This window comes from Chelonia mydas, chromosome 25 (assembly GCF_015237465.2).
Source record: "Chelonia mydas isolate rCheMyd1 chromosome 25, rCheMyd1.pri.v2, whole genome shotgun sequence".
Lineage (NCBI taxonomy): Eukaryota > Metazoa > Chordata > Testudines > Cheloniidae > Chelonia > Chelonia mydas.
The window spans coordinates 10469075-10589166 of record NC_057858.1 but is presented as its reverse complement, the minus strand read 5'-3'; the positions used below and the strand labels follow the sequence as shown (position 1 = coordinate 10589166).

The following is a 120092-nucleotide window of genomic DNA, read 5'->3' as shown; positions in this document are numbered from 1 at the left end:
GGGACGTTCTGAGGCCAAGCCAGGAACAGAATGTAACAACCAGTCCCGTGCTGTAATCAACAGATGATCCTTCCTCCCCTTTTCACATTTTCACTGATGCACTTGTGATTGTCATCCTAAGGTTAAAACCAAAAGGAATGGCTGGCAGATACTGAGGCAAAACAGTAGCACATGCCAAAGGGGAAAGGGAGAAGCCATGCTGGAAAAACCAAGTATGTTTTCTGTCCAGCGATAAAAGGTCATAGGTGCCTGAGCTCAGCCTGACCACCCAAGAAACAAAACACATCTCTATCCTTTATTGTCCCGGGCACACAGAGGCAAGGCCAAAATGTTTCTTCTAGATCTGCCCTCCACAGAGAGGGACATTGTAATGCTGGCTTTTGCAACAGGCTTTGGTGCCGTTACAGTGTTTGGTGGGCAGGGATAAAGCAATTCTTTACAGACACAATAAATGGTAACCTTGCACTTGACCTTCCCTGTCTGATTACGTTCCCTTGTTGAAACGACTCGGGTTAGCTGTCTGGGTGCTGGCATTGTTCTGGATCAAGCGATTTCCAATGGTATTTTGCTCTGTAGTGGTATTTTAAAATTATGTGTACATTAAAGAGGAAAAAAGAAACAATCTCATTCCATAATCCCTGAACCGCAGATGACCCTTCAAGAGAATCTTTCTTCTCTCCTTTGTTTGGGATAATTACACTCTGCTATATAAATTATGGCTCCAATTTGCAACAAGACACTGAATTCATTAGTGGCATTGAGCAAAGTGCTTCTTAAAGATCCCCCGGCTAGAGCAACAGGACGGAGAATGTGGTTTTCATCCCGGCCACTGTGGGGCCATGGGCAAATAATTTAATCTCACTACCTACCTCAGTTTCCCCACCAGTAAAATGGCATTGACAGCTCCCCACCCCAGAGGGATGTAATTCACTAACACTCATGAGCTGCTCTGATACAACTGGGAATGGTGATGAGTGCCACAGAAAAACCTACAAATAAATGTGGGAGACCAGGCAGCAGGAGTGGGTCGGGGGAAGGGGGGGGAGTAGGAATTTGCTCTGTGATTAAACAGAGCCCCAACCCACTGACCTTCAGGGTGTAATATAAGAACCATCTATTTACTTAGGCGTTTGCCTAAGCAGGGCGGGTGATTACAGAGAATACAGAGGTAGCTTTATTCTGGTCAGGGAATTTTTTAGGCTGACCTTTGTCAATATTGTTTTGCACAAGAAATAACAAGAGGGGCACATTTTATAGGTCGCACAGCACAATAGAAAAATGACAACTGTGCATTATTGCCATGTACTTGTTGAACAGATGGTTAAGAATCTGGCTCAGAGGACCAGGTCCTTCCTTAGTGTAAATTGGTGTGGCTACACTGAAGTCAGTGGAGCTGCCTCGGTTTACATCAGCAAAGGATCTGGCACACAATCCAAATGTAGGCCCAGCAAAGCCAGGGAACCAAGAGTTAAGGGCAAAGCTCCATTCTTTACTTGTGCCCAGGGACAGCAGCATGTAGCTTGTGTTGTTCTGAGATGTCTCCAGCACTCAGGCACAGTACGGTGTATTAAGGCAGTGTCGCCTAATGGACAGAGCATTAGGAGACCTGGCTTGTATCCCTGTTTCTGCCATTAGCCTGTTGGGTGACATTGGGCAAGTCACTACCCTGCTCATTGCCTCAGTTTCCCCATCTGTAAAAAGGGAATAATGATGCTGACTTCCTTTATAAAGTACTTTGAGACCTACTGATGAAAAGTGCTGAATAACAGCTAGGGATTATTATTAAGGCAAATGGCCAGATTCTCAGCTAGTATAAACTGGTGCAGCCCCATCAACTTCAATGGAGCTACGCCCATTTAAACCAATTGGCCCTTTATTCAGAGCGATGCCACATTAGTGGGTTTGTCTCATGACTAGTGGGTCTGAGCCCAGAGCTGGACAGCAGGCACTGCTGTGTTCTAATCCCTGAGACTAGCTTCCTCTGTTCCCCTGGGGCAAGTTGCTTCACAGCTCCATGCCTCAGTTTCCCCATCTGTCAAACAAAGATAATGTTTCTTGCTCCATTCTATGGTACCTCACGGGGAAGTTGTTGAGGATTAATTCGCTAATATTCACAAAATATCTTTGAAGATGAAAACCCCCGAAGAAATGCCAAGAATTACTGAGCTATATTCCTCTACCCAACAAATCTTTTCATGTCACGCTTCCATTTCTGCAAAATGGGGAGGGAGGGTTTCAAATCTTTCAAAGACCAACTCCTCCAAATCTGATTCCCTTGGATGTTGGGTCTTGATCAACTCAGACTCCCCCTGAATACTCACCCTGGTTTCTTCAAATAAAGCCTCTGTAGGGAATGCAAGATACGAACGATACCACCTTATAAATACCTAGTTCCATTATTGGGTCTTTTATCCCAGTGCAACTGCTTTTCCTGACTGCCGTTTTCCCACTCCAGCCAAGCCGATGGCTGCACCGTGTCCTACTGTAGCATCAACTGCCCAGTTAATTGATACCCCATTTACCTCATCTTCCAGATTATTAACAAAAAGGGGGTTAAATGATAAACAGCCTGATGCCCAGTCCTGTAGCAAACCAACTCCCCACTAAGACTTGACACTTTGCCATTTGTTTAGTATCCTCCTGCCCGATTTCAGCACATGTGGCGTTGCTCATATCCCAGGCAATTTGAATTAATTATTTGGGTAAGACTTCACAAGTCACCGTGTCAAATGCTTAATTAAAGTTCCGATCTATTACACTGCCTGCATCCCACACCGTAAGCTCAGTCTGTAATTCGATCAGAAAAGCTATTGAGTTCGTCTGGCACGGTTTGCTCCCTGTGAACCCAGCTGTTTATTGCCCAGGGTCCCATTAACCTCTTGGTGCCTGCAGATCTCTTCTCTGACTATACTCTGCATACATACACTTCTATCGCCTCAGAACATGCTCCTTGCCTCTGTTTGCTCTAGAAGGACCTGATCCAAAGCCCCCCTGAAGTTAGGGGGAGTCTTTCATTGATTTCAATAGACGTTGAATTAGACCCAGATTTTCAGAGCTACCTAGATAGAAAATCTGGCCCTATATTAAGCCACCTGATTCAGGTGTGTTTAATCCCATGGCAATAGACCCTGCAGCACACCCAAGACTCTAACTGAATCCAGATATGGCCCCACTCTGGCTGTTTCACCGATCCTGACCTCTCTCTCCACTGAAGGTGGCCTGAAACCTATTCCAGCCCAGAGACATCTTTAGCGCCACAGAACCGCTTGTGCTTTGTCTCTGCAAGCTTCATCCAACTGAGAGTTCTTTCCTTCTCAGTTTCCAGGACATCACCTCCTTAATTTGAGTCAGCCCCATTTAAAGCCACATCAGCCTCTTTATTGCTCCTGGTGGGTCTCTTTTCCCTGGCATTATGGCCTCTTGCTCCTCAATTATGCTGGGCAAAGTCCAGAGATCCTGACTCAGTTTCTTACTCAGACTGTAGGTTTGCTCCAGCCTTCTTCTGTTCTTGGGGATGCTTCTTCTCCTTGCATTTTTCACCTAGGCTCTGGGTTCCCACATGAGCTCAAAGTTTCCCAGTATTCCTTGCATCCTTCTGGGTATCTTTCTAATCCTAGCATGCCATCCTGGTCTCTTCATCTGGTTCACAGATGGCCTAGACTATATTATTCTCTATCAATTCACCAGTCAAAATCACTGTGAGCTGGTGGGCTAGTTCACTGGCTCTGGAAGGAGTCAGTTCCCCATTTGTAGAATGGGAATAATAATACTCCCTATGTTTTGTCAATTTAGAGTGTAATCTCTTTGGGATAGGAATTGTCTCTTATGATGTGTCTTTACAGTGTCTAGCTCAGTGGGGCCAGGATCTTGCTTGGGACCTCTAAGTGCTACCATAATACAGATAGTAATAGTAACAGGTCAGAAATCAGCCTGTACCCCTTGCAACAGGAACATTGCTCATCTTCTGCATGTGGCTTGAGAGGCAGAGTGGTCTACGAGCATTTGCACAGGGCTAAGAGCCTTGGACTTTCTTTGTTCTAATCCAGCTCTGCCACTTATTCTGTGACAAGTCACTTGGGCCTAGATCTTCAACGATATTTAGGTACCTAACTCCCAGGGACTTCAATGTGCTTCTTCACACAATGCACAGTCAACCTGTGGAACTCCTTGCCAGAGGATATTGAGAAGACCAAGACTTCAACAGGGTTCAGAAAGGAACTAGATAAGTTCGTGGAGGATAGGTCCATCAATGGCTATTAGCCAGGATGGACAGGGATGGCGTCCCTAGTGCCTGTTTGCCAGAAGCAGGGGATGGATCACTTGATGACTACCTGTTCTGTTCATTCCCTCTGAAGTACCAGGAATCAGCCACTGTCAGAAAACAGGGTACTGGGCTGGACAGACCACTGGTCTGACCCAGTATGGCCGTTCTTAAGTTCAATGGGAGTTAGGCACCTAAATACCGCAGACGGTCAGGGCCTTGACCCCTATGCGTCTGAAAAACGTTGACCTAATTCTTGCTTACCTACCTTTCAGGAGCGTTGGGAGGACTGCTGCAATTAGTTGGTGTTAGTACCATGCTTTGAAGATACAAAGCAAAATGTGTGATCTTGAGATCCTCTGTTAGCTCTTGTGCATCCCAGTAAAGACTTCTTGGGGTGAAATCTACCCCTACTGTAGTCAATGGCTAAACTCTCATGATTTCAATAGGGCCAGGATTTGACTTCCGACCTCTAGTGAGGTCCTTTTCTTTCGTTACAACATGTCAGAGTCTGGGCTGTTGAACGTGAAGGAGCAAATTCATCCTTGGCATAATCAGATGTAATGAAGTCAATGTACGTGTGCCCACTTACACCAAGGCTGAATTTGACTTGGAGATTTTAAAACACATTCGTCAGTACTAAAGCACATTAAAGTGTATGGCCCCGACTGCCTGAAAAGAAAGGCATCAGAAACATGAGCTGTAGCTCACGAAAGCTCATGCTCAAATAAATTGGTTAGTCTCTAAGGTGCCACAAGTACTCCTTTTCTTTTTGCGAATACAGACTAACACGGCTGTTACTCTAAAAGAAACATGACAGGGGCTATGGAGTAGAGCTATGGAAAGCAGAGAAGAGGGGAAATACAGACTGCACCTTGGAGATGGGAAAGTTGTACAGAAGTCGGTAAAGTCAAGTTCTTACTACTGAAGAGAAGCAGTTAGTCATTGATGAAGCTGGTTTCCCATCTGAGTGAAGGGCCAGATTCCTCTTGTCTATGGTATTCCCTGGGCTCTGTATTTGATTTCTCCAGGCTGCAGAAAGAAAAGGAGTACTTGTGGCACCTTAGAGACTAACAAATTTATTTGAGCATAAGCTTTTGTGAGCTACAGCGGATGCACAGAGATTTATAGCTACCTTAATTGGTTCCTTATGAAATGATCGAGTTATGCACACAATTTTCTGATCTTTAGGATGGGGGCTGGGGCACAAGTGCCAGGCTATGTAAGAAAAGGGGAAGGCTGGATGGCAAGATTTTAGTTGTAGCCAAAGATTTTGTTTTTCTAATGACCCGGACTCTCTGCCCAAGTCTAACTGAAGCCAGGTGGACACAGCGTAGTGGCGAGACAATCTGGGGGCACAGGAAGAGTCCTGATGAGCACATCCAGAGGTGTCCAAGATTGCTTTGGGCCATGGGGAAAACAGCTCTGTGTCCAAAGTCCCTTCCAAGACATGCAAGTCAAAGGAATCGTGTTACCATCAATGTCCTATTCTAATGGGTGCAAGATGTTTTGATCTGTTTGGTCCAAGAATTGTAATGCAGGAGCAGCACACAAAAAATATCTGCACAAAAGGGTACTGCACAAATACAGATGGTGCAATTATATCACCCAAGTAACATGGTGCACAAAGATGTGTGTCCAAAAAGTATTGCATTGCAACACCCCCCATTGATGACACTTCTGTTATGTGGCACTGTGTCTGCTTCTCTGGAGCAAACTCAACCCAGGTGTCTTTAATAGAGTTGCACCCTTTTATACATCAAGGCTCAGTTTAGCCCGTGACGTCTAACAGGACAGAAGAACCATTAGCACTGGGAACCCACACAGCCTACTTGTGTGTTGACTCATAACTTTGTCTACACTACATGCCTGCGTAAGTTACGTAGCAAACTGTGTCATGCCTGATGGACCCGGGCCACATAATTTCACAAAACCGCTGGTATTTCTTGCCATAAGTTATTGCGGGCATGAGTCTTTCCGGGGGACGAGTAAGCAGGAAAAGAGACAAAGGCTGTAACGACAGGTGACGAGGCAGTTAGTGGCCCAGAGAATCAATTCAAGAGTGAGCTGCGCTGACGTACACCAGCTGCAGAGTTTGTCCCAAAACATGGTTAGAGCTAGGAAAGCGACTACGAACGAGGATGTTGGGCTGGAGGATCCTGCTGAGAGCTGCTCGCTCAGGCGTGCCTCTGGGGGTGATCTTCCCCTTTCCGGGCAGAAGCCTCCTCCGCACCCTCCCCATCCTGTGAGGAGGGCACGCTACAGGACGTGGGATCTGCATGGGGGGATAGAGGTGGCAGGGAGTGTGGTTGAAGAGGGGACTGGGTTGCTTAATGCATTGTCCTGCCCATCCTGCAATCATCCTTACAGAGAATCTGCTCCAAAGTGAGCAATATCCTTTTAACTGGAGCCTGTTAGCCTGGTGGGACCTTCCAGAGAGCTGGGGGCAGAGAAGTTCCCCAAAGCCGGTGTACAAGAAGAGGATGTCTGTGCAGATAGCCATCATCTGGCAGATCACCCAAGGTCTGTTGGTTCTGGGGGGCCAAAGGCTGTGCACTTTCTGCCAGGAATAGGAGAGAAATTCTACCATCCACCCTCCCCCCGTTCACCCCAATGGAACGATGGGGTATTAACTCCTCATGGTGACCCTCATACAGTATACCATCCCAACCCTCTCGTCTTCTGGCAGGAGGGGACAATCTGGTCCATCCCAGGGCTCTGTGTCTATTCTCTCTCAATGATGGGTCACAGTTGCTCAATATGCGACTCCAGATCCTGCCTTCCAAGCTCCAACTAGCAGGTCTGAAGAGCCAGCTGCATTCGTCCTGCCCTTTGCACGTCATCGCCTGTGACAAAGATCCTGCTACCGGATGTCAGATGACAGTGTGATGGAGGAGGATGAATGGGGCCGAATGGAATCCAGCCCGCTCTTACAGAGCCATCCTCTCAATGCCACACTAACCAGAGAAATTAAAGCATACTTATGAAAGCAAGACAAGCAGCTATTACTCACAGCTTGACACATGGTGGGGAGCAGAGACATTGAGTAAGAAAATGCTGTTTATACTGTCAGCTTTTCCCACTGAAGACCCAGTCCTGCTCCCACTGAATCACAGGGAAGAGAAGCAAGCTGCAAAATGGCATCTGAGGCCTTGATGCTGCGAGGCACTGAAAACACTCTGCTCCCGTTGGCTTCAGTGGGTTTTGAGGGTAGTCAGCACCTGGCAGAAGGTGCACAGGATCGGGCCCTTAGTCAGAAGTTGGATCAATACCCTCCTGGCAGGTCTGATGTGACTACAACTTACACAGTTCAGTACCAGAAAGAGAGGAATTGTTCAGAGAACCACAATGACAAAAGTTACATTAGCTCAGCAAGCTGTTAGCCAGGAGGGAGGGATCTAACTTTGCCAGGCTTACAACCTATTAAAAAAGCAGGGTTCTAGGTTCTTGGTAGATTGAAGGCTCCACTTCTGACTGGCTTCAGTGAAATGCGGGTCCTGTGCGGCTGCACGGCATGTCACATTCTTAGATTTACCCCGTCGGCCTCAGCCGCGGGGTCAGAATGACTTTCAGAGAAGAATCTCGACGGCTTGCAATAGATAGTACAGGCTTCCAGTTAGGATAAAAACAAAACATGTTTTTCACATTAAATTTCCCTTGAAAAACAATGGTTTAAATTAAGGGTGAAAAGAAAAGAAAAGAAAGAAAGAAAAAAAACTTTAGTGAAACTCCAACAAGTTTAATGAAACTCCAAACTTTTTAAAAATAAGTTCCAGAGGTTTCATGAACCCTAAAAGGCAGGTGGGATCTCCCACCACGAACTGCTCCTATAGATCAACCCCTCCAGGAAGGGCTGGGAATAGCAGCAGGGCAAAGAGATGAATGAATGACTGCTTATTATTGGCACTCCAGGAGTGCTTAGAAGCCCCGCCCCTGGATTGGGGCCCTGTTGGGCTGGGCACTATATAAAACACATACCAAAAGCCAGCCCCTGCCCCAAAGAGCTTATCATCTAAAGAGGACAGACAAACAGTGGAAAAGTAAAGAGACTTGCTGAAGGTCACACAAGCAGGTCAGTGGTGGGGCTGGGAATAGAATCCACACCTTCTGTCCCAAGAATGTATCTGGCCCCCATCACCGCAGTATCTGAGAATCTCCCAATCTTTAATGGGTTTATCCTCACACCGCCTCCTGTGGGGAATGGCAGTGCCATTATCCCTGTTGTGTAGATCCCACTCCTCAGACGCAGAGTCGGTCTACATTACAGTGGCTAAGCTATAGCACTGCAGCTGTGCTCCTCTAGCGTGGACACCTACTACAGCAGGGGAAGGGGATTTTCCATCACTGTAGGTAATCCATCTCTCGGAGAGGCAGTTGCCAGGGTGACAGAAGAATCCTGGCTGTGTCTACAGCAGGAGTTAGGTCTAGCTAGTTACGTCACACAGGGCGTGAGACTTTTCTCAGCCCTGAGCGATGTAGGTAGGTAGACCTAAGTTTTAGGTTCATACCAGACCTCTGTGACTTGCCCAGAATCACACAAGGGTGTGTCAGTGCACACATGATTAGGCAATGTGCACACATGATTTGGTGGAGAGTGGATCGAGACCTTCAAACTCATTTCACCCAGGCTACCCAACAGCCTTTGGTCACTGCAGCTGGGGCTGAATTTGAACCTGTGAGCCAGAGGTGAAAGGCTCTTTGGGTGGAGGTGGGGATAGAAATGTAATTCTTATGATCTGCCTGTACATTAATTCAAATCCACCATGATGTGAGTGACTGGTTCAGTGCTGACAATCCCTGCAGCGTCTGTAACAAACCTTGCAGCTTTCCTTTGAATGGTCTCCAATTTACTAATTAAAACATGCAATTACATATCATCTGGGGTGGGGGAAAGCCAGGAGCCTAGCTACACTATTTATTCTCACTTGCCCAGAAACACAACACAGAGCTAGGCTTTGTCTCCTTTGAGCTTCTCCTGGCTTCAAGGGTCTTTCTAAGGCAGACTCTGGGGTTGGTTCTGTGCCTTGCAGGAGAGAATTGCATCTGCCATTCTGGAACTAACCAGCTCTGGGTCTGCACGGCAGAATTTGGGTCTGAATTGTGGGGCAGTCTGGGAGAGTTGGAAACTGGGATTTCAACTCTGGATATCGTTTAAAACAAGGACCCCAGTTCTGAGGCAGGGAAGTTGTGCTCGAAGTAGCTCTCCCCAGGACATGTATGGTTTTGTGAAACAGGATTTAGGGTGATGGAGGAGGTGGTATGCAACAGCTCAGCTTTAAGCCCAGACTTGCTGATGACCTCACAGCTTTTATGAATAGGAAATATACAGCGCTTTGGAGCCCCTGGCTTCAACAGCGTGATGTGGATCTGGTGTGTGCAGGGGAAGGAACTGTGAAGGAGAGACACTTTGGGAACATGTCTGTGCAATGCGACATCTACGTGGAATAACATCTGAGAGTCTGGAATTTATATAAACACTGCAGAGCTCATGTCAGCAAATCCAGGAGTTGGATGGATTTACCCACAGCTTTGTTACTTTTCGCAGGGCACGTCTGGGTAGAGAAGGCCCTGGCTACAGGCTCCTCTACCTGCTAACCACCTTTGCGTAATGTAAACTAGACCCCACACAGCTGGCACAGTGCTGGCAAGCTGGGCTTCCCCCAGCACAAAATGGGAGCAAGTGTGTGCCATGAACACACATCACACATGCATGCTGGAGTCCACTGTAGAGCCTCACAGTCTGAGACGCCTCTCACCCCTTGCCAACAGCCTGGCAGAGTGGCATTGTCTGAATGAAGTAACGTCTCGGGACGTGATCTCATGGTTAACGCCCACAGGCTCTTGGATGGAATGCAAGCGGCAGGGTCATGTGAATGGAACAAGAGGTGCCCTGACTCAATTCCTCTGGGCTTCCTGGGCATGCTGCATCTCATGTGCATGAGCCAGACAGAATCACTTGCTTGGGGCTTGGTAAGATCCGCAGGCTGCTTCCTGCAGTGAGCTGAACAGAGAAGATTCTACTGCTTTGCAGTGGTCCTGGATTAAACTCCCCCTTTTCCCACAGGTGTGGACAGTTTAAAGGTCTAAGCATTGGCCTTGCTATATTTACTCTCTCTGTAATCACAGGGACAGAATCCCAAGTGAGGTCTCCAACCCTTCATCTTAAAGGAGATATATTCAGCCACTGCAGTTTACTCCGTGTGCCTCTCAGATGTGTCCTTTCAGGCCTGTCTCTTCCTTGTGGACATTTAAGTGTTTGTGATATTTTCCACTGCCCTTAGCCAAAATTCTCCCTTTCCTTGCTGCCTTCCCTGAATGGTTATGGCTGCATTCCAGCAACTGCTAGAAAAGCATTTTGGGAACGGAAGGTGCTGTATACGGACAACTTAGTGCTGAGTAACTAATTCACAGAGGATAACTGATTCGAAACATTTTGCCTCCCGGTCAATCTTCTGCAAACAGACTCCAATTTTCTCATATTTGCTATTCAAGAGCATTAGCAGAAACTGTTTGTGGCTGGCAGCTCACTTGTCCGTTTTCACTGGACACATAAACCACCTCAGAATTTGCTGCCCCCACTGAACGAGTGTAACTGGCAGAATTAGCTTCCCAGTACAAATATGCATCACTCCAAACGTGATGAGCATTTGCCACCGATGACCATTGACATTTGCTTAAAATGTGAGGTTTCTGCCAATGCGCCTGCTGGTGAACCTGTGTGCTAGAAATCATGCAGAACCGGGGCGCGCACTCCGCAAAGCCGGCTCATTTAAACCACTGGATGTTCGCCGCAAACCTGTCTGGCGATATCCTCCCAGCTCCCACCACTATCTCCTTAAATGGCTGGGTTTACTCACAGAGGATAATATTCACCCAAGTGAAGACCGCGCATGTGACAACCTCTGCTTGGCTTAAGCCCCACAAGAGGGAAGAGCTGGGCATCTGTCGTATCAACTGGTACAATCTCTTCCTTTGTCTCCAGGAGGCCTTCTAAAGATCAGCGGCTTTGGAATGTCCCTCACCACATCTGTTATTCAGGATGTGGCCTTTGGAGGACAGACCGTGCAAAGTGGCTGCCAATACACGCCACTACCCCACTGCAGAAAAGCAAGACTCGGCGTCTACTAACTACCCATCTCTCTATCTCTACCCATCTGTCCATGGGCATTTAGATGCCGACTGCCAGGACTGCAACTTTCCCAGGTTTGTAAATCTGTCCACAAACGTGTAGTTTCCTCTCTAGATCAGTCAGATTGCCTCTAAAGGGTCTTTCTTTCCATTGTCCACTCATCTTCTCTCACCTAAGATGAGAAACAGCAGCACTGAAGAATAGAGTTGTTCTTGTGGATCGGTCCATTGACCTCCAGAATCTTATCACCAACAATAGCTAATACTTGATGCTTCAGGGGACAGTGCAAACCTCTCCAGCTGTGCGCTGTGTTTGTACAACACCACATACAATGGGGCCCCACCCATGACTGGGACTCCCACGCTCTACTGTGATACAAATAAAATAAATAACAATAATGATAGGGAGACTGTGTGATAATTATTTCCTGCTTGCTCCAGGCTATCAGTGCCTAATGCCCTGAAACTTGAGATTTGATTGCCCTTATCTCAACATGCATATGTGAAAATATTATCAATGATTATTAAAATGATACAGCCGCCATATTTGACTCCATCCCTTCCTTTGTCAGGGACTTCCACAGGGACACAGAAAGCAAAGGAGTATTTCCTGCTTGTTATAAATTTACAGCCATTCACTACAGCTGTTCTCATACTATGACACAGAGTAAAAAAGGAGAGAGAGGTCCAAGTCAAAAAAGTCAGATCAGAACTTTCCTTAAATTTGAGAGGTGTTAGAAACCAGGATTTGGCTTCAGACTAGTATAGTTAGTGGGAATTTACCAAGTTTGGCTCTAGATTTAGAGTTGAACTGTCACCCGGGTCAGGGGATTTCAGATGTAATGTTTTTGTCTAGACTCGTCTCCTATAAAAAGGAGGGACTCATCAGTTACAGGAAAAGCTAGCAGAATTATGAATCAATTACCAATTAATTGTAAAAATTTCTCAACAAATACTAGAACCATTACTAATGACTCTGCAATAACTAACTACAATTACTAATTAACTGTAGAATTTGCTAAGCAATTGTTAGAATTTCTAAGCAATTACTAAACAATTCTAGAAATAGCTGCTCAATTACTAATCAGTTGCTATAACAATTTCTAAACTCCTCCAGAAAAAGCCAATCATTTAGTACCCAATGGCAAAATTTCGTACCACTGTCCCTCAGCTTTTTAATTTTTTAAAATAAACTGACAATTTCACGGAGTTTTATCTCTCTGCTTTTCAGAAGTACAAAAATTCACTGAGCAAGACACCTCCAGAATTTCATCTCTTCCTCTTAAAAACCTGAGCCAATGGCGCCCTCTCGTGTATACAGATTAATTTGATGCTTAGGCGTCTATGCAACAGCCGCCTTTTGGTGCGAGACCAGATTCTTCTGTTGTGTTAACTGTTGGCTTCAGTGGAGTTATCTCAGGGGTGAATTAGACCCAGCATGTGCAGATAGGAAACATATTCTCAAACCACCACATACATACACAATCTGTTCTCTGTGTCTCATGTTGATGGGTGAATGTATGTGTGGTATTGTGGCATTTGCCTCTTTTTATTTATATAACAGTAGCACCTACAAGCCCCATTCATGATCAGGACCCCACTATGCTAGGCTCTGTACAGACATAGGACATAAAAACAGTCCCTGCCCCACAGAGCTTACAATCTAAGTAACGTGCCTGGCACAGAGCTATTTTTACCATCGTGGTTTTTTTCCCGCAACACTGTGGTTAAAACTAGCCAGCACTTTCTAAAATAAAGGTAGGATTCTGTGCTCACACATGAATACTTAACTTTGCCTCATATGGGTACTCTTGTGTGCAAAATGAAGCAGTTCATTAGTGTTTGCAGGATTGGGGCTTTTAGGCTGTTCTGAGGCTTTAGTCTATTGGCTATCAGGGCACTTGGAGAAACAGAGCAAAAGAACCATTTTTTCTCTGTTACTTAAACCACCCTTAACTCTCAAAAGTGCCAATATCTGAAGTTAAAATAAATGAGCAGAGCTGATCGAAAACTTTCCACTGAAAAGTTATTTTGACAGTGGGGTTTTTTGTTGGAAATTTACACTTGGAACACCATCCAAAAAATAATTCCCGCCCCTCCCCCAAGTTTTTGCAAACCAGACCCCTCACCCCAATTTTGGTTTTCAGAGGAAAATTTTCAGTTTTCAGTCACTGAAAAAAAACCAGATTTTAATTTTTGTCAACATTTTTCACAAGGAGAAAAAAATTTACCAGCTAGCTCCACCGATTTGAAAACAGTGCCATCCTCCCACAGATAAGCACATCACCGAACCACCAGCACACGCGTTAATAAGACTCACTGGAGAGGATAAGAACTGAATGAAGACGGATTTCCCTTCTCTGCCCTACACAGGGTCAGTTCAGGACCCTGCGGAGGCACTCTGGCTGGGTGGATTTGGAGAAAAGCTTGCTCTGCAAGTTCCCAAGCTGTCCCTGTTTTGTGCATTGACAGTCCAGGGGCCTCATGGCCTTTATCCAGAGGTGCTGGAACTAGGGGTGCTGCTGCATCCCCTGGTTTGAAGTGGTTTCCATCAGATACTGGGTTTACAGTTTGGTTCAATGGCTCTCAGCACCCCCACTCTGTAAATTGTTTCAGCACCACTACCTCTATCTGGCACCTTTCACAGGCAATACGCTCACTTCTAAAAGTTTTTTAAAAAATTATTTTTGTAAAGATAAGGTGGATCTATGCACAGGATTTTTTCTTTGTGCACCACCAGCACACTGGGGCCCTAATCTCAATGAGCAATAGCATAAATCATAATAGCCATTGGTGCTATAATTCTGTAACAACTGGTTGTTGCATCCTATTACCATGCCTTAGACTCATATATATTCTCTGGGCCCTCATCAGTCAGAGACTTCCTTTCACAATGCCAGCCTGATCTATATATATCTTGGGCCAGATTCTATGTTGCACCTCTTAGTGGATGCGGATCAGAAGGCCCAACACAGAGGGAGCAAAAGTAGATTCATGCCTCCCAAATTTTGGTCTGATGTGGGGTAGAGGAGATAACCCTGTGGAGCTGTCTGGCAACCCAGAATAGTTGGAACATAGAGTGCTCCTTTCTGCCACTACCAGGCCCGTGGGTCTGCCCTACATTATATCCCTTTGTCAAAGGCTGTGAATGGAGGCAACATAAGGCCTTATGCTACATAGGAACCCACCTGCATGGGGAGGAATTTCTGGCTGGTGGATCTGGCAATGTTCTAGCCCCTTTAAGGTGCTGGAGCAATGTTAAGGCTCAGAATTGGGGCTCTTGTCTATGCATGGATAGATTAGATTAATTCATAAAACAAAATGTATATCTGAGGACCAATCATCCAAAGGGCCAAATCCTGAGGTTTGTCCTCAAAGCCAAAACCTGCCCTCACATGTGTTTCCAGGAGATTTCAATTCTTCCCTAGATATTAAGGGGAACGGTGTTCAAAAAACTTTTCTTTAAAAAAAAATTGAAATTTTGTTTGTTTCATATATACATATTCAAAATAAATACACTGCACTTGTTTCCCAGCACTAGCTGGTCCCAGCTGCCAGCCACAGCTGAAATTGGCAAGTGATGGTTTTATCCCTGACCACCAGCTAGCATTTCCATGGAAACAGAAATGGTAAAAATGGGGAGATTTGCTTTAACTATTTCTCTGCTCCCTAACATGCCAGGCACAAGGGAGAGATGAACCCCAGTGCTGCCAGAAGTACTAGGAGCATGAGCACGCAGCACTGGAATTTGAACGCCATAGTAAAAAAATACTCTTTGGCAGCACAGGTGCTGGAGTGGCGGCATCAGCACACCACAGCTGCGTCAGTTCTTCCCTAGTACAGATGTTGGGTCAAATCCATCTTCAGTAAAGCGTCATCCCCTGGAAACAAATCTGTCCCTTGAAGGAGGAGGATGTACTGGCTACAGCGGCTAGCAAACTTTGCTCAGCTGAGGGCTACCTTCATAACCCGCTGTGTGCCTTGGTACCTCTCCTAATTGACCAAAATTGGGGTAGACTGAGAATACACAGAGGTGCAGCCGATAAAGACTGCAGGTCCCAGCATGCAATGCTCTTATTGATTCAGATCAGAAGCATGCTGGGATATGTAGTCTCCATGGAAATACCTCTGTATTAATGAAGAGAACAGACATTAGCTAAATTATGGAACTCTGTGGGCAGTAGTGAGCCCAAGGACACAAACTGGTAGTAGCTCCATGAGTAAGCTCTCCTATCAGTCAGAACATTGTCCTTCCACAGTGTCATTTATAAAATAGGAATTATGCAGAATGTGTAAACTGCCGTTGAAATATTACTCCATCCAGTTACCAATACGCCTTCAATTCCTGTTCCTCACCAACATGCAGCTTTGCTGTGGGGTATTAGCTGCTGCACTCCACCCCAGAGGTGGCTGCATTTCAGTAGCAGATGAAGTCACTCTTGTGCTTGCTAGCATACATTTACAGAGGAAAAACTCACTCACAGATGTGAGAGGGGTGCTGGTGCTGAGCGGCCACATCGAGACGAGTATTACATTCGCCAACAGAAAATTGAACCCCGCACCAGACGCCAGAGCCCTGGCAGTTCAGTCAAAGGAGCCGCTCCCACCGCTGTGCGTTAGCACCAGGCTGTTCTAGATGTTGAGGCCTAGCGGTAGTGGGAGACGCTGTCATGGGGGGCTTCTTTTGTATCTGAGACCAACAAGCAGACAGGCCTCTGTGCAGACCCCACAGATCCCAGTAGGCACAGGTAGAGGGACACCCCTGTCCCTGTGCAGCCCCCTATGCCCCTGTGCAGCCCTCTACACCCCACATCCCTGTGCAGCCCCCTATGCCCCTGTGCAGCCCTCTACACCCCATACCCCTGTGCAGTCCCATACGCCCCTGTGCAGCCCCCTACACCCCATACCCCTATGCAGCCCCCTACACCCCATACCTCTGTACAGCCCCCTACACCCCTGTGTAGCTCCCTACACCCCATATCCCTGTTCAGCCCCCTACACCTCATGCCCCTGTGCAGCCCCCTACACCCCTGTGCAGCTCCCTACACCCCATACCCCTGTGCAGCCCCCTACGCCCCCGTGCAGCTCCCTACACCCCATACCCTTGCACAGTCATCCCCCCCCCGCCCACTACTTCCTATACCCCTGTGCAGTGAGGGGACACAGACCCTAGATGGGGCGTCGTTCCCCAAGCCCTCCTGCTCTTCCCCCTCTCCTCAGAAGAGCAATTAGCTCCTCCTCCCAAAATGCTTTAGCCCCTCCCACTTCCTCAGGAACCCTCCCCCCATGGGGCGTGGCTACGCCCTCCAGTAGTTCCCTCCGCCCCACCTCAACCCTCTGCCCTGAGGCGACTCAAGGCCCCACCCCTCCAGGCAAAGAGGCCCCGCCCCCTCCCTGTGGGCTCCCAGAGGCCCCCGCCCTCTTCAGGAGTCGCAGAGGCTCCGCCCCGTCCCAGTCCGCGTTTCCGCCAGTCCCACCGCGAGGACCTTTCGTGCCCGCTCGGCCGCCGTAGCCGCGCTGTGCGTCGCCCCCGGCCGGGCGGGGCGGCGTGGCGTCGGGGGGGGAAGATGGCGGAGGCTTCCCCGCAGCCGGGACGGTATTTCTGCCACTGCTGCGCGGCCGAGATCGCTCCGCGCCTGCCGGTGAGGAGGGCGCCGCGGCCTGAGCTGGGGGGGAGCCGGGCAGTTGGTGAGGAGGAGGATGAGGGGGGCCCGGCCCGGGCGAGGGATGAGCGGGGGAGGCCGGGCCGGTTGGGGGTGAGGCATGGGGCGGCCGGGTCGGGTGGGGTGGGGGGGCGAGGCATGGGTCGGGCGGGGGTGGCCGGGTCGGGTGGGTGGGGGGGGCGAGGCATGGGTCAGGGTCGGGTGGGGGGGGGTGAGGCATGGGTCGGGGGGGGGGGTGGCCGGGTCGGGGTGGGGGGGGCGAGGCATGGGTCGGGGTCGGGTGGGGTGGGGGGGGCGAGGCATGGGTCGGGGTCGGGTGGGGTGGGGGGGGGCGAGGCATGGGTCTGGGTCGGGTGGGTGGGGGGGGCGAGGCATGGGTCGGGGTCGGGTGGGTGGGGGGGGCGAGGCATGGGGCGGGGGGGGTGGCCGGCCGGGTCGGGGGGGGGGGGCGAGGCATGGGTCTGGGTCGGGTGGGGGGGGTGAGGCATGGGGCGGGGCATGGGAGGGCAGTGGGCTGGGGACGGTGAGTGATAAGACTGGGGCCATGGGGAGTAGTGCGGGGCAGAGAAAGGGGCTAAAAGAAGAGGGGAGCTGGGATTGGAGGGGTCGGGGAAGGGATGTAAAAGGATCCCCTAGGCTGGAGGGAAAGGGGGGGTTGTACTGGGCGGAGTTTGGGGAAGCCCGTTTGGGAGGGTGATGGGCTCTGTGCTGGGGCGGGAGGGGTTGTAGCTTGCATCCCTTTGCTGTTCCTGGGTTGGAAGATAGCAAAGTGTACTGGAGACTCTTGGGTGGGGAACAGGAGGGTGAAGAGGATTTTCTCCCTCTCCCCCTACCATGTTCTGGGGTGGTGGGGAAGGGTGGGACCCTGCTGACAAACTGCAAGGTGGTGGCTGTTCCCACGCACCCTTCCCCCAGGCTTTCGAACTGGGACAACTTGACTAGGAGGGTGACCTTAAATGTTTCAAGGTAACTTATACGGCAGAATGTTTGATCAAAAGATGCCCACACCCCAAGGCTGCCTACAACAGATACCCAGAGAAGGTGTCTCCTGGCACCCATCCATGCCTCTGGGTTCTTCTTGCCTCACTGCCTTCATTTAGGTAGAGGGAGAGGTTCTAAGTGACATTCTTCCAAATTAAAGCTGCATGCTTTCTACTCTATGTGCACCAGAACCCCCCCCCCAAAAAAAACAAACAAACAAACAAGCAAACTAGGGAGTGCGATAGAGTTCTTCCAATTATCAGGAAGATTTCCTATTAACAGTCAGTGAAGACAAGCTGAGTGTAACCCTTAGAGAAAGTAATGCTTTGGAATCTAGAAATGGGCAACTGTGAGGCAAACACAATAATTTCACTGACCAGTGCAGGAGTGTTTCTTACACTCACTGTAGTGCTTTAACGATGTGCTTTGAGCTCCAACTAAAATGCCCATGCATCTTTACTTGTTAGGAGAGAAACACCCTCCCCCATAATGGTGAGAAAGAAGTGCTGATTATTGGCATGAAAGTGACTTTGATAAAGCAACATGTTTGACCATGACTTGTAGGAAATCTGGCCAAGATGTGTTCTATTAATGAGTTGCCAAATGTCATCAGCACATCAAGTTTGTTTTTTGAAGTTAATGAGCCTTTCCCTTGATGCTGAGCCTTTATTTGTTCTGAAACTCTTAACGTCGTGCCAGGACATTATTTGCAATAGAATTTCTATCTTTAGTGAAATTCATTTGCTGATCTGGTGTACAGTGAAAACTCAAGTTGTGCCATGAACTTGGTAGTGAGTTCCAGATAGAATACTTGACATTTTAGTAGAGTGCTTAGCAGCTGACTATCTCAGGGCCCTATAGACATGGTGCTAAATATTAATCCTGTATTACTGGGGAAATTGAGCCCTAAAACAGACTAAGAAATTTACCCACAGTCATAAAAACATCAGTGCCAAGGTTGGAACTAGAACCCACTTCCCTACTCTAGCCACTAGACCATGAGGCTTCTCACAATTGTATTGCTTCTAGGGAAGTCTTTTTAAATTGTGTGCACAAATAATCCAGTTTACTTCATCTTTTACAATATATAGTGAAGCTCTGGGTTGATATTTAATGTGTGCTGCTGTCAGTCGGTCTCTTTATTAGAGTAATTCACAGGCCTGTGACTGGTTGGTTGGTTGTGCTGGACTCCTTTGTCAAATCATCCTTCTGAGAGTTCAAATCTATATAGCATTTTATACAGTGATAAAGTGAGCTTTTACCCCACCCTTTGACTGGGGTTTTGGAAGGAGCAAAAGGAAGTTAGGTGTTCAGTTCTTATTGGAATTCAATGGGAATTGGATGCCTGACTCCCCTGGGTCTCTTTGAAACTCCCAGCTGTAAAGTCTGAGTTGCAGAATCCTACCAAAAATCTATCTTCTGTTAGGCTATATCTACACTACCACATTTGTCGGTACAGTATAACTTATGTCGTTCAGGAGTGTGGAAAAAAACCCACCCTTCTGAGTGACAGAAGTTTCACCAACAGAAGCGCCGGTGTGAAGAGCGCTATGTCGGCCGAAGAGCTTCTCCTGCCTTTCTTTGGGGGTGGTTTAATTACACTGACAGGAGAGCTCTGTCCCATCTTCACACAGCAACTACACGAGAGATCTTACAGCGGTGCACCTGCATTGGTACAGTCCGCTGCTCTAAGCTCTCTAGTGTATACATAGCCTTGGTGAAGTATACAAGACTTTGAGATACACAAGTCTCTCTTTCTGCCACAGACCTGATGAAGAGCTCTGTGTAGCTTGAAAACTTGTACCCTCCACCAATGGAACCTGGTCCCATAAAAGATATTCCCTCGCCCATCTTGTCCCTCTCATATCCTGGGACCAACATGGCTACACCACCACGGCAAGCTATCTCTTCGTGTCAGACTTTACACCTAGTGCCAGCAGATTGTGCAGAGGACTGTCTGTAAACTTTCCTCTAGTTCATTTTAAGATAAACAATTTTTGTTTTGAGGGGGTCTAGATTAGTTCAATGATTGTCTAGTAATTGTAACAGGCTGCTGAGAAGGTTGTCAAATGAAAACGTCTCCTTTAAATCAGTTGCTGTTCATCTGCTACTGTAGCACTGCTGTGATGCTTGCTGTGAAAAGATTCTGCCTTTTCCTGATGGTTTTTTTAACCCCTCTAAATAATTACAAAAATACTCGTTTTGTTGCTATTTATTTTTGTTTGGTAAATACTCTCCCCCATCTCAGTCTGTATCTGGTTTAGCTTTAACATAAATACCAGCATTATGGATGTTCCTCAGGACATGATCGTTGTAAACAGTTGCTGTTAAAACCTTCTGGTGCATCCTGATGCTTGATTCTCCAAGTGTGGTGTGTCTGAATATACCCGGTTAACCCTTTATATGGAGGAGGGTTTTTTAGGTGTGACTATCAAACACCACGTTTTATTTTCCTGTCTGATTATGTTGTAATGGACATTTTTAACCACAGCTTCAGACTCGCTAACTGGATGTCATTTTCTTTCCTGGATGACCGCAAGGATTCCCCTGATATTTTGACAAACTACTGTTGAACTGGGAGATTAACATTTTTGTTAAAGCATGTTTAGCCCACAGCCTTTAATCTGAGCATCCAGCTCTCCAGATAACTCCTCAATTCACTAGCTGTTTTGATGAAAACTTTTCTGGCTGTTTTAAAATCAGGAAAGAATGTGTATAGCAAGGTTTTCTAGATACGCCACCTTGGACTTATGTCAAGTACTGGTTCATAAACTAACCAAGGACAAGGCTGGTTGTTGCTTGAATGGAAGACTTTGAGGAAATCCAGTGTGGTGATGCAGCTGGTGGCGCTCATCTTTCTGAGTCAGCAACTGGAAGTACCCTATCTGAAATACATAAAACTGAGGTCTTTAATCTTTAGTCCCATTAGAGATTCCATAGTGCTTTTCAAAACATGCTGAAGACAGATTTCTTGGCCAGATTCCAGCTTAATTAGTCTACCTACCTACAGTTCTTCCTGCAATGTTATGTTGCAGCTTTCTTTTAAACACCTGCTGTTTCACTTCTGGGATACCTGCACTTGAGCAGTGGGTGAAGTGAACCTTTGTATAGCTGCTCCGTTCTTCAGCGGGATGAAAGAACTGGGTTTATATTTTACGTTTATATACAGTTTAAGAGCTAAAAGGCTGATATGCTCCTGTTAAATACTCTTGAGCTTTGAGAGGGTGGATAGGGAATTTGGTGGTGGTTCCTCCCTTCCCTCCCACCCCCCCTGCAAAAAAAAAACCCTTCCTCCCAGATACATTGTCACTAGCCTTGCGTAATACGCAAAGTTGGGTTTCCTATAACTATTGGAGCAATCCTTTTGGTGGTGAATGCAACAGTTGTCTGTCTCCTAACATAGCTCAGTGCTGAAAATCCAGGTTCAGCTGATGCTCAAGAAGCTGGTTGTTTCAGAGGTCCAAATTAGGAAGGCCACTCTTATTGACAGCAGACTAAGTCGCCAGAGTGGAACTGGCACTGCATGTGTTACAAAAGGAAAGAGTCTAACAGTTTGAAAAGCAGTAAACTTTGGCAATTGTGCTGTTCCAGCTGCAAAAGAATTTGCTGATTGCTGTATTCAGAACTGCCTGTTGTCAAAATTATATCCCTCTAATAGGAAAGCTGAGAGGAGCAAATCACTTGCTTCTCTTGATCAGGCTCATGGTGCTGAGTGTGGAAAGCAATAGATTGGTTTTGTAAATTCTTATCCGAATGGGGCATTGATGGAATTGAGTAAATTGGCTGACGTTTATTTCAAAGTCCAGTTTTTTGTACACTCCTGCCCCTGTGTGCTGTTGACCAACTCCCTGGGAGGCATTTGGGTGAGGTAGGAACATGTTTGAAATACAAATTGTGGGTATTTTATAGAAACATGACTGCAAATCTAAAGAGTTCAGTGTGGGAGAGAAGGCAGCTGTGTCTGTTAAGTGGTATTCACTGACAGTCCCTACAGATGGGTGGTGTCTTGCTGATTCCTTATTCTCATGAATAGAGACAACATTAAATGGATTTTGGGTTTTGCTGTGCATAGCTAGGGTCTTACAATGTGTGGTGTTTTTTTTTTTTGGCTCGGGGAGGGATCACAAACTTCTTAGCAGGGTGAACACAGGCCATTTGCATCCTGTTCCTTTTGGGAATCAGGTAGCTCGGCTCCTAGGTGGAATATCTTTGGGCTTGACTACACTGTCCCACAGTTTGGACTAAAGGGGTGTGAATAGCAGTGCACACCAAAGTGCTATGCTGTAACTCCCCCTCTGTGGGCACTTTGGGTGTAAACATAAAGATCCTGAGTTCACACTAACTTAGTCCTCTTGGACTTGGCACCTTTAAGTTCATGCCTGCAGTGTCCACATGGGAATTATAGCACAGCACTCACTGCTATTCATACCACCTTAGTTAAGGCTGCGGGTTAATGTAGACATGCCTTATGTTCTAGTGGGTGTGACAATCCCGAAAGTAAAAGTGGTAGGGGAAGCAGCATCTGCATTTTTAAAAAGATAAACTCAGGTAAGCCAGCTGTCAATATCAGTGGAATTAGCAAATTCCACTTTGGTCATTTATATTTTGCCTGCCCTAAGTGTCGTGTTTGGTTCGAATTGGGCATGGTACACTTCACTTCCTCTCTTCAGCTGCACTGTATTGTATAGCATTGTTGTGTGCAGTTATTTGTGGGGGCTCATTTTACTGACAAATGATTCCTTCATATAATTTTAAGCCCTTTGAGTTTCTTCTGTCTCAAAGGGGCTGTCGAATTATCAACAGTCATTAAACATAAATGCTTTGCTAAAGCTGGGAATAAACAAGAAAAGCAGGTGTGCAGAGAAGGAATCCGTTACTCTGAGAAGGAATCCTGATTCTGAACATGCAGTCTGTTTGAGCTTTATAAGCGATCCCATCTTAAATTGGGAGCAATAGAGGTAGACCGAAAGAGCTTTCTCTAATGAGCGTGCAGTGTGGGAGGTTATTTTAGTGTTTGTGTTGCAGAATGACCTCCTTATGTCTCCTTGAAGCCTCCACTGGTATAGCTACACTGCGATTAAAAACCCATGGCGGGCCCATGCCAGCTGGCTGGGTCTGTGAGGCTTCTAAATTGCGGTGTAGACATCTGGGTTCTGGCTGAAGCCTGGGCTCTAGGACCCTGTGAGGTGGGAGGGTCCCAGAGCTCAGGGCTGCAGCCAGAGACCCAATGTCTACACCGCAATTAAACAGCCTCTCAGCCCCAGCCCCGCATGCCTGAGTCAGCTGGGTTGTCTAATTGCAGTGTAGACATACTCTGTGTGGTGAAAAATCCCAGATCTTGTTAGGTATTGCTTTCCTCTTAGTTCTTCTTGACATTATAATTGGCAGTAACTGTAACTCCACATTGTTTCTCTTTCATTCTGACAGTTTGTCCTCTAGAAGCCATTTGAAAATCAACACGTATGCATGCTGCCTTGCCAGGAAATCCAGTGGTTTTGCTTTCACTTCGCCTGTGACTACATCAAGATCCGTCTAATGCTCTGTCTGTGCTGGGGGTTAACCAGTGTTATCTGAACCACCTTTAAACCATGCTCTGAACAGATTCAGGCTTAAGTTTGTCTGGCCAGTGTGATGAAGGCCTAAGTTCCCTCTAAGCTGTGCAGCCACATGGCTGTGCGGCAGGCTATCAAGGGCCACGCAGGTGGGGAGAGGAACCGCTCCCCCGGGCTGCTGTGGTAAGAGAGGGCTGGGCGGGGGGAGAGTCCTCTCTCCCCCACTCCTCCCGCAACAGCCTGCACCCCAAACCCCTCATCCCCAGCCCCACCCCAGAGCCACCCTCCTATTTGAAGCTCTCACCCCCTGCACCGCAACCCTCTGCCCCAGTCCTGAGCCCCCTCCCACACCCTGAACCCCTCATCCTCGGCCCCACCCCAGAGCCCACAGCCGCAGCTGAAGCCATCACCCCTCTGCCCCAACCCTGAGCCCCCTCCCGCACTCCAAACGCCTCAGCCCCATCGTCGCCACACAGCACCTCCATATTGGTGGACATAACAAAATTCATTCCATACATGGATGTAAAAAATTAGAGGGAACATTGGTGAAGGCATACGCTAATGGTTTTAAAACTGTTATAAAGACTGCTTGACTTCCTGTGGTCTATAATCTAATCTCTGCATAATAGAATGCTTTTAAAACATGATTTGATAACAGTTGTGCCCTGTTCACACTGACTAAGGAAACTTATGCCTGAAATGGTTTTATGCAGCATTTAAAACTGGTTCATGTAATACAGTGTGGAGACAGAGGGGTGTAACCATGTGTCTGTATCCCATGAGTCTGTTAAGTAGAGATTCTTTTTACAAAAGGGTGAGAAACAAGCATGGAATTCTGGGATTTGTAGCCTTCAGTCATAAAAGGCACAGAATAAGTCCAGCCAGAATTCCTGAAATCTCAGTTGCCATCAGAAACTAAAGAATGCTCCGGAAAGTGTGAGGTAGAAAGGCTGCTTATTACATTTGTAGTTAATCCTGCTGTACCTGGGGAAGGATAGCAAGAGTGAGGCTGTAAAGTTTGGAATTTTCTCTGGAGTTAACTTCACGTATTGTTACATGTTGGTCCTCATGGTGAAAGTTGGTGTGGCCTGCATGAACTGAGACCAATTTCTAGTTAGTCCCCTTAAATGTGAATAATTTGAGCCCAGTGTTACATAGGGCTGCAGTGCTATGTGTCCTACCATATCTAATCCATAAAGGTGGCTTCCTCCTTCTCCAGGACTTAGAGCTCCTGCTTGTTGCCAGAGTGATTCAAAACAGTGAATTCTTTGGTACTTAAAGCATGGTGGACTTTGGGAAGTGGTGCACTGCCTGACTTCACCTCTTAGTTTATAGAGTATTATTCTGAGTGCACAGAGTCAGGGTTTCTGTGCCTTATTCTTGTTGGCTAGCTGGAAAATCCATCCTGGAGAATGGAACGCAGGGTTTTTCTCCATTTCTCCATATGGAAGATACTATCTCTAACTATTTTCTAGCACCTGCGTTTCTCATGTAGTTTTTCTCTTCTATAGGATTATATTTGCCCAAGGTGTGAATCTGGTTTTATTGAAGAACTTCCTGAGGAGCCCAGGTAATGTGCTGTTCCTGAAGGATACTGTGAGCGTTAACTTGGGATCTTCTCTGTTCTGTTTCCTTTTCCTGGGGTGGGAGATATTACAAACTAAGGGGACCAGTTGGACACCCTCTAATGATATTTGGCTTTTCTCAATGAAAACCTTGGGGGCCCAGCTACTTGGTTTTTCCAAGGTTGTAACATACTTAACTCTCACAGTCTGTGTCCACAAATAAGTCAACATGTTTCCCAACCATGATGGTTGGAAGCCTGACATCCTGGCTAGTGACCCGTGGACCATTCAGAGAACTTTCTGCAGTCTTGACTGGACTTTCTCTGCCCTGTGCTGATGGGCTGCTTGCTCCAAACCCCTCTCTTCCCCACAGTCTCTTCATCTTAGCTTCACTCCATACTTCTTTTCTCCCATGCCTTGACCCTTCATCCCCCTGCCCTTTTCTTTCCTTTCCTTTTAACTGATCCCCTGCTAACTAACCCCCCCCCCGCCAAAAAAAAAAAAAAAAAAAAAATCCACCATGCAACTTAAATCCCATTTGCTGCCATCACATTGTTTACTCTGCTTGTATGTTCAGCCCCTTCCCCCACCCTGCGTCTGTCTTGTCTAGTTAGTTTGTAAGCTCTTCAGGGCAGGACCGTCTACTGTTCTGTGTTGCAGGGTGCCTAGCACAATCGTGCCCTGGTCTTGGTTGGTCCTTAAGCACTGCCAAAATATACATATTAATTTAAATGAAATAGTAAGCATGACAGTAGCTGATTTCTAACAGTTTTTCTGCTATGTAGACAGTAGCACCTAGCTGTGGGTTAATCGGGGGTAGCTCCCCTCCTCCCCCCAAAATCTGAGAGAGCATATGATGTCTCAAAGGGCACTGTGAAGAAACACCCACTATTACCCATACACACAGCAGGAAGCAGTTATACGCACAGTTATACAGGATGTGGTTTTTGCCTTGTAAAAAATGCTTTAATGTGTGGACACGCTGACCTGTTTTGGCTGTAATGGTGTGTTTGCCAGTGCAGGTCACACGTAATGTGATTCTTGGTCTTGACTTGCAGAGAGAGTGGCCTTGAGATTTAAACAATGCAAGGTGACAAGATGTTAAAGAAGTCCACTTACTTACACGTTTAAGAACAAACAAGTCTCTGCATACATCAACTGTATCAAGTGTTCATTAGTTATTCCTTTGGATTGCAGTAGGTTTTCTAAACCCATGAAGAGGCATAGCTCCATCCTGAAAGGCAGCATTGTCTGGTAGATGGAGCTAGAAATCGTGCCTAGCTAATCCTAGCTTTGAGAGTGACTTACTGTGACATTGGCAGAGTCACTCAGGTGTTCTGAACCTCCGTTTACTCTGCTGTAAAACCAAGATAACATTTAGCACGCACATGGGCCATGAGGAGTAACGCTCATACGGCTTTTTGAAAGCATAGCACTATGTATTCTCTTGTAATCATTTGCTAACTCTCATTCTCTGACTGGTCATGTGATTTTGCAGTGCAAAAAAGAGGACTGGTTCTGATGAGTGGGTTTCCAACAGCAGCATTAAGCATGTTTGCATCGTTGTCGTGTTGGCATCTTAAACCTTATCCTCATGGTGCTCCGGAGAACATAGCTGAGTTGCCTAGGGGTGGAATGGGTAGAGAATGCTTGGCTGATGTAACAGGTGGGTCTTCCCTAGCAAAGTTACTGTTCTGCAGCTTCATGAGATGCGCACGAGGTGATCAGCAAGAGGGGGGGGGAGGTCTGAATGTTCAGGGAGGCAAGGGACAGCAAGAAGAAAAATTACAGGAGCGATTGTGGTGGAAAACAGCAGCTGATGAGGAAAATGTGTTGCCTGTGAAATGGTTTTGCACAACTCGTAAAGTGGTGTGACGTCTGCCCCAACCAAGATCCCATCCCTTGCTTCCCTCTGCTGCAAAAGCCTTTCCACCTACCCTGCGCCGTCGCGAGTCCGCATTCCTGAGGCTAACCAACGCTGTTCGCTCTTCTCAGGAATGCTGAGAATGGTTCCAGCTCTTCCGCATCGACCAGCGATCAGAGCAGGCATCCATTCGAGGTGAGTAATAGCCGCTCCCCATCCCCTACTAGATTCTTGTTGGTTTTGTGGTTTTTTTTTTTTTTTTTTTTTCCTTGCCATTGAATCTGAATATTTTCTGCAGGGAGATCATTTTATATTGTCCCCCTGGATTCTGTCAAAGTTTGGAGGTAAATATCATCCAAGCACCGCTTCTAGAACTCTCTAAATAGCCTGGCATTCTTCTCCAAGGACAGCTGAGTTTCCCCCATATCCCGTTTTTGTTAGGAGGAGCCATGCTGTGGTATATTGAACTGTATATCTGGGCATGCCAGGGTCACCTTTTAAAGAGTCAGCAGTTAGCCTCAGTTGCCACACAGTGGTATCAGAAAAATAATGGTTATTTCCTAAGTCTAATTTCAGCTGATGCTGTCTGCTCATTGCAGAGCCTCTGCTCAGCACAGAGCCCTCAGCTGTGATGCTGGAGCTGTCTGCAGAGTCTGGCTTTGTCTCGTCAGAGGCCTTTGTTAGTAGAAGTAAAAGGTCTCTCCTTGTGACCAACCTGCCTTGAATTCTCTTCGCTACAGAACGTGGATCAGCACTTATTCACCTTGCCACAGGGCTATGGCCAGTTTGCCTTTGGGATTTTTGATGACAGCTTTGAGTTTCCTGCCTTTGGGTCCAGTGGCCAATCTGAAGACAACAGGGACTCCGAGAACCGGCGGGAGAGAGAACACCAGTCTCGGCACAGATATGGTGCAAGGCAGCCCCGAGCCCGTCTCACTGCACGGCGTGCCGCTGGCAGGCACGAGGGAGTCCCAACGCTAGAAGGGTGAGAAGTGCTTTCTAATGCTCTGCTCAGTGCCCAGGGCTTGCTTTTCTTTTTAAGGCGGCTTAGCTGAGAACCATAACATTTGTTTGTGTCATCCATTCTCGAGGACTAGTCCCTTATTAAACACTTCCTACATGGAGTTATTCTCCTTCGCAGGTGCCTTACTTCCTATGCAAACAGCTGCTTTTGGGAGATTACATTTCAGCTGGAATAGAACCCTTATCCAGCCTGTATCTTGAGTGAAACTGACTTGTTGGCCGTGGTTTACCTGTACTCTACAATAGATCATACCGCAAAGAAGGGAATATGCCTGGGAGCTTTTAACTAAAAGATGCCCTAGACTGAGTAAGCATCTGTCTGCCCTGATTCTTTTCCTTGAGCATGGTCACTTGTGGGCAAAGCAGCACGAAAACCAGCTGATGTGTCCGATCACTGGTGAATTTCTCCGCTCCTTACAGTCAGCAGCTGGAAATGATGCTACCTCCCAGGCCTATGCTAGAGTGGATTGACTTTTCTCTAAGTGCATCCCAGAGACACTGTCCACTTCCCACCTTTGTGTAGAAAAATGGTCCTCTCTGAATAAAATCCTTCGACTTCTTCCTGTGGCAAGAAATAAGTAGTCACTAGGATGCAGTTGCACTTTAAACCGGATACTGTGTCTTACCTTTCGTTCCCCCTGATGGTACCACAGTATTTCCGACCCACTCTGGACTTCAGGGCCATTTGTGGGATTTAGTGGATCCTAGTTCTTCTTTGATCTTGATTTTGCTGTCTTTCAGAATCATACAGCAGCTGGTCAACGGCATTATTGCACCTACGACAATACCAAACCTAGGACTAGGCCCTTGGTGAGTTGGAGTTACGGGCTACTCTACCTAAAGGTCTGGTTGTGTGCAGCCCCAGTGGAGACTAAAACCCTGTTGTCTTTATTCTTAAAGGGGAGTCTTGCATTCGAATCCAATGGACTATGCCTGGGGTGCCAATGGCTTGGATGCAATTATTACACAGGTAAACCTGGCACCTGTTCTATGCCTCTGCCACTGGGGGATGCTCATGTGCAGTGGTTGGTACTGGGGTGGTACCCTTTCTCTAAGAATCTACCCTTCTCCCTTCCATAGAGGGATAGCACTGACATCTGTCTTGGTTAGTAGGGACTCGCAGTCCAGTACGTCTCCAAAACCTAGCATTGAGTCAATGTGTGTAAAAGTTGCTACAAGAGGCGCTCAGGTTTGCACTCCATTGCCAGGGAAAATGTCTTTTGTTTCATGATTCATGTGTCTTGAAATGCACAAGGAGGAGGGCTCTGTTTACTTCCCCCTGCAGTGGCTTATCCTTTCAGTAACGGTTTCTTAAAGGAAGCAATGTATTTGAAAACACAAGCTCTGCGCCTAGAGGGAACAGTATGAGCAGAAACATGTTTCAGTCAGGGCTTGGCTGTGGTTCCAAAAGACAAGCATGTTCTCCTGTCTGCCGCAAGCTGACAACCTGTTTTATGGCTGTTGGTGGTTTAGGGAGGTAGAAGAGGGGGACCGCGCTTGATTCTGTTCCTGGTATTCCTCATGGTGTCCGATAACAAAGGCATCCATTAAATTAAGAGGAAATAATTCCTTCAGCATATGTTTGGCAAGTGGAATTCACTGCTGGAGAGTTCTAAGACCAATTGTCATGACTGGGGCATGGGCTGTCAGACCTAGTGGTTGGAGCAGGAATCTGGAACTAGGAAGCAACCCAAAGTAGGGAGATCGCAGCTGCAGGCACAACTCCCTGTTCCTGTGCTGGGTTTGTATAGAAGTTGTGAACCAATCAGGACCTCCAGCATTCTGCCAATCAGATTCCAGGACTGGAGTCCTCTGCCCAGGGGCTTCTATTCTGGCAACTGCTAGCAGGTCCCTGGGTGGCAAGTTGGAACTTACTAGCTCCTAAGAGCCCTGTGGACCAGGGTTCGAGACTTGTGGTCTCCGCCATCAATACATATGTTAAATTTTGTGCTGAGGGGTGTCAGCTGGTCCATTCAGAGGTCAGGGTGGAATCTTTCTCCTCGATGCAGCTCTGCAAAGTTGCCCAGGTCCGTGGTGGGGAATTTAATATTTGAAGCATCAGGAGTTAGCAAGCAGTAAAGGCGGAATACAGGTGACAGGACATGGTTAGATGGCTCAATACCTTGGCCTAACAAATCCTGTGTCCCATCCAGCCAGTGTCGTTGTCCTGTACCGTATGGCGTTTTTGTCTTTCAGTTATTAAATCAATTTGAAAACACTGGGCCGCCTCCAGCAGACAAAGAGAAGATCCAAGCGCTCCCCACCGTTCAGATAACAGAGGAACACGTAGGTACGTCCCCTGCCTCCTTCACCGAGGAGTCCAATGAAAAGCTTTGCAGAGCTTTCATGTGGTTTTTCCCTTGGAATTTTCATGTTGGCGACTAATCTATCATAGGGCAAAAGAATTCCAGAGGCAGAACTAGGCGCAGCTCTCTCCTACTCCTGCCTGAACAGAAGTACTGTAACGCTGATACGTTTGCAGTAGGCCGTTAACTGCCCCATCTTTAAAAGCTAATGTAGCTAGACACGTATAAAGATTGGAGCCAGCACAGAAATTGGCCGACTGTCTCAGTCTCCCAAGTCTGCAGCCTGTCTTGGAAATGAGAGGTCTTTACTATCTCCTGGGCATTGTCGCCTTTTAGGGGAATCTCACACCCAGTGGCACAGCAGCGTAGGACTGGTGGTGTAGAACAGCTGGCAGCATGGTTCCCACTACCTAGAGATCTGCTCAGGCCTCATTTTAAAGCCCAGACCGAACCTGTTGAGTTGTTTTCATACCTGACCCAAACCTGATGCTTTAGTTGGGTGCGTCCCATCGGCTTCGTTTCAGGTAGCAAGGCTCTCGCTCGCACTGCTGCCCCCACCCTCGCTGTGCCGGACTACGCTGTCTGGTCTCCACCCCCACACTCCACTCACCCCCCGGGAGGTTCTAGCCAGCCACTGCTGGGTGCAAACGGTACATGAAACATCGCACTCTGCTGGGGCTCCTTCCTACAGGACTGGGGAACCCAGTCCAAGGCATGCCCCTGCAGGGAGCGCAGCTGTCTGGCAGCGGCTTCAGACAGCCCCCGCGCCTTTGGCCACGGGGTTTCCTGGCAGGCAGGCAGGACGGGGACAGAATCCAGCCCACCTGCCTGGCTAAGCCACCATCATCCCACGTCTGCTGTACTGTGGTGTGTGTCTCCCACCCCTATCTGCACAGCAGCGCACGTGGGCTCCTGGTGCATTCCAAGCCTCCTCTCTGCATCCTGGTGCTGCCTGGCTTCCTGTTTGGGAGAAGTGCTCCTTCCATGGCAGAGCTGCGCAGCTGTCCGCCGACTCCTTCAGCCAGCTGCTGCCACCTCCACTGAGCTCTGGGGACAGGGAACCGGATCCTTCCCTTGCTCCCTCAGAGTCCAAACCCGAGTCTGAGAGCATCAAGTTCTTTTCATGCCTGATCTGACACCTGGAGTCAGGTTCTGGTCAGGTTGCCAGCCTCTGCCGCTGTGTCTTCTAGATGGGCTATAAGCAGCATTAGATGACACAGTGGTAAAAATGCACCTGGTGGGGCTGCAGAAGTGTGAAATTCTCCTGAAACTATCAGTGCTGGTGCAGCCACTGCATGTAAAAATCTCTTGGGAGCAGCGAATAGTGTTTGCTGGCCGTCATAGCCGTGCATAATAAAATGCCGGACAGACTGGCTTACAGGAAGAGAGATTTGAATCTGTTAGGGTTCATATAGAATTAGGCTTGGCAGACTTTGATTTTTATTTTTTATACGATCAGTGTTTATCTTTAAGCAATTTTTTTTCAGTTTTTATTGATTTCCGTTTTCACAATGGTGGGGAATGATGGGAGGGATCGGTCAGTACTTCTTTAATGACGGTATTCGTTGAGACTCAAAGTTAGTTTTATAATTGTTAAAATACAAATTGTCGACCTCGCCTGTCAAAATATACAAGGTGAAGTTCCATAACTCAAATTCTAATAGGTTCTCAAACTGCCTTTTTCTTTCTTTACCGGTGTGTCAATTTTGATGATTGACGGAAATATTTTTTCATGGGTTTGTGTGTACGGTGACATTGACATTTAAAAATAAAAATCGAATCCTTCCAAGCCTACACATGATACACTGACAGCAGCATGTTGAGGAAGGGAGTAAGAGAGAAAATATAGGTAAGGAAGGAGAGGAATTTGGGAATAAGGTGGAGAGATACAGGCAGCTATCCCAAGTGGCAGAAGCTCTGGAGGCAGTAGCTTTCTCCCCAGTGCTGGGGAGACTGTGAAAGGCCAGTTGCCAGATGACCTAAGGCAGGAATAAAGAGTCAGTCAGATGAGCTGGAGCACGTCCGTGGCGAGTTTTCAAAGCTGGGCAGCTCTGAACCAATTTCTGAACTGGTTGGGGAAGCCAGCGCTCATTCTGCTCCCAAGCAGTGAATGAATGATACCCAGTCAGCCCTCTTTATTCTTCGCTTTGTGGTTTTGTGCCTTGCAGGGTCCGGGCTCGAGTGTCCTGTATGTAAAGAGGATTACACACTTGGTGAAAATGTCCGGCAATTACCCTGCAATCATCTATTCCACAATGGCTGTATAGTCCCCTGGCTGGAACAGGTTAGTTACACCAGCGCCCGGATCCCTTTGATGCAAGGGGAATATTATATACTCTAGACGCATTCCATTATACTGTTCCCATTGGTAAATATTTCTATATCCTGCTGATGCCTGAGCATGAGCAGCCTTTTGCCTCTGAAGAAGGAGGTAGGCAGTAGCATGACTGGCTGTTACTTGCATTGTTCCCATGTCCTATGTCTAATCCTTTCTCTCCTGGCTTTTTTTTTTAAATCTCCAAAGCACGACACATGCCCCGTGTGCCGGAAAAGTTTAAGTGGACAAAACACTGCCACGAATCCCCCAGGACTCACAGGGATGAATTTCTCCTCGTCGTCTTCCTCCTCCTCCTCCAGCTCACCAAGTAATGAAAACTCGTCAAACAACTCATGAATCCTAGTCCAGCCCCAATCCTGCGTGCCCTGTCCATAGTCCTTCGTCCCTAGCCAACGTAAGCAACTAAGGGCCTTCCGGAGCGGAGCAAGGGGGGGAACCAAAATCCAGAAATTCCCTCACGAGGCCCCTGGCTCTTCGGAGACGAGACACCGCTGGCTCTCCAGTGGGGGGAAGATCTCTGAATTCATCACGTTGCCGTGCGGACTCTTAAAACTGCCATGAAAGACCGTTAAGCTTCACAGATTGGAAACCCAAGGTGCTGAGCTATTGTCTGCGACTCCAGCTGGGGGAAGGTGGTTTGTATGGTTTTGAGATTCTGCTCTTTATATTCTCTCCCCACGCCCCGCTCCTCCATCCCTTATGCTTTGAAATTTTAAACCTTTAAAATGACAGTGTAACAAAATCCGGTTTGCGCCGAGGATCTCCAGGTCGGGAGGGCGAGTGAGGGTCAGGGAGTTGCCACAGAAAATGTGAACTCATGGAATAGACCGAGCTATCCTGCCTTCCCCTGCCACAGTCCCTTTTTGTTTTCTTTATAACTTCACCCTTCTCATATTCAACACAGAAAGGGTTTTTATAATTTTAAATTATTACTGCTGTTAAATAAATGGACGTTTCAGCTCAACAAGAAGTTATGCATGATTTGTGGATAAATACAGGGTAAGCTCGTCTGAGTGCTGTGCGATACCTTCCCAGTGGCAGGCCAGTCTGCGCTGAGATCATTGTGCCCTCCTTCCCTCCCAGTGTGCTGGTACACAGTGACTTCTTTAGCACTAGGTTCCTACTGACCAACACCCGTGTACAGTGCCAGCCTGCAAATCATCAAGCGCTGTCGGCTGCGGGATAGAAACTTGCAGCATCTTTGTTCGATTTCTGTATTTCTACCGCCACCCCCCGCAGGCCTGCCCTTCTCTCACCCTGGATGTGGAATGTTGGCTGCAGGACTGAAATTGTACCAGAGCGAGGACCAGCCCAACGCCATTGTGATCAGATAAAATACAGAGCAAGTGACGCTTGGAAAAAAATGTATTTCAAAGCTACTTCAAAATACAGCTGCTTTAAAAATCCCCAGGAGCTTGTGAATCAGTTTCCTTGCAAGAGTTGGTTTGATGGGGGGAGGGTAGTGGGGGGGAAACTTTTGTCCTACTGTTCAGGGGCCGGGGGGCAGGTTTTTGATTTGGTATGAGCTTTTTTAATAAACTGATTCTCTCTGGAGAGAGGAAGTCGGAGCAGGTATGCTCAAAGTTACGTTTTCATGGGTTGTGGGCAGGACCTATTTCATTTACTGTTCTGATCACTTTAAAACTTCAGCTTCAGCGGTGGATGGTATGATTCTGAAGGCATCTATAGTAGGAACCTGTGTAGCTGGGGGTTTTCCAGGCCTGCCTTCTGGAAAGAGGGACCTGCCCCATGTAAAGGGGAGGCTGTGACACAAGCTGTAGCTGGAGGATTAAGTGAAGCAGCTGATCCCATGGAAGACCCCAAAGAAGCACCATGGGTGTGTGGATCCAACTGAGCTCTGAGGCTGCAGAGTCAGCAGGGAGCTAGGTGGGAAGTCAAGCTGTCGGACCATAGAAGATGCTGTATGATGTGTCTTCAGGGTGAGAGGCAGAAGCTTACTTCTGGCGTCAAGTGGAGTATTCTCCCCCCCCAAAAAAAAAAAAAAATCTTCTCTTGAAAGCTGGCCATACTGACATAGTCTGGCCGTAGAAGGAATCCTGAAATCTTAGCCGAGATCCATGGTGGTGAGATATGTAATGTGTGTTGAAGGCCTTCATAGAAGTGTACGTGGGGAGGAAGACAGGTAAGGAGTCTGCTGTAGAGCGATCCTTTTCCTCCAGGGCGGGACCGTGTGGCAAGGTGCATGAGCATTCTCTCCTCTCCAAGGCCAGGTTGACAGGTTTTACCAATGTAGCTATGTCAGGAGTGTGAGGGGGGAAAAAAATCACCCCCGTAACTCACGGCTTTGCCAGCAAAACCCTTTGTGTAGACACATCTTATACCGCAAAAGGGACTCTTGCTGGTATAGCGAATATCATTCGGGGAGATGGTTTAACTCCACAGGCAGAAGAACTCCTTTTGCTAGCATAAGCTGCGTCTCCCCGAGGGGACTTTGCCCAAAGCTTTTGTAGTGTGGACTAGCCCCAAGTAATGTGAGCTTTTAACAGGAAGAATCTGTCATACCCTGCAAACTCACAGTTGCAGTTCTGTGTGTTGCCGGCAGGTGGAGCAACAGACCCAGAGGTGTCAAACAATCTGGTTGTGGCAAAGCTAAAATGTTCTGAGAGCAGAAAAGATGATTGGGGGGGAAACCGTTTGTCATTCTTCCCCTCTAAAGTGGTGCTCTGGGTTACATGTTACAACCGCAAGCTGTCTCCTGTTCCTTTCCCAGGTGCTCGTGGCAGTCAGCCTGGTCATGTATTGACCCAGCTAACCTAGCCTTCATGTGAAGCCTTTTAGTCTGACTCTGGGGCAGGGGGGCCAAGGGGGCCTGGCTTATACCTTTAGTTAAGATCTGTGGCTCAGGATGTAAATTTTAGGACTCCGCACTCCCCTTGCTCCACAGCGGAGCTACCACTGGGCTCACTGGGAGGTTTGCTCAAAGGTCAAGGAGAGGATCTGGCCTTTATGTCGTAACGAAACTTTTTTTTTCAGTCCTTGACATTGTGCTAAGAAGGGAATATGCTCCTGGTTAAGACCGGTGGCCTTTCTTCCTCTTCCAGCCGCCTTTCTCCATTTCTCCTCCAGTCTGTCACCTCTTTTCCCTCCCTTGCAGTAACTTCCAGTCTCCCACTGGAGGATCCAGTTCCCCTTCCCTTGCCCCCCTTCCGTCTGCTAAAACCAGAAATAGCTCACCTTGCCATCTAAAGTGTCGTTGGTCATGTGCGTTATCGCCCCAGCAAGGTTAATGGTAAGCAAGGGAGTACGTACCTATCTCATTGTTTCAGGCTTGCTGCAGACTCAGGCAGAGACCGCTGCCTCAGCTGCACTTGGTGCACATTTGGAAGGTTATCTTCGTAACCAGCGGGCTAGAAACCTTTTTATAAAATGAAAGTTTAGACTCCAGATGAGCCATGTGGGCCACATAAATGTACCATGCTGGCCCGTGGCTGTATGTTTGACACCATTGCTATAGGATGTGTAGTGACAAAGGCCAAAGTGTGCCCCGTTGTGATTAGGGTGATCCATATAAAACTGACTGCCTTCCATATATCCCCGCCATAGTGTATTTCCATTGGGGCAAACGCAATGAGAACCAAAACCGAACTATCTGAGCTCTGAGTCTTTGGATCTCCTGGCAAAATCAACCTATGGACCCTTCCCCGACTTCTCCAGCTTAGCTCCAGTGCTCCTCTACCCAGACACTTGGGGTATGTTCTGCTTCATACTTCATCTGGAGTTTCCCTGTGTCCCACCAGTTCCCCGTTGCTTAATGTTGCCAGGCTACAATACTGGTGACTCCTCTAAATTGACTTGTTGTCCTAAGGCCCCATTGCTAGTTGGCTTTTAGGGCAGTCCCTGTTTTTAGGATTCAAGGGCAGAAGCTCGGCTGTGCTCTGAAAGGTTGAGAATGCAACCAGGAAGCTATGTGCACTGCGGAGAGTGGGAGGAGCTGGTAGACTGGCTGCTGGGCCCACGTTGACAGTCTAGTGTGTGAAGTGGAGCCATGGGAGAGGCTGGTAGGATGACTTGAGTAATCCTGCAGCTGTACTTTCTGTTCCAGTGACACTTCATAAAACAAACTGGCTGTTACACGCCGGCTGGGTCACTTGGATTGCCACACACTTCAAACCCTCTTGTCTCACTTCTCGGTTGCCTTGTGCTGTTGAAAATCTTTTGCCCTGTTTTCATGTTAGCGTGACAGCTCCGGGTGGGAAGGGAGGTATGGTATTCCGGGTATCCCCTTTAGAGGGTCGTGCCAACACCTCCACGACTTTCAGCTGCATCTGACTTGAGATGCTCGCAGAGGTGCCTTGTGCACCATGTGTCGCCTTTTATAGATTTGTTAAAGATGCATTGGGGCAAGATGGTTCTAGCCCTGCTTTGTGGAGAATGCGCAACTTCGAGGTTGTTCCTGACATAAAGGAGGGACCAGTGCCATGAAAACCCAGCGGGTGTGTTAAACACGCAGTGGTGATGGTTGTGGTAGAACCCAAAGCCTCAGATCAGGAGTGGGAACCCTATGTCCTCCCAGAGAGTGAAATCATGGCAGCATAGCCCCTTCCCGTTAAGGATGAGGTTTTCCAAAGAGTTCTGCTCCCATCTAGGCAAGTGGTCAGATGTTCTCAATGGGGATGCTGCTGAGTCCTTAAGAAAATCAGTGCTGAAAATCTGTCCAGAAGGGTATTTGTTCCCTCCAGTTCTTTATGCTCTGTCAAGTGCAGGGCATTGGTCCATCCTAGTTCAGCTGTGCTGTTGAGGCCGCTGGAAGTCTAAGGAAACCCTTAAGCACAGGTCTGTGTCTTAAGATCCATCCAAGGGAGGATGGAGGTTTGTCTAGCACCTCTTCTTAAACGGTTTTGGAAGGAAAACTAGACCATTTTGCTAGAGGATGGAGCTGCTAAAACGTTGGGAGAAAAAGCCCAACTGTGAGTGAGAGTGCATGGCCACCGAAAGCATGTCTGGGATTCACAGCAGGGTCTAATCCAGCAAAGCCCAGGGGAGCTACTACACCTGAGCAGCAGTGCTGGAATGTTTCTCCTGTCATGCTCACCAAGTGGACAAGTGTCGGAAAGTTCCTTTGATCTTTCAAAAGGCTGGCATCTTCGAGACGTTGCATCAGGGTCGGTGGCTTGTTTGGAACATCCTGAGCTGGAGGGTGAGGCTGGAATTTTGTCACCAGGGCTGCCTTGCTTGAGGGCCAACTCTCTCAGCCCATTGATCTTGCTTCTGAGGATGAGTGGGTTTAGACCCAGGATGGACAGAAGAAAGCATTTATCTCATCATTAAAACACAGGTCTGGGAGAGAGAGGTAGGTTCTATACCCAACTCTGCCATCAACTGAGACCTTGGACACCTTTGCTGTGTCTTCCCACTTGTAAAACAAGGATGTCACCTACTCCACATAGGTATAGGGTGGCTTAATTCATTCATGTTTCTAAAACACACAGACTCACAAACTGCCAGAAGGCTTCCAAGAGTTTCCTCGCCAGCTGTTGAACCTCAGTCCCTTGTGGCTAACGGTGGTGGTGTGAGACCTGATTCTCTTTAGCAGAAGGCACCATGGGGTTAATGCATGAGCTTTTCCCCTGAGCACAGACCTGTTCTAAATCTGGTTTGGTGACAAAGCAAACAAGTCTGGTGGCTTCCGCTCCAGTCAGCGTGCACATCTGATGTTACCAAATGACCGTGCAGTTTTGATTCTCTTAGAATCTGGCTCAGCAAGGGTGTTGCAGAACCGTGCACTGCCAGAGCCCTGTGTGGGACGCTGCCGTGCTTGTGCTATGTCTGGTTCCAGCCATTGTCAAGATCGCTACATTCACCCAGTTGTTTCCTTCAAAGGAAACTGGAGTCAGCGCTGTAGCCTGTGCCCCTTTAAGGACCGAGCTGCTTTCAGACACGTGAAGGATGACTCTGGCTAAAGTACGAGCCTTAGATTCTGGATACAAGGGTTCGATTCCCTGCTGTGTCACACACCTTGGGCAAGTCATTTGGGCTCAGAGCCTTAAAGGTTTGGGATCTGGGCCTTGATCTCCCAGCTTCTGTCAGCTGGAGATAATAGCACTGTCCTACCTCAGAGGGGTGTTGGGAGGTGATGCCTTAGGTGGATGGAGGTCAGATTACTCTTGAGTGCTCAGTAAGGGGGCTATAGAAGTAGCTCAGACCAGCATGCCTGCATGCCTTGAACTGGTTGAGGTGCAAAATGAGGCACTTCCTGGAACTGTTTTTGGTTGGGGGCTGGAGTCCCTGCTGGGCAACATAAATGCCCATGACTAGGGGATGTAACCAACTAATAAAATCTAAAGCTTCCATCCCGCTGTGTGTTGCTCTGGGTTTCATGGAGAGGGAAGCCTTGCGTGTGCTTTTCTGGCCAGAACCGCGCTCCAGCATTAATCCCTGAGATGGGGGGTGGGGGCAAATAGATTTCTCCTGCAGCTGAGATCTCCTGAACTGTCTCTTAGTGGGTGAGATCAGGAGCCCTGTGCTCCGCCTGGGATCACAGGTGGCCTTTCCTGCTCTGTAAGAGGATGCTGCTGTAGTACGGAAGCTGTTATCTCAGTCTGATGGGGTGGCTGGAGTCCACTAGCCTCATTTAGTTACTGAGGAACTGGGCTACTCCGTGGAGCTTGACTTGGATTCCTACTAAATAGCAAGGGGTTTCCCCTCCTCCTCTTCCTGCTCCAGGAGGGGAAGCACAGTGATTAGGATCAGGCAGCTGCAGTTACTTGATTCCACAGTGGAGCCTTTGATGTCCTGGGCACAGCCCCATGCCCCGGTGTGAGAAGCTGGCAGCAGTAAAATGAAGATAGGCCAGTTCGTGTACCGGCACAAAGGAGCAAGTCGCTCTGCTGCATCTGAGAGAGGCCCTGTGCCTCCCGAGATCAGAGGGGAGCCTGTGTACTATACACCTAAGATAGGAATTCCTTGGTCAGGCTGGAGCAGCGGTGTGGTGTACTGGGTACAGCTCTGACCTGGGAGTCAGGAGATCTGGGTTCTACTCCTGGCTCAGCAACTGACCCACTGTGTGCCCTTGGGCAAGTCACTTCCTCGCTCTGTGCCTCAGTTTCCCCTCCTTTGTCCTCTCTAGATTGGCATCTTTCCCAAAGAGCTCGCACTCAATGTACAGCACCTAGCACCGTCTGGTCCTGATCCCAGATGGGCCATGTCAGTGTTCCTGTATCACAGATGATGATCCCTGACAGGGCTGTTGCATCACAGTTCCTTTCCTCAACACGGTCACAGCTGGAGTCCACCGGTCTGCAGCCCACCTTCCAAGTAGTTCTGTAATGCTGGGCACATAAGCAACAGGCCCGTGTTTTCCTCGTGCTGAGACTCCCAAGTGATTGGGCGGCCTTACGAACGGGAGCGTGCTGGACTCCGCAGGGGGCAGGCTCCTGCTGGAGCGTAGTAACAGAGCTGAGCTCGTCCATTACTGGTGGCACCCACGCGCCGTTCGCAGTTACGAGGCGCGTGCACACAGAGATCGACTTTGAACCGCTGCTTCCTAGCAATTGGAACCCATCGTCGCCTCTCTCCACCTGGCTTCGGACCTACCTTGTTGGCTTCCCCTGGGCCTAACCAGACAGCCCAACCGGACGGGCAGTCTGCTGCTGCTCCGGCACGGAGGCCTTGGGTGAGAAGTTTCTCTTCCGGCAGAGCTTGGTCTGGGGGGTGGCGACGGTTAGGAAATCCAGTCACTGCCCCAGTTCGTGCTGCTGATGTCCAGAGAAGGGAATTTCCTCCCAAATACAGATGGTAGCAGCAGGGTGACTCCTTGCGTAGTGATGCGTAGAAGGAAGCACAGGTGTCTTGCTTTCACTGCGGCAGGGATTGCAGGCTGGGCTGTAACCTGGTGAACGCAGGCCAAGAGCACAGTCCTCTCAGCACCTGGGAGCCCTTTGCTTCCCTCTGATTGTCCTTATCTGTGGAGGAAACGGCGAGGAGTATGAAATCCAAGCATGTTCTGGGAGCGTTATCAGTGCCATGAAGTGAGATGCCCCTGGAGTACCATTGATGAGCTCGTCGGGCTGTTCTTTTATCTGGGGCTCTGCCTTGCCCTGGCCTCCTGGGACGTGTTTGGCTGTGAGCGGACCCTGAACTCACTCCCTATCTTATCTCTGCCCAGTCTCTCTGGCTACTTCAGTCTCCTGAGGACCCTTCCCTGAGGGTGTCTCCTGCTGTTTGATGAGCTTAAATGGAGCCATGGCTTTCACTTTCTCTTGGCTCATTGCCTGCGGATGGGGGAGGGGGTACCCATATTAATGGGACCAGCGGGAGGTCATATCTGTTTATCCTGCTTCTTTCCCCTTCTACCCTACTCTGACCGCTGGGACCAGCTCATCATCTGGACCAAATCTGGCCGTGCTCAGTGCTGACCTAGTTAGGTCCTTATTGAGGATGCCCAGTGGTGGTCATGAATCCCGAGGATCTCGGCGGTGAGTCAGAGCCACCCTATAGAGGGTCAGAAGGCCCCATCGCCTTGATCCCTTTACTGGGCTGCATCAGGATCCAATGTCCTAGGGCAAAGTGAGCTCATGCCCATTTGGGCCTGTGCCCTTCTTTGAGCTGTGGGCTGTCAATCTGACCCGCCAGGCTGTACGCTGGCCACGGGGCGTCCTTCATGGGGCTGTGAATGACCAATGCAGGGCAGACTGCTCTGCTGCTTTAAAGCCCTCTCGGCCCTTTGGTGGTGGGGAAAGGGACACAAGATAAGGACTTGGAAAAGCAGGAGTCGCTGGTTCTTTTCAAACCAGCCGCGCCCTGTTTCATTTCATCGCGCACACACCTCCCCTTAGCTTTGCTCTTCAGGACAAATTCCATCACCGGTCTTGATGCTGTACCTAGCTAATACTTCACACATACAGCATTTGACGCCTTCATCAAGGTATTGAAGGCAATCACTGCTGTGTGTGCCCTTTCAAGAATGGGCCCCTCTCGCTGTCATGTTCCAGAGCTGGCCGCCGTCCACTCTGTCTCGCAAAGGCACAAGTTGTAGACCAGTGATTTCAGCTTTTGGAAAGCCAAGCGGATGCCGCACAGAGAACCCCGAAGAGCAAAACTACAGAGATTTTACCGCTTGCCCTCCAGCAATGACACAGCCCTGTGGCTACTGTAAAAATACGGAAGAGTGCTTTAATTTGCCTGGACGCTTATAGACATACACTGTATACACGTGCATTGATACATAATTTAACAAAAACAACCCCAAAGTGTTTGGCTGTTCCCACTTGGGTAGCTCAGCCTCACGCCATCCGTGGTCCTCCTTTTGAGGGAACAATAGTTGGAGCATTATGCCCAGAGATCTTGGGGCCTGCTGCGGGGGGACGGGGGAGCTGCCAGCGCTCAGGGTGCCACACGCAGGATGATTCCACTTCCTGGTCCACGGGGAGCCAGTTCTATTCAAGTGGGAGCCAGCGTCCCAGCTCTGGTTTGGCACTGCTCGCTGGAGAGCAGGTCCAAAGCAGTGGTTTTAAATCCTTCGCTGCTCCCCATGCTGGAGGGCAGTGGGAGAGCCCATCTCCTTTTTGTTACAAAAAATAATAAATAGCACAAAAAAGTCCTCTTAAAAAAACATACAAACCCCAGCCCGATTCGGTCCAGGGCGGCTGCGTGCGTCTCAGGAGACAAGCATGGGCAGGAAGTGAGTGGAGAGGTGTTGGCGCTGCGTCTTGCCCCCCTGCCTGGGCTTGCCGTGGCCGTTGAGGGCCAGGAACATGTGGTGGTCCCCGTGGTGCCAGTGTAGTGAGGCGTAGGTGTTGTAGCCGTTCTCCTCGATGCGCTCTTCGAACTTGCAGTTGGGGTTATACTCCTTCTGGGGAGACAAAGAGGACCGTGAGTACGGTGCGGCTGGGGGGTGTCCTCTGACGGGGGGGCTGGAGCACGGAACCTCAGGAGTCCGGGGTTATAGCCCCAGCTCCTGACCGGGAATGAAGTTCAGAGGTTGCAGGAGGGGACTAGGAGTCAGGGAGCTCGTGCTCCAGGAAGGGAGTGGGGTCTAACAGAGTAAGCGGCCAGGAGGCAAGACTCCTGGATTCTTCTCCTAGCAATGTGCTACGGGCCCCCCCAGCAGTGAGGGCTTCCTTCCAGCAGGCTGCCTGTCTCTAAGCAGCTACCCAACCCCTCTCTTGGCAGCATCAGGCCCAATATCCTGAATGCCGGGCTGGGCCGAGCAGGGTCCTGCTAGCTTCTATCCCAAATTGTCCAGCCGACCAGTCTGATCCCTGGTCCAGAACGAAGCCACGAGCCGCGCTCCCCACAGAGCATCATGTAAGGAGGGCCGAGGACGAGGGGAAACAGCTTGCTACCTACCGACCCGTATACTTTCCCCTTCTTGTTCATGGCCAGGTAGAAGCCCGTGTGCACGGATTTGATGGCTACGACACCCACTCGCACCGACCGGATCTCCAGGATGCCTGGGGGGGGGACAGAGAATTCAGGGCACTGAATCGGGAGAGTGTACCCGTGCCGCAAGCGGGCGTGGAGAACAGCTGGGCTGCCATGGCGCAGGGCCAAGGCGCTTCATTTCGTTAGCCAGCAAAGCACTGTTTTGTACGAGTGCTGACGGAAGCCATTGCATTGCCTGCCACTGAAATGCAGCCACCTCTGGGGTGGAAGGTGGCAGCTGTTTAGCAGCTTATTACAGCAATACGACTCAATACCTAAGAAGCCTTTCATCCAATTCAAACTTTTCAAGGGAGGCAGCGTGCAGTCGGCTGGGCTGCAATTTGTCGAGGGCACCTTGTGTGGAGGGTTCTAGCTGGACCTTTTTCAATGAGGCTGCCGGTAACAAAACATCCTCCTATCGCTCCCTTCGCACCCTGCCCGCATGTACAATGCAGGTGTTAGCCCAGCTTGCCTGACCTCTGATTTCCCAGTAATGGTCCCCAGGAGGCTTGAGTTAATTGAATGCCTCCCATCCTTAAAGACTCAAACCATCCCCAGCAGCCCGAAAGCTGAGAGCCAGACAGCTGCTGTCACGTGACTAACAAGGCATTGCATTATGCAGTGAAGCTTGTGTCTCTCCCCAACAGAAGTTGGTCCGACAAAAGATATTTCCTTGCCCCTTGAGAGCGTTAATGTATCACTGGACAGGGGAGGGACTGGAGGCTGGAAAGTGAACCAGCAAGTGACTGAGTTACAAATTGCTGCATTGAAACCCCCTGGCCAAGGAGAGCTTTAAGGAGGGATGGCGGGATAACCAGCAGGGCATGGCCAAAGCGCTTACCATCTAAATAGACAACGGGTGGGAGGTGAAACTGAGGCACGGTGCGAGGCAGGGTCACACAGCAGGTCAGTGATGAGACTAGAACCCAGGTCTCCTGACTCCCAATCCAGTGTGCTGGGCACTGGGCAACACGGCCTCCCAATTATTGGTTGCGTTGGGGGCTCTTGGTGCTCCTGCAATCGGAGATCGGCGCGCCCCTCCGCTAGGCATCCGTACACACCGTGAAGAGAGCCCGTGTTCCAAATAGCTTCAATCTAAGCCAAGGCTTCGGCCACGCTGGGATTTTTGGGCTGAATGCAATGGGGACAGATGATGCAATTTCACCGAGGAGCTCTTGGGCCAAACGCTGATCTTGGTTCTTCTAGTGAAAATCTGGGGTCAGTCCGTGGAGATCAATGGAGTGACTCCCGATTTTCAGCAGTGTAAGATCAGAAATAAGTCCAAGGTAAGCCCTACACTGCTTCAGAGCTCGACAAGATGCTTGTGTGATATGTTGTTTAGTAGTATTCATTATTTGTCTTGTGATAGCCTGGGGCCAGACTGCACTAGGTGTAAAAAGGAGAGTCCCTGCCCCAAGCACACAGTAGAGAGATCTTTCAGTTCCTCCAAGCCTGGAGAGGTTTCTCCTTCCTGCCACAATACAAAACAAAAAGACCCTTTGATACAGAGCTGGAGAGGGAGACTGGGTTTGCAGAGCTCCGCTCTGGGGCCTTCGTCCTTCCAAGCTGATCCGGCCCATAGCACAGAGCTGCGCCATATGCACTAAGGGAGGGAAATCCACTTTCCTTGGGTTGCCCGGCCTTTTCTGTAGAGTGCTGACTGCGTGTTCAGTAGAACTGCTTGCAAATTCTCCAATGCCCGTTTTCCGTCAGAAATATGGACTTGACGGAATTGGCAAAACGTATCGATGTTGCCGACACTGGACAGGAAATTATCAAAGCGATTTGTTTTGACTTTATTGTTTCAACTTTTACGGTATAATTTAGAATACAGACCAAAGTCAAAACATTTAGACTTTTAATATAGCACAAAATGAACCAAAGTCAAAATATCTCCGTATCGGGTGGTTTCGATGTTTTGGAAATGAAATCTAGGAATTTTCATTGTGTGATAAATTAGGAAATTTTGACTTTTCATTTTGATTCAGCTCAAGAGATGATCCTCAGCTGGTGTGAAGCAGAAAAACTCCATTGACCTCAATAGATCTACAGTGACTTTATGCCACCTGCGGATCTGTCCCAAAGCCTCTATCCCCAGGAGCTCAGACAACACCGAATGCCCTGGAATGCACAAAGAAGAAAACTGATGCATCCAATGAAGTGAGCTGTAGCTCACGAAAGCTGATGCTCAAATAAATTGGTTAGTCTCTAAGGTGCCACAGGTACTCCTTTTCTTGCTGCAAATACAGACTAACACGGCTGCCACTAATGTAGCTCACCAGACTAATTGGTGTCTGTCCTGATCACAAGCATGTGTGGATGTTGACTGAGCTAATCAGTGCAAACAGTTCCTGCCCTTGTCTGTGCTTAGGGGCCAGCTACTCAGACTGCTGCCAGCTCTCCTGAATGCAGACAAAGCCCTTAGAGTGATTTGTTTTTATGTTGCTAATACCTAGTGGTTAGATGGAGCTCTTTTGTCAGGAGATCTCAAAGTGCTTTACAGAGGAGGTCTGCATCATTATCCCCCTTGTACAAACGGGGAAACTGAGGCACAGAGTGGTGGTGATTTCTTCTTTTGTACGTGCCACAAGTTGACTGTTTGGCCCTCTAACGGCTGCATCATCGAGGGCAACAAGGTATTGCAGTCCCCCCCCCCCCACCCTCCAATCTTCTAAACGTGCACTCCTGCCCCACATGTGGAACTGTCTGCCTCACTGCCCCACCCTCCCACGGGGAAGATTGGTCTAAGTCACCTTTCTGCATTGTGGGAGCTGCTCTGGCCCATGCAGTCAGCCTGTGGAGCCTAGTCTAGGATCTGCATCCCAAGTTGCAAACAGGTAAATTAGGACTTCTGAAATTCATCAGCATGCCGGTCTCTCGATCCCAGAGTTGCCGCCACTCTCCGAGGACACAGTTGTCAGCGCTGATACGCCATGATTCATCTGGGATTGGCACTGGGCATGAACGTGAATGGCTGCTGCAAAAGGATGGCACCTTGTCTAAGTTTTGGGGGGAGCTCTGTGTGCCAGTTGATACAAATTAGATATGAATATGTGGCGAAGGCAACTGCAAATGGTACGTGTCACTGCGTTCGGTTCCGCATCAAGCAGATGCGGATGCTGCCTTCTGCCCTAAACTGCTCCACCATATTCTGCTGGAGCGAACATCGGCGCCAGGACCAAGGTCTGTACAACATTCTGCTCTGCAGAAGGTTCCTGCTAGCTTCTGAATCAATGGCCGTGTGGGAGCTGATCTTTTTCCTTTGCGTTCTACATGGGAACAGTGTGTTCGACTACAGTCCAGTTTGACTCCTAAAGAAGTGAACAGGTTAGAAAGAGATTGGACTGTCCTCAGTACAAACTGTTACGGGTTGGCTGGTCAGGTAGAAGTTTCTCCCAACCTTGCTACTCTTTCCTGGCTTCCAGTGGGGACTAGGGGTTGGCCTGGTTCTCAGGTGCCAGGAGCAGCTTTGCTCCGTCCTGGAGTTATCTGCTGAGACTGACCAGAGCTCAACAGGAATGTTTATTGCTTCAATAAAACACAGTTTGTATCAGTGTTTTTTCTTTCTGTAAAATGCTCACAACCAAGGAGACAAATTCCAGTTGCCCTCAAGAGCTGGGGATGGGACGAGATGCCCATTAAGCCCGACAGGATGCTTTGAAACAGACCATTCCAGGTGATGTTAGGCAGTAAACTGAGCGCACGGAGGATCCAGAAGAATGGACTCTTCCAGGGATCTGCTCTTGCCCCAGCATATTGATAAATGATCTGCCCCCCCCCCCCCCCCACACACACAGGCCATTCAGGTATGCAGATGACATCTGCCTCATTTCAAGAGACAGACTTCCAAAAGATTGGGGACAACCTGAACTAAGGCGTGGTAGCATCGGACTCTTGCAAGAAGTGGAGTCTTAAGACCCAGGTGTCAAAGACTGTGTGGTCATACTTCCATCTGTGTCACGCCAATGCTTCGCAAGAGCCCCAGGTCGTCTTGAGTGGAAAACAACGGGCATGGGACCAGCTAGCCGTATATCGAGGAGTAACTCCTAGCTTGTATACTTATCTACAAAGAATGCCTCACCCCATAGCTGAGAAGATTATGAGCAAAAATGACCCCCAAATAAGCTTCCCGGCTCAACCTGGGGGGGCAAATGCACATACACTGTTCAGCTCGGTGCTAGCTCTCTGCCGTGCTCCAGGGTGGTTAAGCTCTTCCCCCACCAAGCTAGTTGATGTCCAATTGAATCAAACAATGTGAATAACTGGGATTACGAGACCAAACAACCACCGAGTTGCTGCTGGTCCTTTTGAATATCCGGTCTGCTAACATCAGGCGTCATGTTCCAGCACAAGAACTGCCTGGACAAAATCCAGGAGACCCACAACTGCCATTTGTCACAGGGATCTGGGAAGCGTCTCACCACCATGAGCAAAACTAAGGAGAGACTAGGAAAGCCGGAGGTTCAGGTGGACCTTTCCCAAAGGCCTAGCACAACTGAGTCGCAAGAGGTGCTGTGAGCGCAGGAAGGCGTGCAGTCTGGTAGTGCAGAGGAGGAGTTGGGACTCCTGGGTTCTATTCCCAGTTCCCACCCTGTGTGACCCGGGGCGGATAGTGTTCTTAGTGCCTCATGTGGTCAGCCAAGAAAAATCCCTGGGATGAGATTTAACAGTCCATTTGGGCCCTATAATTTATGCTCATCGTCTGACTTTCTGCATGACACAAGCCAGAGAACTGCACCCAATAGCCCTTAGAGGGGAGGGAATTCCCCTCCCCTTCTCCACCAGCCCAGCAACTTGTGCTGGGAGATCCTGGGATGAAAGGTGCTGCATGAAAGGGAAAGCATGGTTACCATCTCAGGCGCTGGCTGTGGAATTGGGATTTCTGTCCCCTTGCTATGTTCTCTGAGCTCCAGCTTGAAAAACAGGCCAGCGCTTTGATCATAAGCTGCACGGGCCGTGAGATCAGGCCTGCCTTTTCCGAGGAAGAGCAAAGAACAAAAGCACCCCAGCTTGTCCCTAGCTGCATTAGCTGCAGCCACAGCCGTCCTTTCACGCTGTCAAGGAGATGAAAGTTGGGGACGGATTTCCCTGCAGGGAAAAGTCCAGATTTGTTGTGTGATTTATTTTCCCCTCTCCCTTGGGACTAGCTGCTTCCCTAGAGCCAGGCGCAAGGGATCTAAGCAAAACCTCCACGTGGCTGGAACAAATGGTCAGTCTTTGACCGGCGCTGACCCCTGATTTATTTCCTCCTAATTGGCAGCTGTGTTGTGTGTTTAGTCGAAACGTGATTCCTGATCTTCAGGTACCGACCCCGCTGTTAGATCATCCCGGGCTCTTTCACCTCAGCGCCCTCCCAGGGGTCCTTCGTCAGCTCCCCGTGCCTTTGGGGTCTGTGAAGAACAGGCCCTGTGGGCTAAGGGGAGCAGAGAGCCTGGCCCTAGCTCCTGGCTGCTTTCGCTGAGAGGCAGAGGGGGGAAAAAAGATGAGGAAAGAGGAACTGAAGGGATTCAAGTGGTAAAACTGCAATTCTTCCCCGCTCCCCAGTGGCGCTGGCTTTGGTTTTTTCCAAACTGCTTCTTTTCCCTTCCTCTTAGGAAACTCCAGCCGTGTCCTAGCTGTGTGAGCCACGTCCTCGGTGACCGACCAGGCCCAGGATGACTTCCTCATGTCAGCCTGCAAATCGCTGACCCACCTTCCAAGGAGAGAGAGAAGACTCAGCCTTGGGCAAAGAGGGGTTGGGTGTATTTGCAGCGTGTATACGTGTGCATGGGTACGTGCTTTGCATGTATACGTGTGCATGGGTACGTGCTTTGCATATATACATGCTACACGTTACCTGCAGAAACAAATCCCGTACAGATGCTCTGCCTATACACAATAATATGTGACATGCATTACACATGTACCCTCCACCTATACACGTTATGCTACGTATGCAGTGGAGATGTACATGCCACGCACATAGCTTGCACATGTACACATTTCATGCATTGCCCGACAGGGAGGCACAGGTGCAGTGCGTCTGTGTGAATGGATGGAGGGGTGTGCACGCCTGCATACTTGTGAGAATAGGGGTGGAGGGGTGCGGACGTGTGTATACGAAAGGGAAGGTGGGGGGCTCAGTGCAAGGCCGGGGGTGTGTTTGAACGAGAGGAGATGTGAGAATGGGGGTGGCAGAGGGTGTGTGCACATGGGAATGTGGGTGGATGTGAGTGCAAGTGGAGGGAATGCAGATGGATGCGTGGGGTGTGTGTGTGTGGACAGGGCTGGGGGAGGATTTATGTCCCGTGGATTGTTAGCGGGTGTCTGAGTATGTGGGGGAGTACATGAGGAGAAAAGGGGTGCAGTTGTAATACAGAACTAGCCTGGGCTCTGGCTCTGTGCTTTGCCAGAGGTGGGTGGGTGGCTGGCAGATGTCCTAGCAGAGACACTAATGCGAAAGGCATGTGGCCAGACAAGGCAGGGTTTACAATGGAAACACCCAGCATGGTTTCAGGAAACTCCATCTCCAGATTCCCGTAGCTCCTGCTCTGGCCAAGACCCTGGGGGTAGCGAGCCTCTGCACAGACACACGGCTCCGCACATGTGCTGCTGACTCCTTCACCACCCCCAACGCTGGCACTTGCAATCTGCACTGCCATCCTTACTCAGGGTCCTTAGCACCACCTCCTCGCACAGTCGTGTGAGGAGAGTTCACGTTGCCTTTGTCTGGGGCCCGAGGATCTTGCAGCATTTTGCAAAGGGCTAGTTCTCACAACGCCCTGGGGACTGAGGTAAGTATTTTCAGTCCCATTTTGCAACTGGGGAAACTGAGGCACAAAGGGGCTGTGAGTCACCCAAGCTGCCACAGCAAGTCAGCATCAGAGCCAGGCACTCAGGTCAGGAGCTCCTGGCCCGCAGGTGGTTGCTCAGACTTCTAGACCATGCTACCACTTCTATTACTATGCTACACTCTTGGGAAATCCCAGCTCTCCTATTAAACCCAGTTCTGGGGCGGGATCTCCAGTCTCTGTGTCCATTCTCCACAGCAGTGGTTCCCTGGGAGGGTGTCTCCTTCCCCCACATACCGTGCTGGAGGCCTGCCCTCCTTAGCACCACCAGACCTCTAATGCTTGAGCGAAAGGAGTAACTCCATTAACTGGCAGCTCCCGCAGGCTCTTATCCTCTTTTGTGGATTTGCCTCTAGAGGAGGACAAAGACATCCCCCCCCACACACACACACACTCCTACCAGGAGCTACAGAAGCATCCCCCTTAGCGGCTGTGGCCCTGGGAGGAGAGAGTGTGAAATCCACTCAGTGACACTGACAAACCTCTTTTCTTTGGGGGCAGGTGGGGTTTTCAGCACAGCATCCCACCTGTTCTTTGTATCACTGGAGCAGCTAGGGATCAGAGCCCCATTGCGCCAGGCTGGATGGGGGTATATGCCCCACACCGGCACTGAGAGGGTTCGTGGGAGCTTCAGCACTCAATCAGCCTACCTGTTGGCACCTGGAGGGCGTTAATTAAGCAAGGCCACCTAGAAAGGAATCAGGTGAACCTCAGCTGGGGGAGGCCCAGGAGAGAGGAAGCGAGAAGGCGCAGAGCAGTGCAGGAGACTGGGAAGGGCAATAGGGGCTTAAGATTGTATCTGTGGTTTGGGGATTTGTGGGTGAGCGCTAGGGAAGAATGCTGGGGCGTACAGCCCTGAAGGAAGGGTGAGGGCTGAAACCTTGGAGCGCCGGAGGGACATACAGCTGCCCGGTGGTCCCAGGAGGGGGCTGTGGGGAAAGGCCTACTGCCAGCCCAGGGTAGGAAGACACCCGTAGGAGGCAGCAGGGATGAGTCTGAATAGACAGACCCAGGCTGTTCCCTACAGGCTTCCTGGGCTGGAACCTAGAGGAGAGAAGGGACCTGGGTTCCTCTACCAGCCACCAGGGAAGGTGGTGGAGAAAAAACCTGCAGAGACAAGGGGATCAGGACTTTTGAATACCCCAGGACAAGAGTGAGTACGGACCACGGGGCCCAGAGTCATGGGTTGCAAACCTGTCATAACAACATTGGACATTTGCTGTGTTGGATTTTCTCTTACCCCGGAAGGGGTGGAAACAAACTACGACCTGGCCGAAGAGTTGACCCCTGCAGGGCTGGAGCAACCTTCGCCAGGAGCATTCAAACAAAGCCTGCTAGGCCATGCCCCGCCACGAGGGGGCCCACCAGCAACGAGTCCACCCTTCTACTCGGGCGCTGGTCGATTGGTCCTGCCCCAAAGAGTTTGCCGTCTAAACACAGGGGAGGTGCAAGGGGCAGGTGCAGACTGCAGTGACCCTGCAGGGCGTGCCGCATGATGCACGGATGGAGCCACGCGTGCAGAGGCTTAAAGGACACCAAGAGAGAGCCCAGGGTTGAGTCAGGGAGCCAGGTGCATTTTCGCAGCTGCCGCCTGACCTGCTGTCCTAGACCTGGAGTTTCCAGCCAAATCTGGTCTGGTTCATGCCCCAAACATCCCTCGTAAATAGGGCCAGAGCAGGACGGCAAGGGGCAGGCGGGCGGCTGTGCGTGATCACAAGGCAGGAAGTCTTTCATTAATGGGCCAGCTCAGAGGAAGCCTGGCAGCCTCTGAGGATCAAAGGTCACCTGGCTCTTTATTGTTTCCGATTGCACTTCACGGATGGGGAAGCTGGCTGGGAATTGGAAGGCACCTGGCATCCTGCACCCCTTACAGAGGCTTGGGGGAGTGCGGGGAGTGGGTCTAGATACCCACTCAATGCTCCCCAGCTCAGTCCACTGGTGTATTTGCAATCAACCTCCCGTTGTTCTGATGGGCCAGCACTGGCAAGCCAGAATTCTCCCCCATCGCCCCAGGCCCCACATGGGAGGAAGGCAGAGGACGTGGTCTTACTCTCCAGAGAGAGGAGAAGAGCTCCCAGGGGCGACCGAGCAAATGAGGACGGGAGAAGTGGCAGGAGCTGCTCTCGGTCAGGGTAAAGGAGGTGGGTGGGAAACTGGCAGGAACTTTGAGCAAGGGAGAAGGCTCCAGACCCCACAGGAGGCAGACAGACAGACAGATGCATGCATGTTGGGCTCCACAGATGGATGGATGGACAGATAACAATTTAGGCCAAATTATTTCACATGAAAGGACCATTCAACATGGTCCCAGTTGGGGTGGCTGCAGCGGCTGTTACAAAGGAGTTGGAGAGACGGGGCAGGCTCATTTCTGGAGCTGGGGAGAAGCTGCCATAGATTTGTATGCCAAGGGGGTTCTGGCCACATCCTCTGGCCCTGGCGATCAGGGCAGATTGTTTCCCGCAGCACCCCCTGCTGGCAAGGACAGAGATTAGTCTCTCTCGCTCTGGAAGCAGGCAGCAGGCTCCTTACTTTGCTTTGTGCCACAGCGTCCTGACGTAGCTGCAGGCGAACGGACCCGTCGCCACAAACTGCCGACGCAGGGCTTGCTCCAGCACCCAGGGCAGCCTGTGGACAGGCTCCCACTGATGGCAATGGCCCAGGCCCAGGACCCACTGAGGAGGCCCATTCTGTTCTCCCTCTCCTCTCCCCCAGCACCCCTGGAAGCAGAGAATAAAACCTCCCGTGGGACTTTCTGTTCCAAACCCAGCCGCTGGGGCACGTGCCCCGGGCTTTGCTGCAGTGGGCAGCTCCCGGGACAGTGGGAGCAACGCAGGGGGATCAGCGGCTGAGTCTGGGGTAGCTCAGCCCAGGGGTGAGCGGTCACAGTGCTGCAAAGCCACTCCCCTCGCTGGCGCAGCGCTCCTCGTGGGCTGGTGCTAGGGCTCCTGGGGCATATCCCATGCTGCTTTGTGCTGCAATCAGCCTAGCTGCTCTCTGATTTTTGCCCCCCCCACCCAATGACTTGTGGGAGGATTTGTCTGTCTTTCCAGGCACCCAGGGGGGATTGTGGGAAGGCATTGGAGGACAGGAAGCATTCGAGTGGTGCAAGCCCACATCCTCCCTGCAAAGAGGGTGGGTTACCAGCTGGCGTGAACCCAGCACTCAGGACAGGACGGGCCAGGTAACCCAGGTTTAAAGCACCACAGCACTAGAGTTTTGTGTGTGGAGGGGAGCCAGGATGGGGCATCTCCCGAGTAAGACCCCGGCCTCTCTCTCTTGTGAAAACATCCCCCTTAGATTTTCTCACACAGCTGGACACCACTTCATCTCTTAGCATGAGCAAAACTGGGCTCCATTAAGCAACTTTCTCTGTCCCTGTTTTGCATCCAGCGCACCGTCCCCAGTCTCTAATTTTGGCTCATCGCGGCCATTAAAAGGACACGGTCAGGATGAAAGTGGTGTTTTACAAAGACCAGTGCTGGCGAAGCCTGGGATCAATGGGAGCACAGAAACTGCCAGATCAGACTAAGAGCCCATCACCCCGTCTCCAACAGGCCCCAGCACCAGCTACTTCAGAGGAAGGTGCGTGAAACGCTGCAGGCACTTATGGGAAAATTTCTCTTAAGCCCCTCGGTTATTGGTTGGCTTCTGTCTAAAACAGGAGGGGTCAGATCCTTTCCCAGGGGGAAGGGAAATTTACCTCCTCCTCTGTGGCATTTGCCACCCACCTGTCGCAGGGTTGCACTCGTACCCAGGAGCCAGGACCTGGCGCTGGCTAGAAACCAGTGAAACCTACCAGTCGTCTTTTGCACGGTCTGAGCAAAGCCCCGAGGAAACAGCCTGGGTGGTGAGAAGCTAATTAGGTGGCTGCGACTCCAGTCAGGTTTAATGATCCTCTGCGACTGCTGCTGTTAATAACAAAGGACGTTTGCTTCTCTAAAAATAACACAAGCGGGTCTGCTCTCAGTCCCGGCTGGATCTGTCCTGGGAGTTCAAACCCGATAGTGTCTCTGTTCCCTAGCCCAATAAAATCGCCACCCCAGTAAAAGGCTAGATCCCACCTTGGCCAGCCTCAGGCTTAGCAGCGGGGGCTGCACAGCTATCAGAGCTCCCAGGAGGAGCTGATCTGGCCAAGTTCCCTGTGGGAGGCTCCAGGACAGCATATGTTTCTGTTGCGGCAGCATCCGCACAAAGTCCGTGCCCCCCCACACCACCCCAGGCCGTGCTGTTAGCCAGGGCCGATATGGAGTCCCTGTTCTGCCTTCATTGTTCCTTTCCCAGCCTTCGGCTCCTGTTGGGGAGCTTGGCAGGAGCGAAGGGCGACGCAATCCTCCCACTTGGGCCCTTGGTGTTGGCAACCATCAGCTTCAGAGGAAAGACATGGCTCTGCCACCGAGCCCCTGTGTGGAGTCAGGCCCGTCGCTCTGTGCCTCAGTTTCCCTATCTGGACAATAGAGATCATCCTTTGTCGGTCTTGTTTCTTATGATTGTAAACTTTTGGGGGGAAAAGTCTCTCTGTCTGTTCGCTTCCCAGCACAATGGGGTCCAGATTTCAGCCGGAGCCTGTAGGTGCTACTGTCACACCAATAATAAACTGGACCAAAGTCACAGGGAAGGGTAACCCTGGCCGATCTGGGCCATGTTAGTCATCACCTAGCCACGCTAGGCTAGACTCCACCCTCGTTAGGGTCAGTGGAACTGCCTGGATGCAAGCGAGGACAGGATCCAACTCCTGCAGGAGTCAACCCCTCAGATTGTGCACAGATCTCAGGCAGCTTTCCCGGCTCCAGGGCTTTTCTCTTCAAGATACCATCAGCCTCCCGTCCCTGTCTCCGTGGCCGCATTTGGGTGCCAAGTCCCGCCAGGAGCTGCAGCGCTGTTATCAAGGACATGGGAAAGGGGTGGGGACCGGCAGAGCAGGGAGACAGTGGAACTGAATCAGGACTTTGCTTCCACAGTGAAAATATTTACAGCCGAACCCTGATGAACTGAGACCCTCCAGCATACAGGGGCCACTGGCCACCTCCTCCTGCCAGCAGCCTGGTGTGGCCCTCCTGATTAGAGGCTGGTGGAGGAGGCAAAGAGCCAGCCTCATGCCCCAGGGAAAGGCCTAATCTTGTGTTGTTGTTACCGTCTCCTAGCATCAGGCTCCTCCCCACACCTCCTCTCTCAGGGATGCAGGTTACCCTGCTGTAGCAAAGCAGCCAGGCAATGTGATGCTCCTGATACCCTTGCTGTGATTTTCCCTGATCCTTCCTTAATGCACTCGAGATGTCATACCATAATGCTGTCCGATCTGGTCAGGCTGCACGCTATTTGGGACAGTGGCCTCACCTTCGTATTTGACTATTAAGTACTCGGGCTCTATGCAAAGGTATCATAACAGCAATATCTGGCCTCCTGTAACAAACACAGGCCTCCATGCCTCTGCCCAGGCCTCCTGACGTTAATTAGGATGCGGTTCTGGGCACTGACGCAAAGGCAGATGCGCAAAGTTCCTTGCTGCATTTCAGGGCCAGTCTGTTGCACAGGGAGAGCTGGGTAGAATTCCAGGCGTCTGGGAAGCGGGCTTGGAATGGGCCAGGATTAATGTAGCGGAGGGGTGCTAAGACTAGAGGATGCCTCAGTCTGCAAAAAGTCAGACCTGGATTCTGAGCCTCCCGCTCCAACAGAAATTTGGTTCAAGCCCAACTCATCTTAAGAGCGATTCTTCTAAGTATTAAGACTATAAAAGCGTCTCTAAGAATCATAGAATCATAGAATATCGGGGTTGGAAGGGACCTCAGGAGGTCATCTAGTCCAACCCCTGCTCAAAGCAGGACCAATCCCCAACTAAATCATCCCAGCCAGGGCTTTGTCAAGCCTGACCTTAAAAACTTCAAAGGAAGGAGATTCCACCACCTCCCTAGGTAACGCATTCCAGTGTTTCACCACCCTCCTAGTGAAAAAGTTTTTCCTAATATCCAACCTAAACCTCCCCCACTGCAACTTGAGACCATTACTCCTCGTTCTGTCATCTGCTACCACTGAGAACAGTCTAGATCCATCCTCTTTGGAACCCCCTTTTAGGTAGTTGAAAGCAACTAGCAAATCCCCCTCATTCTTCTTTTCCGCAGACTAAACTATCCCAGTTCCCTCAGCCTCTCCTCATAAGTCATGTGTTCCAGTCCCCTAATCACTTTTGTTGCCCTCTGCTGGACATTTTCCAATTTTCAGTTTTCCAATAAGGCCAAGATCAGGCACCCATTGATAACATATAGAGAATAAAAGAGCCCAAGAATTTACAATAGCGTAGCCAAAGGGCAGGGGAAAGGGATTATTATCCCCATTTTACAGATGGGGAACTGAGGGCCAGAAAGATTAAAGCCCAGGTCCTCAAAGGTATATAGCCCAGATCCCATTCAAACCAATGGGAGTTAGATGCCTAAATATCGTTGAGGATCTGGCCTTTAAAGTGCCTCACCCAAGGCTGCACAAGGCATCAGTGTCAGAGCTGGCAAGTGAACCCAGATCCCCCGAGTCCCAGGTCACAAGCCCATCCTGACCCTCATTAGCAGCAGGCAAGTGGCCCTGTGATCTAGTGTGAGCTCATCGCTGCACGGAGCTGGACAGGCGACTCAATCACAGGGCAAACAATTGCTGCAGGTGCCGAGTGCAACCAAAAAGAGAATTATTAGCGACCAGACAAGAAGCTGCTGTCCCGACGGCCTGATGAGGCCGGGTGTTGATTGCAGGGGCTGGGCCTCAGGGCTGGGATGCGGGGGGAATTGGAGATTTCCGGTGGCCTTGTAGGAGATCTTCTAGTGCATACTTACAGCAAGATTTTCAAAAGTGACGCAGTGAGTTTGGGGGCCCAACTTGAAGCTACTTTAGAGAGCAGGTGCTCAGGCCCCTTCTGAAAATCAGGCTTCTCTGACGCAGCTCAAGCTGTTGCTAATCACTTCTCAAAGTCCGGGCCTTACTTGAGTTTCCGTGAGAGATGGGCCTGAATCCGAACTGGAATAAAAACCTGGATCCGGCCCCATGGTTCATGGCTGCAGCTAGAGCCAAACTCCTTCAGCTCTGCTTTAAACGGAGCTTCCCGGCTTCGAAAACCCCTGCTCTCTTCATGACGCATGGTCCATCCTGCCTGTCCTTGGGTAAGTCGCTTCCCCGCTCGGGCCTCAGTTTCTCCTCCTGTAAAATGGGGATAACGGCACCTACCCACCTTTGTGGAGCACTTTGTGATCGAGCGATGGGAAGTGCTCGGTGTGTTATGGTTATGTTCGTGCCCGATCAGGTGGTCTCAATGCAGTGAAAACTCCCGCTGCCTTTGCTGGCATTCTCTCCCTGCAGCAGTGGGCCAAACAGCACTAAGTAATCCCCGAAAAATTCCTCAGAAAAAACACCTGCCGCAGCGTATCCAGCACACCACCTCTCCACTCTGGCATCCATATACACGGATGCTCCCCAGGGCCTATGTACATCTCTGAGAGTTAACATGCTTGTAATGACCCCGCTGGGCAAGCACCTCTCCTCATGGTGACTCTCTTACTGTTATTTTCCTTTGTGATGGGAGTGGGAACCTGGGGGAACCCGGGCTCCAAACAGCCAGACAAAAAGACCAGGTCCACCAGCAGTTTAGGAAGGATCAGGGCCTGGGAAGTGGGGATAGGACCATTAATAAAACAGAGCTTTCCACCTTCAAAGCCCTTTACACACATTAACCAAGCCCTCCCCGCCAAGTCTTGTCTCCCATGTCACAGACAGGGAAACTGAGGCACAAGGAGGCAAAGTGATGCACCCTGGGTTGCAGCCAGAGGCAGAGCAGGGGTGAGAAAGGACCTGTTCCTGGCTCCCAGGCCAGTGCTCAAACCACTAGCCCCTGATACCTGGGGCACAGGCCTCTAATGTCCCCTGGGGACTCCCCCACCCCGGTGCCCTCCAGACTCACTGTTAGGACTTTCCTTCCACCGTGTGCCTTGCACCTTGCCACTGCTGTCGATGCACAGGAAGAAGTGAGTGGCGCCGTACAGCCTCCTCCAGCGCACGTCGCCCTCCAGATGATTATAGCTCCGGGGGCGCCTGCTGGTGGCCCCCGAGTGGTTGCTCCCCGGCGGGTCCCCGTGGGCCGATCCGGCGAGCAGCGAGAGGGCCAGGCAGAGCCAGAGAGAGCAGGGGCGGGCCAGCCCTCGCCGCCCCATGGCAGTCCCGGGGCCAGGAGGTCCAGGCGGCAGGCGGGACGGGTGGGACCATGCGCTACGACGGGTTCCAGCACATGCCCGGGCTCAGGCTGGCGGGAGGCACGGGGCGCGTCGCCAGCCCAGCCAAGAGCTCCCCGGGGGCATCCCCGGTGCCAGCTTCCCCGCAGGGCTCCCAGGGCAGGGGGGACCCCCCCCCCAGGAAGGGGTCAGCGGGCAGCAGCCCCTGGGGAAGCCCAGCCAGGGCAGGCAGGAGCGGGCGGGTGCCCCCAGCCCTGGCTCCCGGCCCGGCCGCTGCTGGAGTCAGGGTCAGAGCGGGGGGCAGCGGGGACTCCCGGGCGCCGGCCGCGTCTCGGTCTCAGCCGCGGCAGGAGCAGACGCCACGCGGGGCCGGCCGGACCTGGGGACTCCTGCCATTGACAGAGCCGCCGCTTCTCCGGCGGGGGGGCTGCCCGGCGACGTCCCAGCCAATGGCAGCGGGCGGAGGGCGGGGCGGCTCCGCTCATTCATAAATCTGCGAGGCCTTTAAAGCTCTGGGTGCGCGCGTGTGTGAGTAGCTATGTGTCTGCACGTATGTCTGCGTATAATGGGGGAGCATGTTTGTCTGCATCTGTGTGTGTGTGTGTGTGTGCATATGTGTGTGCATGTTTGTCTGCATTTGTGTGTGTGTGCATCTGTGTGTGTGTGTGCATCTGTGTGTGCATGTTTGTCTGCATTTGTGTGTGTGTGCATCTCTGTGTGTGTGTGCGTGCATATGCATGTGCATGCGGGTGTATGTGTTTGTCTGCATGTGTGTGTGTGTGCATGTTTGCATTTGTGTGTGTGCATATCTGTGTTTGTGTGTGTGCGTACGTGTGTACATATGTGTGTGCATGTTTGCGTGGGCGTGTGCATGCGGGTGTATGTGTTTGCATGTGTGTGTGCGCGTATGCATGTTTGCATTTGTGTGTGTGCATATCTGTGTTTGTGTGTGTGCATACGTGTGTACATATGTGTGCACATGTTTGTGTGGGCGTGTGCATGCGGACATATGTGTTTGCATGTGTGTGTGTATGCATGTTTGCGTTTGTGTGTGTGTTTGTGTGCATATCTGTGTTTGTGTGTGTGCGTACGTGTGTACATATGTGTGCACATGTTTGTGTGGGCGTGTGCATGCGGGTGTATGTGTTTGTCCGCATGTGTGTGCGTGTGTGCGTATGCATGTTTGCATTTGTGTGTGTGTTTGTGTGCATATCTGTGTTTGTGTGTGTGCATGTGCATGTTTGTCTGCCTTTGCATGTTTGTGCATGTGTGCATGTGTATGTACATGACTGTGAGTGTGTTTGGGATCATGTGTGCCCATGCATGGGGGTGCCTGTTGCCCTGTCCTTGGTGCAGTCACTTGCACACTTCCGACCTTATGTCAGCCCAGCTCATTGCACGCCACCAGGGCTCCTTCCATCCTCTGTTGCACCCCACAAGCTCCCTGTGTGACCCCCCCTCCTTCCCTTCAATGTCAGGGACTCCCTGCAACTGCCCCCTCAATCACCACCTTGTCATTTTACATCCACTTGGCGCTAGTGTGAATGGCTGGGCAAGGGGCAGTGACATAGAAACTCAAGCGTGTGTGTGTGTGAGAGAGAGACAGAGAGATGGTGTGCACCACAATCTTCTCAGTTCTAACCTCAGCTCCGCCACTGACCCTGGGCAAGTCCTGTCACCGTGCCTCAGTTTCCCTCTCTATAAAAGATGGGCTATTCCTCACTTGGGTGACCAGATAGAAAGTGTGAAAAATTGGGATGGGGGTGGGGGGTAATAGGCTCCTATATTAAAAAAAAAGCACTGAATATTGGGACTGTACCTATAAAATCAGGACATCTGGTCACCCTATTCCTCACCTCACTCACCCCGGGGAGAGATGTGTGCATGTGAGTGTGTAGCTGTGTCCTGACATCAGTGTGTCATGTTTACCCCTAACACACACCTGAGCGTTCTGCCTTTTTCACACCAACCACAGCTCTTCTTTGGCTTGTCGTTCCAGTACATTGTGAGGTGGAGATTTGTTTGTGTGCCTGACAGGTGGTGTGAAAATCGGTGCTTATGTTTACACGTGAGAGCGAGACACGGGAGCTGGGGTGGGGGTGGGGGTGGGGGTGGGGGGAGCCTGAGAAGAGAAACTCACCAAACCTAGCACAGAAACACGACACACAAAACGAGTTTCTTTTCAGAGACAGGCTCTGGGTCCCCCTCCCTGCGCACAAGCCAGCTGCACAATTCCAAGTCCCTCCCTCTGGATCCTGAGACTGCTGACGGTGCATAAACTGCCACTTAGATACCTAATACTTACCTATCCTCTCTTACCACTGATCCTGACTCCTCCGCATTTGGAGGAGGCACTAGGGAGGAAAAGTTGTCCAGTGCTAGCCTGGGACCTCGGAGACCTGAGTTCAATTCTTCACTGACTCCCTTGGGCAAGTCACTTAATCGCTCTGTGTCTCAGTTTCCTCATCTGTTCAATGGGGATGATAGCACTGCCCTACTTCCCAGGGGGGGCAATGAGGATAAATACATTAAAGATTGTGAGGTGCTCAGATACTAGGGCGACAGGTTATATAAATACCCTGGACAGACAGCTCTGGAGAGGGGGGAAGTTGGAAACCGCCAGACCGCTTTGGAGAATCCAGATCAGCATCTGCACGTCTGGTGCTGACCCCGTCTGACTCTCTGCACCTTCTGACGCACGGCTCGACGTCTGAACCCAGGGATGCCCCTTGGCATGGTGGTCTCCGCTGTGACACAGAGTGTTTTGCTGGGCCATGCGGAGCCTGTTCCTTCCCAGCAGCAGGAGATGAGCTTCCAGGAGGCCTCTACTGTCCTGTGTTGACATTCTTCTCCCTAATTAGCAGCAGGGAGGGAAACGAGCACAAATATGCCTGGGCTGACCTGACCAGTTTTTTAAGCGCTTAATAGCAGCCTGTGAGTCACTGCTTGTCACCGGGGGTATTTCTGCACCATCTGAGACAGAATTATGAGGTACTGGAGCAGGTCCTGGAATACCGGTACTGCCGGCAGAGTGCAGCCTTGGGTATCGATGTGCTCGTCTCACACACACAAACACTGCCGGGCATGTGACTTTGGCAACACAAACACACCTATACATGTGACTTGCATACACTGATCACGTGACTCACGCATACACACATAGGTACCCGCGCACAGACACACACACGACCGCTGGCCACGTGGTGCGTAGGCGTCATTTATGTGTGCACCCGCAACTGCTGGCCATGTGACTCGTGCGCACACCCCTGCCACAAGTGCATGCACACGTGCACACAAACACAACCATGGGACTGGTGCGTGCACATGCGAGTGCTGCTCTGTTGTGCACACGGAGTTTCTGGTGGTGCGACTCTCATGGTAATTACCATCGGCTGCTGCCTCCATGAAACAACCCCCGGCCAAAAGTCAATGTGGCAAGCCCTGGAGTTCAAGCCGGGTCTTGATGCACCAAACCCAGCAGCGAGGGCTGGGGGATACAGGAAGTCTACAGCCTTGTCCCTCCCAGCTGCAGCTGTCTTTAAACAGGCTTTCTCCTGAGCCAGCCCCCCAGTCAGTAGAGCAACTGCAAAGCCAGCACTGGCCCTGGCTGTGGCCGTGGAGTCCCAGGGCTCGTTCAGCAGGCTCTGGACCCTTTCTGATCCTGGGCACTATTAAGAGATATTGGCCCAAGCGGTGGAGGCTGGTTTCAGCTTCGCACCATGCAATATGTAACCTCCACTGATCAGCAGTGACCTTGACCTTGACTCAGGCCGCGTCTCCCTGTTGAGTCTGAGCAGCTGGATTGTGGCTTTTGGTGCATCTGGCTTCACTTTGTCTTTTAAAACAGCGGGCTCCCTGCAGTGCCCATTGCAGCCAATGGGCATCTTTTCTCTGGCTTGGGATCCAATCCCTAGGGCTGGCGACAGGTCCTGATTGCCAGCCCCAGGGGACTGAAGGCCTCTGTCCAGCAGCAAGAGAAGCTTTCCCAGTGCTGCCCTCTGTTGATGGGCCTTGCCCGGACATGCAGGGGAGAGGAAAGAGCGTCTACGAAGCCCATGCAGGGCTTGATTGCTCAGCTGAGGCTGCCGGCTGGGGTGTCAGCTGCAGTGGGATTCATTGGTGATCCGGGCAGCTGTTCCCTAGATTCTGCTAGCGGGATGGGAGCAGCCTTGGTCACTACCAACGAGGGCTTGATTGGAAGGGGTGACCCGCCCCATCACCTTCCCAGCCCTATAGAGGGTCACTTTCCTCTCCCACTCCCTACCCCTACTATGGTCGCTGTCCGCTGTTCGGATATAGATATTCAGGCCTGTCTGTAAAGGCCAAACTCTAAGAATTTAGGTGTATTCTTGTCACTTAGCTAGTTCTAGAGGTATAAAAGAGAGAATCAAAATCACTGTCTGACTGTATAAGGCCTTTTCCCTGTGACAGTCTGAGGCCCTGTTCTTAGGCTAAGGACTTTGGCTAAACAGCAGAGGCAGCCGTAAGCTGGGAAGCGACTGGTCAGATCCTCACATTCCAAACTAGTCTCATTGAAATAAGGTGCAATTGGGCTGTGAGGAATACAGTCCTGTCCTGATAACGCCCATCGCCTCCAGAGAAAGGGAAGTGCCTTGAAAATGTAACAGGAAACTTAGTTTGATAGCATCGTGTCTGGCAAGAACTCACTTATCAATAGCTGGGATGTGAAATCCCCATTTCTGTGGTGTTCTATCATTGTAGTCCCCATTTCCCTACTGTTTGTCTGTACAATCTCTGTCTGGTTCTGTGATTGTTTATATCTGCTGTATAATTAATTTTGCTGGGTGTAAACTAATTAAGATGGTGGGATATAATTGGTTAAATAATCATGTTACAATATGTTAGGATTGGTTAGTTAAATTTCAGGAAAATGGTTAAGGTATAGCTAAGCAGAACTCAAGTTTTACTGTATAGTCTGCAGTCAATCAGGGAGTAAGGTGGGGGAATTGGAATCATGTTTTGCTAATGGGGGGAACGGGGACACAGGTGTAAGGCTCTGTGGTGTCAGAGCTGGGAAGGGGGACACTACGGAAGGAAACTGGAATCATGCTTGCTGGAAGTTCACCCCAATAAACATCGAATTGTTTGCAGCTTTGGACTTCGGGTATTGTTGCTCTCTGTTCATGCGAGAAGGACCAGGGAAGGAAGCGGGTGAAGGAATAAGCCCCCTAACATCTTAATGCCATGACTTGGATACATCGCATCGGATAGGTGAGTGGCAGCCTGTAAGTCCCCCTCCCCAACAGTCCATGCAGCTGCTTGGAGGGGATATTGCGAACTCTCATGATGGTAGTTGTGGGTTCTGGCAAGCCAGGGTAAAGGATTTTTTGGATAAATGGATAAGGAAGAACCCGGGCCCATACCAGGTGCAAGGGTCAATCTGGGATGAGATTAAAAAGGAAGTGGAGGCAGTGTTAGGGGACCCAGAGGGATGGGGGGTGGCTGAGGAGCCCACCCTCTTTGGTATATGGGTAGTGGAAGAAGGTCCCTGCCCATGGGGCCTAGATGCCTTCCAGGGAAAGGAGGCACTTCAGCCTGCTTGTGAGAGGTTTGAAGTAAGGGCAGCATTATGGGAAGCTGCCAGGAATCTTTCAAGCTTGGTGCTGCTTCAGCAAGGGCTGTAAATTAGTTAGGGCTGGTTAAAGATGATTTGGCACAACAGGGTTTAAAGTCAAAAGCTGAGTTAACAGACGACCTTTAGAGACAGGAGCTGGGACTTGGTCCTGGGGGAGTGGAGAGAAAGAAGTTTCAAAGTGCAGAAGGGCAGGGTTTGCAGGAGCAGGTAACAACCCCCACTCTTCTCCCAGAGCCAGACCTGGGGCTAAGGGCTCCCAACCGTTTCAACCCAGGGAGCCTGCTCTTGGCTCAGACCTAGCTATGTCCTTTCCTTCTTTTCCTTCTTCTTTTTCTCAGTTTACTTAATTTGCTGCTGGTAGCCTATACTTTAAACTGACCTGACCGGCTTAATTGGTTTCTTTCCGCCTCTTTCCCCACCTCTCCCCCTGCCTTTCCACACTTTTGTTTTTCTGAAGTTTTAACGGAGGGCACTTTGGATACTTATGTGAAATGTTTCGGGTTATTTTGGACAAAGCATGAGGGAGGTCTGCTGTATTCCACTGGAATTTTTGGAATAAAAGATCCATGGGCATCCATGGAGACAAATGTTTTACTGCCTCTTTGAACAGTCTCAGGGTGAAGGCAGCTGCGTGGCAATAATTGTACTTGGTGGCTAAGTTGTTACAGCCAAATTGCACGACCTTAAAGAACTAAATGTAGGAGTAAGTGATTTAAAGCAGTGAGTGAAAAGTTACAAATCGCTTTTGCAAAACTTGATGATACAGGGTTTGGAGGAAAGTAAACATTTGGGAGTTGTGGAAATGGTGAAAGGTAACTGTTGTGAAGATGTTAGAGTAACAGTTGTGGTGTTACAAGAAGGAAGTTTTTCTTTAATGATAAAACCCAGTTCTATAAATGTAACTGTATGTGCAACTCTGTGCAGTCACATTGGATGGAAGCTTGGTAATTAAATTATCCAAGGGGGTCAGGTAGAGTGGCTACTGCCACCACTGGGCTTCTGTCCCCAGAAGCCTTTACAGCTGTTCTGAGGGAAAATGGGCCCTTTTCCCACAGAAATGGTCTAAAGGGACTGCCGCCGGCAGCAGGCGGAGAGAGAATCTGAGCAAAATTATTTGACTATTGGGTAATGTAAGCAAAATCACTAAAGGAATGTAAGGGGTTTCTATTGGAACGTAACTTGGCTGCCCCTGGTTGTGTCTAGTTGTACAAGATGGGAGTGTAATCGGGTACAGTTGTGTAAAAGAGTAATTCCAGTGCAAGACATGTTAGGCAAAAGAGAATTTTGTGTGTCCATAGGAAAAAGAAAGGGAAAAGGGGAGGAATGATGGGAACACTAAGCCTTGGGGTGACTCTGGGGGATCGGACTGTCGCTTTGGTGGGTGTGCATAAAAACTCTGTGGGCATGGGGGAGGCAGTTACACCTTGTGTAAAATTAATATGGCTAATGTAATGTTATGGAGGTTTAAACTATGGAAGGAATGTGCATTTTCCCAGAACATGTGCAGTGTATATTGGAGAAGGGGTAAAAAAAAAAATGCAAACAAAACATGGTACTTAATTAAAATCCTATTAGGCTCCAAAAGGAGCCACAATAGGTTGTCCTTTCTTTTTCAGATCTGTGTTTTGGAGCAGGAGATGAAAGTGGAAAGTAATCAGAACTCTGGTGGAAGTGGAATGTTTCCCTTTTAAGACAGTCTCTGAGCTGCTAATAGCTTTGGATCCAAAAGCAAGCTAGAAAGGCTCTGTGTAAATGCAAATTACCTAGCTGATGGGCACAAAGGAGCTGCAAATAATGAATACATCTGGTCAGCAAACAAGCTACTAGAAGACTCAGATTATGGCCTTCCAGGAAAGAGAGGTGAAAAAAACAAGTCAAGCTTGAAAATAAGGGGAACAGGTTAACCCTAAGGGTGTGTGTGTGTGTGTGTGTGTACAGCTAAAATCTAAAGCTGTCTCTTAGCTATTACCTGAGAATAAACTTAATGCTTGGTACAGCAGAGAAACTATTGCAAACCTGGTCAGTTGTACAAGAGGGGAAACTGAGGTACACCACCTCATGAATTTCATAAATGACCAGTGAGTGGGGTATTCACTAGCCTGACTATAGAACAAAATAAGGACAGCCTGGAGATAATTCTTCTGTTTTTCCTGCAATTAGCAAGGAAATTTGTGAAAGGAAGTGGTATTACTATTAAGCAATAATCTGTCCCCACTAGGGGGTGGTGGAAATTGTTTCTTTTGTTTTTCAGACACTCTACAAGCAAGCTGGCGCCAGTGGAAAAATAACCGAGAATACCACGGATCTATGTTTTGTGTTGTTTGTCTGTGGTGTTTGTCTTGTTGCTAGCATTGTTGTGTTTTAATGAACAAAAACCTCATGACATGAGTGGGGGATGGCTTCAAAAGGCTGACCCTGGGGGGGAAGATGTGTATGGGAATGCAAAATGCTCAACTAGGAGGCCAGCACCTGTGTAATAGCTACCATCGTACCTGGAAATGGAACAGCAACTAAGGTGGTCCCCACAAGCCCTATGGAAATAATGAGAAGGGGAGGAGCTCACTGGGAATCAATGGAGGGGTACGCAAAATGGTGTAAATCAAGAGAAGATGTTTGGATGTGCCCCTCTCCTATGACTATGGAGGAGCAGGATCAATGATCTATGCAAGGGGTGGACAATTGGGTGTACTATGTATAAGGTGTTTTGCTGGGAATGTACATATTACTGGGGGGCACAATTACACCAGCCCATTTTGTACTGTTAACTGTACTGGTGTTACGTTGCATATGGAGATAACCTATAAGTAATGTAGTAAGCCCTCCCCAGCCTGCAGTGTACTAGACAACCCGGACCCAACCTTCTCAGGCCCACTCGAATGGGAAGTCTGGAAGATTAATTGGAATAGGTGTGGTATGCCCGTACGAGAGAAGGTGCAGGGCACTATACTATACAAGGGGCAGTGGGACAAATGGAGTATCGACACCTTCCACCTTGAGGCCTGGCCCTGTCAGGAAATGTCGCCATATGTCCTATGCTTTTCCAGGGATACCTGCGCAGGAGGATCCCAAAAGGAAAAAAAAGGGGTGGAGTGTTAGGATATAGATATTCAGGCCTGTCTGAAAAGACCAAACTCTTAAGAATTTAGGTGTATTCTTGTCACTTAGCTAGTTCTGGAGGTATAAAAGAGAGAATCAAAATCACTGTCTGACTGTATAAGGCCTTTTCTCACTGTGACAGCCTGAGGCCCTGTTCTTAGGCTAAGGACTTTGGCTAAACAGCAGAGGCAGCCATAAGCTGGGAAGCGACTGGTCAGATCCTCACATTCCAAACTAGTCTCATTGAAATAAGGTGCAATTGGGCTGTGAGGAATACAATCCTGTCCTGATAACGCCCATCGCCTCCAGAGAAAGGGAAGTGCCTTGAAAATGTAACAGGAAACTTAGTTTGATAGCATCCTGTCTGGCAAAAGAACTCACTTATCAGTAGCTGGGATGTGAAATCCCCATTTCTGTGGTGTTCCATCATTGAGTCCCCATTTCCCTATTGTTTGTCTGTATAATCTCTGTCTGGTTCTGTGATTGTTTCTGTCTGCTGTATAATTAATTTTGCTGGGTGTAAACTAATTAAGAAAAATTGGAAAACGTCCAGCGGAAGGCAACAAAAGTGATAAGGGGACTGGAACACATGATTTATGAGGAGCGGCTGAGGGAACTGGGATTGGTTAGCCTGCGGAAGAGAAGAATGAGGGGGGATTTGATAGCTGCTTTCTACTACCTGAAAGGGGGTTCCAAAGAGGATGGATCTAGACTGTTCTCAGTGGTAGCAGATGACAGAACGAGGAGTAATGGTCTCAAGTTGCAGTGGGGGAGGTTTAGGTTGGATATTAGGAAAAACTTTTTCACTAGGAGGGCGGTGAAGCACTGGAATGGGTTCCCTAGGGAGGTGGTGGAATCTCCTTCCTTAGAAGTTTTTAAGGTCAGGCTTGACAAAGCCCTGGCTGGGATGATTTAGTTGGGGATTGGTCCTGCTTTGAGCAGGGGGTTGGACTAGGGGACCTTCTGAGGTCCCTTCTAACCCTGATATTCTATGATTCTAAGGTAGTGGGATATAATTGATTAAATAATCATGTTAGGATTGGTTAGTTAAATTTCAGGAAAATGGTTGGTTAAAGTATAGCTAAGCAGAACTCAGGTTTTACTATATAGTCTGCAATCAATCAGGAAGTAAGGCGGGGAACGGGAACAGGGAATGGGGGTGGGGAAATTGGAATCATGTTTTGCTAAGGGGGGGGAATGGGAACAGGGACACAGGTAAGGCTCTGTGATGTCAGAGCTGGAAAGGGGGACACTAAGGAAGGAAACTGGAATCATGCTTCCTGGAAGTTTACCCCCATAAACATCGAATTGTTTGCACCTTTGGACTTTGGGTATTGTTGCTCTCTCTTCATGCGAGAGTGACCAGGGAAGTAAGCGGGTGAAGGAATAAGGCCCTAACAGCCGTCTGCCCCTTCTGTCCAACCGTGGCTTTCGGAGGAGCAGGACAGGGCAGTGAAAAGGGAATGCCAGCACCCTGTGCAGCCTGGCAGTGGGAACCCTCGTGATGGTGAAACGCTGGAGGAGCCCGTGCAATGCCCCTGGGTGCAGCGAATGGGTTGAGCAGTGACACCCTGAAATGCAAAACGGTGACCAGGCTAGAAACAGACAAAGAACCAACCATGCGGCACTGGGAATGGACCTCCATGGGAACCCGCCGGGACTCCCTGCCCTCTTGATTCCCTACAACAGGTATGATTCTCACCCTAGCTCACCGGCTGACCTCTAAAACAGCAGCCAGAGGATCACAGGCTGCTCCTGAGTACCCGGAATAGGCCTCTTGTCAGCAAACCAGAGCATCCAGGCGAAGTGGGCAGGAAGGGAGTGGGAGAAACTTATTGATCCAGACTGGGGAACTGGCTTCTTGGAGCCTGGGGGCAGGAGAGGAGGGGAAGAAAGATTGACAGATGGGACTAAACTAAGACCCCCAGATCTGGCCACCCCGGATCTTTGGGGCTCAGATCCTCAGGCGAGTGGGGATGGACAGCTAGACGGACAGGATCAGGAGCCAAGCTTTGCAGCCTGTGTCCATCTCTAAGTCAGACAGACCAACTGATCTCGTTGTACCTTTTTTGTTATCGCTGGAGATTAAAGGGTCCAAGGTTTGATTTCCTGCTGGGGCAATAACTCTCCTATAAACTCTGCCTGCTGAGGAGCGTTCATCTCCCTCCCTCCTGAGTCGGGCAATCAGGTAGAAAGGGTGAAAAATCGGGACATTTGTTTTTTTTCTGGGAGAAGGGAAAGTTGCCTATATAAGACAAAGTCCCTAATATCAGGACGGTCCCTATAATATGGGGATGTCGGGTCACTCTTATCCCAAGGGACCCAGTACAGCTTTTCAGGCGGGTGCCACGCTGGGGGCTGGGAGGGAGAGGGCAGGGGCCGGGTGAGTTAGGGGCCTGGATCCGGATGATGCAGAAGGTGCTGGGACCTGACATCTCTAGTGATTTTCCCCACGCTAGGGTTTGATGAATCTGTTTCCTTGGCTAAGGAAGGCTCTGGGTCACCAAACGAGAGCAGCTTACCCGTTGCCCACTGGACAGCAGCTGCAGACGTGGTGTCTATTGCTGACCCAAAGGAAGACGCTCAACTGGGCTGGGTGGCTTGATGCTCTCCCGGCAGCTTTGGAAACGGAGATTGATTTCCTCCCACCCCCAAATTATCTTTGTGCCAGCCAGGGATTCCTTGCAGCTCTGCTCGCCTGCCTGCAATCAGTGTCACCTGCGGCTTCTAGGAGGCCTTCCGAGGGCACCAGCCCCCAGGCTCACCTGCCCACATGAGCATCCTGGGGGTGGAATCAGTGTCCGCCACCCAGCCTTGGGGCCCCACCCCCTGCAGTGTCACTCTGCGCTGGTGTCAGCCATCTGCAGTCTGAGCTGCCTGCAACGGGTGACACCTCACTGCACCTGTCTGCTACTGAAATGCCCCCTACTGCATGCCAGGTCACCCCCACTGCAAGCTGCCTCCCCCTGCACTCTTCGTAATCAGCATCCCCAGTGTCCCCAGAACTGGCTGCTCAGGGAGACTGAGGTGTCAGGACCCCCCTGCTATGAGCCACCACCAGGACTTGGATGGGCTCCATTGCTGGCCGCAGCTCAGGGGACATCCCCCGAACCCGAAGCCCTGTCGGGTTGGGTTTCCAGACCTGGCAGTTTAACAAGAATTCCAGCCCCGTAAATCTCTCTGCAGCTGTGTCCCCCGCCCCACGTGGTTATATAATGGTTATAAAGGCTAATCTGATCTCTGTGCAGTGCCCAGGCCTTTGCGATCGGACCGGAGTGACCAAACCATGGCTGCCTGGCAGGGGATTGGTCATAGGGTAAGCGTCCTCTTCCCCAAAAAGTGTAACTGGCTTCCACAGAGTCACTCCAGATTTGCACTGGTGTAAACACTCAGGAAGAGCAGCCCCCTCTGGCCACACCTGCCGTTGATGTGACTCCCAGCGTGGGTGGGTGTTGTGTTTTCACAGCCACACCCTGCTGGCTGTTATTCGATAGGTGCCTATGCAGATGGGGAAGCCCATTGCTGATTACTGTGTCTTGCCAATTAGCAAGGAGGCAAACAAGCCCTAATGAAGCTGGGCCAAAGGCTCCCATGATGCACCGTAGCCAGCTGGCTGATGGGTGATGCTTGTTCTAATTCTGCCAACAGCAGCCTGCTCGAGAGGGGTCCTTGGTAGATTTAAGGGTCTTTCGCTAAAGTGCTTCCCTCTGCTGTTCGGGGACATCTCTGTGTGTGAGAAATGGGAGGGGTGCAAAATTCTGGGGTTACTGTGGTCAGAGCAGTGGGCTGGGAGTCAGGACTCCTGGGTTCTGCTCTGAGCTCTTGGAGGGGAGAGGGGTCTAGTGGTTAGAGCAGGGCGGAGGCTGCGAGTTGGGATTCCTAGTTTTTATTCCTAGCTCTGGGAGGGGAGCGTGACCATGAATTAACCCCGTCTACCTTGGGACAGAAACGCCCCAAGACGTTGGAAGAGCTGTCAAACCTTGTTCTTTAGGATATAATCTGGTCTGTAACTACAAGACCGCAGGCTGAGCCCTAAGGTGGGGGGCAGGTTATCTCACTTCTGCCTCTTGCAGCATTTCTTGCACCTTCCTCTACTGCATCCGGTACTGGCCCCCGTGGCAGGCAGGAGGGTGGACTAGAAGGACCTCGGGTCTGATCCAGTCCGGCAAAGCTGATGGTAGGACGTCGGGCGGGGGGGTTGTGTAACCATTAGCCCTTCCCACCCTCCGGCAGGGTAGGTGCTGGCATGCCCCTCTTTCAGCTCCCCAGGGCAGTCCCTGGAGCAGACAGCAGCTCTTGTGTCACTGAAGGTGATGCTGACTCAGCTGAGGAGTGATCCTAATGAGCAAGAGGCCTCACCCCAAGCAGGTGGCGTGCAGCGTTCCTGCTCCTCTGTCTGCACCGCGGTGGCATTTTCGAGGCTTGCCTTGGCAGGAGTTTATTTGCAGGGAGGATTCTGGTGTCACCCAGGTGGATTGTTCTCCTAGAAATGGCTGGCTCAGAGGAGAGGCCTGTGGAAACCAAGCAGAGAGTGTGGGTGACTGGTCAGAACAGAGGAGCAGGGCACCAGGACTCCTCCTGGGTGCTGTTACTGGCTCGGGGAGAGGAGCATGGTCTAATGATTAGAGCAGTGAGGCTGGGAGTCCAGACTCCTGGGTTCTGTCACTGGATCTGGGAGGGGCATGCAGTCTAATGGTTAGAGCAGTGAGGCTGGGAGTCAGGATTCCTGGAATCTATTCCCAGCTCTGCCAGTGACTCACTAAGCCAGTTTGGGAAGGTCATTTCCCTGTGCCTCAGTTTCCCTATCTGTAAAATGTCTGATAGCTCTGACCTACATCACCAGGAGTTATGATAGTGTAGTATTTGGCTCTCAGAGCTGAGTCAGCTTCATCATCCCTCGTTTTTCAGACAGGGAAACTGAGGCCCAAAGAGGGGAAGCAGCTCGCTCAGGGACAGACAACAAGTTAGCGGCAGAACCCAAAACAAAACCCAGAGCACTCGATTTTCAGCCCAGTGTGCTATGGACTACGCTGCCTCCTCTAGGGTTTGCAACGTGCTTGGAGATCCTCAGGGCCGATTAAAGCCGATTAAAACCAATGGGAGTCTGTGGCCCTGGGCAGAGGGAGAGGGGGTGTGCGCCCTCTGCTGGAACAGGGGTAAACTTCCAGCTCTAGATTTAAATACCGGCTTGAGCCAGTGAAGCAGAGGGTGGGAAGGGAGAGAAGCAGGGGCTGCCAAGGAGCAGGCTCTTGCACCGACGATCTGGCCGAGGCCTGGTGCTACACGAGCAGAGGGGGCTGGAAGTGGAGGATTTTACAAGCCAGGAGCCCACTCCTGCCCTCTTCCCTTCTCGCTAATGGAACTACAACCCCGGGTTTGAACCGAAGCGACCTGCCGAGGGTGCCCGGCGTGACCGCGGGCCGGCCGGGGCGGGTGAGAGCGAAACGGATCAGAGGAGGAGCAGCCCGGACCGAGGAGGAGGGCGGCTGAGGGGGAAAGGGCAGGGTAGCAAGCAGGAACCGTGACTGCCCTGCGAGCAGCACCAGCCATGCCAGGATCTCAAAGCAGCAGGAGGACACAGGGGCAGAGGAGGGCAGGCAGCAGCAGCTGCCACGGGAGAGGGTCACAGGCAGTGCCCTGCGCTCCCAGCGCAGGCCACCAGAGGGCGCCAAAGGGCGCCCCCCGACCCTGCACTGCATCCTGGGAGTTGGAGTCTCCAGCGCCGGAGACAGCCCCGCCGGGTCCGTGCCGCGGCGCGGTGCACGCCGGGACATGTAGTTCCGCGGTGCCCGCGGGTGGGGTCGGGCGGTGAACTACAGCCCCCGGCGGGCGGTGCGGCTGGCGCGTGCGCGGTGGGGCCGGCGGCGAGGAGCGGAGGGACGGAGGGAGGGATGGCGGCCTAGCGTGGCCGGGGGCATGTGGCGGGTGCTGAGGCTGCGGGCGGCGCTGCTGGGCCGGGGCCCGGGCTGGCTGCGGGGCCCAGGTAACGGCGGGTCCAGACGGAGCGGGGGGGCTGAGACCCCCCTCCCCTCCCCCCCCCAACGGGCACGGAGCCGGGGGGGGAGCTGAGCCCCCCCTCCCGTCCCCCCCAAAGGGCACGGAGCCGGAGGGGGAGCTGAACCCCCCCCGCGCCCCCCTCCCCCCCCAACGGGCAAGGGGCCGGGGGGGGGCTGAGCCCCCCACGCGCCACCCTCCCCCCCCCCAACGGGCAAGGGGCCGGGGGGGGAGCTGAACCCTCTGCACTCCCTTCCCCCGCCAACGGGCACGGAGCCGGGGGGGGAGCTGAACCCCCCCGCGCCACCCTCCCCCCCCAACGGGCACGGGGCCGGGGGGGCTGAACCCCCCGGCGCCCCCTCCCCCCCCAACGGGCACGGAACCAGAGGGGGCTCAGCCCCCTCCCTCCCAGCAGCGCGGTGAAGGTGTGTTCCCAAATCCAAGGTATAGAAGACAGTGGGGGCCACTGAGTCCCTGCCCCTTTCCCCGTTGCCCCTTAACAGCACCGGGAGGGGATCCCCCCCCTTATCCCATCCCCTCGTTGATAGCCATGCTGGGGATCCCCCCCCATCCCCTCGTTGATCGCCATGCTGGGGACGGGGTGTGTGATTGGGGCACGAGCTGCTCCTCGGGGGTCGGGCAGTTTTCAGTCTCCTTTGCACAGTCCCCATAATGGGGAAGGGGCTCCCCTTCCTCTGAAGCGGCAGGGTCCTTTGGGGAGCAGCCCGGGAGGCTGGTTCTCCACTCGGCTGCTGCAGCTGCTGTCCTGTCCCTGTGCTGCTGGGGCGTCTCGATGCCCAGTGGGGCACGTGCATGGAGCCGGGGGGGGCCTCCATGTGCATGTGTCTGAGCTGTGCCTCCATCCAGCCATGTTCGAAGGGGCGTACAGGGAATCACTGAAATGCTGGGCGGGAAGGGACCCCCAGAGGTCATCTCGTGGGCAGAGCAGTGACTCCATCCATCTCTTCCACCTCGCCCTCATTGTCCCTTTTCGCTGCAGGAAGATGGACCATGATGAGAAATTACTCCTCAGCCAGCGCAAAGGAGGAGGCCAGGAGGAGAGGCGCCTGTGGGAGGGCTGAGCTGCTGGAGGGTAAGTCGGAAATGCGGGGGAGAACCAAAGGCATCTGTTCCCATAAGAGTCTTCCCCCCCCCCTTCCCCCTCCCAGAGCAGTTTGGGTTTCCTGGTGAGTAGGGTGTATGTGGAGACCTGTAGCTTGGGGGAAAATGCCCCTGTGGCAGTGGGAAGAATCCTTCAGCCAACTTCACCTGCTGGCCAGCCCATACGTTGATGTCAGGTTTGAGGTGTGCTATGTTGCAGGGGTTCTCAGCCTCTTCCCTGCTGTGACCCCAAGTTACAGTGGGGCAAAGTTGGGGAGCCCTCCCATCTAGCCGTAAGGAGGGGGAGGGTGGTTGCAAATGCTTCTCGTAGTGCAGTGGTTCCCAACTGTTTGGTACGGCGAACCACCAACTGCCTTTGGTCTTTTTTTTTTTGTGATCCACCATTACTTATATGCAGCCCCAGCCTTGCAACCCTAATCCTGGCCTGGTGTGGACGGGATCCCCCAGGGTGGGGGTTGGAGTTGGAGAGCAAACCTGCCCCTCATTCCCCCTCTGCTTCTCCCACAGCAGCAGCTGCGGGGCTGGGCCTGGCTCCCTGCTCCAGGCATCCTGACCTGGCATGGGGGGTTGCAGTGCCGCTCAGGTTTGGCCTAGCCCCGCAGGACAGGAGCTGCCACTGCAGGGTGAGTGCAAGGCGGGCTTGCCTAAGTCAGGGCCCAGTGATGGATTAATCTGGCTCTGGATGTGGCAACCTTCTAGCCACCCCCTGGTAAGGCAGGACCCACTGCTGGGAAACACCGCTCTAGGGGGTCAAGGCTATCTGTCTTTGCCCACTGGGGCACCTTGGCCAAGTCACTTTCCTTCAGTAAGAGCTGGGGATCACACTTGCCTCACCGAGGTGGGGAGGGATAACTCACTTGTGTCAAAAAAGAGTGTCAAGCTAAGAAGCTGGGGTGTGTGGGGAGCGACGAGATGCTTGATTGGTGTGGGAAGGACATGGATGGAAGACTGTCTACAGTGACCATGTTCCCTTTAATTCCCTGTTCGCTCTCTGGCGTGTTTTCTCTGGCAGTGCTGGAGGCTCGCGTCAAGCAGCTCCAGGCTGATAACGTCTCGGAGGTGACAGTCGACCGAGTGGACGTTGCCCCGCTGCGGAAGAGCAGCTTCCAGCGTCCTGCACCAAGCCCAGCAGGGAAGGAGCCTGCTCCGAAAGTCAGGGATGGGGGCGTCTCCTCTTCTGGGGGCACGTCCCAGCCCAGCCGCTGGGTTGAAAAGCTGAAAAAGGAGAAATGGATCAAGCATAAGAGACAGTTGAAGCTGGAGCAGAAATTCTCCTCGGCTGCCTCACCCCGTGGTACAGAACGAACTAGCACGCCAGTCTTGGAGCCAGGCAAGGATGCTGGAGCCAAAGAGAGCCAAGGCCGGGCCAAAGCCGTTCCCCCAAAGGGAGGGACAAATCCAAAGGTGTCCGGCAAATCCAAGACCTTCCGTGAAAGCCCCAGGGCTGCGGTGGTTCCTGCCCGGGGCCCTCCCAAGCTGGGCTCCCCTGCCAGCCCCTGTGCTGAGCAGGGATATGAATGCAGCAGGCTGGAGGAATTGCCCGAGATGGGGGAGCTAGAAGGGCCGATGGTGCAGTGGGAACCCAGGCCGCGTCTGGAAGACAAGGAGGGCAACAAGTATGGGAGCATTCAGCTCCTCATCATGTCCTTCCTGGAGAGCTGCCTCTTCCTCCGCCAGCCCGAGAGGGCCCAGCAGTGCCTGATGTTCTACCACCGCTCCCATGCCAGGAGGAAGCTGCTGGGCATCAAGATGTATGACATCCTCATGCACGGCTGGGCTAAAAAGGTACCTTATCCCGGTAACCCAGGCTGGTGTGATGGGGGCGCTCCTCCTCCAGTGGCCGCAGCACACATAGATGTTTGAGCTAATGGCGCAAGCTGTAGCTGCCTACTTTTAGATCCGGAGGTCCCAGGTTCGATCCCTGCAGGGAGCCCAGCCCGGGCATGATTGCATCTCGTTTCAGCACGCACCCTTGAGCCAGGCCCACGCGTCTGTTTTGAACGGGGGATGGCGTGTTTCTCAGGGTGGAGTTTTCTGAGCCATTTGATCATATTAATTCATTATTGAAATGGTGCAATCGGGGGGGATTGATTTAAATCATCAAGTGGGAAGCCTCGATTTAAATCATCGATTTTAATCAACTTTTCCGTTTGTACTTCAGTTATTTTCTAAAGAAAGGTGCGTTCTCATTGGTTGATATAACCATTAAAACATTCTAACTGAGAACAAAATAGAGCCTTGACGCTAGATTTGGTACATGTTTTTGCTACCTAGGTGGGTACACTATAATGATATACGTTTATCTAATCAATTATATCACATATTTTCAGATTCTTATTAATTAATTGTATGTTTTTAGTATGTTAGAAAAGTGATGCATTGCTTATTTACTAGATAATCAACTTTTTGCTCATGATTTGTGTCAAGCTGCGTTAGGATGATAACTGAAATTTAATTAAACACACACAACAGCATATCAAATTTATTTTCATTAAACAAAACAAGCCCTTAATACAGGATATGACTTATTGTGCCATATTTTTAAAGCTTGACCAAAAACGTTAGATGTTTGCCCCCTACTTTTTTCTTTATATAGAAAAGCAGCCTTTCACTCAAAATTTCTGATAGAGGCTCATGGATTTAGCATATTAATTTCTTATTTAAATATTTTAAGAGATTGTAATAAGTTCAGGCCTTAACATATTTTGTATTAAATTCAGATTTAATTTTAAACAGGTTTATTTTTAAAAAGAAAACAATTTAAATAGCAAAATCAAAAAATTCAATTTAAATTGGACAAAACTAGATGTTTTTTTTTTAACCTTGGGAGTAATTAACTCAGGTGGGTTTCTGAGTAGCAGCTGTGTTAGTCTGTATCCGCAAAAAGAACAGGAGTACTTGGGGCACCTTAGAGACTAACAAATTTATTAGAGCATAAGCTTTCCTGAGCTACAGCTCACTTCATCGGCTGCATAGAATGGAACATATAATAAGATATATATACAGATAAGTTGGAAGTTACCATACAAACTGTGAGAGGCTAGGTTTCAGAGTAGCAGCCGTGTTAGTCTGTATTCACAAAAAGAACAGGAATACTGGTGGCACCTTAGACTAACAAATTTATTTGAGCATAAGCTTTCGTGAGCTACAGCTCACTTCATGGGATGCATTCAGTGGAAAATACAGTGGGGAGATTTATATACATAGAGAACATGAAACAATGGGTGTTACCCTACACACCGTAACCAGAGTGATCACTTAAGGTGAGTTATTACCGGCGGGGACGACGACGACACCTTTTTGAGTTATTATCAGCAGGAGAAAAAAAACTTTTGTAGTGATAATCAAGATGGCCCATTTAGTCAGACAGGACAGTCTCTACGTAAAAGAATAAATGGACACAAATCAGATGTCAAGAATTATAACATTCATAAACCAATCGGAGAACACTTCAATCTTTCTGGTCACTCAATTACAGACCTAAAAGTCGCAATATTAGGACAAAAAGACTTCAAAAACAGACTCCAACGAGAGACTGCTGAATTGGAATTAATTTGCAAACTGGACACAATTAACTTAGGCTTGAATAGAGACTGGGAGTGGGTGGGTCATTACACAAAGTAAAACTATTTCCCCATGTTTATCTCCCACTCCCTCCTCCCCCCCGCCCACTGTTCCTCAGACGTTCTTGTCAACTCCTGGAAATGGCCCACCTTGATTATCACTACAAAAGGTCGTCACCCCCCCGCTCTCCTGCTGGTAATAGCTCACCTTAAGTGAAAAGAAAAGGAGTACTTGTGGCACCTTAGAGACTAACCAATTTATTTGAGCACAAGCTTTCGTGAACTACAGCTCACTTCGTCAGATGCATCGGATGAAGTGAGCTGTAGCTCACGAAAGCTTATGCTCAAATAAATTGGTTCGTCTCTAAGGTGCCACAAGTACTCCTGTTCTTTTTGCGAATACAGACTAACACGGCTGCTACTCTGAAACCTGTCATTTAGACAGTTGACAAGAAGGTGTGAGGGTATGTAACTTAAGGAAATAGATTCAGTCTGTGTAATGACCCAGCCGCTCCCAGTCTCTATTCAAACCCAAGTTAATGGTATCTAGTTTACATATTAATTCAAGCTCAGCAGTTTCTCGCTGGAGTCTGTTTTTGAAGCTTTTCTGTTGCAAAATTGCCACCCTTAGATCTTTTACTGAGTGGCCACAGAGGTTGAAGTGTTCCGGAATTCAGCCCTGATGGGAAGGAGCGGCTTGCCAGCTGTGGGGACTGGGTCCTTGGCGCTGGTACAGCATGGGGAGTGGCAGATTGTGTGCCTCCCGCACACAGCCACTCAATGTGTCTCAGCTCTGGCTGGACTGGAAGGGGTGAGGGGGAACCGGGGCTCCAATGCCCTTTCAGTCTGTCACCACTGGGGCCAGAATGAGGCCAGTTGGGATGGTGGTTTGTGAGTTGCTGCCAGTTGTAATGCCCACTGGGACTAGTCTGAGACCCACCACGCTTGGCTCATGCAGGGCCCCTTGGAGCCATTCGATGGTGGAACCATTCAGTGCCTGGGTTCAGAACGAATCAGGTTTAATCTGGAAGAGAAATGGAGGGGCTTGGAGCTTGAATTGATCCCTCTCCCTTCTCTTCTCAGGGCTCCTTGAACCAGATTGGCCGGCTCTTCTTCATGCTGGAGGAAGCTGGCCTGAAGCCCAATCTCAGCTGCTACGCAGCCGCTCTGGAGTGCCTGGGTCGCGCTCGAACCCCCGCCACGGTCATCAAAAGGTAACTGGCCGGGTGTGCCCGGCGTGCTATGTAAATAACAACACTGCCTCTCCCTTTTCCACTGCTTCCCCCGGCTCGCTAACGGCTCAGGGAGCTGCATGGGATGAGTGGGGGAGGCCTGCCTTCTCTGTGGCAATGCAGATTTGGGGGTTGTAGCGAGCTGCGCTGTGGGGTTCCCATTGAACCAGTGGGCAATGGGTGGGCTGGGACATGTCCTCCCAACCTGCCTGGGGGGACGTGCAGCTCCGTATCTTGCAGTGCGACACTGAACGGGAAGCAGAGAGCGGTGGCAGTGGGATGGGACGTTGTGCAGGTGCTCAGGAGGGGAGCCAAGAGGAGGAGGCCCACACATCTCAAGCCCCTGTATTGGTCCGTGCTAGGAACAGTGTCTCTGGAGCTGCTGGGGGATGGGAGGTTGGAAAGCCGTGAGCCTCTGCAAACAGCTGGATCTCCCGCCCTCCATGCATTCATGGGCAGCTCCTTAGACTCCACTCAGAGCCTCTGCCTCTGGGATGAGCTGCTGTCCTGCTGGGTCTGTCTAGGTGCATTCCTCCAGGGCTTTCTCTAGTTAAAGTCTCTTGTTAGCCATGTCTTGGCAGGTGAGGGTGACCCTGCCATCTCCCCCGGTTGCTGCTCCACCATCTCTCAATGGCATTTGTGTGCTCTTTCTCCTGGTTGCTATGGATCGGTGCCAGATGCTGTTGTTAGCCCCAGGATATCAGTCCTCGGGATGACAGGTGTGGCTTAAAAAGGATTTGTGGTTGAAAATTAGTATGTGGGAAGCACTGGATATGAGTCAAGGCAGCACGAAAGAGCTCTTAAAAATAATAAATAGTGTTTGTTTATTAAAAGAGTCTGAATCCAGGTGAATTTCTGTGGCCTGATGTCTGTCACCTGCCTCAAAATGGGGCCGTTGATAGTTTCCTTGCAGTTCTCTTTGCATGCTTCTTGTGACTCAGTGACTTTATGGCAGTCTGTATGTTCTTGGCCACCTTGCGTGTGGCAGACGCCTCTTGTTAACTTGTCCTGGGTCACCTGTTCAGAGCTCAATTGTGTTGATTTTTTGCCTGCAAAAATCTATAAAAACATTTGCATGTCCCTTTGCCTCTGAGCATGTCCTCCCCCCCCTGCCCCCCCCCCCCCCCCCCCCCCAAAAAAAAAAAAAAAGATTCAGAATGGACCATCCTGTATTCAGGACTGTGTGGTTTAATGGGTAGAGTTTAATGGACTGGAGACGTGGCTTCTATTCCCAGCTCTGCCACTGAGCTGCTGGATGGCCTTGTTCCATCTGACATCTCTTGTCTATTTAGACTGTAAGTGCTTTGGGGCGGGGACTTTCTCAACTTTGGGTCTGTAGGGTGCCTAGTGTGATAGAAGCCCCAACCAAGATCAGGGCCCTAGCTGCTACTGTAATACAGGTAGTAATTAGATATTTCCAGTGTACCTTTTGTGGATCACTTGCTGTAGTGGGGTGTTTATTGGCCAGCTTTGGAGAAAAGAGGTCACAGTGACTTGCACTGGTGTAGGCTCCCAAAGTGCCTACAGTCTTTACGTACAGCACCACTGAAATGCAATCACTTCTGGGGAGGAGTGCGACAGCCAGGTGCACAACACGCTGCACTGGGAGGAGTTTTGGCAAAGGGTGCTGATGTAAAATGCCTTGGGATCTTTCCTGCTCTCACAGGACAAGGCAGGACCTCAGTTTTCTAGGTGATTGGTTTCACTCGCAGTCAGAGTTGAGGTTAGGATGGGGAACACGCCGCAGTTCTCCCAGCAGCACCATGCATCCACCGTTCATCAGCCTCTGCAATGAGCTTGCCTGTCCTCACTCAAGGTCAGCTGCCTGCAAATCTCCCTGCCTGTCACGTGCTGTGTAATGCTTGGGGGGCCACCAGATGGCACTCTGAGCCTGCAGCTTTGTCTGCACTCTGCCTTGCTGGTGTCCCAGAAATCTTGGTGGCTTTAAATTGTGGCTCTCAGACTCCCAGGATTGTAGCTACTATGAGCAGCAGTGACTGTTTAACCTTGGGAGCCGAAGGGCTCCGTGTATGGGAGAGATTCTGATGCCAGGGCTCTGGGTGGCTGCAGAAGAATCCCCAGGCGTGGCAGCACGGCAATGGAGATGGTCCTAACCCAAACCACTGGGTTCGCCTCCTTAAGTCTATGCAGCAGCTGGCTTTTATTTGGTATTGTGGTGGCCTGAGTTATGCCCACAGCACCCCCAGGCTATTGTCCAGATAGCTCGATGGTAAACCCACAGTCCTGCCTGCTCTGCATGAGCATCGAAGATCCCACGGTGCTTATGAAAGAATAGTATCCAGTGTGCTGGTTGGCTGCTGCTCTCCACCCCAGAGCAGGCTGCCTTTCAGCACCCTCTATGCAAGCACTTGCCTCTGCCCTTCTAACAGGCATGGGAGGAGCTGAGTCTAGGGCTGCAACATGGATATCCAAGTAGCTTCCCTTTGTCCCTCCCCTTTGATCTCATGACTCCATTGCAACCCAACCTCATGGGTTTGGAATAGGCTGAAATTCCCTGGCCCTCGGTCACACTGACAGCTGTCCCACTGCCATCCTTCAGTTACACGCTCTCTGCCCTCTACCAGATGCCCCCCGTCTGCAGTGTGGCTGGGAGCGAGCTCTGACGAGATGTGATACGAGGCATGTGTTGGAAGCAGGCTCCAGGGTAACAGTGGGAGTTGCCTGCTTTGCTGTTAGAGTAGGAGAAGGATCCTCCAAGGGAGGAAGGGGCATATTCAGCTCATGCCCTTGGTCCTTTAACTCCGTTTTCCAGCCTCTGCTACTTCAGAATGACAGGTGGATGCATGTTTTTGGAGGTGATGAGACCTAGAGATTTTGGGGCTTCAGTTCTCTCTCCTCCCAAGCTTGCAGTTGGCCCTGTAACCCCACTAGGTCAGGCTGTGACTTTGTTGCATCTCTCCGGCTAATCAGGGTTAGGACTTGGTTGGGAGACCCTGCGAGAAAAATCCAGAGCGCTGCAGGAAATGTTGCCAGTTCACTAGGAGACGCGCTGTCCATGGAGTCAGTGGCACCCTGGCTTTGCAGCTGGCGAGGTCTCCTGTCAGATGGGACGTAAAACCGAGGACCTGACTGCTCGTGTGATCTTGATTGGTCGGAGCAGGTGTGTTAGCCCCAGTTGACTTCTGACATGGGTACATGAGCTGTGCCTCTGCCTGGCTTCAGATCCACTGTCCACCTCTTGTGCTAGGCTGCTCTATGCCGTTAAACAACTGCCATGCCCCAACACAGCAGCTGGATTTCAGTAATTGGTGATGTATCTCTTCACCTACGTGGGGCTGAATCCTGGGCCAGTGGGATTGTAGGTGTGGGGCACCTCTCAAGGTTTGACCCCTCATAGGTTTCATAGATTCATAGATTCATAGATATTTAGGTCAGAAGGGACCATTATGATCATCTAGTCTGACCTCCTGCACAGCGCAGGCCACAGAATTTCACCCACCACTCCCACAAAAAAACCTCACACCTATATCTGTGCTATTGAAGTCCTCAAATTGTAGTTTAAAGACCTCAAGGAGCAGAGAATCCTCCAGCAAGTGATCCGTGCCCCATGCTACAGAGGAAGGCGAAAAACCTCCAGGGCCTTCCAATCTGCCCTGGAGGAAAATTCCTTCCCGACCCCAAATATGGCGATCAGCTAAACCCTGAGCATATGGGCAAGATTCATCAGCCAGATACTACAGAAAATTCTTTCCCGGGTAACTTGGATCTTACCCCATCTAAAACCCATCACAGGCCATTGGGCCTATTTACCATGAATATTTAATTACCAAAGCCATGTTATCCCATCATACCATCTCCTCCATAAACTTATCGAGTTTAATCTTAAAGCAAGATAGATCTTTTGCCCCCACTACTTCCCTCGGAAGGCTATTCCAAAACTTCACTCCTCTGATGGTTAGAAACCTTCGTCTAATTTCTAATCTAAATTTCCTAGTGGCCAGTTTATATCCATTTGTTCTTGTGTCCACATTGGTACTGAGTTTAAATAATTCCTCTCCCTCTCTGGTATTTATCCCTCTGATATATTTATAGAGAGCAATCATATCTCCCCTCAACCTTCTTTTAGTTAGGCTAAACAAGCCAAGCTCCCTGAGTCTCCTTTCATAAGACCAGTTTTCCATTCCTCGGATCATCCTAGTAGCCCTTCTCTGTACCTGTTCCAGTTTGAATTCATCCTTCTTAAACATGGGAGACCAGAACTGCACACAGTACTCCAGGTGAGGTCTCACCAGTGCCTTATATAACGGTACTAAGACCTCCTTATCCCTACTGGAAATACCTCTCCTGATGCATCCCAAGACGACATTAGCTTTTTTCACAGCCATATCACACTGGCAGCTCATAGTCATCCTATGATCAACCAATACTCCAAGGTCCTTTTCCTCCTCCGTTACTTCTAGTTGATGCGTCCCTAGCTTATAACTAAAATTCTTGTTATTAATCCCTAAATGCATGACCTTACACTTCTCACTATTAAATTTCATCCTATTCCTATTACTCCAGTTTACAAGGTCATCCAGATCCTCCTGTAGGGTATCCCTATCCTTCTCTAAATTAGCAATACCTCCCAGCTTTGTATCATCTGCAAACTTTATTAGCACACTCCCACTTTTTGTGCCCAGGTCAGTAATAAAAAGATTAAATAAGATTGGTCCCAAAACCGATCCCTGAGGAACTCCACTGGTAACCTCCCTCCAACTTGACAGTTCACCTTTCAGTAGGACCCGTTGTAGTCTCCCCTTTAACCAATTCCCTATCCACCTTTCAATTTTCCTATTGATGCCCATCTTATCCAATTTAACTAATAATTCCCCATGTGGCACCGTATCAAACGCCTTACTAAAATCTAAGTAAATTAGATCCACTGCGTTTCCTTTATCTAAAAAATCTGTTACTTTCTCAAAGAAGGAGATCAGGTTGGTTTGGCACGATCTACCTTTTGTAAAACCATGTTGTATTTTGTCCCATTTACCATTGACTTCAATGTCCTTAACTACCTTCTCCTTCAAAATTTTTTCCAAGACCTTGCATACTACAGATGTCAAACTAACAGGCCTATAATTACTTGGATCACTTTTTTTCCCTTTCTTAAAAATAGGAACTATGTTAGCAATTCTCCAATCATACGGTACAACCCCTGAGTTTACAGATTCATTAAAAATTCTTGCTAATGGGCTTGCAATTTCTTGTGCCAATTCCTTTAATATTCTTGGATGAAGATTATCTGGGCCCCCCGATTTAGTCCCATTAAGCTGTTTGAGTTTCGCTTCTACCTCAGATATGGTGATGTCTACCTCCATATCCTCATTCCCATTTATCATGCTACCATTATCCCTAAGATCCTCTTTAGTCTTATTAAAGACTGAGGCAAAGTATTTGTTTAGATATTGGGCCATGCCTAGATTATCCTTGACCTCCACTCCATCCTCAGTTTTTAGCGGTCCCACTTCCTCTTTCTTTGTTTTCTTTCTATTTATATGACTATAGAACCTTTTACTATTGGTTTTAATTCCCTTTGCAAGGTCCAACTCTACTTGACTTTTAGCCTGTCTCACTTTATCCCTACATATTCTGACCTCAATAAGGTAGCTTGCCTTACTGATCCCTCCCTTCTTCCACTCCCTATATGCTTTCTGCTTTTTCTTAATTACCTCTCTAAGATGCTTGCTCATCCAGCTTGGTCTACAACTCCTGCCTATGAATTTTTTTCCCCTTTCTTGGGATGCAGGCTTCCGATAGCTTCTGCAGCTTTAATTTAAAATAATCCCAGGCCTGCTCTACCTTTAAACCCATAAATTCTTCAGTCCAATCCACTTCCCTAACTAATTTCCTTAATTTTTGAAAGTCAGCCCTTTTGAAATCAAAAACCCTAGTCGCAGATTTATTTTTGTTAATCCTTCCATTCAGTTTGAACTGAATTAGCTCATGATCACTTGAGCCAAGATTATCCCCTACAACCATTTCCTCTATGAGGTCCTCATTACTCACCAAGACCAAATCTAAAATGGCATCCCCTCTAGTCGGTTCAGCAACTACTTGCTGAAGGAATCCATCAGCTATCGCATCTAGGAAAATCTGAGCCCTATTATTATTACTAGCACTCGTCCTCCAGTCTATATCTGGGAAGTTAAAGTCTCCCATGATCACACAGTTTCCATTAGTATTTACTTTATTAAAAACATTAAAAAGGGCTCTATCCATATCCAAATTAGATCCCGGCGGTCTATAGCACACCCCAAGCACTATCCCAGGGGAGGCTCTAATAGTTTTCTTCCCCAATTTAATTTTTGCCCAGACAGACTCAGTCATACCCATTTCATCGCTTCTTATTTCTTTACATTCTATCTTATCATTGATATACAGTGCTACTCCACCACCTTTACCTTTATTTCGGTCTTTCCTAAACAGCACATACCCTTCAATACCTGTAGCCCAGTCATGACTACTATTCCACCAGGTCTCTGTTATACCTATGATATCTGGTTTCACTTCCTGCACCAGTAACTCTAGTTCCTCCATTTTGTTACCTAGGCTCCTTGCATTAGTGTACAAACATCTTAATTTTTGCTGTTTAGCCTCACTCACATTCTGTACCCTATTAGGCACGGTTATTTTACTACCAGTATAACCTATTAGACTTGTATCTACACTGCCCTTCCTCCTACCTACAGCTGTATCCACTCTTACTTCATTTTCTTTCCACTCTATGCTGAATTCTGGCGTGGAGATTACCTGGACATCTCCCAACCATCTCCCCCAAATTCCTAGTTTAAAGCTCTCTTAATCAGTTGTGCCAGCCTCCATCCTAGAAGTCTATTTCCTTCCCTACTCAGATGAAGTCCATCCCGAGAGAACTGTCCTCTATCCATGAATGCCTCCCAATGGCCATACATCCCAAAGCCCTCCTTATAGCACCACTGCCTAAGCCATCTATTGATAGTCATAATCTTGTCACACCTTTGTTGCCCTTCTCTAGGAACAGGCAGAATCCCACTAAAGATCACCTGAGCCTCAATTTCCTTAAGTGTCCTCCCCAGCCTAGCATAGTCTCCCTTAATACTTTCCAGCGAGAATCTAGCCGTATCATTTGTTCCCACATGAAGGATAATTAGGGGATTCTTTCCCGCTCCCTTTAGAATCCTTTTCAACCTCAGGTCTACATCCCGTATCTTAGCACCCGGAAGACAGCACACCCTCCTATTTTCTGGATCAGCTCTGGTTACAGGCCTATCTATTCTTCTCAGTAAAGAGTCCCCAATCACATAGACCTGCCTTTTCCTAGTGACGGTGCTAGGTGGACAGTGCTGGGTAAACCAACACAGCAGAGCTGGAATGTGCTTGGCAAGGAAGGTGGGTCCTGCTGCAGGGACGAAGCCCCACGCAGGGCAGTCAGGCCTTCGTATTTCCAGGCAGCATCCCGAAGCTTCGCCGTAGGAGATAGGTCTCTCTGCTCAGCTCTTCACGCATGGAACATGAAGGTTAAGGTGGATGCAGAGCAGGGACGGTAATGGACGTCATAGAATATCAGGGTTGGAAGGGACCTCAGGAGGTCATCTAGTCCCACCCCCTGCTGAAAGCAGGACCGATCCCCGACTAAATCATCCCAGCCAGGGCTTTGTCAAGCCTGACCTTAAAAACTTCTAAGGAAGGAGATTCCACCACCTCCCTGGTAACACATTCCAGTGTTTCACCACCCTCCTGGTGAAAAAGTTTTTCCTAATATCCAACCTAAACCTCCCCCACTGCAACTTGAGACCATTACTCCTCGTTCTGTCATCTGCTACCACTGAGAACAGTCTAGAGCCATCCTCTTTGGAACCCCCTTTCAGGTAGTTGAAAGCAGCTATCAAATCCCCCCTCATTCTTCTCTTCCGCAGACTAAACAATCCCAGTTCCCTCAGCCTCTCCTCATAAGTCATGTGTTCCAGTCCCCTAATCATTTTTGTTGCCCTCCACTGGACGCTTTCCAATTTTTCCACATCCTTCTTGTAGTGTGGGGCCCAAAACTGGACACAGTACTCCAGATGAGGCCTCACCAATGTTGAATAGAGGGGAATGATCACGTCCCTCGATCTGCTGGCAGTGCCCCTACATATACATCCCAAAATGCCATTGGCCTTCTTGGCAACAAGGGCACACTGCTGACTCATATCCAGCTTCTCGTCCACTGTAACCCCTAGGTCCTTTTCCGCAGAACTGCTGCCTAGCTACTCGGTCCCTAGTCTGTAGCAGTGCATGGGATTCTTCCATCCTAAGTGCAGGACTCTGCACTTGTCCTTGTTGAACCTCATCAGATTTCTTTTGGCCCAATCCTCTAATTTGCCTAGGTCCCTCTGTATCCTATCCCCACCCTCCAGTGTATCTACCTCTCCTCCCGGTTTAGTGTCATCTGCAAACTTGCTGAGGGTGCAATCCACACCATCCTGCAGATCATTTATGAAGATAGTGAACAAAACCGGCCCCAGGACCGACCCTTGGGGCACTCTGCTTGATACCGGCTGCCAACTAGACATGGAACCATTGATCGCTACCCGTTGAACCCGACAATCTAGCCAACTTTCTATCCACCTTACAGTCCATTCATCCAGCCCATACTACTTTAACTTGCTGGCAAGAATACTGTGGGAGACTGCGTCAAAAGCTTTGCTAACGTCAAGGAACAACATGTCCACTGCTTTCCCCTCATCCACAGAGCCAGTTATCTCTTCATAGAAGGCCCTATCCACTCTGAGACCTATCTGTCATTCAGCTGGCATTTAGCCAGCCCCCGCCCCCCTCCCAGTTAGCTGCATGGGTAAGACCAGGGGGTCATGATCCCCCCCCCAGTGCCTGGTCCTGACCCCACCTCTCCCAGGCTGAGAACCCATGGGACAGTCTCCCATGGGTTGCACAATAGAAACTAGTTCATTTCAAACCCTCTTTGGCTCCCGCTCCCTCTGTTAACTGAAGGTATTTTGCAGGTCCCGTTTGAAAGGCTCCCCGTGGACTATGCCGGCGCTGCCTGGGGGAGCTGGCACTGGCCAGCCAAGCTGAGGCCCTGCCCCAAAGAGCCCATGGCTGGGGCACTGCAGCACAGATCATTGGGACGGGGTGTCTGTGGCGTGAAGCTTCCTGGTTCACTTGGAAGTTCGGAGGCGTTTGGAAAGGGCAGAGGGGTGCATGGGATAGAGCCAGCTGTGTGGGGTGGCATGAGAGAAGGGCAAGGGATTACTGTGTCAGCAAAGCCGCCCCCTCTTCTGGCCAGGGCAGTGCTTCGAACCCATTCTATGTAGCTGCCCTCAAAATCCTGTCAGCTCCTGCCCCAGGTCTGTAGGTCTGGGCAGCGTGGCAGCTGCAAGCCTGGTAGCAAGTGACAGAGAGGTTCCAGCTCCAGTGCCCTGTCTCGGTAGGTGTCTGCATTTCACGATGGCCAGCATCTCCCGTTGTGCTGGCTGACCCCTGACTGCGCTTGGGAGGAGGAGAGGCTACAGCAGACCTGGTCCAGGGGGACTGTTCCACTGGGGCTCCCCAAGGTGGGGCTGGTTCTGATCCACACGGTTCCTTTCTTCTCCTCTCTGGTGTGCATCTTGCTTAGTCTCTGGTTCCCTGTTTGCACCATCACTTGTCTTGTACCTAAACATTTATCCTTTTCCTGGGTAGATATTCCCTCCCTCTCCTCTGTCCCCCCTGCTGATCCATACCTGTTTCCCCAGATGTGTGCAGCAGCTGGAAGAGGATGGTTTCCACCTGGACGAGCTCTTCAAAGACACAGTCTACGAGGAGGATGAGCGGCAGATGGTGCTGAAGGCTGTCAGGATAATCAAGCCCAACTTTCAGCCACTGTCGCTGCCCCACTCAGAAATCTGCTCTTCTCCTTTGCTCCGGGATTTCTACTCCAAGGTAAAGGGGGGCTGCTGGGCGCACGTGACCTGGGATCCCGCAGGGCTAATGACAGTTTCCCTCCTTGGGATAGGCTATTTGGGGCATGGAGCCCTTGTTATTGGGGTGATTGTCACAGAACTGGTTGCACGGACCACGAGCCCCTTGAGTGAACCAGCAGTGTGAATAGCACTGAGCACACACACACGAGTCCTTCCAGCTTCCCCGAGAGGCAGAGCCAGCTTTAGAGATGGGGAGAGAGGAGCTGGGAGTATAAGTGACTTGGCCACGGCCAGAGAGGGAGGCCTGTGTCAGAACTGGGATGAGAATTCTCAGATTCCAGGCTCCTAATCCTGGGATCAGTCCCATTCTGCCATGCTAAGAACTGGGGTTTGGTCCCTCCTGCATGTCTGCTAGCTGGCGGTTTGGCTCCCAAGGTGCCTAGGTTGAGAGCCATGGAAAATGGGGCCTTATGTCTTAGGAGGGGGGGAATCCACTGCCCAAAACAGCTGGGAGTTGTGCCCATGCCAGGTGTGTAGGGTGCTACCTCGTTGCTGGAAATAAAGCTGGCAAAGGCATGGAAGCGTGACATATGACTGCAGCCTCTGTGTAGCCATCAATCAATCGCAGCATTTTCATACAGCGTCTCTTCTAGTTTGGCCAAGTGCAAGGAAAGGGGAGAGGCTGCGTGGGGCCAGCCCCCTGGCAGCTCCCTTGTTCTGCTCATGAGGTTGGGATTCATAATTGACAGGAGTGGCTAATGATGACCCTCATCTCGCTGTCAGCCCTTCTGAGGAGGCTGTGTGGGTGCTAGCCTGGGACCAGGATTTAGTGCCTTGCTCTGCCACAAGTCACTAGGGGTCTCTGTGCCTCAGGTCTGTAAATGAGGGAACTATTTACACCTGGGAACGTCCAGCCGCTGAGCGACGGAAGCACCCGAACGCCCTGTACCTGAATCCAAGCACTCACCACCTCCGTCTCCCTGCAGGAAAAGCCGGTCTCCTACCCCAAGCTGGACTTCTCGGTGCGCGAGCTGCGGGAACGCTTCCAGCAGCAGCTGGAGATGGAGGCTTCCAACACCATAACCATCAGCTCTGTGGAGTCGGCCAAGCCCCTGACGGAGCAAGCCATCAAAGCGGTAAAGCCTGGCGCTCGGTGGAGCTAACGCAGGCATTGTCCTTGCCCCCCTCTGAGAGCAAGGGTTGTAATCGGAGTTCGGGTTGCTCTGTAGAAGACGTGCCTCTGGTCGGCCAGCTGCATGTGGGAATTGTTCGGGGTGTTATGCAGAAGGTCAGACTAGGCAATCAGCGTGAGCCTTGTGGCTGGAGATCCCTGGCTATCCAGCGAAGTGCTGCCGGAGCCTTAAGCCCAAACCGTGCCGGGGTTTACAGCAATATTGGAAAGTCAGTAAATACTCACAATTCGAAGCTAAAGGACCTCACTAAAAACAAGCAGGGGACTACATCCCCCCCGGGTGTAACCCCCTGCTCCACTGGGTTGGGTTTGTGAATGACTTGCTCTGGATTACCTGGGGGCGTTCCATGCAATAACTGATGCCCTAGGGATAGGGGAGACGAAGCTGTTCTGTGCACTGTGTAAACAGAACGCCCAGCTGAGAGAATGCGGAGATTGAAGGCTGGAGGATCCCTTTGCTTGGGGAGTGCCCCCTGCTGGTGCATTCAGGGAAGCGCTTCCTCAACTCGCTGACTCTATGGAGCTGCTGGTGGTTGCGTTGGAGGGCAAGAGAATTAGTGAAAACGTAGCCAGAGGCAGGCAGTGAGAGAGAGGAGGTGGCAGCGGAGTTCTGGCCCTGATACTTGGAAAGGGGGTGAGAGCCTGGTGTGGATCTCTAGAGACCAGTGGAATGGGGAAGCCCACCGGCAAACTCCTGTGCCCTCTGTTAGCCCACACCTGCCTCTGCGCTCTCACCGTGCGATCGCCAAGCAGCTGACCGCCTTGTTTGCCTGTGTGCAGCGGGAGCTGTTGACCACGCTGCGCTCTGAGTGGCGGAAGTCCCTCCTCCAGACCCTGCGGGAGTCTAAGATCCACATGGCGAACAGGAGGTCCTGGCAGATGAGCCTCTATCCCTACCTGTGCTTGCTGGATGACGAGGAGTACGTGGACATCATGCTGCAGGTAAGACGCCTTCCCCGGCCCCATTAGGCCACTGTGCAGGAACGGAAGAGTCTCGATGCCACTGAGTGCCCCCGTGGCCGATGAATCAGACTTGCAGCTGTGCCATGGGCCACTCTCACGGGGGAATTTGCATCTGGGCCTGCAGAACCAGAGCTTGTGCTGTGAATCTGGACTAGGTATTAGATCAGGGCCACGTTTGCGCCATGTGCTGAGTAGCAAGCCCATGATCTCTCCCAGCTGCTCCTTCATCCTGATCTTGGCTGTGTCCTGCTGGCTTTTGTCTGTCACACTCTCCCTTTGCTGTAGTGAGCCTGGGTGGTGCCTTAAACGCCCTGATTGATTTGCCCTTCTCCCCTAAGACCCTCGCTGCCTCCCCCTTTTCAGAGCCTCTCCAGCCTCCCTCCCCAAGGAGAGTCCCTGCTGGTTTTAGCTAAAGAGCTGGGCACCAAGATCTACAACAAGTATGCCGTCCGGAAGAAATCGCGCAGCCGCCTGGTGGAGAAGATCCGGAAGATCTATGACGAGTACGTCCAGCTGCTGGCGAAGGATGCCCAGGTAGGCCTGTCTTAGCTCCCTGCCCCAAGGGTGAGGGGTCCCCCAGGCTGGTGGGCCGTGGCGTCTGGGTGTGATAGAGACAAGGGCAGATGTAGCTTCCATGGCCTGGACCTGGGGCCTTGTCTCAGGCTCTCCAGGCGATCTGCCCCAGTAAATGCAAGCAGCTCTTTGTGGAGAAGCAGCCTGGGCAGCAGATTGCTTCCTGTGGGGGCAAAGGGCTGAGTCTCTGTCTGCAGGATGCAGGCTTGTCAGGCTTTGGTGTCCTGAGTGCTGCTCCCACAACACCTAAGATGTTCGGGATTTTCCAGAGGCTTTGGGGTTTGCTGTCAGACTAACGCTCCCCACTGCAGGACTCTCGACAGCTGAGAGCTGGAGGAGTCCTTGACCTAGGACTCGGTAGGTTGGAGGCTGTCTCCCAGAGACTGCGGGGTCTGGAGGGCAGACTCTGCTTCTGCAAACGTCCAGGGCTTGTATCCTGGGAGGGCATCTCGGGAACTGCAGGTTCCGGAGAAGAGGCCACGAGAGCTAACGAAGCCACTAGCCTGTCTGGTGTGCCTGGCAGTCTCTTCCCACCCAGAATGAGCTGTGCTGGCAGAGTTGGAAGAGTCGCTCGGGCACTGATTGCCCAAGCTAGATCTTGTTCTGGCCCAGGAGTGACCCTGGGTTTGTACAGCATAAGTGCTGCTGGTGAAGTTGGCTCTCCGAGCCATGTATATAGTGGGAGGTGCAGATCTGGAAAGGCAAGTGTCGTTGCAGGCCCTGCTGGAGGTGGGCTGGCAGAAGCTGCTTGCAGGAAGGCGGCCCCTTTCCTGCCTGCACTGACCATGCCTGTGTGTTTTTGCTCCTCAGCTGTCCCTCCTGTTAACGTTTACACATAGCGTGGCTGCCCTGTGGGTGTGACGGGGGAGGGACGCTCCTCGGCATGGCTCCCAAACACAGCGCGCGTCCTCGGCTGCCCCTCTCCAGAAGGCCCCCAGTCCCCGGAGGCAGCCTGGATGATAATCTGACCCAAATTCCAGACAGCTCAGTCAGCCCCAATTAATCTCTCGAGAGAAATAATTGCTGCTCACGCTGGGCCGTTTTCCTCCTACTTCCTCAGCTGGATAGTTACCTGCCACGGGAGTACTGGGAGAAGCTGGAGGCTAGCTCGGGGTCCTCCCTGCTCAGCAAGGACTGCACCTGGCCTCATATCCTGATGGTGCAGCTGGGCACTCACATGGTGGAGCTCCTCGTGCAAGTGATCAAGGTGCAGAGCAACATCCTGAACCCCAGCTTGGAGGTGAAACTCATCCCCGTCTTGTATCACGTCTACTCCTTCCGCAGCAGCCGGCAGGTAAGGGCCCCGGGGTGGGGAGAGGTCTGTAACCAGGCATCAGGACCCTCCATCAGAACAAACCTGCTAGATCATCGGGTCTGGCCTTCTGCCAGCGCCAGGTGTGGTCCCCTCATCCCTCTGGGGAGGCATCGCTATTAAACTGAACATAAGAACGGCCGTACTGGGTCAGACCAATGGTCCATCTAGCCCAGTATCCAATGCCAGGTGCTTCAGAGGGAATGAAGAAGCAACCATCAAGTGATCCATCCCCTGTCATCTACTCCTGGCAAACAGTGGCTAGGGACGCTCGGAGCAGGGTGTTACATCCCTGCCCATCCTTACTAATACCTGTTGATGGACTTCTCCATGAAATTATCTAGTTCTTTTTTTAACCCTGTTATAGTTTTGGCCTTCACAGCATCCTCTGGCAAGGAGTTCCACAGGTTGACTGTGCGTCGTGTGAAGAAAAACTTCCTTTTGTTTGTTTTAAACCTGCTGCCTATTAATTTCATTGGGTGACCCCTGGTTCTTGTGTTATGTGAAGGAGTAAGTAATGTTTCCTTATTCACTTTTTCCACAGCAGTCAAGATTTTATAGACCTCTATCATATCCCCCGTTAGTCATTTCTTTTCCAAGCTGAAAAGTCCCCGTCTTTTTAATCTCTTCTGATACAGAAGCTGTTCCATACCCCTAATCATTTTTGTTGCCCTTCTCTGTATCTTTTCCAATTCCAATACATCTTTTTTTGAAATCTGCGCACAGTATTCAAGGAATTGGTGAACGATGGGTTTATATAGAGGCATTATATTTTCTGTCTTGTTCTCTATCCCTTTCCTAATGGTTCCTAATGTTCTGTTAGTGTTTTTGACTACCACTGCACACTGAGCAGATGTTTTCAGAGAACTATCCACAGTGACTCCTAGATCTCTTTCTTCAGTGGTCACAGCGAATTTAGACCCCATCATTTTGTGTGTGTAGTTGGGATTATGTTTTCCAATATGCATTAATCAATATTGAATTTCATCTGCCATTTTGTTACCCAGTCACCCAGTTTTGGGAGATCCCTTTGTAACTCTTCACAATCAGCTTCGGACTTGACTATCTTGAGTAATTTTACCACCTCACTGTTTACCCCTTTTTCCAGATCTTTTAGGAATATGTTGAACAGTACTGGTTCCAGGACAGACCCCTGGGGGACCCCACTATTTACCTCTCTCCATTCTGAAACTGACCATTTATTCCTACCCTCTGTTTCCCATCTTTTAACCAGCTACTGATCCATGAGAGGGACCTTCCCTCTTATCCCATGACTGCTTACTCTCTGAAAGTCTCTTAAATACACTGTATCACCCTTGTCCACATATTTGTTGACCTCCTCAAAGAATTCTAATAGATTAGTGAGGCGTGATTTTCCTTTACAAAAAACATGTTGACTCTTCCCCGACAAATCATGTTCATCTATTTCTCTGTTCTTTACTATAGTTTCAACCAATTTCCCGGAAGTCAGGCTTACCGGCCTGTCAGTGCCAGGATCGCCTCTGGAGCCTTTTAAAACAATTGGCGTCACATTAGCTATTCTCCAGGCATTGGGTACAGAAGCTGATTTAAACGATAGGTTACATAACGCAGTTAGTAGTTCTGCAATTTCATGTTTGAGTTCCTTCAGGGCTCTTGGGTGAATCCCATCTGGTCCTGGTGACTTATTACTTTTTAATTTATCAGTTTGTTCCAAGACCTCCAGTGACACCTCAGTCTGGAATGCCTCATACCAGCAAAGGGCTATGGTCAGGCACATGTCATCTTAGTTCTAGTTCCTTTCCTTCCTCTTCCCAGCTGCCCTGACGTGTGTGTGTGCCCACTGTGTGACTTGCATGCATGCTCTGTTCCACTAACCAAAAAACTTCCTCCTCTTCCTTCCCTCCCCCTGTTCAGTTCCTGGCACACCCCACAGCCTCCCCAGAAGGACAGAGGGTCATAAACTGCCCCCGACGGTTTAGACACCCATACCCGCTCCAGCTGGGACACCCGTCTTGGCCTCGCCAGCTCCAGGGTGTTCAGAAGCTTCTGCTCCTGCAGCCCCACTCCCGCGTAGCTGTGATCCTTACTCATGTGCTGTGGGTTAAATGGATCAGCAGGTTTAGGGCAGCCATGTATGTTGGATGAACTAGAGTCTGTCAGTTTGTCTGGCTCCGAAGCGGGGGCACTGGGGTGAGAGGCCCCTTTCCCCAGCAGCGAGCGAAGTGAAGCCGCAATGCAGCGTTACAATAACTTTGCATTGTGCTGCCTGTCTGGACTCTCTTTGAACCCAGTCTGAAGGGAGTTGTAGCCCCTTGTGTCGCTAATTAACTTGCCCCCCGTCTCCCCGCAGAGCTTCACCCTTCTTTAATTCTACCCCCCCCCAGATCGGGTTTATAAAGCCCCATCCGATCCTCACCCAGATCCTGTCAAATGCTGCCGAGACCACGTTGACTTTCGACTCCTTTGTCATGCCCATGCTGTGCCCCCCGGTGCCATGGACCTCACCACACTTCGGGGCCTACATCCTCCTCCCCACCAAGCTGATGCGCTGCGTGGAGGGGGCCATCCAGCACCAGCTCCTGCTGGAGGAGTGTCCTCGCAGCAACCTGCACTCAGTCCTGGATGCCTTGAACCAGCTGGGCAACTGCCCTTGGAAGATCAACCAGCCCGTGCTGGATATCATCATCTCCATCTTCAACGCCAAGGGCAGCGAGAAGCTGGACATCCCGCCGCCCATGTCGGAGGCCCCCAAGCCATCCATGGCCCTCCACATGGGGCCCGGCACTCCCTGGAGCAAGTCATCCCTGAAACGTGAGCTGACGCAGTGCAGGAAGAAGACGGCGGAAATGTACAGCCTGCGGATGGACGCCCTCTACAAGCTCTCCATAGCCAACCACATGAGGGATAAGGTGTTCTGGTTCCCCCACAACATGGACTTCCGGGGCAGGACCTACCCCTGCCCGCCCTACTTCAACCACTTGGGCAGCGACATCACCCGGGCCATTCTGCTGTTCGCGGAGGGAAAGCCACTGGGGGCGCGTGGCCTCGACTGGATCAAGATCCACCTTATTAACCTGACGGGGCTGAAGAAGAAGAACTCTCTGCGGGAGAGGCTGGCCTATGCCAACGAGATAATGGAGTTGATCCTGGACTCTGCTGACAACCCCCTGACGGTATGTAGCCGGGATGGTCTCTCTGGCTTTAGAGGGAGCCCAGAACAAGCCTGGCACTGCTAGCCCTCAGGGAGAGGCATCAGGAGCTAAGCGATAAAGCGGTAGCCTGGAATCCAGGACCTCTCGAGGCTGCTCTCAGCTCAGGTCCACATTACAAGCTTGTGCGGGCAGAGCTGCGTCGGTCAGAGGTGCAAAGAGCTGTGATTTCCTGACCAACCCAGCTGTGCCCCCAAAAGCCCCAGTGTAGACGCAGTTATACCGGCAGATCTGTGCTGTTACTGGGGTAGCTTGTTTCGCTCAGTGGGGCTGGAATAAACTCTGCTGGCAGTAGTGCAGGTTTGCCGGTAGAAGCTGTGTTCGCACTAGGAGCGCTTGGCTGGTATTGTATGTGGCATCGCTACCCTGGCAAAGCGCCCCTACTATAGACGTGGCCTCCGGGATCCTGTGAGAGAGGATCTTGCCCTGTGCCCAAAGTGGCAGCCGGTGGGTGCCTGCCCACCCTGGGTGGCTTTATTAATATTCCAGTAGCACCCTGCGGTCCCAGTCCAGATTGTGCTAGGCCTAGTGAGAGACAGGCACTGCCCCGGAGCTCTTCCAATCTAAATACAGGCAACAGGAAGGGTTGAAGAGGGATACTGAGGCTGAGACCAGGTCTACACTAGAAACTTTTGCTGGTATAATAGTGTTAGTTAGGGGTGTGATCGGCAACATTTTTATACTGGCAAAAGCCTCCGTGTCAATGCGGTTATACCGGCAAAAGGTGGTACTGCCTATTTCGTTTGGGGAGCCGGAATACGGTCTACCAGCAAAGCCCGTTTTTGCCGCTAGAAGCTGCGTCTCCGCTAGGAGGCGCTGCCGATACAGCTGTACCGGCAAACCTTTTCTAGAGTGGACTAGCTCGCCGAGGGGTGTAGCGACTTGCCGGAGGTTGTGCCTCAGGTCAGTGGCCCCTGGTTCTGACGCAGTTCAGTACCCAGGGACTCTTCTGCTCTAGTGCTGAGATGCTCTTCCCTCCCCTCCTGTCCCCCTGCCCAGGGCAGGAAATGGTGGATGGACACCGATGAACCTTGGCAAGCCTTGGCGTGCTGCATGGAGATAGCCAAGGCTTTGAGATCACCAGACCCCACAGCTTACATCTCGCACTTCCCCATTCATCAGGTAAGGGGCCCCGTGACTGTGACTGTTGGATTCCTCCTGCATGGGGCAGAGAGCTTGGGGAGCTAACAGAAACTCCGGGGGGAGAGGACAGAGGGATGTGGGAGACTCTGGGTCGGAGGGGTACAAAGGCTGTTGGAACTGCAGTGGTGCTTGGGTTCGACCTGTAAGCAAACAGACCCTAATTCGCTCCCCTGGCAAGGACCAGGCCACTGTCAAGTGCTTCCTGTTCCAGGGTATGGACAGGAAGGATCAGCGTGCACAAATCCCTGGTCTTTTCCTCATTAGCTGCCGGGCCTGTTATCTGGGTATTTATATGGCTGCCATCCCCATAGTATCTAAACCTCTCCCAAGGATCTGTAGATTCAGTCTCACTACACACTCCTGCGGAGTAGGGAAGCATCACTAACTATGCTGTGCAGATGGGGAAACTGAGTCACAAATCTGAAGTGACTCACCCACGAGCTTTTAGCACAGCTGGGAACTGAATCCAGCCTGACCCTGTGTTGCTTTGAATCAGACAGGCTTGCTGCAGATAGCGGTCGTGGCTGCAGTCTCTGAAAGGCACTGCAACTGCTTGGTATATGCCCCTGGGGCGGGGGATCTCTCCTGCTCTGTAGCCAGAGGGCTTATGTCAGCTGTTCCTTGTCCTTGCTCATCTGGTCTGAGGGCTGGAGCAGAGCAGCTCTGCTGGCTGGAAGGATGAAAGCCTGACTCTGGATGAGGGCAGAGATGGTTCCTGCTGCGCTAAATGACGTGAGTCCAAGTGCTTTGTGCTCACAGCAAGGCCAGGCCCCAACCAGGCAGTGGAAGCAGAATAACCCTGCGCTTGGTCTACTCACACTGCCTCCTCGCTAGCGGGAGCTGCCCTTACCATCCAGAGAGGCGCTGCAGTGGAAAGGCTCAGTTGCTCTGATTAACCTTAGGCCAGTCCTTTTGCCCTGCTCCGTTCCACAGCCTGAGTGCATCAGTCAGGGGCCTGTGTCATCAGAGGATACTGGGTCATTAGCATTTCCCTGCGAGAGGGTCTGTGTTTCTCCCCTTAGAGACTGGATGGCCCTAATGGGAGCAGGGGGAGCACGTGTCAGAAACTAACCCTAATGACTCAGATCTCATTGAATGGGGATGGGGGCAGAATGGAAAATCAAAGATCAAGCAGAGGTGCCGGGAGTCACCTAACAGCTGACCCATCAACCTCCCATTGACAGAAGCAGTTCTAACGTGGGGGAAGGGCTGCCATGGGCCTGTGGATCCCACCTCACATGTCTGCGAGGCTGCAGGTGCCCCAGGTGGGATGGGGTGGTCCTTTCTCTTGGTGGCTTCAGTCCCCCCGAATATAGTCGCTGTAGCAGGAATGGTGGGAGGTACTGAGCATCAAGGCCTCTGCAGTTCAAAGTGTGTGTTGCAGGGTGGATTGGTTGAAATTACCAGGTGGAAAGTCTCAGTTTAAGTCATCAATTTGAATTAACTTTTCTTTTTCTAAAAAAGAGGTGCATTCTCATTGGTTGAGATAACCATTAAAATGTGTTGATTTACAGCTAAACAGAGCCTTTCCATTGGATTTGGTACATCTGTTTTCTGCCTGGGAGGGACTGCTAGAAAAATGTACATTTATTTAAGCAATTATACAGCTTAACATTTTCAGATTCTTATTAATTGAACATTTTTAATATGTTAGAAAACGGGGAATAATACATTGCTTAGTTACTAGGTAATTAACTTTTTCCTCATGATTTGTGTCGAGCTGTCTTAGGATAGTAACTGGAATGTAACAAAACACACAGCAACACATAAACATTAACACCCTTAAATGTTTTGGACACACAAACTTCTCTTATTAGAACATGTTTCAGATTTTCAACAGAATGGTTTATTAAACAGAGGGATTAACCACAGTCAGTGAACTAAACTGATTATTTCAGGTCAGCCTGGGAACGTTTTCAAATAAGCCTAAATGAGAGTGACTGGAGCTTAAATTCTTACTTGCCTAATTCTCTTGAAAATGAGACAGTCTCCCAAGTTACTTAGGTGGATCTTTTGTGCCATGTTTATAAAGCTTGACTTCAGAAGTTAGATGTTAGAAATTAGATTTCGTTGGGGATTGGTCCTGCTTTGAGCAGGGGGTTGGACTAGGTGACCTCCTGAGGTCCCTTCCAACCCTGATATTCTATAATTCTATGTTTATTGCCCTGATCCTTTCTTTCAACGCAACGTTTTTGATAGAGGCTCATGCATTCAGCATATTTTTTGTTATTTAAATGTTTTAAGAGATTATAATAAGTTTAGGCCTTAACATATTTTGTATGAAATTCAGATTTCATTTTAAACAGATTTACGTTTTTAAAGAAAATGTTGTCGTTGTTTAAATAAAATAAGAAGAGTCTGATTTAAATTAAAAAAAAAATCTGTTTTAAAAATGTTGTTGTCAAAAACATAAATTTTTATCCACCCTGCCATGTTGCATTTTAACCACTCCCCACACCCCCCATTCATGCCAGGCATGGTTTTGCCCGTGTTGTCCCAGGCTCACCTAGGTCCTCTGGCAGCTGTCAATCCAACTGTTGTGGGAGATTACTCAGTGGCGAGCATCTGCAAAGGAGGCCTGATACCTATCTGGTCGCCTAGACTGCAGTGCCACACCTGGGACAGGTCAATGTTGGGTTTGGTAAGGGTCAGGGCCCAACCAAAACCCTCAGAGCTGAACACCCCAGAGTTTTGAGATCTGGAGCAAAACTCTGGCTCAGATTCCTCTTTGGTTACAGGAAGGTTTTCCAAGCAGCAGGGGAGAGGCAGCCTGGCACAGTGGCTAGAGTACTGGTCTGGGAGTCAGGAACCCTGGTTTCTATCCCAGGCACTACCACTGACGTGTTGTGTGACCTTGGGCAATTCCCTGCCCTTCTCTGGGTCGGTCTTCCCTCCCACCCTTTTTGTGTCTTATCTACTTCAATTGTAAGCGCTTCTGGGCAGCCTCTTACCATGTTCGTACAGCATCTAGCGCAGCGTTGCTCCTATAATACAAACAATACAGAATAATAATTAACATGTTTCCATTCTTTTCTTTTTTTTTTTTTTAAATTCCAGTGAAAACTTTCTGTGGGGGTAGAGAGAGGGGCTGATTTTATAAACATCCCATGCCATGTTTGCAACTCAGTCATTGCAGCATTGGGCTAGTGCTTGAGACTCGGACAGTGACACGGATGGAAGGTGAAAGGGAAACCAATGAGTCCTTTGTCCCTGCTGGAAAAAGTAAAAAAGCCAAAACGGTGCAAAGTCAGCATTAAAAATTCTTCTGTCCTGAGCAGTTTCCAGCAACATTGGTGAGGGCATGAGAAAGTCAGTGGGAATGGGGTGCCTAACTCCCTTAGGCTTCACTGAAAATCCCAGCCTTGGTTTTTAACCACGCAATGCTCCTTTAAATGGCCAGGCTCTCAGTCCCACCCTTTGTTCTTCCTGCTCACAGGACGGCTCTTGCAACGGGCTGCAGCACTACGCCGCACTGGGGCGCGACGTCATCGGCGCCACCTCGGTCAACCTGATACCATGTGACATCCCCCAGGACGTGTACAGCGGAGTTGCCCAGCAGGTGGGACAGAGCCGATAACCCTGGCAGGTCCCTACGGTTCACCCCTCTGCTCAGACCCACCGTGGAGCTGGTGGTCAGTGTCCCCGAGCAGGACAGTGCAGTGGGAGAGGAGAGGCTGAGATAGACAGCACTGTCCACCGAGCTGGCTCAATAGCCATCAACTGACTGGAATCCAGCGCCTGACTGTCCCTCTCTCCTCTAGAGGGAAGCACTGCGGTGGCCACAATGAAAAATCCAGATGAGATTGTGCTAGAAGTGGGGAGGGTGTGATCACAGTAGACAGAGAAGGAGCTGAGACCGAGAAATCACCAAGCCATGAACCATTCCGAGGCTCCCTCTCTCCGGTTTTCCCCCGTGTGCAGATGGGGAGTTGGTGAGACAGGGTCTCCAAGCAGCAGGGAGATGCTCTGTCTGAGTTGCCAGCACCTGGCCGGCACATAGGAGGGGAATTCTCTTTCTTTTGGGCGACGCGGGAAACTAATCTCCATGGTACATTCAGTCCTCGGCCTCTCTTGCCAAGCAAACCCCAGTCTCTGAAGTTTTGCAATATGAAATCAGCCTGCTGGCAACTGGACTGAGACCTGCCACATTCATTCCGCACACAGAAACTATCCTTAGCTCCTATCTAGAGCTTTTCATTTGTGGATCACCGCGGTCAAGTATGGTTATCCCCAATTTTCAGATGGGGAAACTGAGTCACAGAGACCCGCTCACCCAGAGGATCACTGGCAGAGCCGGGAACAGAACCCAGGTCTCCCAAGGCTTGGTCCAGTGCTCGATCCACTCGGACACACAGTGGACCTGACAGCCATTGGGTGCTGTGCCAGCACAGGGGTGGAAAGGCTCCGTATCGCAATACCAGTGTCCTGAGTCAGTGTCTCTGTGGTCCAAAAACTCCCTAGTTCCTTTAGCTAGTGGCCTCTGCTATCCAGGGTGGCTAGCATGGAACACAGTGTCTGTCGTGGGTGTGGGGGAGGGGCAGACCGGTGGTCTTGGCTTGGTTTCTCCAGTCTGTGTAGAGGGGGTGCAGCCCAGCTGGGCCCTGGGGCTCCCTCGATGACCCTATTCCTATGTGGGAGGGTAGGCGGGTCCTGATTCAGCGGCGGCAGGATCACGGGATCTCCCCCTTGGTTCCTCTCCATGCTGCCCTAGGTAGAAGATTTCCGGAAGCAGGACGCCCAGGAGGGCATGAAGATCGCCCAGGTCCTGGACGGCTACATCAGCCGCAAGGTGGTGAAGCAGACAGTGATGACAGTGGTGTACGGTGTCACCAGGTACGGAGGGAGGCTGCAGATCGAGAAGCGGCTCAAGGAGATCGACGGCTTCCCACAGGTAGGGCATTCGCCCTGGCTTCCCCTCTGTCCCATCTGACTGCTGCCACTGGTTTCTGGCTGAGTTTTGTGTAGTGCCCGTTTCCCTGGGGAGAGATTTCCCTTTTCTTCCCCCCTGGCACGATCCTGCCCTCTGGATGCTGCTAAGCTGGATCCAGGGCAGGGGTTCGGCTAGTGGGGTGGAATGGGAGCCAGCTTATAGGTGGTGGCCTTTTGCAGGATGGGGTGAATTCTTCAATCAGGTGTATCCTGTCCCTTTGGTTTCCAACATTGTCATCTGTTGCCCAGCCTCTCTGGCAGTAATAGGCCTCAGCTGGTGTCTTGTACAATACAAGGCTTGAGAGACTGCTGCTCCCTCTGGGGGCCGTATTGGCCCCCCGATGTCTGTCTCCAGGCAACTTGCTGGTGCCTGGGCTGGGCTAATGGCACCTCCTGCAGAGCAGAGGGTTCCCCTCGGCACCTCACAGCGGTTCATAGCCTAGCGCTGTCCCTGTTACTTACACGGCCAGTAATGCAGCGCAGAGGCCAGCAGGGTGCCTGGTGACTTGGCCCTCCTCTGTGGGAGAGGAGAGTTGTGTTAAGTCACCTCTCTGCCCGCTCCGGAGCCAGATCAGGATTCAGATTCCCAGCTCCCCTGAGCTGCAGTGAGATCTTGGGTCTCAGCTAGCCCAGGTGGGAAGGCAGGTTCTCCGAGGCAGTAACCCTGGAGGGGAGGGAGACATGTCAGCAGCAGCTCATCCGGGCTGTGGTCCTTCGGGTGAGAAGGCAGGCATGCCTTCATCGCAGGGACTCTCACCCTGCCTCTGATCCACACAGGAGTACGTCTGGGAGGCGTCGCATTACCTCGTCCAGCAGGTGTTCAATAGCCTCAAGGAGATGTTCTCAGGGACTCGAGAGATCCAGGTAAGGTCCCTGCTGCTTTTCTCTCTCTCTCTCTCTCCTTCCTGCTTTTCCCCTCGCCCCCCTCCTCTTCTGGCTTCCCCGTATGCCGAAGAGTGCAGCACTGCAGAGCTCCTGGCATCCGCTCCTGGGAGCGCTACAAGCAAGCTGGAGAACAGGAGAGGAGCTGGGGGCAGCCCCTAGAGATCCCATGTCTCCTCCCATCACCCTGGGGAATGCAGCCCACTCTCTAATGCCAGCCCTGCTCATGAAGTGAAATGGGGCCACTAGATCCGGTGTCTCAAGCAGCAGGTCTCTGTGTGATCCAAGCCCCACAGGAGCATTCCTGACCCCCGCCCCCACTCAGGTGGAATGAACCCCTGGGGGATGGGACCACAGGGTGTTGTGCCATCCATGGTGGGCTCAGAACTGCCTGTGGTGGGCGGGGACGTTATGGGGTGAATCTGTCCTTAGAACCCCTGGAGCCACCGGGGCTCTTGGCCCACTGAGTCCGTGCTCTGGGGAAGCTGCTTACTCCAGTCTGTCCCTGCAGATCTGGCTGACAGAGAGTGCCCGGCTCATCGCCAAGTCCGGGAACACGGTGGAGTGGGTCACCCCGCTGGGCCTGCCCATTGTGCAGCCGTACCATCGGGCCAAGTCTACAGTGGTGAGTGCCTCTCGGTGCGGAGACAAAGGGGAGCAGAAGTACTGGCAGCTTGTGAGCTGGCTTCTCAGTCTGGAACATGGGGGATCTAGATCAGTGCCCCGCCAGCCACCGCCCTGGGCCAAGGGCATTAAGGGGCAGCGCGGCAAAGTCTCCAGCCAGTGCACATGTGTAGAACCTTGTTCTGTATGTGTGTGCACACGTGTGTACTTGTGCACAATGCTGGGATGTCTCCAGCCAGTGCAGATCTACGCAGAACCTTGCTGCGTACACGCAGGCAGAATACACCGGGCTGTGAAGACTCCAGCCAGCAGGGGTGCCAGATCTGGTTGTGTTACACATGCACGTCGTACAGTGAAGAAGTCTCCCGTGGGGGTGTGTGGGCGGGGAGGGTTCGTGAGGGATGGGTATGGTGTCAGGCTGCTCTCTCTTCCCCCCCTCCCCACTGACTCACCGGGGTAATTAACTTTTCGGACTCCGGGAGGTGAGCCCAGCACGAGTCAGGGAAACAGGATGAGACATGAGAAGTGGTTCCCCAGGATTCATGTGACTCACTCTCGCTCCAGTCCCACACTCCTCCCCGCTGATCCCCTTCCTCCTCCTCCTCCCCCCCCCCGTACAGTCCTCTCAGCATCTCTCTCCCTCCTGCTCCACGTGAGCTTCGGGCTAATTCAGCAGCTGAGATTCTTGGGGGTGGGAGGAGCTTATCCCTGAGAGGAAGAGACCAGAGGGGGGCTTGTATGAGCACCGACATGCGGGGATGAGTCAGCGGTGCGGCGGGGCCAACGTTGGAGCCAGCATCCTTGGGGGGCTGAAGGGTGAGTCAGCGGGACGAAGTCAGGATGGTATTTAAGAGTAATGGAGCTGGCGAGTAACCAGGGCTCCCCAAAGGCTCAGTGACGAGACCCCCACATGGTACCGACCTGGGCATATCAGCAGGGAAACAGATTCCTGCTTGCCCACCTGCACGCAGAATCTGCCCCATCTCCTAGCCGCTGGCACGCCACGTCCCAGCAGTTACGGGGCAGTTCAGGGTGGTCTGCCTGTCTCCAAGCCGCTGATTTGTTCAGCTGCATTTCCCAGTTCTGCTGGTGAGATAAGGGCCTTTAAAGCCAGTGAGCCAGGCGCTGGGCACCTCCTGGGAGACATGCTGGCTGGTAGGACAAAGGTTCCTACCCATTTCCGAAGATCTGAAGTAGGCTGTTCTAATCTGGCCATGAGCTCCCTGCTCTGGGAGCTGGCTGGGCCAGTTCTGGTCCTAGACTCTGCATGGCGCATGCTGGGGGCCTGTTGCTGGCATGATCCGCTCTCCAAGAGTGGCGTGCCTGGGACTCCCTAGGAATGGGTGATTGTGTCTCTCTGCCGCTGAGTCCGGTCTCTGTCTCTCTGTAGCTGAACAGCACCATGCAAACCCTGAGTCTGAACGTGCGCTTTGACGCCAACCAGTAAGTACCGGACTGCAAGTGCTCGGAGCAGACTCTACGATCCTTTCCCCTCAGCCCGAGTGATTTCCTCCCCGCTCCCCGCTGTGCAGCCCGGAGCTGGGGGAGCCCTTGCCTCCAGGCGGTTTGGAGACAAACCCCGCCCCCCCATCAGCAGAGCTTGGCAGATGAGTCCCCAGTAGGAGAGAGAGACACTGATCAGGGCTGCTGCTGGTATTCGCACACTCCTGCTTTCCTTACCTTGTGCTGCCCAGTGCGATGCTCAGCAGGAGTGCGGGGTGGCAGGGGAGGAAGGTCTGGAGGGAATCCAGCAGCGTCTGTGGACAGCGCTGCGGGTGCAGGGCCGTAGCACCCGGCATGGGTTTCCAGGAGAGGGAAACATCTCCTACCTGCTCCCTTGTGTCCATGGACCAGTGTGGGGGGCAGCCCCTAGAGCTCCCATCGTCCCAGGGAATGCAGCCCAGGCTCCATCCCCATCCGTGCTCAGCCCACTGGATCCAGTTCCTTCCGATCGTGCAGCCCTGGTTGGCTTTACCCTGACAGCAGGTCCTGGGTGCTCTGCCTCCCCGCTTTTCCCCTCCCCTGGCCGTGGCGGGCAGCCGGGATGTCTGACTGTTCCATGCTCCATTGCAGGAAACCGGACACGGTGAAGCAGAAAAACGCCTTCCCGCCCAACTTCATCCACTCGCTGGACTCCACGCACATGATGCTGACGGCCCTGCACTGCCACCAGTAGGGAGCCCCAGGGGCAGGGCCACCACTGCTAGCCCTGTGCGACTCTGCCCTCGTTCCCCAAACGTGGGGGGCGGGTGGGAGGGGACAGACCGCGGAGTAAACAAGGGGCCTCGTACTGAGACCTGGGGACTCGGGTCCTCGTCTGGGGCACAGCACTGCGGGCAGCAGGGAAGAGTATTTCAGAGCCAAGAGCTCAGCTGTTGATGGGCGGGAAAGGGTTAAAGCAATCAGCTGAGCGGGAAGTGGGGGATGTGACTGGGCGGTCAGGGTTCCGTCTCGGGTCATCTTTGGGGCTCCTCTAGCATTGGTGGAGGCAAATCCGCAGGGTTCAGCTGCCCCTGCCGGCGTCCAGCCCTGCTCCTACAGCTGTCAGCCCCTCCCCGCATGGGTCTGGGATCAGGGAGGTACCGTACCCAGGGCGCTAGGCGGTGCCCCAAGGGATGGCAGCCCCCAGTTCAGCTCATTCAGGCCCCTGTGCTGGTGCCAGCAGGAGGGTTTGGCTGCCCGAGGCAGGGGCCTGGGCTGACATCAGAGAAGAGGGAGGGTCTCTGCGGGCGACACCTAATCTGGCTGCTCTGCTGCCTTTCAGACGGGGCCTGACATTCGTCTCGGTCCACGACTGCTACTGGACCCACGCGCTGACTGTGGATGTCATGAACCAGGTAGAGACCAGCCCCCTCCCCCGTGAGCAGAGCCTCTTGCACTGACCCAGCGCATCCTCCTCGAGGGGGCTCGGCAGGTGCTGTCCAGCCCCTGGCCCTGACTCACGTCTCCTCCCCCCACCCCAATGACGTGGGTCTCCTTTCCCTCCCCCACCCTGTAGTCTGATTGGCTGTGGGTAACCAAGGCTATGCGCCCTGCAAAATACAGAGTGCCAAGATGGCACCTGCTGTTCATGTGTCTGCTGATACCCCTCAGTCCGCAGCCCCCTGCTGTCCCAGCCCTGGGCTCCCCATGCGCGTAGCTCTGTCATTGACCCTCGCTCGTAATGCACGGCCCTTCCTGGTATGTTAGCCATGGGCTTCCCTCCATTCCCGTTCCCCTACAGCTCTGCTGACACCCCTCATTCTCAACCCGCTGCGCTCCGTGCTCTGCAGACGCACCCCACGTTCAGCCCCGTGCAAACAGGTTAAATGGAATTTGTCTCGGGGTGAGAGGGCTGCGTGCTGTTGTATTCCACTAACTTGTGACCTCCGTGCTCTGCCAGGTGTGTCGAGAGCAGTTTGTGGAGTTGCACAGCCAGCCCATCCTGCAGGATCTATCCAGGTTCATGCTGCAGAAATATTGCACTGACTCCCTGTAAGTACCCAGCTCACCCACCCTCTCTGGGGCTCCTTCAGGGGAACTTCCTTTGTTCACTGCGCTGTGTAAGTTACGCAGCCCCACAGCCTCCGGCTTGGAGCCTATCCACGGTATCCTTCCTCCGCCTGCCTCTGGGCTGCTCCTAGGACAAAGATGGCGCAGTGGTTAGTGAGCTAGGCCATGGCTCGGGAGACCTGGGTTCAGTCCCCTGCTCTGCCACAGATTCTCCGTGTGACCCTGGGCAAGTCTCTCTGGGCCTCAGCTCCCTACCTGCAAAGGAGGGTGAGATCGCTGCCCTGCGTCAGAGGGGCTTTGTGTGCCGAAAGTCCATCGAGGTTGGCAGGCGCTCAGATACTCTGGTCAGGTGGGGGCAGCTAGCACCAGAGAGCGATACTGAGATAACAAGGACCGCAGGAAGATACTTAGATGCCCAAGCGGCCACATAGGGAGACTCTTATCTTGAAGCTGATCTGATGGTTCCTTTGACACCGGGGACCTGTCACCATCCCCTTGGCTCAGAGCCATGTGCCCACAAGCTGCACAGAGATGTGTGTGTGATTCAGGCTGGGAGCAGAAAGTTCCCACTTTCCTATTTAACACCCCTTTGTGTCGTGGCTTTTTTTGACCCAGGGCTGAGTGGAGGGACAAGAAGTCCCTCGAACACAAGAGGCTGGTGGAGCTGCTGTCCAAGGTCCCCGAGACAGGTATTGTTATTATCCGTCGTGGTTATTACGGCAGTGCCTCCAGGCCACCCGCGAATGCTGGGCACTGGACTAACGCTTGCCTCTGGAGTTGGTTCCCGGGGTGGCTCCCAGGCGTGAGCCCTCTGACGCGAGTGATTGGAATGAGCCAGCCCCATAACGCTTTCCCAGCAGTAGCCATGTTTCTGATGACCAGTGTCTCTTTCAGTTCATCCCACAATGGGCGGGAGGAACCTGCGAGACAGGGCACGGCGCTGTGCTCGGTGGGTGAAAGATAGAGGCTTGGTCTATACACCTAAAATGTAGGTTGACCTAGCTGCGGGGCTGGAGAGATGTAGTCAAGCTGAGCTAAGCCCCGGTGTAGACACAGCTAGCTCAGTAGAAGAATTCTTCTGTCAGCTAGCCTCTTGGGGCGGGGTCCCCTTTCTGTCGCTGTAGCAAGTGTCTGTAGATCAGCGGCAGGGCTGCAGCGGTGCCTCTGTAGCGCTGGTAGTGTAGACGCACCTTAGCCTGCTGGATCCTACTGGGGGTCTAGCTTGGTCCCTAGGGATCCGTCTCGCGCTGCCAGGAAGGCTGGGTGAGCGTCGCTATCTTCCCTGTGCCTGGCTGCCAGCCCCGCCCACCCCAGCAGAATCTCCTCCTGGTCCCTGTCCCGAGGCTAGAGTGGCCACGCGGCTGGCTGCCCTCTGGATGGGCCAGACGGGAGAACCCCGAGCTCAGCAGTGTCTTGCTGGGGCTGTTAGCACTGGCGATCTAGTAGGACGTAACCCCCCCCCAGAGCAAGCTGCCTTTGGCTCCCACCCTGGCATCCAACTTGCCGTGCGAGCCCAAGCCAGCTGGAGAGCAGAACCTAGCTAGCTAGCAGAGATAGTCGGAGGTCACCAAGCAAGCAGCCCTTGTCCTGACCCACTCTCTGTCCCTGGCTGCTCCTTCCGCGAGGCCTGGTGCACACACAGCTAGAAGCATCCCTGCCCTAGTGCTGAGCCCTTTCGCAGAGCAGCATTGCACCCACCACAGCCTAGGATGGGGGATAACCGATGTCCTGGGGTGGGCGTCCTAGCTCCTACCCCCCCGCTAACTCTCTGCCCCAGGGAACGCATCCACGTGCAATGGGTCGGGCAGCAGGAGGGGTCCTGTGAGCGGAGTGGGCCCCCGGCGTGCTCTCTGCCCCAGGTGGGGTCAGGGAGAGTCGGTCTGATTGCTGCTCTGAGCTGCTCTCTCCTCCCTGGGGCGAGGGGGATCTTCCGGAGTGAGGGGGGATGGGATGTACTGAGACTTCGAATTTAAGGCTGCAAGGGCCAGTGGGGTCATCTAATCTGCGGGCCGGCATAACACAAGCCGGAGAAGCTCACCCAGCGATTCCTGCAGCCAGCCCATAGCTTGCGGTTGAGCTAGAGCACAAAGTTGAATCCTTTCCCCTAGAATGCTGAGAGACGCCCCCGGTCTCCAACCCGTGCAGCCCCCGCTCTGACCTTCCCCCTGCTCCTTCTTCCCCTCCAGGCAACTTTGACCTGCAGAAGGTGAAGGAATCTACATATTTCTTCAGCTGAAACGGACGTGGGCAAGGCCCCGGACTGTCTATCGAACGCTGGCTAATTGGACCAGAGCTGCCAGCCAGCCGAGTCCAGGGTGGGGCCTGGCTCACAGCACCCCATCAGAGAACAAGGGGAGACCCTGTGTCCAGCACCTCGTCCTAGGGGCACAGCAGACAGCTGGCCCAGCGAGGTATCCCCCAGGGGATGGATCGGTGTCTCCTCTTTGGAAACGGACCCTGCCTGGAGAGCAGGAGCATGGGGCTGCCACTAGGAGGCAGGATCTCTGCTTTCCCTTGTGCCAGGAGGGGCATGGCGCTGCCTTCGTATGGCTCTTGCCAGCCCAGCTCACCCGCTCCTCCCTCTGTGCCGAGGGACCTGGATCTGGAGATCACTGGCTGCTATTTTCCCTCGTGACTGGGAATCACTGACCCAAAGACGAGATTGCTTCGCTTACCGGGAGCTTCTGGCCCCAAACTAAGGTGGAAGGCAAGGGGCTAATTGGGGACTGGCATTCCCTGTGACCTCAGCCTCTCACACAGCTGGGCCTCAGCAAGGGGCCCCTGTTTGCTGCTGGTAACTCAGGTGCTCTAGGCCAATTGACCTGGCCTCTCTTCCCCCTTCCCTCGCCCCCGCTCACTACCCCATGCGTCTGGGGAGGAGGGCATCCTGCAGATGGATCCCTCCAGGCCTGGCTTTGGACACCGTCTGGGTCACCCATGCCAGGCCGGAGTGCTGTCGGTCTGTGGAGTGACGGGGGCTGCGGGTCTAGGATCCCAGTGAGACACCTCTCTTCACGGGACTCGTAGCTATAATGGTGCCTTTGTGGGCTAGCCGAGCATGCCTGGGGGAGCGAGCTAGAGAACTCCTCCAGGAACAGCAGCAGCTTAAACCAAAGGCCCCAGAGTGCTTTAGGGTTCTTGGCCAATAAGCTGCCTCTGGGGAATAACCACTTCCCTGGGGAACAAGAACCTGCCAGTCCCTGGTCTCTGCAGCTGCGTAGGACTTTGCTGGGGTTGGCCAGGGTGCAGCACCCAGCCCGTCACTCCGTTTCCGTTCCTTTCCCCCTAGCGGAGTGGGGGGTGGGGGGGGAGACTGCTCCTGGGGGGCTGCGCCTCACCTGGTTCCCCAGGGGAATGGTTATTCTGCACTGGGGGCAGCCAGTCACGACTGTTATCCGGAGGAGCCTCCCGTACTGATTCACCCTCTCTCCCCGGTACGTGGACTCCTTTCACTCGGCGTGCTTTCCAGCAGTGTCTCATTTTCAGGGATGTCGAAGGTTCGGCTGCACAGTCTCTGGTGGGGCCGGTGTGTAACTGGAGCTGCATGTGAAGCACTGCACATTAAAGCCCTTTGAAACTTCTCCTATCGGGGCTGCTTTGTTAGCAAGTGTGATTGTATTCCGGTGGTGTCTGGAGGCCCCAGCTGAGATCAGGGCCGGTTGGGCCCAGTGCTGCACAGTGAGAGCACGTCCCCTGCAATCGAAGAGAGAAAGGGTGGCAGGGGAAACTGAGGCACAGAGAAGGGGGGGTCAGTGTCAAGAATATAGAACCCAGGGCTCCAGACTCCCAGTCCGCTACCCAATTGCTGGGCCACACTGTGGATCTCATTGTGTGGAGGTGTGTACTATCTGCTGCACAGATGTGTACGCGTAGGGGCTGCCTTTACCAAGCAGTGCGCGTGCAGAAGCTGCACCGTGCTGGCAACACTGCACAAGGCCAGGACCCGAAGCCTCTTGAAATTAGAGCAGTGGCTTACTCAGCAGGATGTAAGGAACCCAGCCGAGACTGCTCTCTGCTGTGGTGGACGGTACGTGGGCACCCTCGTGGCTAGATGTAATCTGGGCTTTGGGCCTGATTCTCAGTTACACCAAAGCCTCTTCCCCCTCCCCCACACCAGCAACATCAGGGGCCTTAAAGTGTCATTACACCTGCAGCCTGAGTGGCTTTAGGCTCACTGAGATTGAGGCCTATTACCTCCAGCAGCACAGTATCTGCCGACAGTTTGGGACGTCCGTTCAGCACAAACCAGAGGGGAAAGCGCCACTTCCCACGGCACCCGGCTTTTCCTTGGTGGTCTCCCACCCAGTCCCCTCACTGTCCCCATCCCGTGGAGGTTGAGTTCAGTGCAGTCCCTCTGCCAGGACGCTGATGAGCTGAGAGTTGGTCAGTGACATTCGATGTGGCCCCACTCTTCACACGTCCCTTTTCCAGGTGCACCCTGCCCTTGTCACCTCTGTTCTGGTGCAGGCAGCTCAGTGACAGACAATGATGCCACAGACCATGGTTTGGCTTGCTCTTAATCGACCTGGAGATACTTTGTTTTTTCCTTTGCCTCCAAAAGACATAAGCCATCCGCCATTTAACACCCTTCCAGTCTTTCTTTACAAATGTGCGGTTTTGCGCTAATTAAGAGATTTGCACCAGTGGCTAATAAATCCAGCGGCTCCACTTCCAATGGGCCTTAGATCCTGCCTAGGCTTCTAGGTGGGTTAATGAGGGACGGGTCCTGCTCCTTGGGATTTGAAAAACGGATCAGACCTTGAGAGAACAAGACTATGCGCAGGGACAATAGTGAGCGTTCTGGAAGGGGATGTAAGTACTCGTGCTTCAGGACTTAAGCCTACCTCTAACGGTGGGGGTCAGGAGGAAATGTTCCCTGGGGGCAGATTATTCCGTAACTGGCTACTACAAGTTTTCTTGCACCTCCCTCTGAATCAACTAATATTGGCCGTTATTGGCTAGATGGGTTCCTGGTCTGATCCAGAGGACAGTTCCTCTCTCATAATCAGCGTGTTAACCCCTCCCATCATGACCAGCCTCTTCTAACAGTCAGAAACTGGTTAGGAGAGGCTGGTTAGAAACCGAGCTGTAGGATGTGGCCACTCCTTGCCCTTGCCCGGGGGCGGGTGGGGGGAAGCAGGTTGCCAGCTTGGTGCTTACAGATGAGAAGCTGAGTGCTGGAGAAACACGGTCTGCTCCTCAGCTGTGCAAGCAGCCGGGCATGTGTTCCAGTCGAGCGTGTGGAGATCTGAGTGACGGAGGGCTGTTGTTTCATTTGTTCTTTTGCTGGCGTGTTTGAGTTGGGGAAGGAGGGGAGGTGGGGGCGGGCTGCAGATGCCGCCAGGAGCCAGAGCTCGGCATCTCAGCAGGCTGCACTGAAACGGGAGCCGCTGATGACTGTGCTGGATGCGATCAGAGTGAATCTTGGGGGTGGAGCGGGATGCATGAGGAAATGAAGGGAAAGCCCAGATGCCAGCATGGAGGTAGGAGAGGCCGGCTGGAGGGTAGTTCTGGGCTTCTCCCCTTCTGCTCTATGGAGAAAGGTTAAAGATATGGTGGGGGACCAGCTCCCCAATTCCCCCTGCCTCCTCCGAAGGGAGTGTGACTGAGCGCATCTCCTCTCCCAAGGGTATTTCTGCATCTGCCTGACCGCCCTCCCCAGCTGAGTGACGCAAGCCCTTTGCCGCCCTCAACCCTGCTTGGGCACCTTCACGGCTGGCACAGATCCCTCCCTCCTCTGCCCTAGGGCCATGGTAGCGGGATGCAGAGGGTATCGCTTCTCAGCCAGTTGCTTGAACCTGGCTGGGGGCAGTCGTGGCTGCTGTGGGATGCAGCTTTGATGCTCTGGATTGCAGTGAGCTGATGGGCTCTTTAGGCTGCAGGGATCTATGTCGCACCACCTAGCTTGGTTAGCAGCCTCAGCAGCGAGGACTAGACAACCCCAGTCAAGAGCGACCAGGGGCTTAGGCACCAAAGCCCTTGGAAGTCATTGGAAAGTTTCCAACTGACACTAGTCTGCTTTGGATCAGGCCCGTAGGCAGGAAGCTGTATGGGGCGAGGGGTGCGTGTGCTTTGGGGGCGGCAAAGACTTTCTCACGCTCTCCCTCCTAGCTTAGCAGCCTTATGGCTCTTTGCACCTTGGAAATGGGCCTTTTCCAGGGCTGATCCCAAAGCCAAGCCAAGGGCCCGGGATCTCCTGCCAGGAACCCATCGTGAAGGGGTTTTTCCTTGAAGCCATCGGCTCTGATTCCATGCCCAGCAGCCCTTATCATGTGTCTGTGAATTGTACAGGCTGGGGAGGGGAAGTTGAAAGCTTTGTAGGGATGGTGCCTCCTTGGGTTTAATTGTGTCCATCTTGGAGGCTCAAAAATGCTCCACAGACTCTCCCTGTAAGAAGGACTCAGTTACTAGTAAATTGCAGCCCGTGCTGGGGTGGGATGCGGCAGCATGAGGCCGTGAGGGAAGACTCGCTCCTCTGATTGAAGGCACAGGAGGGAGGTGTCTAGGGCTGCAGACCCTGATTAGTCAACCCGGGATTTGGCCAGGGCGTGAAAGTGATTGGGGCAGACAGGGCCATGGGCGGCCAGGGCCTGGGTTTTATGCCCTTTTCCTAAGACTCCCCAGCTTGAGCGTGCTGGGGGCTCTGCGGGGAATGGACAGGGCCATAGAGGGGGAAATAGCAAACGCGCGGCAACATCACCAGTGGAGAGGTGGGAGTTGGCCAAGGGAAAGGTCCCACCTGCTATTGCCATGAAGGCTTGTCCCATTGGTGCGAGCCAGTTCACTAGCTCGCAGGGCTCCGGCTCGGGCTGTTTCATGGCGGTGTAGACTTCCGGGCTCGGGACCCTCGCACCACCTGGGGTCCTACCGCTTGGGCTCCAGCCCCATCCCCTGGACATGAACCCTGCAATGAAACGGCCCCTTAGTCTTCAACTGCAGTGGAGAGTCACTTCATCTCCCCCTTGCCTCCGGCTCCCAGAGGGCCCTACCAAATTCACAGGCCATTGTGGTCAATTTCCCGGCCATAGGATTTTAAAAAATCATAAATTTCATGAGTTCAGCTATTGAAATCTGAAATTTCAAGGTGTTGTAATTGTAGGGTCCTGACCCAAAAAGGAGTTGCGGGGGGGTCACAAGGTTATGGTAGGGGGGTTGCGGAACTGCTACCCTTACTTCTGCACTGCTGCTGATGGCGGCGCTGCCTTCAGAGCTGGGCTCCCAGCCAGCAGCTGCCCAGCTGTCATAAGCATACAGCTAAGGTAGCATAAAATCCCTTCCTTGCCTGTAAAGGGTTAAGAAGCTCAGATAACCTGGTTGGCACCTGACCAAAAGGACCAATAAGGAGAGAGGATACTTTCAAATCTGTGGGGGAAGGTTTTTGCTTTGTGCTTCTTTCGTGTTCTCTCCGGAGACAAAGAGAGAGACCAAGCAAGTAATCCAGCTCCTACTGAATGATACATATAAAATTACAGAAATAGTAAGTAATAGCAAGGAAATGCGTTAGAGTATCTTTTGTTTTAGCTTGTGAATTTTTCCTGTGCTAAGAGGAAGATTTATTCCTGTTTTTTGTAACTTTAAAGTTTTGCCTAGAGTGGAATCCTCTGTTTTAAATCTTATTACCCTGTAAAATTATCTTCTATCCTGATTTTACAGAGGTGTTTCTTTTACTTTATAATAAAAGTTCTGTTTTTAAGAATCTGATTGGGGTTTTTAGTGTCCGAAAAACCCAAGGGTCTGGTCTGTGCTCACCTTGTTTACTCTCAAGCCTCCCCAGGAAAGGGGGTGAAGGGACTTGGGGGGATATTTTGGGGAAACAGGAACTCCAAGTGGTCCTTTTCCTAAATCTTTGTCTAACTCACTTGGTGGTGGCAGCGATACCGTTCCAAGGAGAAGGAAGAATTTGTGCCTTGCAGAATTTTTTAACCTAAGCTGGTAGAAATAAGCTTTAGGGGTCTTTCATGCGGGTCCCCACATCTGTACCCTAGAGTTCAGACTGGGGAGGGAACCCTGACACCAGCTCTGAAGGCAGTACAGAAGTAAGGGTGGCAATATTGCAGCCCCCCTAAAATAACCTTGTGACCCCCCCACAACTCCCTTTTGGGTCAGGACCCCCAGTTTGAGAAACGCTGGTCTCCCCTGTGAATTCTGTATAGTAGAGGGTAAAAGCACCCAAAAGACCAGATTTCACGGTCCATGACGTGTGTTTCGTGGCTGTGAATTTGGTAGGGCCCTGCCCATAACACCTCTCTTCTTCCCAGGGGGGACTGCGAGGCTAAAACCCATAGCTGATTGCACAGCGCACCCCTGTGATGCTAGGGGCCGGATCAGCACCTCGGTAAGCAGTGGGAACAAAGGCCTCTTGGAGCAAGCTCTGTGTTTGGCAAGGGCGGTGCCCGTCCAACCTCCACGTATCACCCTGCTGGGCATATGACTGGCTCTCTTGCGGCTCCTTTCTCTGCAGCAGCCCCTGGGGTGGGGGGGATCTGGTGTAAATGACTGAACCTGTGAGTTGATGAGACTGCGCAAGCAAGGCCGACGCCTTCCTGAAATGCCCGTTGTTCCTGTATCTGACAAATGAAGTGACGTTTTAATTATTTACAACGCTTCTGCGTCTCCCGGCAAGTGTTTTGTAGTGTGTTTTGTCACAGGAAGGGAGATGAAACCTCCCTGTCGCGTGCTCTTGTTCAGTCACAGTTCACATTCGTTGAGGGAGGCAGCTGATGAGCTGAGCAAGATTCTGCTGCAGTGGGAAGGAAAGCAACGAGTGAAACTCAGTCTTACTTCTGTTCCCGTCCCCCAGTTGTGGGGTGCTGAAGGGAGAAAAGTTTTCGGTGTAGTGATGATTAGGACTCTAGTTTGTTGTTAATTACCCTGTGGCGCCCCCAGTGTTCCCTTGCCACACGGGTTAGTATCACTGTCTCCCTTTTACAGGTGGAGAAACTGAGGCACAGAGCAACCCAGTGACTTGCCCAAGGAGTCAGTACTAGAGTGTGGGCATTGACCCTGGATCCTTTGAATGCTGGCTCAGTGCCTTAACCACGCCGCCATCTTGCCTCTCAGTAGCTGGCAGCTTCATTTCAAAGCTGATTGTTCTAGTTGCAAACTCCAACTGGGATCAGACAATCGGGCGGTGGCCCAGTCATGTTCTGCTTCTAAGATCTGCAGCCAGGACGTAGTTCTGAGCTGTGAGAGCTCTGCGCGGCTAGTGGGAGGAAGGGGGATGGGTATATCAGTAAAGCCAGCTGGATAGGAGGTGAGGATGTGGAGTAAGAGGGTGACATGGTTTCATATTTGTCACTTTTCTGGCTGGAACTGCCTCTTGAAAGGAAAACGCCCCCATTGAAATCTCTTCTGAGCTGAGCTGGTACCTGTGAGTCACACCGGTCCACCTACCCACCCAGGCTCAGCGCCGCAGTGCTCCTGAGTCATGCTTTCCCTGCCATGCTCCTGCGCTGGGAGCGACTCCCCACCCCTTGCAATAGCCTCTCGGTGCCAGGTACCAACGAATCTTTTCTCTTTCCCCCCCACTGCCCTTTGCGAGGCAGAGTAGAACCTAATCCTTGCACCCCCTAATTCACACACAGACTGAACAGCAGACAGGGTGCTCGGGAGCGTGTGTGTTCTCCATTACAGCCCCTTTTGCATTGCTCTGGTAGCATCAAGGGCCCTTAAAGTGGGTGGAAATGACCCCCTGAGACGATCCCATGCCCCGAGGGCATCCCCAGCTGACCCAGAACAGGTGCGGAGGCACAACCTGGCCCTACTCCCAGTCTCTGGTGTAGCAGGTGTGTTGGGGGCAGAGGCAGTGGACTGTGGTTATTCTCTGCTTCCCAGGGGAACTTAGGCAGCAGATTACAAATTGCAGCAGCCCCAAGGCTGCTCTGGTTCACACTAGGACCTGCCCAGCTCCAGAAGATGGGGAGCACCAAGGTGGCTTAAAGACATCTAAACGTCCCCCAGCTCCTGTTCAGAGACAGGGTAACTGAGACTAAGCCATAGGCCTCCATTGCTCTTGGGGAGAGACTGAATTTGTCAGGTCTCAGCTCGAAGTGGCCGGGGCCTCCCCAGTGCTGAGACAGTTCCCAGTGCCCAATCCGCTACCCAGCAGACAGGTTGTTTGCTTGGGATGCAGTGAAGCGTCATGAATAATTGAAAGGAACCTGCGCATGCCAAATATCTGAACAAAGTACATTCCAGGATGCAGTAGTCTGGCTGTTCTTATTCTAATGGCTCGCCTGCTCTAGCCTAGTCGATCACAGTGGCGCACCCGCTCGTTAGCGCTCGCTAGCAATGGTTTTTTGTTTGTTTGTTTTTTTTCCAAATCCCCAGACTGTGTCAGCTGTCAGGCCCTGCTACCGGTGCGATGGTCCCTTTCCTCTGAAGTGATACCCCTGCTCTCACTAGCTATTTAGGGGCTGGGATGCAGATCAGGAGGGGCTTTGGAAATTCCCAGCTCAAATGCGTTGGCTGAAAAGCATCTCACCGTGACACCTTACAGAGATGGGCCTAGATCCTCAAAGGTTCTCTAACCCCCATTTATGTCCATGGGAGTTGGGCACCTAAATACATAATTGCATCACCAAGTGCAAAGGGGAGGGTCTCAGAGCTGATCATGCATCCGTGGGGTGTGTTTGGTTTTTTTAAGGTAGAGTCCAGGCCAGGTGGATCAGCTGCATTCCAGCATGGCTTGTGGTTGGGCTGTACCTCACAGGTGGGAGATTAGCAGCAGGTACTGACCACGGCAACAGGCCTAGCCTGGCTATGCATCTTAAGCGGCTCTGAGAGAGCCTCGAGGGTGGGTGGTGAGGCGGTTTTTTGTTACTCACTGACCAAGTTCACGGGCAATTTCTGGTCATCTCTTCCAAGAGACTGTTGTGGGCTCAGGCGGTCCTGGGGGTCACAGAGCAGATGTGAGCTGAATCCTTTCCAGGGCCAGAAAGGACCGTCTCTCTCATGCGGTGTTCACCTCACGTGAGCAGAGTGACTGCGACCCGAGTAAGGGCTTTGTGTGGGTCTGGGTCCCGACCTTTTCACCTCCTCCTATGGGCTACAGAACACCATGTTGCCGAGCCCCTCGCTCCCCTTTGCACAGGATGGATGGGTTTGTACAGCCCCTAGCGCGATCCTAGTCCAGGCCAGGGGCACCTCTGTGCTATTGCACTACAGATAATAAACTGCCTTCCCACTGCTTGCATCGTTGGTGCTGCCCCGTCCCCCCCAGCCTTCGCCATCTTATCTGCGTGTTTGCATGGGGAGGCCTTGGCACTGCAGTGTCCCCTCCTGAGGCGGGAAATGTGTGAGGCCTGGGGCGGGACCAAGACTGGAAATAAATGTTCAAGGATGAGAGTAATTAACCCACTGGACCGTGGGGTGGGACGGATTCGTCATCTCTGCTACTTTTCAGCTCAAGATTGGCTGGTTTTCTAAAAGCTCCGCTCTAGGCATTGTGGGTGGGCTGGTCTCTGGCCTGGGCCATGCAGGAGGTCAGACTAGATGAGCACAATGGTCCCGTCTGGCCTTGGATGCTATATGGCACCCCCCTCCCCCCCATGTTTGGGGAACCAGAGGTGTGGTCTAGCAGGAAGTGGGAGTCAGGATTCCTGGGTTCTGTTCCTCACACTGGGTGGAGAATGGGGTCTAGTAGTTAGAGAGGCGACTTGGGACTCTGGACCCCTGCGTTCTCTCCCCAGCACCGGAGGTGGGGGGGTAATGGGAGCTGGTTTTCTAGTTCCAGCTCCGTGTCCTAATTTAGAGACCTCAAACAAGACATGTCCCCTTCTTAGTCCTGCCTTGGTGCAGGGGACTGGACTAGATGACCTAGCGAGGTGCCTTCCACTCCTCCATTTCTATGAGTCTTGCAGCCTCAGTTTCTCCATCTGCAACATGGGAATAAAAACCTTGTGAACTGTCATTAACCATGGGGAAACGTGGGCTAGGGGCTACAGTGAGACAACCTTGGCTGGGGCCACCCCAGCATGGCACAGCCTGGTCGTCTTCCCCGGGGGGGGGCGGGAAGCTGTGAGATAGTTGCTCTTCTGCAGCCCGGGAGGATGGTGACGCAGCAGCCAGGGTGTGGATGGCCTTTCAGGTGATCAACCCAAGGCCTGAGCTGCTTCCGAAGCCGGGGTCCCATTTCCCAGCATTCAGGGTGTGTGTGTTGGAGGGTGAAGAATGGGTGGGCGGGGGGGGGGCCTTGTTCCGCAGCACAGCAGAGCCCATGGCGCAGGAGCGGTGTTAGCATTCGGCGCTGTCCTTGGAACGACCTTGCAGCTGAGCCGCATGGAGGCTGCTGTGGCCGCGGACAAGTTCTGCGCGTGTTAGCGACAGGCTGATGCTGCTCCTGCAGCCGGCTGGACTCAGCTGAGGGTGGGAACCGGGGCGGGGGATATTAAAACACAGAATTGCATGGATCCCGAGGGCTGAGAGGAGGGGGGAGAGCCGAGTGTCACAGTGTGCAAGGGACTGGACAGGACTGGATATTAATTACCTTCCCTGGCTGAGATAACGCGCGCCAGATAAGGCAGCCTGCTAGAAGCTTGGGTGATCAAAGATTTGGGGGGGGGAATTGGATAAAGGGCCCACCAAAGCAAATGGGTGTTAATAAGCCTGAGAAGCCATTAGGAACAAGAGCCATGTTAATCACCCTTCGCTTCCTCAGGCCAGAGATTGCAGCTGGTGCGTTGTTTTTCTTGTCCTGCTGGAAGAACCAAATTGAAAAAGATGGGAGGCGAGTCGGACTAGTCCCTCAGCTTTTCTAAAGGGGCGGGGGAACGGGACGGGACTTGTGTTGCTGGGATCCCCAGTGGAGATGGGTGCATTTGGCCTTGGAGCTGCAGGCCCCAGAGTTAAGACTCAACTTTCCTTTGTGCTGGCGATGCCATGAATCCCCACGCCGGCTGGATGCTGCCTTAGCGCGCGGTGGCGTTACCCCGCGGGGAGCACACCAAACGCCAGGCTGGAATGTTCCAAGGTGCTGGACCGAGGGGTGTGGGTTTGAAATGTCTGCCCTCGGGGTTTGCAGTTTGGTTCAATGGCTCTCAGCCCCTCCCGCCATACAAGTAGTTCCTGCACCCTGGGAAGTTGGTGCCCAGCTCATAGGACCTGAGGCAAGACTTAGGGAAGAATTTCTGGCCTGGGAGGTTAGATGAGGCATCACATCTGGCCTTGGCATCTAGGACCCTTAGGTTTATAGGAGGGGGTGAGACTAGCCCT

General features: G+C 51.5%; 3 protein-coding genes and 1 long non-coding RNA gene across 8 annotated transcripts; 3 read left to right on the top strand and 1 right to left on the bottom strand.

Moving 5' to 3' along the window:
* The first annotated feature begins 16754 nt into the window (after positions 1-16754).
* RNF126 (ring finger protein 126) lies at positions 16755-33645 on the top strand. The gene is made up of 9 exons (XM_037885480.2): positions 16755-17031; positions 25097-25155; positions 27146-27209; positions 27755-27999; positions 28779-28847; positions 28938-29007; positions 30234-30327; positions 32512-32627; positions 32868-33645. Exons 1-9 carry the CDS (start codon positions 16957-16959, stop codon positions 33015-33017), a joined length of 942 nt encoding a protein of 313 aa, XP_037741408.1. The 5' UTR covers positions 16755-16956; the 3' UTR covers positions 33018-33645.
* Positions 33646-42200: 8555 nt separating this feature from the next.
* FGF22 (fibroblast growth factor 22) lies at positions 42201-58108 on the bottom strand. Its single transcript, XM_007072194.4, has 3 exons — positions 57828-58108; positions 42990-43093; positions 42201-42492 (listed from the first exon to the last, which is right to left on the bottom strand). Exons 1-3 carry the CDS (start codon positions 58075-58077, stop codon positions 42298-42300), a joined length of 549 nt encoding a protein of 182 aa, XP_007072256.2. The 5' UTR covers positions 58078-58108; the 3' UTR covers positions 42201-42297.
* Positions 58109-65493: 7385 nt separating this feature from the next.
* On the top strand, positions 65494-66059 carry LOC119564453. The gene is made up of 2 exons (XR_005223324.1): positions 65494-65551; positions 65943-66059. It is a non-coding gene; the product is annotated as an uncharacterized LOC119564453 (long non-coding RNA).
* Positions 66060-70371: 4312 nt separating this feature from the next.
* POLRMT (RNA polymerase mitochondrial) lies at positions 70372-110461 on the top strand. Of its 5 annotated transcripts, none has more exons than XM_043535806.1 (21): positions 70372-70459; positions 73782-73874; positions 74916-75688; positions 78550-78680; positions 88412-88598; positions 89566-89715; positions 90552-90713; positions 91098-91268; positions 92368-92601; positions 94986-95774; positions 96810-96932; positions 100390-100512; positions 101665-101844; positions 102660-102746; positions 103276-103389; positions 104779-104831; positions 105462-105560; positions 106153-106225; positions 106771-106862; positions 107496-107569; positions 109067-110461. In XM_043535806.1, exons 1-21 carry the CDS (start codon positions 70411-70413, stop codon positions 109114-109116), a joined length of 3807 nt encoding a protein of 1268 aa, XP_043391741.1. In that variant the 5' UTR covers positions 70372-70410; the 3' UTR covers positions 109117-110461. The 5 variants fall into 5 exon arrangements, with proteins under 5 accessions (XP_043391741.1, XP_043391740.1, XP_037741406.1 ...); XM_043535805.1 differs by having other exon boundaries at positions 103276-103440; XM_037885478.2 differs by lacking the exon at positions 70372-70459 and adding an exon at positions 72656-72770.
* Positions 110462-120092: the final 9631 nt, after the last annotated feature.

Excerpts from the sequence above, each read along its gene's own strand:
- FGF22 (XM_007072194.4), bottom strand. The coding sequence starts at position 58,077 with ATGGGGCGGCGAGGGCTGGCCCGCCCCTGCTCTCTCTGGCTCTGCCTG. Across the intron at positions 43,094-57,827 it reads GTGGAAGGAAAGTCCTAACA|GCATCCTGGAGATCCGGTCG; the intron begins GTGAGTCTGGAG and ends TCCCCCCCCCAG. Across the intron at positions 42,493-42,989 it reads AGGGGAAAGTATACGGGTCG|AAGGAGTATAACCCCAACTG; the intron begins GTAGGTAGCAAG and ends TTGTCTCCCCAG.
- POLRMT (XM_043535804.1), top strand. The coding sequence starts at position 72,704 with ATGTGGCGGGTGCTGAGGCTGCGGGCGGCGCTGCTGGGCCGGGGCCCG. Across the intron at positions 92,602-94,985 it reads CCTTCCGCAGCAGCCGGCAG|ATCGGGTTTATAAAGCCCCA; the intron begins GTAAGGGCCCCG and ends ACCCCCCCCCAG. Across the intron at positions 104,832-105,461 it reads GTGCGCTTTGACGCCAACCA|GAAACCGGACACGGTGAAGC; the intron begins GTAAGTACCGGA and ends GCTCCATTGCAG.
- RNF126 (XM_037885480.2), top strand. The coding sequence starts at position 16,957 with ATGGCGGAGGCTTCCCCGCAGCCGGGACGGTATTTCTGCCACTGCTGC. Across the intron at positions 28,848-28,937 it reads AACCTAGGACTAGGCCCTTG|GGGAGTCTTGCATTCGAATC; the intron begins GTGAGTTGGAGT and ends TTATTCTTAAAG. Across the intron at positions 32,628-32,867 it reads TAGTCCCCTGGCTGGAACAG|CACGACACATGCCCCGTGTG; the intron begins GTTAGTTACACC and ends AAATCTCCAAAG.